Here is a 144179-nt window from a genome sequence, read left to right as displayed (position 1 = left end):
CCTCCTGTAATACAGCTGGTGCATGTGTACGGTCACATTCGGCTCGTGGAGGACTTCAGGAGCTCTAACTTCATTTTCAGAGTGTGGCTCTTTAAAACATCTCAGCACTTCTCTGTTTGCTGTTTTTAAGCTGTTGGCGAGTTCAGCGTCCCTACCAGCCGCAGCAGCAGGGGTTTCCCAGGGACTGACTCCGCCCGGTTGAGGGCAGGACGAGGCTTCTCTGACCGGCTTCCTGCGCTGAGAGCTCGCAGACGCTTCGTCAGTCGAACGTTAAACCTGAGGGGGGAGGAGGAAGGGGAGAAGCACAGAGACACGTGGTGATGTTTCCTCGTTCTGCTGCTTTCATTCACACTCGTATCTGCATCTGACACCTGCGCGCCTCCACGCAGGCCACACACACCACATCCTGTCACGCTGCTGCTGCGACAGCAGCACCCCTACGCTGTGTAAAGGTCCCGTGACATCACAGCTGCCCTCTTTAGCGCTTAAGCCAATGAAGCGAGGCCTTACCCGCGTGCACAGGAAGTGGAGCAGAAGCGTTTGGAGCGCATGAAGTTGTGTGCGTGGCCCCTCTTCCCGCAGAACTGGCAGTGCAGCACCGTTCGGTCTCTGTGGCCCGACCCTGTGAGAGGGACACAGTGGAGGTGAAGCTGAGAAACACAGAGTCTAACATGGTTCCCACTGCTAGTTTAGAAGACTAACAGCTCCCACATTTACCACATCAGCAGCAGAGTGACAGACGTGAGCAGAGCAGGATTCGGGCATGTGTGGGGTAAACGTCAGGTTTACCGCCGAGTTTTCAGGGTATTAAAAGTGGTTGACTTCTTAGACGTCTCACACACACTTTCACTGCACAGTCCCAGGGCTGCTCTCAGCTTGTATTTAGTGTTTAGCCTGTTCATGTGTTGAATGAGCCCCAGTGCTGCAGGTGCAGAACATGACGGGACAGGTTTACAGTGGTGGGCAGAGGCTGTGCCACAATGCAGGAACTCCGGTTTGGTTCACTGTTAGAGCCTGCGGACCAATCGCTGCGTCAAGACAAGAAATAGAAGATCTCTCACCGTTTTTAGAGAACATGCAAAGACTTTGTCCTTGTTTGGTGTGCAGCCACGAGAAACCCTTTTTATATATTTTCTTTAAGCCTAATTGATTTTCCTTTAATATTAAACTTACTAATCTTATATAAAAACTGCAAGAATTATGTTTTTATTCTTGATTCAATCAGGTCCGTTTTAAGCTCTGCTCTCATTTAAAGTCTCACAGCTGCAGGGAAAATGCGTCACCTGCTTCTGTTTTGAGTTTTCTGGGATGAATCTTTGTTGTTGATTTGGTGACAGTATGACGTGGGTGCGGCTGCTCTATTCTGCAGCTCTTACCAACAGTACTTTCATGCATCGAGACTTCAGAGCAGATAAACGAGCAGATGTGAAGTTTAAAAGTTAAACTGCTCCTTACTGCTCCCAGGGTCGTCCGTGTCTCCTCCTTCCTCTTCGTCCGAGTCTGTGGAGTGCTCAGTTTGTTTTATCGTTTCCGTTACAGGCAGCGCCGCTTTCCCATTGGTCCCATTCACTTCCTGCGGTTTGGGCACCTGCACTGGAACCAGCAGGGATGAGCGGTTCACCTGGACCACAGAAATAAGGTGAGTATAAATGCACCGCCTGTGGCTGAAAAGGTAATCGCAGTAAGGAGAGAATCCGTTTACATCCACCCAGAACTTATTCTACGTTCATACACGAGAAAGGTTTTGAGTTTTTTCCCCTTTTAGTAACAAAATTGTAATATTTGCCGTCTCTAAGAAAGGGAAACCCAAGAAAAGGTGATAAACTGTAAAACCCAGATTGAACTGTCAGCTGAGCCACAATTTATTTAGGAAATGCTTAAATAAGCCTGAGGAGATTAAACACCAACTTATTTCACACTAAAAGCATCAAAACCTAAAATTCTAACTTCATTTTTTCTGCCTTTGTGATGTAAAACAAACGTCTCCTTACAGGAAACGGTTGGAGCCCCTCCTGGATGACAAATCCCTCCACCAGGTGGGTGAGAACCTGCCGTCCCTCAGGCCACGGCCTTGGCTCCCAGGGGCTGCTCAGTGATTGGCTGAAGCTCTCTGACTCGTCCTCCAATTGTCCGAGAGGCTCTGCCTCAGTTTCCGTGGGGGGCTGCTGCTCGCCACCTGCTTTGTCCACCTTCGCTGGCTCATGCTGCGGTAGGCTGAGGTCAGTCGGGAGGGCGGTGTGCGCCGGGAGGAGAGGAGGAGGGTTTTCTGCCGAAGGAGTGGTGATGGGTGAGGAGGGGGGAGACTGAGAGGAGAGGCTGGACAGCGCTGTGAGGAGCAGAGAAAGAAAAAAGAGTTGACTGAAAATTAAAAGGAACATGTTTTGAAAAAAGTATTGATTGCATGAAGTTACAGCCGAAAACAAAGCAGGACACTAAAGTTCACCAGTGAGCAGCAGGTAGCAGCGAGCCTTTACTGCACCACTGTTACTCCTGCAGACGTCCCGTGAAGACAGTTTGCTCAACAGCTCAATTGCTTTGTAGCCTGAAGCATCAGAAGCTGCTGCTGGCTGCACACTGTGCACGACCATGTGTGCTTCTCCAGGACGAGCGGAGCAATAACAACTAATCATGTGGACCCTTTAAGGGAGCACAGCTCGGACAGATGAAGCTGTGGAAAACGCTTTAATGCAAAGCCTCGTGTAAACACACAGATATGAGCACTAAGTGTTGCTGCGTCTGAGCTGTTCACGGTACCTGACTGATTGTCGGACTGGGTCGACATGTTCTCACAGAAGTCCTCCTGGCTGACGGGCTGAAGGTCTTTCTGAGGCTCTGGCAGCCTCTGACTCTGGGCAGAGGCTTCGGGGGCTGGAGCTGGCTCTGGTACCGGGACTGGTGCTGGAGTTTGGACTGGAAGTGGAGTTGAAATGAGACCCGTGATGGGTTTTGAGTCCACAGTGGAGTCTTTAACAGGATCAGGCTCCGGGATAGGGTCCGTGTTGTGGTACTGATGGGGAAGCTGTGCCGTCTGGTTCTCAGACTGGTCCATTGGAGTCTCTCCTTCCTCTTCCTCCTCCATCTTCTTGTCCTTGCCTTCCTCTCTCCTCTCTCTCTCACTTTGGCCTTCTTCTGTCACTTCCATTTGATCTTCCTCTCGGCTAACTTCCTGCACCTCCTGGTTGATTTGCTCCTCACTGGGCTCCTCCTCCTTCACCTTCTCTCTTTGGTCATCTTTCTCCACTCTCAGGTCTTTAGCAATGCTTTCCTCATCTTTGACTTCCTGTCTCACAGCTGCAGCTCTCTTTCTCTGCTCTTCAGCCTCCTTTACCTCCACCTTCTGGGTCAGATTTTGCGGCTGGGGCTCAGCTTGACTCTGTGGAGAGGCTGGACTCAGAAGGGATGGAGGTGAGGGCAGAGGAGAGGTGGTTTTTGGCAACGAGGGGTTTAAAGGAGGAGGAGGAGGAGGAGGAAGGACGTCTTCAGTGCTCAAAGTCCTCTTTGATTGGGCGGAAACCTCAGGCGACTCTGCCGCTGGAGGCGGCGGCTGCACCGAAGCATGCGTGTACGTTCCCGGCTGTGGCTGGCGACCCGAAGAGAGGGCGATGATCTGAAGCTGCTTCGCTGCAGACAACGAGCGCTCAAAATGCGGCACAGCTGACAGAGCGCTGGAGACAGATACCGGGCTGTGAGTTAACGGACAGCTCTTCAGTCCCGCCAGCGGCCGGCTGATGGAAGACGCCTGGCTGGAGGGAGCAGCAGCGATTGGTTGGAGGGCCGAGGTCTGTCGAGGTGACGCCGCTCTGTGACCGTTAGGAGAGTGAAGTCTGGGTCTCAGAGGGACGGCTCGAACCGGAGAATAGAGAGCTGTGGGAGGAAAGCATGAAGAGGAAACCATTAAACTATGAGGGATGGATATGACTAATAATGATCTGATAAATGACAGACTGCCACTCGTGCATGTTGTTTAATTCTCATGTGCTTCACTGTAATCTGCTGATGCACAGCAGGCTGCAGGATTCAGGGTGTTGGCTGAAAAACTTTCTCACATTAAGATTTAAACATTTCCTTTCAGTGGCTCCAAAAACTAATTTTCATCTCTCAAGGCTGCAAAATATATCAAGACCCATGATTCAATTTACTTTGTTCTGCAGCACAGTGCAGTTTTCTTCCAGTGATTTATGAGTTCAGCTGCAGACAATGACGGCAAACATGCTGAAAACTGACTTGTTGTGCTCTGTGAGGGTAAACCGAAGCTCTGATGTCTCCGGGTAATAGAGAGGAATTATTTGGTTCATAAGTCACTGAAATGAAACGGTACACAGGACCACAGCAGTGCAGCTAAAGACGGCTCTGAACAGCTAAAAGCAGTAAGTTTGTCCTTTCTTGTTTTAAAAGTAACCAAAATTAAAATAGTGAAAAAAGAAAAATATCTATTTAAAAAATTTAATTCTTTAAAAACTGAAGACAAAAAATGATTGAAAGTATAAAACGCTCATTTTGAAACAATTTATTTTAGTTTACTCACTGCTTGTAGAAAAGAAAACTAAACATGCAATCTCACACCACAAGTGTGATTGTTGCTAACACCAGACTGTGGCTTGCTGCCAGAACAGCTGCAGAGAGATGCAGACGGCTTTAAACTGCAGGCTTTTATTTTGAAAGGTTCAGAGTGTTGATAACATCCAATATGTAATTTGAGGCTTTTATTTTGTGTCTTTTATCCTTTCTTCACCTCAAACCCGTTGCAGCAGATGGCTGCCCGGTCCTGAGGCTTCTTCCTGTTAAGAGGGGTTTCCTTCCCACCAAGTGCTCGCCTACAGGGATTTGTCTCATTGCTCAGGCTTCTCTGTATTATTGTAGGGTCTCTACCTTACAATATAAAGGGCCTTGAAGCAACTGTTATCATTTTGAAAGCATACTGGTCTTCCACTGATGGCTTTTATTTTGAAACTCTGAACCACACCTCCCTCCAGTCCCCCCGGTTAGTCACTGTCAGGGTGAGAGCTGGATCCACCAATAAACTCAAACAGGATCAAATATAAATAAAACATCAGCTGACTGAAAGTGCAGAATTATAATAATTTATGATAATATATTAGTCACTATGTAAGACCCTCACATGGAGGAGCGTACTCATCCGGCCTCATCACACCCTTCAGGGACCTACTTGGAGGCGGCACGGCGAGGTGTCGGCTGGGCGTGGTTGGACACTCCGTTGCTGTGATGCTGGACTGAGGTCGCGGCTTGAGAATCGGGAAGAGGGGGACTTGAGGTCGAGAGAGGGGAGGCGGGGCCGTGGCGTTGGGCTTGAGGCGTAGGGAAGGAGGGATGGCGAGAGTCCCGGGGGGAGGAGGCCTCAAGGTGAGACTCTGGAGCTGGAAGGGACACAAAGATGTTCAGTTAGATCCCACAAAGGCGTTGGCTATCCAGTCACAGCTTAGCAACTGTTACCAGCGAGGGCGGGTATGTTACAGGCAGCAGGAAAAAAGCTCTCTGAAGCAGATTTAGTCTTAAACGTCGGACATTTTCTGATTGTTCGTAAGGTGAAAATAAGAAATACAAAAACAGAAAAACAAGATCACATTTCCTATTGATGTGGGTCTGAGGACCAACTGTGGAGAGATCGTCCACTGATCCTGATCCCAGTCACAGCCGTCTGTTACAGTCAACGTATGAGAGGAGTGTGTTTCACCCAGAAGGAATTATGGGTAGTAGTTGAGCCTGGCTATCTCTCATATACCAGACTTTGTTGAGCTGGCACGCATCCCACACGCTGACATAACCCTTTCATTTCTCCAGCGAACGATCAGAAAACAGATCAAACATCCAGGTCTCAGAGCCGGGACACGCATGCGCACGGCTGCTCAAAGAAACCAGATTCTGCTTTTAGATCGCAGCACTGGGACGGGGTGTAAAAGGGACTCAGGGCAGTTTTTACCACAGCTTGAATGTGTTCTTCACGTGTGCGTCTTTTGTAGTTACGGAGACTAAACATGCTAAAAATGCCAAATTTGCATTTCATTAAATGACTGAAAGTTACTGAAAAAAGCAGCTCGCTCGCTGTGCTTGCTGAGCTTCGCGTGTTTCAGACGACTGTGTAAAGAAGTCAGCTTTTTGCATTTACCGTCTAAGGTCAGTTCAAAAGATGCATTCACGTGCATATAAAGACATTTGCTCGGCTGCTCACCTGAGCCGAGGCGGGGTTAGAGGAAGGAGGAGAAGTGGAAACAGAGGAGGACGAAGAGGAGGAGCACGGCTGGGGCGGCCGCATAGCAGATGTAAGAATTAGCTGCAGGAGAAAAAGGAGGAAACACGTGAAGGAGGAGATGAACAGAGGAGAGCAGGACAAGCACAGATGTTTGTGTGAGACATAACTGAAGCATCTTCTTGGCCTTTGCTTCCTTTTAATGACCTGATAAAACACCCATAAACATAAAGGTTACTTTTTCAAACGGATCAACATCAGATTTGAACCCTCACACAAGAAAACTGTGAATTTTGCTGGGGACTATTTTCTGCGGTGGATTAATACAACTGCGAGGCAGATGCTTCATATTCAGTGTTTTTCAATGTTAAACAGACTTTTTTACAACACATTTAAGTGTTTAAATCCAGGTGGCAGATCTAGATGATGGAAATGATTTGTGAGATTAACCACGGTTTAATATTTCACCGTTAAAAGAACTTTTATGAACAGATAAATAACCTTTAGTCTAAAATAGGTTTCTGTGCAAATAATCAAATGATGTCAATAATGACAATTTGATGGTTTTCACAGATGTGTAGTTTTGAGCTCATCAGTCACAATCAAGCCGCTTTGCTCTTTCTATACATGAACACTCATAATATCTGAGAAACAGAGTTTACTTTGTTTCTGTCGCTCAGGCTCAGTCTGACTCTTCTTTAGCTGAGCACCACCGTCTGCCATCAGAGACATGATCAGAGCAGACACAAAGATTCAGTATGTGGAACACTGATGATGCAAATAAGACATGAAATCATTAAAGCTGTGAATTCATTTATCTTGTTGTTGACTTATCTCTACCATGGCGGCTGCACAGCACTCTTGTTCTTAGTAACTGCAGTTGCAGCAGTGCTCAGCTCAAGGATGAAAACAGATATATTTGTATATTTCTGACCTGCAAATGTCAGTGACAATGAAACACAAACATATGCATTGCTCAACTTAGTGATGGGAGTCAGGTACTAGCTACATGCATGCAGCTATACACAGTCAGCCAATCACAGGGCAGCGTCTCTATGCATGTAGGCATGTAGACACGGTCGAGACGACGGGATGAAGTTAAAGCTGAGCATGTGGAACAAAAGGTGATTTAAGTGACTCTGAATGTGGCGAGGTTGTTGGTGCCAGACGGGACGGTCGGAATATTTCAGGATCTGCTGGGATTTTCCCACCGAAAAAGAAAATATCCAGTGAGCAGCAGTTCTCTGGGCGAAACGTGCCTCGCTGAGGTCAGACGTCGGAGGAGAAAAGCTTCAAGAGATCAGTAACTCAAATAAGCACTGTGTGGCGAGGCGTGGTCTGCGATGCTGCTGCAGGTGAGATGGACGCACCTGCGCTGATCTGCAATCACACCTGTGCTGTTGTCATTAGTGGTTGTTGGTGGTGATGTGTACGGCTGGCAGCTGTTACAGCAACCGTGTGAATATTGTAAGAAGAAAGCATGCTGCAAAGCATGAAGATGCACCCGGGCCTGCTGTGGGTTTGTTACACACTGGTTACAGCCGTAGCAGAAGAGCATCTCTGAGCTAACAGCTAGTCCAACCTCAAACCACACGAGTGTCCTTTCTGTCAGCTACGAGAAGCCTGAGGCTACAGTCCACACAGGCTCCCCAAGACTGGACAACAGAAGCCTGGAAACATGTTTCCTGGTCTGATGAGTCGCGACTTCTGCAACATTAAGACTTCAGTGTCACCATTTGGCCTAAACAACATGAAGCTTCGTGTCAACTGTTCACACTGCTGGTGGTGAAACAGCTTGGGCCTCTTAGGCTGTGGTGTTTAAATGATGCTACCTATTGTTGCTGAACATGTCCATCCTCTTATCGCTACACTGTATCCATCTTCCAAAGGTCACTTTCAGCAGGACAACAGGGCTCAACCTCGTACTGGCAACGTGTACCTCATGAAGTGGCCTCTGAGTGTATAATGTGTACTCTCTGCTGTAAATCAAAGATTTGGGGAAAATGTGGTGCTTCAAGATTGTTTTAAACTAAAACTTCAAACACATAATCTTCTCCCAAACAGGTAGTATGTACATCATCAGTTACCATGGTGATTTAGAGAGGTAAAGCACCTCTGTAACACTTAAAAGTCTGACTTTAAGCTCAACACGGCTGCCTTAACCTGGTAACGTTGCTTCATAGTCTGTGTTTTCAGACTGTTTCAGATCACGTCTCACAGGGTTTTTGGTGCAGTGCATTTCATATCATTTACATCATGTTTGTGTTTGTTTAGTATTTGGAGAAATTTCTGCTTTGAAAGCTTTGAAACGTCTGTTTTCAGATTTGTTTGCAGCTTTAAACTCTGAGCTTTTCCTGCCAACTGGCTCATTTTAATACTCGTCATCCTTTCTGCAGCTGCACACTCTGTCCTGTTCACTGTGAGCAGCAGAACAGAATGCATGTGGAAATATATGAAAGTGTGTGTGTGTGTGTGTGTGTGTGTGTGTGTGTGTGTGTGTGTGTGTGTGTGTGTGTGTGTGTGTGTGTGTGTTTACCATCTGAGCTCTAAGCAACACTTGGTCTTGGCCTGTCCCTTTGAGACCTTTTCCTAGGAGCAATGTCTGCTGGGACACCTTGGGATGCCTGACAGGGGAGGGGTTCTGATTGGTTCGCACAAGACCAGGTGTGCCCACAGGAGTCTGTGATACCTGGAACAGAGGCAGGAGAGGGGGGAAGGGAAGCAATTAAGGCAGTGCTTCAGAGCAGGGATGACTTTTTGTGATATTTCCTTGAACAGCAAAGCAGTCACGAGTGTGTTTGGGTGGAAACCAAAAGAGTAAACAATGAAAATGTCGAATTTTTAATGCTTCTTTTCTACAAAAAAGAAAAACACTAAATGAATACTTTAACAATGGACAGCTTCATCCAAGCAGATTAAACTCTCTCCACCAGGCAGCTCACATCTGTTTATAGTTCTTTAATCTCATCTATCAGGTTTAATTTAAAGATTTGAAAAACTGGTTTGTAAAATTTGTTGTCAGAAACTGTTTGGCATGTTTTTAGGCAAAGGAGTGGATTTTAAATCTGAAGTTCAGACTTGAATTAAAGGGGTTTAATAAAAGTATTCCCTCAAATATTCAGGAATTACAGCCATTTCAATGCACAGTCGCCCATTTTCAGAGGCTCAGAATTCATTAGACAACTGTTTAATATGTTTTCACGGCCACCAAATGCAAGTGTTTCATTTGCATTTGTTTGCTTTTTCAGAGGAACTCTCAACACGAGGTCCGAATAAATGTCAGTGCGAGACAAACAGGCCATCACTCGACTGAAAGTCCAAATAAAACAAATGAACCCATCAGGCAGAAAGAAAAAATCAACATTGTGGTGCATCGGCCAGCTCAGCAACACTACGAGACTTTAAAGACCACAGAACGCTCTCAGGGAGGATCATCGTCACAGGGTTTACACCAACAGGGTGCAAACCACTGGTTACACTCAAGAACAGGAGCCAGACTTTACCAGAAAACGCGCACGGCTGGCAGTGGAAGCAGGTCACGAGTGTTTACTGATGATGCGATTGCTGATAGAAGCAGCGGGATGAGCCGCGAAGTGTACGGGGCTGTAGCCTCTGCTCAGATTCAGACAAACGCTGCAGGGCTGATCGGACAGAGCATCGGAGTGCAGACGGACAATGAGCCGGACCACAAAAGCGACCCAGTGCAGAGAAACGTGATCCTCTTCAACGGCCACGTCGGGCACCTGATCTCAACCCGACACAGCAGCTTTTCAGTTACTAAAGGAAGAAAGACACAAACTTACTTCTGTTGAGCTTCGAATTAAGCGGAAAGTCTGAACTTCAATCACAATCGGTCGATTGTTTCATTTAAAATCGCAGCGGTGGCCATCGGGTATCAGTAACTGTCCTTTTCTGTTGCTGACATCCAGCTAATGACAAGTTCTGAGAACAGCTTCAGAAAAGCCGGGATTGAAGTTTCTGATTTCGTGCTCATCTCAAGCTCGTGTCTTTAAAGCTCTAACGTGAGGAACCGCAGACTGTGCAGCTTTTTGTATCTGGCAGCAACGCCTGCATACAGAGTGTGAACGCCAGCGTCTCTGTGGCTCGCTCACAGTTCAGCCTGTTTACTCACTGAATTAACAGAGAGCGAGACCCGAGTGTAAGGATGTGAAACGCACTCAGATGAAAGCAAACAAAGAGGAAACTGTAACCCCAAACAGTCAAACACTGACCCAGATGGAGCCTGACAGGTGAAAGGTCCGAGGCTTCGTCTCACGAGCTGTCTGTCATTCTTACATTTAGATTATTCACACCTGATCTTTCTTTTTAAATCCGTTTGTTCAGGTCAGCTGTCGCTTTCAACAGTTGTTCCAACATTTAATGAAACTCAGCTTAAAAGATTCTCACACACCACGTGTCACAGAAATATGAATAAAATACAGATTCGGTCATTTAAGCAGGTTGACTGTCATGTGCTGTACCTGCATTTTTATTTACTGTAGCTTCACTTTATGGATGAAGCTTGCTAACAAAGCTAGCACTAGCTATCAACTTTGTGCACCTTTGCACCAAATCCAAAGAGTGAAAACTGTGATTTGAGTCTTCGCTGTGCGTTCTGTAAAGATGGCAGTACAAGTAAACATCACGAGTGCAGGAAGGCTAGATAAAACTTTGAGCTCAAGCTGTTTTATTTACATCCGTCCTCTGCGTCAGGCTCGTCTTCTGAGATTAAATTACTGCGTCTTTTTTAGACGAAGCTAAAAATGATTTGGTCCTAATGTTATCAGCCTGTTGAATGACTGCTGTCAGTCTTATGAATACAGCCAGTAGGTGGCCTCCTCCTTATGTAACCCAGAGACTGTGCATAAAAGAGGCATCACAGGTTTTCTTTTCGAAGCCTCAAAGTTAACGTTTTAGCCACTGTCATGGTGGGATTCTTGGATGTGGTCATGAGAGGGTGGAGACGTGCGTCCTTATTCTGTATGGGTGCAATGTATGAACACAGAAAGAGCAAAGATCCAATACAGACAAACTGGACAAACTCCAGCAAAGTGTTTCTAAATGAAAGACGTGTTCCTGTTTCTCTATGTGGGGGTCAGTGTGTGACCTTTACCTGTCTGCCAGGTGGACTGGCTGGCGTGTGAAACGGTGTGATTGGCGTTGAGGTTGCAGAGAGGACCCTAGCGCTCCCGTTGGTCAGGCTGGTGGAGATCTTGGCAGACATGGTGGTGTTGTTGTGCGTTGCAGAAGAAGTTGGAGAGGATGAGAGGAGTGGTGAAGGAGCGGTCGCTACGACAGGAGAGGAGGAGGACGAAGGGGGAGGGAGAAGGGAGGGGGAAGGGGGGGTTTGCACGGAGGAAGACATTTTGGAAGAATGGTTGTGTCGGGAGTATGTGCGGAGGGTGGGGGCAGGGGTGGAGGTAAGTTTAGGGGGAGTCGGGACGAGGACGTGAGGAGACGGAGCGCCTGCCGTTGCTGCTGCCGCCTTTGGTCCATGGTTTGTGGTGATGGAGGGAGCGGGAGTGAGAGGCGGGGGAGGGGAGGAGGTGGTGGGTGTCAGCGAGGGTGCGGGGGAGTCCAGGAGCATGGGGTTGGGGGTAAGCCGAGGAGGCGTGGGGGTTGGAGGGGTGGCGGAGGACTCAGCGGCGGTCGGAGGGCTCGTTCCATTGGTGGCCTCGCCGTGATCTGATTGGCTCTGCCGAACCAGCTCCCTGTCCATCCTTCAACACTGAAGCACACTGAGACAGACAGACACACAGACACACAGACAGACGCACAGACACACAGACAGACGCACAGACACACACACAGACAGACACACACACAGACACACAGACAGACGCACAGACACACAGACAGACGCACAGACACACGCACAGACAGACACACAGACACACAGACACACAGACAGACGCACAGACAGACACACACACACACACACACACACACACACACACACAGACACACACACAGACACACACACAGACACACAGACAGACAGACACACACACACACACACACAGACACACACACAGACACACAGACACACACACAGACACACACACAGACACACAGACAGACGCACAGACAGACACACAGACGCACAGACACACAGACAGACACACAGACACACACACAGACGCACAGACACACAGACAGACACACAGACACACACACAGACAGACACACACACACACACACACAGACACACACACAGACACACACACAGACAGACGCACAGACACACAGACACACAGACAGACACACACACACACACACAGACAGACGCACAGACACACAGACACACAGACAGACACACAGACAGACACACAGACAGACACACAGACACACACACAGACGCACAGACACACAGACACACACACACAGACAGACACACAGACACACACACAGACACACAGACAGACACACAGACACACACACAGACGCACAGACACACAGACAGACACACAGACACACACACAGACAGACACACAGACACACACACAGACGCACAGACACACAGACAGACACACACACAGACACACAGACACACACACAGACACACACACAGACACACAGACAGACGCACAGACAGACACACAGACGCACAGACACACAGACAGACACACAGACACACAGACACACAGACAGACACACAGACACACACACAGACGCACAGACACACAGACAGACACACAGACACACACACAGACAGACACACACAGACACACACACAGACACACAGACAGACACACACACACACACACACAGACACACACACAGACACACAGACAGACACACACACAGACACACACACAGACACACAGACAGACACACAGACACACACACAGACAGACACACACACACACACACACAGACACACAGACACACACACAGACAGACACACACACACACACAGACACACACACAGACACACAGACAGACACACACACAGACAGACACACAGACACACACACAGACACACAGACACACACACACACAGACACACACACAGACACACAGACAGACACACAGACACACACACAGACACACAGACACACACACAGACACACAGACAGACACACAGACAGACGCACAGACAGACACACAGACACACAGACAGACACACAGACACACACACAGACAGACACACACACAGACACACAGACACACACACAGACACACAGACAGACAGACACACAGACAGACACACAGACACACACACACACACAGACACACACACAGACAGACACACACACAGACACACAGACACACACACAGACACACAGACAGACAGACACACAGACAGACACACAGACACACACACAGACACACAGACAGACAGACACACAGACAGACACACAGACACACAGACACACACACAGACACACAGACACACAGACAGACACACAGACAGACAGACACACAGACAGACACACAGACACACACACAGACACACAGACAGACAGACACACAGACAGACACACAGACACACACACACACACACAGACACACAGACACACACACAGACACACAGACACACACACAGACACACAGACACACACACAGACACACACACAGACACACAGACACACAGACACACACACAGACACACAGACACACAGACACACACACAGACACACAGACACACAGACACACACACAGACACACAGACAGACAGACACACACACAGACACACAGACACACACACAGACACACAGACACACACACAGACACACACACAGACACACAGACACACAGACAGACACACAGACAGACAGACACACAGACAGACACACAGACACACACACAGACACACAGACAGACAGACACACACACAGACACACAGACACACACACAGACACACACACAGACACACAGACACACACACAGACACACAGACAGACAGACACACAGACAGACACACAGACACACACACAGACACACAGACAGACAGACACACACACAGACACACAGACACACACACAGACACACAGACAGACAGACACACAGACAGACACACAGACACACAGACACACAGACACACACACAGACAGACACACACACACACACACACACACAGACACACACACAGACACACAGACAGACACACACACAGACACACACACAGACACACAGACAGACACACAGACACACACACAGACACACAGACACACACACAGACACACAGACAGACACACAGACAGACGCACAGACAGACACACAGACACACAGACAGACACACAGACACACACACAGACAGACACACACACAGACACACAGACACACAGACACACACACAGACACACACACAGACACACAGACACACACACAGACACACACACAGACACACAGACACACACACACACACACACAGACACACAGACAGACAGACGCACAGACACACACACAGACACACAGACAGAGGCACAGAGTTAATTTGCATACTTTGCATTTCAAGTTCCAGAGAAAACAAACTCACTGCAACATTTGTTCTCAGAATTAACACAAGACATGGAAATAAGTCCTAACGTTCCTCGTGAGGATTCATGATCAGCGGGGGAAGCCTCGGCGCCCCCACAGACGAGCTGGAGGCCAAATCTAACAGTTAAGAGCCCAAAACCAACAATCGGCACAAACACGACCTCATGTTAACCTGTTCTGTACAAAGCTAGCAGCGAGACACTCCAGAGTGATGCTGAAGCAGCGTCACAGCTTGATTTTCAAGTAACAAAAGCTGGAACGGGCTCGTGCATTTCTAACCACATTTGTTCCAGCACAACGTCTTGATGCACGCTCAGTCATCCAGGTAAGCAAATCCACAAAAGTCCCAACTTTTTGGGATTCCTGCACAACGTTAAAAAGCCTCTGGTTTCAGTCACGTTTCAGGATACAAGTTTTCATCTGCCTCACTTTTTCTCCTTTCTTCTCTACCTGATCCCATCCCCGGTGTCCTCCTCTGTCACACCAACCCTTTTTCTCCTGCCTGGCAGCTCCATCTTCAACCCTTTTGTTCAACATGTCCAGTCTTCCCTCTCTGCACGCGTCCAAACCATCTCAGCCTCGCCTCTAACTTTGAGCTGTCCCTCTGGTGGGTTTGTCCATCTTCAGCCTCCTGTTACATCACAGCAGGTCTCACTACTGTCTTGTAAACCTTCCTTTTCACTCTTGCTGCTTTCACACATCACCCCTGACACTCGTCTGCCTTCACTACCTCATTCGTATTGATTTGCATTGACATATTCTGGTCTTAAAGGATGAAAAACTGCTTTTTGAGGGTGGAACAGTTGGTGGAATAAATCTGGATCTGACTACAGTTCAAGTCCAACACGACTGTTTTGATGTTTAAAATGTGTTTTTGATTTAAAACACAGACATGTCTCTTGTTCCTGGGTAGGAAGTGTTCTTCTTGCCTGGGAGGCAGAAGGAGAGTCATTAATATCTATTTGCAAAAACTTTGCTTTTGTGACCCATAATTTAATTTGTAATTACATTTACAAATGTCACTGTCATCGTAACAAAGACAAAGTCTGCCTGAGAGACACTCTTTAACCCAATGGTCCTTTTGCAATCAGGCTTTAAAAGTTAATGCAAAATCTTGCAAAGGGTTATGATTAAAAGCCACCTGGTTATGTTTAAGCAATAAAAACACTCAGAGTTTGAGTGGACAAACAAATTTGCTGGTTTGTCTCCAGGAAAACAAAAAAACTGATTTTCAATCCCTGAGGTCTGGCTGTCCAGAAGTAGAGTCTATCAGCTTCATTCTTATATTTAAATAGGTTAGTGAAAGAAAGATGGTCCGCGTGTTCTCCTGATTAACACAGAGATTCGAGCAGACAGGTACACGTCAATGTACTTCTGATATTTTGTTAAGCAGCACATGCAAATGTGATGCTGCTGCTTAAAGCTGTAATTAGTAGCGTAATAAATGACTTTTAAAGCAGTGTAAATACACCGATCAGCATGACATCAGGTGAGGTGAATAACGCTGACTCTCCATCATTGTACATCAGGAAGAAAGTGAACATTTTGTCCTCTAAGTTGGTGTGTGAAGCAGGAAAAACAGACAAGCATGAAGATGTGAGCGAGTTTGACAAAAGGCCAAACTGTGACGCCTTCTTCTCTGAAGCTGCAGGTCCTGTGGGGTGTTCCCGGTCTGCAGGGTCAGTCAAAAAGTGGACCAAGGAAGGAACAGCAGGGAACCAGCGGCACGGTCATGAGCAGCCAAGGCTCATTGATGCACGGGTGAAGGCTTGCCTGTGTGGTCTGATCCAACAGAGAGCCAATGTAGCTCAAAGTTCATGCAGGATCACACAGCATCACAGTTCGGTGCAGTCCAGTCAGGGCGCCCATGCTGACCTCTGTCCACCTCCAAAACCACCGACAACAGACAGGTGAGCATCAGGACTGGACCACGAAGAAACAGAAGAAGGTGTTCTGGTCTGAGGAGCCACGTTTCTTTTACATCACATGATGGCCGGATGAGTGTGTTGCTTATCTGGGGAACACCTGCCGCCAGGATGCACTATGGGAAGGAGGCAACGTTCTGCCCAAACATCGACACGTACCATCCTCCTAAGCACTGATGCAGAACATGTACACGCTTTCATGGAAATGGTATTCCCTGATGGCTGTGGCCTCTTTCAGCAGGAAAATGAGCCTGGCCACAGAGAAAGTGGTTCAGGGATGGTGTGAGGAGCACAGCAGTGAGTTTCTAAGGCCCCGAACAGAGGGTTTAGAGGATGCTGATCCACAGCACACATTCAGGAGTCTAGAGGAGTGCGTGCCTTTACGGGTCAGGGTTGTGTTGGCAGCAAAAGGGGGACCAACACAATATTAGGACGGAATGCCTGAAATCTGAGTGTTAAGTAATGCATTACTTTGTAACAAAGTAATGCATTACTTTGTTACAAAGTAATGCATTACTATGTTACAAAGTAAAGAGAGTTTGAGTTCTGAGCGTAACACTGAAACAACTGGGGAAGTAAAAACACAGAAAACAACTGCAGAAAATTATTAAAATAAGTGTTTAAAAAGCACTTTGAGTAAATAAAGCCCAGGTTAAAGCATCAAATATACACAAGCACTCAAAACTGTCTTTACAAATCTAGGCTGCTGACATTTTCTGAGTATACATATTATAACATTTGCTAAACAAAGGTTGTATAAAGTCCACTTAACTCTTTTTTTCTGCTTTGATATATTAAGTTCATGTGACTTTGTTCATGTTGACACTATTTCATCTTTTTAGGCCAGTTTTTAAAGTAAAGGCGACTCTGATTCACCTTTTTTGAATTTTTGGATGGAGTTAAAGTTCGCCCCTGAGGACCTGCTCACGCCTCGCCCTTTAAAGCTGAAACACGACACCCTTAGTGTCAACTTCAGCCGTGTGTTTTGGATTTGAGCCACTGCAGCAGTTAATCTGAACCGTCGCTGCAAAACGAAAACAGAAAAGCGTCTCCTGATCTCCATACTGCAATCTGTAATTATTGGAATATCTGACCGCAGACTGCATCAGTGTCCTTAAAACACCGTTACCTGATTCATTTCTGTCACTTTTAAGCCAAAACTTCCAAATATCTTCTGGCTTGAACAACTCAAGTATGAAAATTTACTTCTTTTCTTTCTTATTTTTGACTTTTCTGACATTAAATAGAAAAAACCCACCTGAGGAAACCGTCTACATGTTAATCAGCAATGAAAGCAACCATGCTGCAGCTCACGTATCTGCAACTGATGCATCAGACCCAGGATCCGTGAAGTTTTCACACCCGAAAAGAAAACAGGAACAAGAAAAACAATGACCTTTCCACCAAGAAGATAAACAAAGTTGGTTTATCCTGTCAACGCTCAAACGTCCCTACACGTCTTCAGAATAAGCAGACAAAAATTACCGGTTTGTTTTGTAAAGCCGGCCTCCTTCCATCATAAACAAAGAGCAGAGAAACGTCCTCCCACCAGCCGAGCCCTGATCCTCCACATGTCAGTGCAGTGAGCGAAACTTTATATTATTCAGAGACATGCAAATGTTACAAAACTGGAGTTTGCATATATTGAAATGATTTAAATGTAATTTTAGATGATGACCTTGCCCAGTTTGCTTAAAGCCTTGCTTAAATGCTCCTGTATGGAGTAGTTACAGGGCACAGGTGGGACACGTGCCCCTCCACAGTTATTTAGAGCACAATTATCTCGTTTCAATGACAACATGAAAGGAGCAGAGGGAGGTGTATAACCACAAAGGAGCCGTGAGGGAAAAGGAGGAGGAGGACATCTGATATCACAACATTTACTCTGGTGATTTTAGTGACTTTGGTCTGAGTGTTTCAGAAGCTGCTCATCTGCTGGGATTTACGCACACGGCCGTCTGTAAGGTTTACAGAGGAAGACAGAAAAATCCAGCGAACACAAGACTGTTGGGTGAAAACGGCTTGTTTGTGTCAGAGGAGAATGAAGAGAGTAACTCAAATCATCACAACTAAGTTATGCAGAAGAGCAGGTGTGAGCGCACAGCATGCCGAACCTTCAGCAGCAGAAGACCACACCTGTCAGGCAAGAACAGGAAATGTGGACCAAAATCTTTGAGGGATGTTTCCAGCAACTTGTTGAATCTGGGTCACAAAGAGTCAGTTCAGCTGGTCTGAGCAAAGTGTACCTAATGATGTGGCTTATAGGTGTATATATCTATGGTTCCTGCTGAGAGCTGTTACCTTCCAGAGTGTACAGAGATCAAAATGAATGAATTCATCATCGATGTGAATATGTGACGCATTTCAGCTTCAAGTGAGGAGCAGCTGCATATTTAGACGAGTTTCCCATCATTTGTCTACTTCCACAACTTTTCACAGTTTTTACAGGAACTGGCATGTTGGTGTGGCAAGGAGAATGGGAAGTAGGGTGGAAATATATTTGTCAGTTTAGTTTTTGAACATTTTTGACTTCTTGCAATTTTCCTCTTTTACACACGTCTTGCAGTGAAGCCTGGCTAACAGAGCTATTGTAGAAAGATTTACTGCAGCTGAGAGACTTGAGACAAAAACCGAAGCATTGATTCAGCAGGGATTATTTTAAATGACAGAAGTTGTTAATTTTTCAGCAGAATGTTGCATTGTTATTGTGCCGGATTTTTGAGTTTTGTTGCTGCTGTAAACTTCCCCAGAAAACGACTGAATCTCAAAGGTTCCCGCAGGAGAATCCACCTGGCTTCGTTTATAGTCACATTACAGTAATTTGTAGTAACAAAAAAGGTGCTTTGGGTGCTCAGCTAGAGTAGATAAGTGCTAAAGAAAGCCACACCTGTGATAGCGGTTATAGTCAGGTAACAAACATGTCATATCTTACATAAATATGTACTTTTACCCACAGCAGGTCTCAAAATCCCAGAGCCACGTTTTCCGACCTTGATGTCTGTCACCGACTTTTAAAGCCAATCTTTCACATTTCCTATAAATGTGCTATAAAGTGGGCCACATATATGTTACAGAGCAGAGCACATGTTATGATCACACTTTAGCTGTGACTTTGTTAGCTTTGTTTTACTCAGTTCAATTTTTTTAAATTAGTCTTTTTATTTCTTTGTTTTTGTTTGCTGCTGGGATTTTTCCCCTTAAATAAAACACTCGAGTGTGCAGTAACACTGCTAAATTGACATTGTTGTTGTTGAATGCCCTCTCGGTTTCTAGTAGGTAACTTTTCATGCAGCAAGAGTGCAAACACTCTGCAGGTTTTTCTTACTTCCTTTACTGTCCGAAGTGTGGCCTGAAAAACCACAGAGGTCCCGGTGTGGTTCCAGGAGGTCCCCCAGCTTTCTATTAGTGTAACAAGAATGATAGTTTTATATTCACATTGTGCTATTTTGCAGCTCTCTGGCTGGGAGCCCTTATTGTACCCGTGATGTTATTTCTAGTGTTCAGCGCAGTAACTGTTAATAGTGCACAATTTAATCTTAAACCCAGCTTTAACACAGTTTTACTTGTTTTGTATTATTTCACACAGTAACGACTGTCCCCCAGCCTCCAGCAGCCACGTTTTGGGTTGTTGTTGTTTTTTACAGTTTTTAATCTTGTAACACTGAATTGTTTTTTCTCTGTAAGCCAGAGAAGCAGAGACACAGAGGGCTACAAGACATACGGGTGAACATGGAAGTAAACTGTGAGCTGGCAGCTGAGCAGAACGCAAACACCTCATTAGATGACAAGAACTGAAGCTTGATTAATGTAAAGATAAGATTCTACCAGAAAAACAAAATTAGAAAAGAAATAATTTCCCAACTAAAAGACGACTAATGCACCTCTTTATTTTTATACTTGCAGCACACAGCTGTGGTCAGATGTTCACAGTAATGAATTTCATGGTCATTTTAGGTGTTTGATGATTCTTTGAGCTGTTTTTGGTGGAACAGCATACGTCTCTAAGAATTGGGGGAATAAGTTTGAATTTATTTCAGATTTTCTCTCATCTAAGGGGCTTAAATATATAATTAAATGTCTATTAGCTAGTTTTACTTTAACCAGGTGCTTTGGGTAAGCATCAGCAAGCGTCTGGCATCATTCCTGCTGCTCAAAATGACCACGACATTAACGTCCATAATGAGTGTCTTTCAATCTCAGAATAATCCTTCTTTGTCTCACTGTGGCCTTGCTGTGGTCCCTCAGCCACCGCCTGTCTGAAATAAGTAGTTTTAGAAAAAACAAAACATTTTAGCTCCTCCTTAAAAGGTTAAGGCTTTCTTCTGATTGGCTGTCCGTTGTCAGCGCGGGGCAGGAGGGACTGCTCTGTCTGAGATGTCTATATTAGAAATATCCTGTCTCTATTACATCATAAATATCTATTGTAGCCATAAAAATGGTAAAAACAGAGTGCTTCGAGTAGCTCGAACCCCGAGCTTTTGGCTCACAGGGAACATACACTGACTTGGCCGTATTCAATCTGCACATCCACCTCTGGAACAGCAGACATGTGAGAGGAAACAATGAGGAGGTCGGGTCGCCTATAAGGGTTTGAATACTCCTTTAAGCGCAGCAGCTGAGTTCTCTGGCAGACACAGAGTCCAGCAGCAGTTTTTTTCTCTTCCTGCATTTAGCTGATGATTAAAATTCAGTCATTTTAAAAGCATCCTCCCTTCACTTTCATATTAATATTCACTTAAAGATGCACACTGTTGTATTTATATTGATCACAGCTAGCTAAGTTCCACCCTTACTACTTCCTGACTGACTGTTGGCTGTGAGGCCCACAAACTTACTGAAAAGATTCCCGGCGTACATGGAAACATCTCTAATTCAAAGCAAGTCAAAGACTCTGGGACATTAAGTCAGCTACTGGAAACAGTTATAAAATGAACTTATAAGAACAATATAAATCAACACATGCAGGAACAATAACATTTACTGCCAATAACAATGCAAAAGTGTCACATGGCTCTGTGCTTTCGTTTTGCTGTCCAGATGTGGCAACCACAGGGGCCCCAGTGTGGTTCCATGAGGCCCCTTTTTTCTTCTAGCGCAATAAATCCTGTGAAAACTGATCATGTTGAATGAAAATCTAACCGTTATTGATTTATTTACCATCACTTTTCACACAAAAAAGTCTGATTTGTGTAACTAACACGCCCGACCTAACAGAGGAATAAAACATTGCTTTCACCAACAACTTTGTGCCACCTTTGCAAATACACAACTCCATAACTAACAGGTTTGTCTACGTTTTTATTTCTTTATTTTGTTTTGCTGTTCAAAGTGTGTAAGTGTGTAGGAATCCCACAGCACATCTACTAAACTACGTAAGACTTTCTGTCAGATTTCTAAATAATTTCCTCTTGAGGTTTTCATTTCATCGAGTCATCAATGAGTTACGATGGACACTTTACATGGTTCACCTTGTTATTGAGTCGTTATCCAAAAAAGTGGCAGGAAGAACCACATGAGCCCCAGTGTGGGTCCAGGAGGTTCCCCTGTAAGATGTTTATTTTCTAGCATCTGTACTCAATATAAACACAATATTATTATTATGGAATATATGAATTGAAAATCTGTTTTTTGTTGTCTGACCAACAGTACAGAACTCAAAGATTAATATCCAGACAATCAACTAAACCACCACCTTCAGCTGAAACCAACAAATTTCAGTGTGTTTGAAGAAGGATTTAAATGACTGATGTGATTAAGCTAAACTGACCAGCCAACAAGATTAAAAACCCTGTGCTGTCCAAAATGTGGCCCGCTGAACCACAGGAGCCCCAGGATAAGTCCAGGAGGTCTCCCTGCAAAATATATTTCCTCGTAGATCACAATCTGCACTCTTGTGCACTCTATCGTTTGGACAAGGGAAAGATATCATAAGATATGTAGATAATTTCTTCAGTCTATCACTTTGTCTATCTTCAGTCTGCTTCAGCCTCAAAAATCCATCAAGAACTCCCAGAACTTGGTTTAAAGTCTGTAAACTCCATGTTTTATTATATGAATCATCCAGAGCTCAGTTTAACAGCAGAATGAAAACATAAAAACAACTTCTTTTATCAACTCGAACCGACAAATTTCTGCTTAAAAATGACACGAATAACTCTGATATTACCCTGAAAGCGATTAGTCTCCATTTAGAACCAACGCGTGTAGTTTATCTGTGTGCACTGTATACAGTATACACGAGGAGCCTCTGCTCATTGTTTGAAGTTCAGAAATGTGGAGATCAGGGCGCAATAAGGGCCAAGATCTTCTGGGAAGTCGCTTTTCTGGTTAAAATGGGAGCTGAGCGTGCGGCCAGAAGTAAGCTAAATTCACGCAAAACCACCACGCAGGCAGGTGCTCGTCCACGCACAGCGGGCAGATGCTGACATCTGGCCCGCAGCCTGTTAACTGAACGTGTCCGCCTCAGACGATGGTGGTGATAGCAATGAGCCACAGTGCACAGTGACAGTTAGGCCAGAGATTATACATGTGACTATAAAAAAGAAAAAAGAAAGATGGAGACAGGCCTTCACAGGGGAGAAATCTCACGATAATAACATTTTGAAGAATTGTCATGTCCACGTTGCGCGTAAAGCGCTTCGCTCGCCTACCTGCTGAAATGCTCGACGTCCTGCAGGTTATTCCCGCTGCCGTCCATCCGAAAGTGGGCGCATGTTTGGAAAGTCCGTTGCTGTGTTATCTGATGAGCGGCTCTGGGCTTTTTCAGCAGGGTCGACAGGCTCAAATGGGCGTGTGTGAAGCTTCACTTCCTCGTCTGACAGCGCAGGGGCTGCTGAGAAGTGCGCGTCACCCTTCCCCAGACAATAATTTCCCCGACCTCACCTCTATGATTATCCGCCCTCTGCGCCCACCGAGAGCCCAAAACGCAAAGTTGCAGTGCAAGACGGGCCCGTTTATGATGTGCAGGGGCTTGTGTGTGTCTGTGTGTGTGTCGCACTTTGTTTAGGATTTCATCACATCCTGGGCTTTCCTCCGCCGTAGATCCGGCCTTCGCAGCGGTTATGGAGTCCGTCGTCCTCCGCTGTGCCACCACCGTCTCACCTCCCGGGTCTGCGGTGGGAATCAGCCCGGCTCGGGGGCACCGTGTAGCGGCTGCGAGGGGCCTGGTTATTCCGCTGCTGGAGAAATGCAATGGAAGTGCAGTCGTTGCAGGGCGGCAGATGCGAGACAGCACCACTCAGAGCTCAGGAGGACCGCAAAGACGCCGATACACAGCCGTGCATGCACGCTGCACACTGTAACACAGTTTGTACCAGCGCAACAGCTCGATGTGTTACTGTGAGAGCAACACTGGGAGCAAAGACGCGGTCAGAGACGTCATTGAGGGGCACGAGGTGCTGAAAATGCTGTGAATCCAACATTTCGCATTAGAAAAACTGCAGAACAGGTAAAGACGCATAAACTCTGGTACATCTGCTCATGCAGTCCGAGCGATGTCGCTGATTTAATCCAGAATGTTGGCAACTGTTCGATATTGGCTCATTCTCCATCAAATCACCCAAACTTGAGAAAGGTTCCCATCCGACCACCTCAGGATCCGCCGATATTTTCCTTTTTACGTTACCTTCAGTATTTTTATGAAGCCATGTAAAAATACTGACGGTACAGTCCTAATATTTGCCTTCATATTATAAATATTTTCAGAGTTCATAGATTTGGGCTGAAATTTGATGATTTTTAACTATTTTCCCTTCTGTGGTGTTCAGGATGTTTCAGCCTGAAGTGTAAAAACTGACCCTGTGACCCTCTGTGATCATGCAAGGATTTCAGAACCTGAACTTGTTTGATCCATGTGATATGTCCAAAACTTGCATAAGGAACAGGCGTGCCTCCCAGTCGTAAGCTATCCCACAAACTGTGACTACAGTCAAGCCAACACTGTTTTGCAAACTTTGCTGCCTCAGTTGTTATGTTTATATATTTCTGTCCTCTGACTGTAACAAGCAGGAGCTTTGTCAGTATGAAAGTTACATTAAAGACATAAAGAGTGTGCGAGTTAGCTGATGTCACAGCAACTTCCAGTTTTAGCAACGTTACTTCAAAAGGAACTCATGCAGCCCTAAAATGGCCTCGCATGCAAAGAAATTCCTTCTGTGAATTTTCCACTTGAGAGAAACTGAATCATCACAAGCTTCACGAGAGCCGTCCAGCTGCTGCGAAGGCTTCAGCACGACGGAGCGCCGCCTCCTCCAGAGTGAGGCTGAGTCATCGTTCCAGAAGTGAGCAGGCATGAGTGGGTCTGCAGGCACAGTGAGGCATCAAGGGACAGCAGAGAAGCCTCAAAGTTCAAGGAATCTGCAGGAAGTTCAAGGGGTAGCAGAGGGTTGGTGCACAGTTACTTTCTCTGATGAAGCCAACTTCTGTTTTGGAAATCTGGAAAAATCCTTTGTCTGTGGAAAATCCTGAGATTTGTGAGGCACGTTTACAGGTCTAGCCTGCCTCAAACATGGAGCATAAGTGAAAAGTGGCTCAGAGATCATTAGATCAGCATGTTGGATCCATGGTCAGGAAACCAAACCGTGGTGAATGATCAGTTCTTGGAAGCATGTAGACAAGCAGAAGTCCACAAACTGTGAAAAACTTGGAGCACTGATTACTGTCTGGAGGTTCTCTCTCCTGTCAGGTGCAGGTGTGGGCCGGCAGCTGGAGGAGTCTCTGTTTCCCAGGCTTTGCTAATCACACATGCCTTCATTTTCTCAGCAGTGAGCACTGTTTAAAGGTTGGGGTGGGTCTTCTATCTCTGTCAGATTGTTGTCACTACAACAGTGCTAATCGCCCTCATGCTTAGAACAAGTTTTTGTGTCATGCTCTGCTTAACCTTTTGCTCTTATCTGCCTCCAGTAATTTTTCTAATGACCTTCCTCTGTTGCGGACATTCCTCAGTCCAAACCTGTTACTTCAATTTGTTATCATAAATTGTTATCACAGTAGCTACCAGCTATCCTAGGAATCCTCACCTGCAGTGTACCTGCCTGCCCGCTTTCCACAGCTCCTTCTCCCAGTCTCCTCTGGATTCCTCCGTCCCGTCAGGACATCCTCCACAGCCTCTAGATAAACATAATACCAGCTCCACTTCTTCTTGAAACTAAGTTTGATTCTGAAACCTTCCTGTAACCAGAGAGTTACCTGCACAATCTCCTGCTGCTGTTTCCAGTGTCGTTAACTTCTAAAAACCTGTTAAATAAACCGTTTAGAACTGTTGTTAGTTTCTTTCAGGCCACTCATTTGGTCATTATGGCATTTAGGACTTCCAGAAGCTGTAAACACCGACTCTCTGCACAGAGTTCATTTGAACTGCTCTTTACCAAAGAATGTGAGCTTTGTGTCTGCAACAAATATTATCAAAATGTACATAATACAAGTTCTTCTTTTCTACTACTACTCCACGACATTCTTAATTAGCTATAATAAGGAAGAACAGTAATAATTTACACAGCCTGCCATCTGATGGTTTTAATGCGTCAAGTTCAAAGTCAAGATGAAGACTTCCTGTTCACAGGATTCACCTTTGACCTTTGACTTTTTGTCAAGTTCACAAAAGCATCAGATTCAGAACTTCAGTTTGGCTTCATTTGAATATGTGTTTGCAAGTTTAACCAAATACCTTTCAGCCGTTTGACGATCGGCTAACTTCTTCTTCTTGTACAATAAACGAGTCATGTTCACAGACTCCAACTTCCTCAGAATTAGCAGGAAGCTCTGTGGAGCATGACGAACTGTGCGATTCACTCAGAAAAGACGACGTTTTCCTGTTTGCCTTATTTTCTGCACACTTATTCAAACAAACCCACATTTTAATGACGCAGGAATCCATCCCACATCAGATTTATGACAGCAGCTGGAATCTGTGCAGAGTGCAAAACAAACAGCTCCACAGCTGAGGAATAACTGCACCGCCATTCACACAACCCTACACCTAGGGTTGCCAACCGTCCCTTAAAATACGGAATCGTCCCGTATTTCGAAACAAAAGCACACGTCCCGTATTGAGCTAATAAGGGACGCACTTTGTCCCGTAATACAGTGAGAATCAAAAGTAGTCTATAAATGTTTATGGAATTAACGCTTTGTTTGAAAACATAATTCCCAGCCCCTCTCCTGCTTTGTGACCAATGAGCTGACAGCACACTTATGACAATTCGAGTATGACAATTCAGATTACCGCTCATCTCATTGGTCGAGGAAAGGTCGCTTGCGGAGAAAATACCGGAAGACAACAGATGACCACAACAAGAAGCATGGCCAACAGGGAAACAAACGCCGACACGGCGGTGCAAGTCTCGGACGACAGTAAACCTAAAGCTGGGCAGACACTGTGCGATTTTTTCAGTCACGTTATTCAGCTCCTGCTCAAACTGCACGATTGACTCGCAGGGGTTAGAAGTTCATAGGTCACGATGCAGGTCTCACACTGTACCGCCCGATGCTCTGATGCGACCTGAGTGCTCACACTGTGCCTCCATAACATGAAGGTTATAACAGAAAATCTGTCGCTCGCTCTCTCTCTGTCTTTCACTCACACAGACACACCACCACCATCAACTTTGCTAAATTGCTAATGAAAAACATGATCAGACAGCTGTGACTGAGCAGCAATGTAAATCCAACTATTTTCACGGTTGTTGTGGTCGTGATAATTTTGTGAGGCCACATCGAAAAGGCTCGGATGAGCTTTTCAAAGTTCTACAAGTTGTGCCTCCATCGCTTGTGTCCAGATCACACGCCGCACAGCCGTGCTGCTCCATCTTTTTCACCAACGTTTACGTGTTTGCGCGTGAGCAGTGTGAGCGGCTGTGGTGAGACCCTCACGAGCGATTGATGATCGGGAGCTGGTCGTGAGGTGTTAATCACTTCTCGTTACCCCACGTATACTACACGACGCACGATGAAGGCCAAAATCGGTCCGATCACTCAAAAATCGGCTCAAAATGGGCCTAAAACCGCACAGTGTGAGCCCAGCATTAGAGCAGCAATGTTTGTTCCCCTCAGAGAAAGGGAAGAATGGGAAAAGGAAAACACCTGGCTGGAAAACGTTAATATGGGCATGTGCAGTGAATATCAGCGCTATGTGGCCAGAAGTGTGATAATATAATTTATTTTGTGTAATAAACAACTGCAAGGATAGATGATTACAAATAGATGACTAATACATAAAAGTAATACATAGATGAATAATGATGATGAGTTAAGATGCGTAATCATGGGAACAAGTGGGTTTACAAACAGGAGCAGCTGATTAGCATTAGAAAAGCTGAAATAATACCTCAACTGAAGCCAATTGTACTAAATGCACTAAATGTGCACTGTTACAAGAATATTTTTCTTTCTATTGTTTTCTATTATTTTAAGTTAAGCAGGACAGAGTTCTTTTAAAGAAAGATTTACTTATATTCTCAAAAGTTAAGCATGACAGGCTTCTGTTTAAGAAAGAGACCTGTTTTACTGTGTTAATGTTGTCATTTTGAGCTAAAAATAAATGGCTAAATGATCATTTGTTTCACATGTGTTCATATCACAAAGAATAGAATATGCATCTACTTAAATCAACTTCAAGTCAAATGGTTAAAAAAATAATTTCACACACAAAAAAAGAGCTAGAAAATTCACCACACTGGGAAGGGTGAAGACAACTGGGTCGCCCGGCCCTGGCCACGAGGTGTCCCTTATTTATTTTTCAGGGAGTTGGCAACCCTACCTACACCACTACAGTTAACCCTGCAGCGGCCGGTGGTGAGATCGTGAAATGAACTCAGCACATCCACTGAAGTACAGTTTAAAGTCCTTGCACTCTGGATGCAGCTACTTTCTCCTTCATGCCATTTGTTTGAAAGCTTTAGTTGCTTCTTATCTGCTAATATACGCTCACAAGATCATTATGTGCACCTCTCTGCCACCAGGCTTGGACCTGCTTTCGTTAGCAGCAGCCATGAGGAGATGCTACACTGTGGTTATAAACACATGGACACAGTCAGCAGCAGCTCAGGTGGGCTGTGGTGTGTAAACGACGCGCAGCTAAGGCGCCCAAGAGTTTCAGTGACTCACCCACGGCATGCACTTCTTTAGCCACAGACGTTAGAGTCACTGACAGATCTTTGCATAAAGCACACAGGAGGACAGAAACTGTTCACAAAGATAAAATCGCTCTCACTCTCTTTCTAACCTGTTCCCACATTAACCGTGAATAATTCTGATCATGTTTCTGCATCGTGACCACTTCATGAAAACTGTTGTTAGTTGGATTATGACTTCCTGTAAACGCGTCTTGCACCACTTTGTTTATTCAACACAAACCACGTTCTTCATGTAACGCATCGGTGCGTGGACGGAGGGACCCACGGTAATCCTGATCACATATTTATTCAGCCGGGAGAAAAACTTCCCAGTGACTCTGCGTGTCCTGTAAGCTCCCAGTATGTGTGGTCATGTGACCTGTGAGCGTCGCGTGTCAGTAATCGGATGATTGACCTGACAACAAATACTCTGCTGCGTCACTGACTTTAATCCGCACCTGCCTCGAGCGAAAGCAGAGAGGGAGTAAAACCGGAAATCCACCCAGATTTCAAAATAAAACGAGAAACTAACTTTATGTTTGACATTTGCTTCTTGATGACATTTTTTATGCTGGAGGAGAAAAAAAAGGCAAAAATAAAACAGATGCAGCAGTTTGCAAAAGCCTGTTTAAGCAACCTATAATAAAATACATCAGTATCCCTCTGACATGTTACAAAAGCAGACACACCTGTTTCTTTAAACTACAAATCAAGAATGTTTTCTTAAATACATCTTTTTTTTTTACAAAGCTCAACTTTGTAAATTGCCTGTACGTCTGTTAACTTTATGTGACTTGGTTGCTTATTCGGCGTCTTCTACTTGGAACCTTTTATTTAATCTTTAAAGCTGCAGATTTTGTAGAATATATCTGATAAATCTGATCAAGAATAGCTCAAAGTCCTGAGTAGATAGTCTGATTTGAAAGCACCAAATTTTACTTTCTGTAATTAGCAACAGCTCTGTGCAATCTTCATTGTTACTAGTTTATTTTCAGTCACTTTCTGTTATTTATGCCGTGAAATAAATAAAATATATCTTGTATATGTAAAAGAGATTTTATTATTTAGACTTCTTTTCTCTCCGAGACATTTTTCCCGTTAGGAGCGTTTTCGCTGCGCTTTTATTTTGAAATAATGAACTAGAATTTTTCCTGCAGTCTGTCAGCCTTGACTCGGGGGTTGCTAAGGCATGCGCGCCATAGCAACCGGCTCACCAGTGAAGGAAAAGTGAAGATTTTAATGTTCATGTTGTTTAAACACACGAGGAAGAAGAAAATGATGATGATGATGAAGGGTCCCTTCCAACCTTCGAGACCGGATACAGAAACATCCCAATGAGGTAAAAATGCCAGGAACTAAAGTCATCAAGCCTAAACCAGTCGATACAACGAGGAAAACCCAGGAGAGACCCAAAGCGGCCAAAGAGGCGCAGAGTGAGCTCCGAGTTCCCGCTGTGCGCAAAAGCCGCGCCTCCAGCTGTCCGAGAAACCCGCAGCCTGAGCGGTGCCAAAGACCGACCGGCGGGCCGCAGGGGTCACCCTCCAAACCAGGGAGCGAGAGGAGAACCAGGTCCACCTCCACTGCCCCCAAACCTCCACAGAACTGCTCCAAAGCGAACCGGGACTGCAGGAGGGCCAATCATGCCGCCGTGGAGCCCAAATATCAAAGAGAGGAGCGGACAGTGCGAGCGGAGGCCAAGTACGCAACAAGCCACAGGTGAGATACGTCAGAGGGGCCTCGTGGACACCCAGTGGACCACGTGAATCCATCTGTAACACCACTCACAAACAGCAGTGAAGGGAGAATGGATATGAGAAACGCCTTTATTATTATACTGTAATACCCATCACAGCATCGAAAAATAAAGTTAAACACAACAAACAGATAGAAGTAGCTCAGTAAAATTAAATAGACTACAATAAAGACAAACGAAACACTATTAAAAACATCCTGCTGACTGTAGTAAAAACAGCACAGCAAAAATGTTTTTATGCTCAAAATAATGTTCAGTCCGTCCACAGAGGATGCTGCAGATTTACACATTTACACATTTATAGGCTGTATAGAAAAGATGGAGTGAAGTTGAAGCCTAAACAAGAAGCTGCTGGTTGTGCGTGTTGAAAGTGACGCAGAAGTCTGTGGCGTCACCAATGCTCACAGAAACTGTGGAAATCAAAAAATGGAACGATAGTATTTGATATTTTAGCGTCTCCTGTTAAAAACATTAAGAAAATTATTTAGCATGCAGGAAGCGACAGGAAGTTGGGAAGCCTGATTTTTTCCTTTTATTATATTTGAAGCTCTTGGACTTTTGAGAAACGAGCATATTTGTAATAGAAACGCGTAAACACTGATATCAGCCAAATATATCCAAGCAAAACACTTATCATTCATTAAAAGTCAGACGATGGTCTGAACCAAACACAAAAGCAGATTATTTGTGAGGTAATTGTGTTTATTTATGCTTTAAGAGACAACAGCAGCACCAACACAGTCCACAGGTCCAGTTCAGTGAATTGCATTAGTGACAAAGATCACCTGCACAGTGTAAATGAAGGAGGAAGTTATCCATCGAGGCCTCTCTCTGCTGTAAAGCTGGACGTGCAGTCAGCGGGGACTGACTCGCTGTGAGAGCTTCAGTGGAGATTATCTTGCCACACTGAGCGATGCTGTAAATTTAATAAAAATATGTCAGGATCGCTCCGTCTGTAGCGCAGCTGTGCCAAACATGTCGTATTTAACTGCTTCACACCGAGACTCTGAGGGCAGGAAGTATCATTTTTTTCTGTTACCTCGACGACTTCTATGGTGGGCGGGACTAAGATGGGGTAAAAACTGAGACTTGAGGAGGTGGGACTGTGAATTATGAGATATGAGTGCATTCATATTGTTTTGTATTTAATGCCATTTTTTCTGTTGTCTTATAGAGATGTCTGCTGTCTTTGGAAAAACATTTGGATGTTTGCATAACTTTTGTTTAACAGTTCTACTTTTTCTTTTTTTTTTAAATTCTGAGATAGTAGAAATAATTTAGCATGAATCTGGAAGTTTTCATTTATTGAATCAGGACAATGAATCTCCCCTCAGATTTAAAATAGCTGCTTGCGTACGCTGAATGTTTGAGTTTCTCTCTCCGAGGCTGCGTGCAGGTCAGCGTTTGGAGGGGAAGGCGTTCACGTGTAGTCCTGCAGTAAAGTTTCACGCAGCCATCTGGTGCAGCAGGTTAATCCCTGCATGTTTTACCACCAACTGCACGACAGTGCTGCAGGTGAACTGCTGCATGTCCGAGTCACAGCAGCACACAGTGTGGCCGGCTGTCAGATTTGGGGTTTCGATTTGAAGCACAAAGAAGACTCGAGTTGTTCAAATATGCTATTTTTACACCTGGCAGGAAACGTTCCCAACATCTCCACAGGAGTTTGTTGCTTTTCTCTCTGGATTAAAAAAACATTCACATATTTGTTTTCATCTTTTTCTCCCATCAGCTTAAATATAACAGCTTCTAAATCCAAGGTAACACCTCATTTGTAGGGTCTTCCTCCCACTGCTTTCCAGCTGCGTACCACATCTGTGCATCTTTGATTGTAGCACCTCCTGCAGCCTCCTCTGGCTCCTCATTTCTCTTTCCTTTAGAGGCAATTTAAGAATTAAAAGAATCCATCAAGACAGCGTACAGAGAGAGCAGGACACAGACAGGTCATGCTTGGAGAAATTCATTTCATTCCAGAGGGGCTCAGATTAGAGCTGCAGCTGATGTTTTATGGATTCTTTTTGATTATTTAATCCTTTATTTAAACAGGTCGTCTCATTGGGATCACTTCAGTCTGGTGTTTGGGTTTTTTATTTCCTTGTTTGGTTTTAGTTTCAGCTCTAGTTCTGCTCTTGGTTTCACTTTGGCTTGTGTTTTGTTCGCGCCTCCGTTGTGTTTCCGTGTCTGGCTGTTTGTCTCTTTGTGTTGAATTACTCATGTTTTTTCCTGTTGTTGTTGCTCTTCCTGTTTTAATTTGGCGGGTAATGTCCTTTGTCTCTACAGGTTAGTTTAACCTCCCACAGCGTCGTTCTGTTACTCATCCCCTCGTGTGTTTGTAGAAACCGTCTCAGTGTCCTCTTGTCCTTCGTTGAGTCGTCCCTTGTGGTTGTGTGTTTCCTCGCCCTCAGGTCCCAGAGTCTGTCAGATCAAAGCTACGTTTTACCTTCACTCCTGAGTTTGGGTCCATATCCTGCACATGATAAAAATGTGTGCACAAATACACAAATGCACCTTAAAATATTCCAGTGAAATGATGAAATATGAGTTTAAATGTAATCAAAGACCAGAGAATGATTCACAAATAAAAATCATTATTTCTTATTTCTCTTCACTAACGAAGACCATCCGGTCTCCTTCAGTGAGGAGGGAGGAAAGAATAGTAGGTGGATGAAGAAGCGGATCATTGCACACCCTTCCCCTGTGATTTCCTGTCCCCTCCACCCTCTCCTCCGTCGCTCTCTGGTGCACCTGGTGGATGATGGTCCTGCCCCTGCTTAAAGGAGGCTGGGCTGTAGCATCTTCTGATTCCTGCCCCCCCTCAGTGGGGCTTTAGTTTGCTTTCCTTTCAGGATGAAGGTCCTGGTGGTTTGTTTTGTTTTCGGGGCTTTAGTTCTCTCACGTTACCACCCTGAGCAGGTGCGTCTGCGTGGCTCCTCCACACTTTAGATTTTTCTGCTTAAATGAAAAAATGTGAATGTCGGGTGTGGCATCCTGTTGAAATGTTTCGGTGGCTGAGAGAACTCGAGCCTTGATGCTCGGCCGGGTTGTGGCTGCGACTACATAAACAACCTGACCACAATCCAGCGCAGCCAGAACTGTGGCGTGAACCCTCCCATCCATCAGAGGAGAAGCAGATTTGTTTCTGTGGTTTTATCACAGTTTATGTTTGATAAGAGATTTCTGAAGCGTGTCTGCAGCCAGTGGTTTAAAAAATGGTATTACTCCATCAGCAGATTAGAGATTCACTTTTTCTTCTCATATTCTGTGTTTGTGTTTAAAAAGTCGTGGAAAGTGAAATAAAGAGTTTGTGTTTCCTGTTCCAGTAACAAAGCTTTCACCGTCATCCCCCCAAATCCCAAGAAGAGAAGAGAGATCCAGAAAAGTGAGTCACATTTCATCAGCGTCGTCTCGGAGCTGTTTAAATCATCATTTTCGCTGTTGATACTTGTTTTGTGATGTCTGATTGGCTGAGCAGAGGCGGAGGCAGAGCTCGCCGCCTTAGAGGAGCTGCGTCTGAGCCGAGCAATGGCGTATGTTTCCATCAACCCCAGCAGTGTTGGTGAGGAGGCGGGACCTGCGGATCTAATTGTTATATGTAAAGTTGTTTTTTTCGCTGACTGTTTGTTTGTGCGCTAACAGGCGGCTGCATGAGTCTGGAGGAAGTACGCTCGAAGCAGCAGCAGGAAATGATGCTGGCGAAGAAGAAGCAGAAACCGGTCTGACGGCTCATTTTCTTATTTGTCATGTTGAACACCTGGCCCATCCCACGTGGGATTCAAAGGCTCCGCCTTCTCACAAAACAGGAAACTTCCTGAAATGCAGAGAAGAAAACCAAACTACAACATTCAAGTTAAACTGCTTGGCGATCCGCTTCAATTCTAATAAAAGCTTTGAAGTGGATCTGCAAAGTAGTCAAAGCTCATGTTTAACTGGAAACAATAGAAGTAAAGCACATTAAACTCAGCTTCCCAGTTTACTTACAGAAACCAAGTACTGGGACTAAGCCTGCGATCAGACTGAGGCCTCTGTAAGATGTGATCTCAAAGATCTTTAAAATGATTTTGTTTTTTAATCTGTGGTTCTTTTGACTTCGACACCAGTAACGTGTTTAAAAGTGTGAACAAACGCTCCCTGATTGATGCACTCGCTCATTTTATCAGCTTCGACGTCTGTTTGCCTTCAGAGCTGCTTCAGTTCTTTGTAGCACAGATTTAACAATGAGAAGGAAACATTCATCTGTCCTTATTGACATGAAAGCATCACACAGATTTGTTATCTGGACGTCCATGATGTGAATCTCCTGCTCAGTCTGGAGTCTAGTCCAGATTACAGGCAAGAAACCAGTTTTTAGAGGTGATCTGAGCTTTGTGACGTGGTGCATCATCCGAGTAGACGAGTAGACTGAGTCATACGGGGATGGACAAGGTTAGCAACAATGCTCTGGTAAGCTTCTTCAACGTTCGACGTGTTGAGCATCCAAAGATGCTCCTCTGCAGACCTGCAGAGTGATTATTTGAGTTACTATCATGGCATTTTCACCCAGAGAGCCCAGATGGTTTGTTGGACCATCATTCTCAGTAAACCTCAGCGATGGTTGTATGGGAAGATGAGCAGTTTCTGAAATACTGAATCATCTTTCTTCCTCGTTCTGATGCTCAGTTTGAACTTAAATCCACTGAAGTTCTCATGTGATTGGCAACAAGCAGTTGAGTGGAAATAAACACTGAGCTGCCACCTAATGAAGCAGTGAGTGTAGTTAATTATCATCTGCGGTTCATAATATTAAAATACTTGGTGGTGCAGCTGATTCTGTGGTGGAGCTCGCTCAGAGATCAGAAACACTTCTGAAAACTGTCGTCAGTGAACGCAGCTCTTTGCTGCTTCCACCAGTGAAAGCTCTGCCTGAGCTCGTTTAAACTCTGAGCATCCAGCAGGTCATTATCTGTTGTTATATCAGTACGATCACAGCAAACAGCAGCGGACTGAAGATTTCACAGAGAAAATACTTTTCTCTGTTACTTTTCTCTCGATGTCGTTTCAGATGAAGAAGCCGGTGTTGGAGGAAACGTCCGTCCTGACGAGCTGAGCGTCTCCTCCTGCCTCGACTCCTCGCTGCAGCTCAAACATATAAATCACATATTTAAGGAGCAAACTTTAAATAAGTCTTTTTAGTGAAATATTTACAGATGAACAAACAGATGTCAGAGCTCACGTATGTCACCGTTGTTGTCATATAGTGGTTCGATTATGGTTGTTTCAAAGTTCTGTGAGTAGCTTTGTGGTCAAATGAAAATGTATTTTTTATCCAAGTTGAAATAGGAAATAACTTTATTAACAGGTCGATGATTCAAACATCTTCCTCCGAGCTTTCAGCCATCACGTCAGTAACATGGAGCTCAGGGAATCTTATATGTGCAGCTCAAACTGCAACCATCGCGGGCCCGAATGTGATAAATATAAAGAGTTGTGTGCTAACACACAGACAGAAGCTGGCTCACTGCTCACAGGTACTCCAGGCTTTCACCTGTTGGATGTGTTTGGTTAGATTCATTTTTCTTTGTAGGATTTTGATGCATTTTCTTTACCTTTGTTTTTATTTTATTTGAAGTTTTCATTAAATCTGCAGCCACGTGTTCAAACTGCAAACACCGGAAATAAAAGGTTTGCTGCAACAAGCAGACTCAGGTAACACCTCTGACCGACTGAGGTGTGGCCTGTGAACGCATCACGCCACTCTTCACTCTTACGTAATTCAAACACAACAGAGCAGAACTGACATAAACAGGCTGTGGACAGCACAGAGGACAGGTGACGCAATAACAATATGTTCACTTAATATTTACAATAAATGTTCAAGCAGCTTCTCTCTCTGCGTCACAGCTCAGTGTGCAAAGCAGCGCTCGTGCTCTTTGACATTTAGAAAAACTCCTCTTCAAGATGAAGATCGTAAAGTTTTCCCGGTGTTATTCCACGACTCTGAAACTGCCTCCAATGACATTTCAGAGGTAGGACCTGGCTGCCTCACCCACGAGGTGTTTGAGGCATGTCCGGAGTTCTGATTTCTACCCACAGGAGAGGTCGTAGGGGTTTGGTGCTTGGTGGCTCAGGCAGCGGTCTGGGGTGGAGCCGCTGGTTGCTGAATCTGGCCAGTGTTGATTTCTATTTAGAATTTTTTAACTCTTTTATAAACAAACAGTTTCAGTTACCTGCAGCCCAGCTGCAGTAGAAACCTCCAACATCTGGCTGCTATAGAAACATAAAAAACTCAAATTGTCAGGTGGTAGATGATGCAAGCTTTTAGAAGACACACACAACACCACCTGGAGGTGAGAGGGAGATTGTTTCTTTAGATTTTGTAAAACTTTATATATCTGTGTATGCGCACATGTGAAGAATCAGTGCCACCTGAAGCTTTGATTTACCTCCCGCGTCTCAGGATTTACTGATAAACGTGAAGCAGGAGCATCAGCGGACATGGTCGGGGAGGATTCACCTTCCCTTTGACTCTGATGAGGCTGCTTCCTTGCTAGAATCCAAGCTTGTGTTTCCTCCCATGCCAGCAGAGGTCGTGTTCTGGCTGTTTCAGAGGCTGTGGCTGAGCTCAGGGTGGGTAAACGGTGACTGACCACCACACTGCACACAGAGGAAAGGTGACTGGAGAGCATTCAGCTTCCAGTAGGAAAACACCATCATGAAGAACGATCACAGCACAGCGAGAAGCACAGACACAGTGAACCGGAGGACTGTGGTTATTTTTATAATGTTTCATTAGTATGAGTCAAATGCAAGTCAGAGGAGCTCTTTGAATTCTTTGCATAACCTTCACATACACACATTAAAGAGCAGGAAGCTAAATGTCAGCATTATTCTTCTGTATCACGAACGCATAATTAAAATGTGTCATATGGCAACTAAAACCCACCTTTGCGCATGCGTGACAGCTGTAGGGAAGCAGCTGTAATTGTTTTGTGAGGCCATGATTGTAGTCCTTATAGGGAGGCGACTTTGTGGAGCAGGTGCAGCATTCAGGGGATCCGGGGAAGCTCAGACATTTCAGCGTTAGAATGTTTGTGTTTGTTTTTCCAGTGTTAAAAAATTCAAATTTCTGGTCATTTAATGAGAAAATATAAGAAATGTAATTAAAGTAAAAACTATTATATAAAGACAAGACAAACAATATTAACTTTAAACCAATAAAATCTTTGTAAACTTGATTTTTGGATAAAAACACCAGCGTTTCAAACGGGTTTTTATCAGATTTGAATGATAAGCCTACACATGCATGTTTGAAGTCATTTAAATTAAAGTCATTTAGGGTTCGGATCTTTGTTATATTTGAGCCACATGCTGAACAAGCGCATTTCTAAAAACTGCAAATAAAGTATCGTACATGTAGCACTCGCAGCTCTCCTGTCTTTTCTGTGTTTTCTGCTGTAGAGCACAGATTAATGTTTCATTTGAAAAAAGACTCAATGTTAAGCTTAACCAGGCTGACAGCAGCCTGGTGGATAACTTCATTCTTTGTTTGTTCGTTTGCATGTTACAGAGCCTGCACAAAATCACTGATCACACAACAGGGAAATGCCTTGTACCAGATTGAGCTCCTAGCTAATCTCCATCTGTAAGCTCTTTGGCAGGTATGCACCATATTGACTAAGCTATAAAATACAAAAACACAGCCAAGATACAAGCTGTGGGAACAGTAATATAAATCAAACATGCATGCAAAAAAGGTTTTAAAAACCCAAAACATATTGTAAAATCATATGTATATGTGACCGGTGTGTTCCTGCGTTGCTAGAATTAGAATTCAACTTTATTGTCATTGCACATGTTACAAGTACAAGGCAACGAAATGCAGTTTGCATCCATCCAGAAAGTGCTTTGGCAGTAATATAGATATATTACAAAATATGGATCTATTATAGGTATGTTACAATGTACACGGTATGAAGGTATGTTATGCTGTGTCTGACAATGAAAGGTAAAAAGAAACAAAGACCTCCAAGTCATTAACCTGCTCGCTCCAGCTCCTACAACCAACTACAAACAGCAGGGAAGAGGGTTGGCTCCACCCACCACAACTCCCAAGCTAGCAAGAATTATCTATTCATGCTAGCACTGACTGTGCCTATAACACATATGCGACACACACGTACTACACATTTACAGCATCTAGCAAAGACAGACACAGTGATGACAATAATAGAACTAAAAACACAATCAGAAACATCAGGGTGGCTAAATATACTGTATATGTGTGTTGTACAAAGAAAGGACACAAACCCCTCCCACAGGGGAATTGTAGGAAAGGGGAGAGGCCAAAGGGGTACACTGTATTTATAGGGTTGCACCAAAGAAGAAGAAGAAAAGGCTGAGGAGGGGCTCTAACTGATAATGAACATAAGGCTTAGTTCTACTGAAGTTCAGCACAAACTAAAATCAGTCGTCTCTTTACATTAAACACAGTTATTTACAATAAGTACCGTTAATAGACTGTAAACACAAAGTCTGAGCAGAAGGTTTGGTTCTTAAAACAGGCTTATTGAGTATTTCATTAAATTTAAACAATGCATATTCAGTTATGTCATTTTGTGTCATTTGTTCTGGCTGTTTAATGAATGAATTTAAGTAATACATTAACAAGAGTATTACATAAAATCAATGAAGGGTCTTTCACAAGCGATTTGTAATCTTTGATATTGTTGAAAAAGACCTGACCTGCGATTGACCTCTGTTCTGTGTTTGTATTGTTCTGGGTTTTATAAAGTAAGCTGAAGATTTCTCCATTATCACCTGAAAGACACCGACCTGGTGAATAGTTTAGGTTTTATTCTTTGTTTGTTCTTCAAATCTGAATCTCATAATTATGTCTTGACTTTATTCTTAGTAAGTAAGTAAATGTTATTTACATAATACATTTAAATTAATGTACTTTATATTAAATAGAGAGAGAAAAACAGAATGTTTCTCAGGCTCCGTCTACACACACCGTAGTGCTGGGCTATGCTGCAAATTTTGGTATTGATATGATACCAAATAAATACAGGGCCAGTATTGCTGATACCAGTACTGATTTATTTAACACAAATGAACACAATTCAGTGCATGAATGTTGAACTTAAAGGACAGAAAGTATGGATCCAATACCAGTACCAGCATGGTTTTGATACTTGCATTAAAAAACACACAACAGCAAACTGTCCATGAGCCACAGTTTCAGAGATCAGCAGGTGGTAAATGTTTGACAAAACAGATGTTCAGCCTGTAACATCTGGGGAATGTTAGAGTTAGAACAAAGTGTGCAACTATTTGTTTGTCAAATTTAAAATTGGTTAAAAGTAGTTAGCAGCATTGTCTTGCAGCAAGAGGGTCCTGGGTTTGAGTTCACCAGGCTAACTGACTGGAAGAAAAACAACAACAACAACAACAACAACAGTCCCCCAACATAGATCCTTGTGGAACTCCAGATGTTATAACTGCAGATACAGAGAAGTATTTCACAATTTAACTAGTATTGCATACCAAACCACTGATACACATCTATCCAAATAATCAGGGGGTAAGTCATAAGCACTTCAACTTTACTGTCAGTATTTGGATTTTATTTAGACTGTATTATTAGTATTTCATCTGGAATAGTATTTTCACTTCATTTTGGAATATTCTGGGAAAAAAAACCTTCCAATATTATTTTCACAGTGTTATTTATGAAGTATTTTTTCAGTTACAGAAAAAAATGCCAGGCAGAGTTAAGTTAAAAATGTAAGTTATTATTTTAAAAGTTCAACTTTGAGTCAGTTAGTTGAAATTTTGACGAACCTCTGCCTGGCATGTTTTTTTCAGTGGCAGAAACAAACGTATTTCATAGCCCTCGTATTCTTTTATGATAAAGAGTGTATGCGTGTTTCGGCGGTGCCTTGCGTATTTCCGAGGGAGCCTGAAAGCAACTGCAGTCAGTGGCCGCGGCGCTGTGAGCTGATCTTTGTGCGAACGAAGCAGCGCAGCAGTCGTAGTTAGCAACCGACAGCAAACACACTCGGAGACGGCGGCGGGTCACCGATTTTGGGACTGAAAAATAACTCATCCGGCGATTACAAAGTGACTGGGACTGCCTTAAAATGGTAAGGTGACATTTTCGAGCTGGGCCGGGGGAGATTTTTTTCCTCCCAGCTTGCTAAGCGGAGAGCCAGCAGGCTAATGCTAGGCGGTTAGCGAACTGTTTTCCTGACTCATTATTGAGAAGCTCGAGGAGCTAGGCTGCCATTTTACACCAGGCTGTTAGTCTGTCCTGGCCTCTGCCTTTGACTGTGAGAAGACAGCCTTTTGTTGAATACAGTCCAAGTACCACACATGTGTATAAGCGATTGATAAGTGTGGGTCACATAGAGGCTGTGTTTTGATTTGAAGCTGGTCCATCCATCGTTCGGGCAGCAGACGAAGCTACCAGGCTAATCGAGCCTCAGAGGCTAATGGGAGCTAGCAGTATTGCGTAGCAGCGCCTGACTCCATTCCGGGGAATAATCACAGCGAATATTTTCCAAATTAACAGACGCCGGGGATCATTATATTCAAAATATACCCAAGTATCCGTTGGGGGTAGGTTTTTTTCGAGCACAGCCCCGTGGACCGTGCGGTGCGGTTTGGTCATTCGAACAGGACACACTCCTGGAACAACTGGTGGAGCGGAGCAGCGATACGGTCGCTCATTTCCTGAGATATTAGGAGAAGCTCGGAGTCAGAGGTAGTGCTGACACTGAGCTGCCAGAGCGAAGCAGCTGTTGGAAAAGGTCTGTTTTCATACTAATCGAGATTCCTGGATATACGTCCTCACAGTTCTCCTTAATTTAAACAGTGCACTTATTTTAGACACTGATCATTAAAACGAGATATTAAGAGTCGATGGCAGTTGTACCGGATTCTAACTCTTTAGTTTAGTTCACTTATTATTTCTTCCCTTTTATGGAGTCCTAGAATTTGTCAGGATCCAGGACAATATACAGCACGAGTCTGAGTTACACCTCACTCCTTTGTGTTTCTGGAGTAATGGGAAATGTGTGCAGCGATTTATTCAACATAAAAATCTAAATAAGGCAAAATCCGAGTTTTTACAAGTCTAAGGAGTTTGAATCATGTTATCTGAGCACTTTTTTAAAAAGTCCTCCAGGCTTCAGACAGTCAGAGCTTTTCTTTGGATGTTTGTCTTTTGTTCTGGTCCGTCAACATGATCCCACAGTGCTTCAATGCCTCTGGAGGTCAGTCCACAACCGATAGTCGTCAAATGTCTGTTTTTCTATTCATATGTCTTTGTTACATGGACAGTGTGTGTGGGCTCATTGCTTTCATGAGTAACTGTGGGATTGCACGGTGACTTGTAATCTAAACGTCTCTGTTTATAATTCTGACCATTGATGCACCAGTGGATGAAGTCCACCCTGAGAGCTTGACGGAGCCCCCAGTGGCTGTGGACACTCACTGTTGTGCCGCTCTCCTCACCTCAGTACATGTTGGCAAACAGAAATTTAAAATTTGGATGGATACATTTCTTTCTTTGAGGGCTCACTGTACAACATGTCAAGAAGTGCCAAGACTTTGGCAAATGTCCTGTCCAGGGTGTACCCTGCCTCTCGCCCTATGACAGCTGGGATAGGCTCCAGCGCCCCCCGCGACCCTGAAAAGGATAAGCGGAAGTGAATGGATGGATATTCAGCTAAACAAATGAGAAAAAGTGATGCTTTTTTTCCTTTTCCTTGCTTGTTTTGCTCCTCGGGGAGAAAAACATAAAGAAGCGAGGGCATTGCTGTATAAATATTTGTTTAAATGAAGCGCTGTATGGCACTTTTCCCCCCACAATGACACGCAGTGTTTAAATATGTGTTTTAAGGTTTCGGAATAGACTCAAGTTATGGTGAAGTCTAAGTTCTAAACTTTGTTCCATAAATCTGCGTCTTCGGCAGTATGTAATTGTGAAATAATTGGCTCAGTTTGACTAAAATTGTGTAATCAGAATCACCTTATTACTTTGAGTTTGTCTTTATATTGATTTTAAAGCTGACCCCCCCACGCAGTTTTAAAATGCTGCGGTTCAGAGGAGTTTTAAAAGACAGATGTTTCTTCCCTGGGTTTATGGCCTGCTAGTTTTCTTTATCAGGCTTTTATTTTGACGAATAGTGTTGATTATTGTATTTTGATGTACACTTGTCCTCATAAGTGAGGCGTCACCTAATCTTATTAAAAAAGAAAACGTATTATTAGACCAACAGGTGACAAAAGGCCTTTATTATAGTGGGCTAAAGACATTAAAGCTTTTTACCATCTTCAGAGTCTAAACACAAAAGGTGCCAAAGAGCAGTTATATTTCCACTTCTGTTGAACCTGTCACTGTCCTGCTGTTTTTACTGACCCTTTTGCTTAAAGCTGAAATGTGTCTGATAGTTCAGGTCATCTTGTTTCTAACGCTGTTTGTTCAGCACGTGCAGGTTCAACAAAACTTGATGGCCTGAGTTTAAAAATGACGTCGAGCACACTGATTGGCCGGCTCCTTGCAGCTGACTTCACCTGTGAATCAAACCTTTGCTTGATTTGCTTTTCATGCTGGTTTCAGCCGGTTTACCATGAAATGAAGTGTTTGAGGTACTGAAATAAGGAAATGTTTATTAGAGAAGGCGAAGAGTTTGTTTCACATTTGTGGCTGTAGATCTGCATGAACTGTAAACCGGAGCAGGGCTCACTTTTATAAGAGCAGCCTGAAAAGTCTTGTTACATCGCTGAAGGTGGTGCTAAAGTTTAATTCTGTAAGTTTGTGTTGAATCTAAGAGCTATGGCCTCGCCTCTGCAAGTGCCTGACGACGACGTCAGCATTTATTCACTTGTGTCCTGCTCTGCCGTTTTGATGGCGGTGGGCTTTTTCTCTCTGATCCATCGGTCTCTCAGAGACGTGGGGTTTCAGAAGGGTTAAAATGAACGCAGACGTACATTAAAGAACAAGGTTTGACTTGAAACTGATCACAATCTAAACCTTTACAGGTGTTACCTGATCAGCAAGCTTGAACATGAAGAAAAGTGTTTTTCTTCCTCAGCTGTTCCCATCCACTGCTGTTTGTTTTAGTGACAAAGCTGTGGGATTGGAAAGGAAGATGAAATGAAATCTGCCCGTAAACAGACAGATGTCTTGTTTGGCTTCCGTCTGTAAATTTGGCAGATTTACCTCCAAAACACACCAGGTGTGTGTCTTTGGTGTCATGACTGATGCAGTTTTGTTCCAGCTTTGTAATCATGTTCCAGGTGTTTCAGAAGAGCTTAGTCTGCTTGGGGTCTTTTATTTTGAAAATTGAGCTCATTCTCTCTGCTGATTCTGCGTCTGACTTCCTGTCCTCTTCCTCGACTCCGTGGAGCTCGACACAGATTCCTCAAAAGAAGCAATAAACTGGGCTCAGTTTTAAGCAACGTGAAGCCTCGGCTCTCTATTTCTAGCAGCATACAAGGGCGAGTGGAAAAGGTGCTAAACTACATTTATCTTAAAGCTTTAGTAGCTAATTAGTTTTTATTTATATTAGTCATCAAAATCTACTAATACGCTGTTTTGTAGATGGAGCCAGCTAAGAGTGTATGGTGTAATGGAAAAATGGTCCAGTGAAACATGTTCTGGAAATATGGAAAATGTAATGCTGCACACTGATGAATAACTTAACAAGTGCTGAATATTGATGCTGACCTTGACCTGCAGACCTGCTGTGCTGAGAGTGAACACACAGGAAGAACTCGGGGGCAGCATAAAGGGTGTATTGTAGGTTTGTATAGTAACCACGATGAAATAGCTGCACACCCATCCTTCCTCACTTGCGTGGTTATTTGGTGGATTTGCCACAGGGCAAAACACAACAAAGAAAATGCTCGGTCATATTTTGAGCTCGGTCAGCCTCTTTATAGCTTGAAATAACCGCAACATGCAGCCTGTGTGCCTTCCTCCTGACACGTTTATCGATGCCGTGGAGCTGTTTGTGGCACTTGGATATCCCTCGATCTGTGGCTTTCAGGCTTATGTTGCTTTTCCGTGTGTAGCATGATGGGAAATATGCATGTAAAGTGATTTATTTTTTCTTCTGGCTGCCCTCTGCTCCTCATGATGGGCTCTTTCACAACAGCTCACTGCCTCATGCTGAGTTCAGATGTCTCGTCCATTCTCTGCTCAGCATGGACGCCTGAAATCTGCCTGTTAAAGATGACTTGTGATCTCTGTGGACATGACGCGGTCTGTAAACAGGACGGTGTCATTAGGAATACTTGGAAATGGCTATTAAAGAGATTTAAAGGTGGGAAAGGGAAACGTGTACTTATTTCTCATGTTTGGTTAAATTTACTGAACCTACTATTTGTTCACATTAATATCAGTGTTGGAAATCTACAGCATATAGTTTTACTTGACGTGAACATACACAGATATGAGTGTACCAGCCTGATATCAGTGTTTTTCTACATACTTCAAAGGATATTAATATAAAGTTTCATGAGCTCAAACTGAGAGGAGCTGACATAAGTGAACTGAGCATAGATTTAATAAAGGCCATAATCAGTCTGGTTAGGTTGGTGTCAGCGTAGAGGCTGATCCAGGGTGTGCATCAGTGCATAGAGCACAAAGGAACAAATGTTTCCGTTATTGGCTGATGTGCTGATTATTTCCTAAATTAGTCTGATTCATAATGTCTGTAAAATGTCCTTGATGATAATAATAACCAGAAGAGATGGAAATACCTTTTGTCTATAATAAACCTCACACTGCATCACTGACAGGAATCAGTGATAGTTTCTGTCCAGGTCTGCGACACAGTTCAGTCAGTGTCACCAAACTCTACATAGATCTGTATTGAGCGCACGCAAAAACGTTTGCAGGTGCAAGTGTTGTATTTTGAGCGAAGAAAAGTTGAATTTGAGTGAACAAAATTCATTCCTGCGTAGGGCTGAACGATTATGGAAAATAATCTAATTGCGATTTTTTTGCCCCAATATTGCGATTGCGATGCGATATGCGATTATTTTTTAAGGTCTTTGTCTTCTGTATTATTAAACAAAGACAAGCAATACATCATATAGTATGGCCAATACTATATTACATTAATTTTAAACTGTTCTTTCCTGGAAGACAGACCTCTGTTATGATGACATGAGGTGATGCATGAATTGATGACTGACATTTTTATTTAACTTCTTCAATCACAACAGTATATTTGAACATACACAATAGTTTATTTTTAGCTTACAAACATCTGAGCATAAAGTGCTGACAAGGAACCCTGGTGTAAACATTAAAATGAAAGTCAGTACAATGTGCAGATTGCAGAAATATACATAAAAAACATCAGTGGCTTTACCACACTCAGTTTTTCGACATCTGTGAACTACTAGACAGTCATTCAATTAAAAAATAATATTAAATAAATAAAACTAATAAATAAAAAATACACACATCTTACTGATCTCTGCAGTCAGTAACATTACACATAAAGTGCAAACATAATAGCAATTGTATAAACACACACACAAACACGCCTTTAAAGTTTAAAGGCGTGAAATTGGACGGTCTAGTTCTGATTAGCGTCACCGCTGTCTCGGTGGAGTTTAATAAACTCGGCCGTCTGCTTCTTGCTATCTAAAATATAACCAGACACTGGCGTAAATTCTCGACTGTCTCATACTTCTGTTTAATAAGTTTTCTGTTTGACGTTTAGTCAGCTGTGTGAAAACCAAGGAGGAACCCACCCGGGGGATTAATAAAGTTTTATTTTATCTAATCTAATAACTTTAATCTCAGCCAAACCGATTTACTCACGAACAAACAAAACACTGAAAAAAGCCCAACAATAACATTTTTAGGTTGTCTAAGTGACTTATATATTACGTTTAACCCGAGCAGCGAAACTCCGCGGTGATCTGAAAATGATGTGCCGGGAGTTGTGCCGTTCTCGGCCGCATCAGTAACCCTCGAGCTCCCGGCTAGCTGTCGAGCTGGTGGGTAGCAGACGCCTCTGAAAACGTCGAAGCACTTTTGCAAATATGGGATATCTTGATAAACCGAGCAGATATTTGATGTTTACACAACTACTTTCTCGCCTGAAAATATGTTAAAAGTTTATTTTGTGACCCAGAAAGATTAGTATGAGTAATTTTAAAACTTAGTAGCGGCCGCCATTGCTGGAAACTGGAGTTTGGCTGGGCCGCGCTATGAATTCTGGGATATGGTAGTAATTTGGACAGCCTTCGGCGCGTCGCTGTGACGTAATCGGTCTACAAATGCGGCCTCAGGAGGATGCAGCCCATGAATTTGGACATGTCCAGAGTATAATCGCAGCCTTTGCGGTTAGAAAATTGCACTTGATCATGTCGCGATATTATCGCAAATGCGATATATCGTTCAGCCCTATTCCTGCGTGCAAAAAATGTATTTCAGCGTTTGCTGTTTTACTTACACACACACACACACACACCAACAGCCCCTCTCGCTCAGTTTTTGCATGTGCGCTCGCTCACAACGTGTTGCTTGCGCTCTCAACATTTCTGCCCGTGTGCGCTCAACTCTTTCTCTACACCGTTATGTTTGTGCCACAAAACCAGCCAATCACAGACTTGGATGCAAAAAAATCTGATTGGCTGTTCTGGTCTCCAATCAGCTCGAAATGACGAAATGCAATATCCCAGAATCCATTTGTCCGAAACTCAAACGAGGCAGTGGTGGAGAAACACAGAGGGGCGGAGTTTGAAATATTACTCTGTCTGGGTCACAAAATAAACTTTTAAGATATTTTCAGGAGAGAATGTTTCTGTGTAAACTTCTAATACCTGCTCCATTCATCAAGACATCACATATTTGCATAAGAGCTCTAACGTTTTCAGAGATGCCTGTTACCCACCAGCTGACCGGGTCACTCGGGTTAAACATATAAAAGGCTGAACTGACAAAAAATCACCGACTACATCAAAATAATTTTCTCCTCAAAATGCAACACTTGCAAACTTTTTTTTTTTTACGTGCGCTCAGAATAGTGGCACAAAGGTTTTCCTGCCCCAGGTGGCCTCTGGGAGCTGAAGTTTTACCTTGTTTAACAAGCGGGTTATTAAACTTGCTTATGCTGACATGCTTATGTAAATTAAATCAAGGAATTTTCTTTGGGTGGTCCTCACTTAAAAAAAAAAAATCCACGCAAATAAATAAATCTGCTGTAATTTAAAAATAACAAAATTCACCACAGCAGTGGATCATTTACTGTAAACATGATGAATTCATTTTAGGAAACATGATTTAAAAGTATAGCTGTACATAGTAATGTGTACCCTTGGTCACACGAGTTAAGATGATCCTGTTGTGTCATCTGGGACTCTGAGGGTTCGTCTGCTTGATGTTTGAGATCCTTGGATGTGAAGTTTTGTTTGCGTGCTCATCAGAAGCAGATTTATGTCACAGTGGCTCAGATGATTTTTAATGTTTGCTTCTGTTGGTAAAGCTCCCATGTGAACTCTAGGTGGTGTGTGAAGCGCGCTGGCGGGTGTTGGTGTGTTTGGCGGTGGTTTGTTTCCTGGTAAATGTAGGGTAATAGGTTGTGGAGTCTGTCCCAGACACACTGATACTGGGCTAATCTGATTTACCGAGCACTGCGTGTTCCCTGCTCTTTCTTCCTGCTTCCTTCCCGTTCAGCAAACCTCTCTCGCGCTCTGCTCGAGCTGAGAAACCAGAAACATGCAGGTGAGCTGTGAACCTCAGGAGTCGCTTTACCTGTCGGCCACACTGTGGGACAGGTGATCATCAGGCAGAGGTTGATATGAAAGCTCACGGAGGCTTTGAAGTTATTCTGCAGCAGCCGAGCAGGGTAAGAACTTACAGCAAATATTTCTGGACTTGACTCGACAGAGGCGTCATAAACCTGTTAACTCTTCAGTACAAAGTCTGTGAGACGCTGTTCACACTGACGTGTAACTAGAACTGAAACCATAAGTGCTGTGGAGCGAGAGACTTTAGTTCTTGGTTTATTCTGATTGTGCTGCTGGTTTAAAGCATTTAACCGTTTGCAGTCGTCTCTGATAAGAAGTAACTGTAATCTTGACTTTGGGAGAAACTTTTTGAGCTGCGTCAGTTAAAATGACTTTCAACTGTCAAAGTAGTGAATGGTAATAAAGTGTATTTGTAATACACTTCTGACTTTGGAAATGCTCGTTTTAATGAACAGGACTGACATAGGATTTCAAAGCCAAGTTGTCTAAAAGTTCTAGAAACGGTGGACAGGAAAACAAACGGAGTAACCCAGACAGCTGTTTCACACTTCTTCACATCTGGCTCATTAAGCTCCATTTTGGAATGAATACCTTTGTGGAACAGATTTTCTGTCTCCTGGTTTAAAACTTTGAGTGACATGTTGTTCTTGACTTACCTGGTTACCTGGAGGTGCTGAAGCCCCTCCAGTCCTGTCCTGTAAATCAGGACAGAAGAAGAAATGAAGTGAAACAAGTCTGCCTGTTTAAAAGTGGCAGAGATGGCTCTCTTTGAAGTCTGCTCTTTTCTTCATCGTTCCTGAATGAGCTCCGCCCAGTCCCCAGCACACTGTTAGCATTACCCAGAATGCTGTTCAGCAGGGCCATTTTAGAAATGCGTAGTTTGTGTTAGTAAGGGTTGCCATGATGCCATCTGATGACCCCTCTGGTGCACGAGCGCTCGCTGCAGTCTCCTAATGATGCGTGTTTCTTCTCAGGGAAAAACATCCACCTCAGCCTTTTATTGGAGTAGAAGCAGCTGAAACAGGAAGCAGAGTAAACTGCAGCGCGCTCCAGCAACTGTGACGCCACTTTTGGTGCACACGGCTTATTAGCAAGGGGCGAAGCAAGCATAAACCACATTAACTTATTATTGTACATAAACCGTATGATTAGAGGCCTTAAGTGAGAAGAATATGGTAAATGCAGCACCTGTCAGTGTGCTCGTTAGCGTGCCTAGCTGCCAGTAGCATAATGTACTTAAACCGCTTGGGAAGCCACAGGTGGTGCTTCGGCGGTCTCCTGCATTGAGACCTTAAAGTCCAAAGAAGAGGAGCGGCATTTTGTTGCTCCTCATCATGAAGCTTCTTCATAAACAGACGTGGACTCCTGTGGGCCTTGTTGCTGTCTGTGGTTCAGACTTATCTGGGTCAGCTGTCCGCTGACACGAGTCACGACCTCTGAGCTCCGCTGCCTTCCTGCTGCACACAGAGGCGTTGTTGATAACCGTGGGCTGGGATTCCCATTTCACAACAAGCGCTCTGCGAGCTTCCGTTTCCTGTTACTCGCTGTCACACGGCTGTGGGGCTGATTATAGGTCAGGCACTGGATACCTGCTGCTGTGGGAATCTGAAAGCTGATCACAGCGCCGCCGTGAAGGGCACCTTTCTCACCGCTGCAAGAACAGGAAACGGCGGAGACTGAGCGCTCTTACACTCTTACCTGCTGTGGTCCAATGAGTATTCACAGGTATTGTCTGCCCCAGTTGCCACGGCAACAGCTCAGGTAGGGGCTACCTTTTGCGTTTAAGCGAGGATCTGCTGAAGAGGAGCCAAAAGGTTACAAAGCTTGACTCAGTAAAAGAAAAAGAAACACGCGAGGCTGCTGTGAAGTGGACATCACACTCATTTCTATTTTTAGTGTTATACTAGAGCAGCTTTTCATGATTGACAGATCAAAATAACCCCTTGGGTACGTCCCCTGTCTGAAACAAGCTGAGCTGGAGCTGAGTGCTGTGTTTAGGATCTTCCTCAGTGGCGTCAGCGCTCATCTTCATCACACTGCTGTGTCTCAAGTGAGTGCAAAAGTGAGTTTTACTGTGATTCCAGTCAGAAAGAGGTAGGGCTGGGCCATATCATACCATTCACGGTAATACCGGTGTAATGTTGGGCAACGATAAGAAAATGAAATATGGCGATGGAGTATGGGTAAAACGCGCATGCGCAGTGCCTTTGTTTTCATACACACATGGCGGAAAAGCATGGCGGCGACGGAGAATGAGAAGAGCGAAAGCGGATTGTTAAATGAAACCAATGAACCAGAACTGGTTTGTAAAAATGCTGCAGCTTCACTGGTGTGGAACTGGTTTAGCTTCCGTCCGTCAGATACACAACAAAGCACTATTTATGGTAGCGCATGCTAGCGGGCCGTCGTTATTACAGTGTTTTTTGGAAAATACAGCACACTTAAAATCATCCTTTGATTTTTCTGAAAGTCGACAGAGCCCCTTATAATCCCGTGTGCCTTATGTATGAACTCTGGTTGTGTTTACTGACCTCGAAACGATTTTATGTGCACGGCGCTCGAAAATCTGTCACATGTTTTAGTACGACTTTGCTGAGCTACGAAGCCGCACCGCTTGATGGATTGTCGGAGCATTACAGCTGTCGTAGGCGGAGCCTCGCGGAGTGATGCGTACTGTGCTTCAACATAATATTACCGTATTGTGTGTGTATAAGCTCTTTTTAAGTTGTGTGGATATTATACATGGTTGTGCTGAGGATATGTCGGCCAGTTTCCACTGGAAATGCCTTTTGGTTAAACTGTCAGACAGGAATTTGCGCTGTTACATTTTTATATAACTTTAATGCAGATAAAACAGCTGCTTGTTTAAGTGAAAACACACTGATGTTTGTTTTGCACTAATAAAGTTGTGGAGTTGTAAAGTATTTTGTCTGGTGTCAATTATATCGTCAGTTATATCGTTATCGCAAATTTTCAAATGTATATCGTGATAAATGTTTTTGGTCATATCGCCCTGCTCTAGAAAGAAGCCAACACGAGTCGGTCATTTCTGCTGGAACTCTGCGTGTTATATCTGAGCAGTTGCCTGTTAGACGCTCACATAAGGTCTCAATCAAAGACCCATTTCCAGTGTTTCATTTTCTACGCCTTCAGAAGCAGAGCTGTAGCTGAGACGACCTGCAATCACCCAGACTGGTCGTTGGAAGGAAGTAAACAGACGATTTCGCGTGTGTCACATCCTGAATATCTGGCCCTGATAGCCGTGAGTGGTCATGCCTGCTCCTGCTAAATATAGCAGCGCTTGCCTACACGAAGCAGCAGTTTGTGCCCGTCCACCCTCCTCTTCCTCCTCCAGTCACACAGCAGCAGCTTCAGTCTGTTTTCTCCCTCTTCATGTCTGTTCTCAAATAATCAGAATTATAAACATGGGCTAGCAGTGAGCCGTGTCTTTTTATGATTACCCATTCTCTTTTAAACATAACATTAAATGTTAACTCACAAGGTTCGTGCCGAGCAGCTTTTCTTTATTTCACTTCTGTGGTTTCCCCGCAGAGCTTCAAAAGTCCATCGAGCAATCTGTCATGTTTCCTAACCTTTTGTTCCTGGATGGTCAGCTAATGTTCATAAAAGTTAAACACTGTTTGTTTACTGTAGTTGGTGTAATTATACCAACTAATAGAGCTGTTTATACTAAAATAATGCTAATAACAGGTTTATTAGCCTCATGTGACTTAAACTTCATGAACTTGATGTTTGAGGACAGATTTTATTGTTTCAATCGGGACTTCAACACAAATGTGCTGGTTTAGTCTTTGTGTCCAGCTCTCAGCTGAAGGCCTCTGTAACTAAGAGCAGCCTCATCTACTCTGCCTTCTGTCCCACGATATCTTCTTTATAAGTTTGCTTTGGTCTCTGTTAGACCACGTCCTTACAAGTGATGGCTCAATCGCAGCTGCAAGGGCTGCAGCTGGTGAAAGACTTTGTTTCCTGACAGGATGATGGCAGTAAACACAGAACATATGCTCAAAAAGCTTATTAGCTTACATACTGCTACCTGTGCACGTTTCCTAACATACATATTCTTCAGCTTGTGATTGTAAATCAAAACAAAGAGCCAGTAAGTCGAGTGGATTGTAGTTCAGACCTGGTTGCTTTGTTCCTAGTGTCTCGGTCTCTGCGTCTCTGTGGCTTCAGAGATGTTGATGCTGCAAACCGTGGCGTTGGTTTACCTCCTGCTCGTGTCCTGTCAGCAGGGATGAAATTACAGCTGTAGGTCTCTCTGTTATCCCTAATGATCCGGCCTCTGCGTGCTGCCGATGTTTACCCTCCTCGTGGTGCGATAGTCGTGACTCAGTCTTTCCCACAGGATGGGTTTTTAAACTCCTTCCTGAATCTAGGAACCTCATGGCTTCACGTCCCAAAGTTGGAAAGAAATTCACTACCTCGCACGAAGCATGATCCAACCCCAGCAACACCTTTCTTCTACTCGTATAATTAAGACAAGACTTTACAAGGTTTTTCCCCCTCATGAATGTGCCAGTCTGAATTTTTATCTGGTCTGTTTGCCAGTGTTTGTTTTTCTTTTTTTCGATTATAAATTGCCTGTTGACTTCCCAGACTTTCAAAATATGATCTGAGTTGTCCAGTAGTACGCCAGTGGTTTGAAAAACTCCCAAACAGGCCTGTTTAATTGTTTTTAGCCCTTCAAGATGACAATTCAGTGTTTCTGATTAATTTAGAATCTCCCAGAATGCATTCCCATACTGCCAAAGCAAACACAGGTTATAAATGTAGGTCATTGTGTTTGTGTGTTTCTCCTAGCAACCAAAAAACCCTTATTGACTGTGGAGGTGGAGTTCGTGTACAGTGAGGCTGTGGTAAGGGAAACTAGGCAGGCGCTGTAGTGACTAATCTCATTAGCTGACTGACGCTGGGTCCGGTCAGCATTGTGTCTGCTGGCTCAGATCCAGGTGTCAACAAGGTAAATCCAGGTAACCTACCTGGCTAATCACCAGCAGGGCTGCTGCAGTGATTTTTCAGTGCCATATGTTTGAAGGGAATCCTTAAAAACACAAGTTTTGGTGAAGCTTTTATTTATTTTTAAGTCAAAGATTGTTAATCAGGTGGCTTTTTGTGTCTCTTCGTTTTCTTTGCAGGTCATCTGGTGAAGACTTCCGAAGCTTTTAGGTGGAGGAGTGGCAGACAGCGCCACCCAGGCGTGCAGAGTGGGACCCCTTCCCGTCTCACATAACCGACGACCAGCTTCCCGAGGCCGCCACCATCGTCCCCAGATGGACTCCAGACTCTGAGAAAAGAGCGAGGCAGTTGGGACCGAAATCAAGCGAAGGAGAGGAGGCGCAGGGGGAGGAGCACACGCTCGCTGGAGCAGGAAAGGGAGGGCATTGGTAGGGAGCGGAGAGGACACTGGGCTCCACCACGATGTCGTCAAATAGGACCCAGAACCCACACGGACTGAAACAGATAGGCCTGGACCAGATATGGGACGACCTGCGGGCTGGCATCCAGCAGGTGTACACGCGGCAAAGCATGGCCAAGTCACGCTACATGGAACTCTACACGTATCCTGTGTGACTGCGGGTGCTGCTGAGTGTGTGTGATCATACAAACCAGCTTTATTAAGTGTGATAAACCAGTGTGTTACTGAGCAAGAGGCAGGAAGGGCATTTAGGAGCAGGCTCAATCAGTAAGCATTCGGAGTAGTACTCTGACACTGGCGTAACAGGATCTATCTAGAGGCAGTAAAGCTGGAGATTTCCGTAGGTGTGGAAGGATTATTCACGGTTGGCTTCAGCTGCTCCGGATTGGCTCTGGCCTGCTCAGATCTTAGGTCCTCTTTTGGCAGGACGCGGCAGTTGGCCGTCGGCTTGCAGTCGCTCGAGTTTGCTGCCGTGCTGGGCTGTGTTCGCCGCAAGTGTCCTGCGGTGGAGTCGGTCTCTGACTCCCCTCCAACCCCCACCACCCTCTCCTCTTTCTTTAAAATACATATTTATTTGTTTTATTTACAGGAAATCCCCTGTACAAAGCCACAGGTGCAGTAACTGATGTTTAGCAATAATTGTGTTAAATCATCAGGTTTCTGTCTGCTCTGCATTATTGTGAATAAAGCGCCTTGAGGCAGCTGTTGTTGTGATTTGGCACTTTAAAAACAAAATGCAGATGAAAAATTGAATTACATTATTAACCAAAATCACCCTGATCAGGATTTTTGCTTCATTCAAGCAGCCATAGCTTCTGTTCTATTGCCTCTAATCATTAATGTGGCTGCCTTAAGAACTGCAATATCCCTTTAGTGCTAAAAGTTAACAACCTAACAGCAAATTTTCCGTGTGTGTTTGTTTCAGATGGTTAATCTCACTAGCGTGTTACTTCCTTTTCTCTGAAGCACAAACTTTTTTTCTAGTCGTTTGTTCCATTAATGAGTTTCACACACGGAGCAAACAGGAAGCAAACCTTTGATTCAGAGCAGTGTTTGTGTGGTTGAAGTTGTGTTTGAAAGAATTTCACTTTCTGCTGAAGACATTTGGCTCCATTGACTCTTTATTAGACGCTCTGTTATCCAGACTTACAACGAACTGTAAGACTAAATAGAAAATAAGAAGATTTGGTTTATTTTTTCCACACGTTTAGAAAGAAGCCAAGAAACAAACCACAAACAAGGCAGACGCTGTACGAGTGCCTCCACGGCTGAGATAGCTGGCGTATATTCATAAGCCTGCAGTGATTTCATTTTCAGGGACGCTAAAGGGAAGAACATGGAGATTTCTTAATCTCCTGCCATAAATAGAAAAACCATCAACATGTCTTCAGTGGTAATCTCGTGGCATCGCTGCTTCAACTGTCTCTGCTTTAGCTTTTCTGACGTCCTCACACAGGTTTTGGTTTCTAAAGGCAAACAGATGCTGAGAGTTACGAGTCCAGTGATCAGACGTTGGCGTTCGTTACGATGCGCCGCGTTCAGTGACAGACTGAAACCTCCGACAGCCATGTTTGGAGGTTTGGTGACTCTCATACAAACACATCAGCACAGGGAACATGTGGGATGAAGGTCACGTTGTTCTCAGTAGAAGTTCATGTTTAACAATAAACGCCCTGGTGGGCGGGGCCAAACAGACCTTCAGGGAAAGAATATCTGAGCTTGACAACAAGGTTAGTCTTTGATATGCTGCTGCAGAGTTTGGATTACTCACCGACCCTGAGCTTGATGTTCACACTGTAATCTTCCCTCCAACCTTTGAGTAGGTTTTAAAAATTGGTTTCAAAAAGCTTTATAAAGTTTGTCTGTGCAAAAGAAAAGGTTTAAGTCCATAAAATGCGTCTGCAGGGGACGTGGGCGTAAAGTCTGAAGAGCTGATTATCCCCTCGTGCACCTTTCCTGCTAAAGGTTGCACATTTCCCTGAAGTATGAAATAAAGTCCACCCGGCCGTGGAAGCTCGACGCTGCGGTCGTGTCCCTGCAGACGGCCCAGGTTTAAACTGGGCTCTGTGCACATGTGCTGTGATTTCATGCAGAAAAGAGAGAGCGACAGCCGAGGACATTCCTCACATACTTGCTCTTGATGTTACAAGCAGCCAGATGTGAGGAATGCAGCGGTTACCCTGATGTGACGTGCGCACCTTAACCCTTCGATCAGACATGTATATAACTATTGCACCAGCGTCCACCAGTCCAGCCAGGGCCGGGGCTCTGTGCCTCCAGCAAAGCCCTCCAAAAAGTCCACCACTCCAGGCGGGGCTCAGTTCGTAGGCCTGGAGCTCTACAAGCGGCTCAAGGAGTTCCTGAAGAACTACCTGACGAGCCTACTCAAGGTGAGTCCATGGTTACCAGTCGCAGCCTCACCGAGTGCACCACGGACACCTTTCAACTCCTCCTCCCTTTGCTTTCCGCGTTATCGTCCGCAGGATGGCGAGGATCTGATGGACGAGTGCGTGTTGAAGTTTTACACCCAGCAGTGGGAGGACTACCGTTTCTCCAGTAAGGTCCTTAACGGGATCTGCGCCTACCTCAACCGCCACTGGGTCAGACGAGAGTGTGACGAGGGACGCAAGGGCATCTACGAGATATACTCGGTAAGTCGTGACAGTTCCTTTCTGTTTGAATGCACAGAGTTAAAAATGCAGTTCCAGCAGGACGAAGTTAAATACGTCACCTGTCCCCAAACAGCAGTTACACAAAAGCTTTACCTGACAGGTCGCAGTAGGAGCAGATTCATAGCAAACACTGTTTTATTAAACTTGTGGTTCTCCTTTACTCTGCCTCCTCTCAGCTGGCACTCGTGACCTGGAGGGAGTGTTTATTCCGACCCCTCAACAAACAGGTGTGCAGTTTTCCTTCTTAAAGAAACAGCGCAGTGATTAAAATGCTGAATTCTGCATGTTTACTGAAGCGAACCTCTCTCCCTGTCAGGTAACAAACGCCGTTCTGAAGCTGATAGAGAGAGAGAGGAACGGTGAGACCATCAACACCCGGCTCATCAGTGGTGTTGTCCAGTCTTATGGTAGGTCCTCGAGTGCAACAGGGGAGTAACCAAACACAAGCAGGTTATGAGTATCAGCAATGATCACACAGACTGAGAGCTGTGCATAACTTTCAGGCTGATGTGAAATTCTACTTGGTTTGGTGGGAGCTGTGAACGGAGGCTGTGGAGACTCACAAGCAGCTACTCTGAGCATGTGTTGGGTTTAACATGAAAAGCTGTCGGTGATCAGAGCAGCAGACTGTCTGCAGTGTCTTCACCTGTCTCACTTATATAAATAAATGACATCTGCCCATGCTGGAGTCTGCACACGTGTTCACAGGAGCTCAAATCTGACTAATTAAACCCAGCTGGAGATTTTTCTGACTGACTTTTGTGCAGCTGTTGAATGATTTGAATGATTTCAGAGTTATTAGCCTAACATCTATTCTGCAAAGGTCACACGTACATTATGTTTAAGATTTAACATGAAGATGCCTGCTCACAGCTGGGCGATGCTAACCACAGCAGCACAGGGCTGAATGAAGCTGGTTGCTCACTGTGACACGTGGTGCTGTCTGCGAGCACATATTACATTATTGTTGTTTTAAATGAAAGGATCGTTTCAGACTAAATTAGATGTGTAGACACTTTTGTTTTGTATTAACAGGATGTGGATGCTTTCATTAATCCCACCTCTGTCCTCCTGCAGTCGAGCTGGGCCTGAACGAGGAGGACGCCTTCGCCAAAGGCCCCACGCTGTCCGTGTACAAAGAGTACTTTGAATGTCAGTTCCTCACTGACACAGAACGTTTCTACACGCGTGAGAGCACAGAGTTCCTGCAGCAGAACCCCGTCACAGAGTACATGAAGAAGGTAGGCGCTGTGCTGTCCAGCTGCAAACAGCTGTGGGCGAACGAGCAGAGACACGTGGAGCTTTTAGCGCCGAGTCGTGACCAGAGTCCGTCTGCTTCCTCTGTGTGCGTTTCCTCAGGCGGAGGCCCGTCTCCTGGAGGAGCAGCGGCGTGTGCAGGTTTACCTCCATGAATCCACCCAGGACGAACTGGCCCGAAAGTGTGAGCAAGTCCTGATCGAGAAGCACCTGGAGATCTTCCACACAGAGTTTCAGAACCTGCTGGACGCTGACAAGAACGAAGGTAACCGTGTCCTTTCCCTGCTGGATGGGAGAGACGGCACCGTGACGCTGACAGGGAAATATTTTTGCAGCTCTGATCCCCTCTGGTGTGTGTGTGTGTGTGTGTGTGTGTGTGTGTGTGTGTGTGTGTGTGTGCGCGCTGCATTCCACACACACTCCAAACATCGATCTTTTCCTGGATAACTCAAAGCTTTTGTCTCCAGTAACGATGACCTGGTGTTTCACAGATGCAGCTTTCTCTCTGTGTGTTTCAGACCTGGGCCGGATGTACAACCTGGTGTCGCGGATCACAGACGGTCTGGGTGAGCTGAAGAAGCTTCTAGAGACCCACATCCACAACCAGGGCCTGGCCGCCATTGAGAAGTGCGGCGAGGCAGCGCTCAACGTACGCAGGACTTTTTTTTTCACCTCAGTGTTTCTCACTAGTTTAATGTAAGGAGTCGACTGAAGGAGAGGAGGCTCTGAAGCTTCGTTTGTCTGTCAGGTAGCAGTGAGATGATAAACGTGTGGCCTGTTAGTCAAACACACGGAGACCAAATGAGTTTGTTGGAGTTTTTAAAGCAGATTGATGGAGAGAGTGGGCGGATCCCTGAGCTCCACAGCAGATGTACTAACAGGACAATCACACGTTAGCATTTATGTTAAAAATGGCTCACAGGCTCTGACCTGTGTGTGTGTGTGTGTGTGTGTGTGCGCGTTTGTTTCCAGGACCCCAAAGTGTACGTGCAGACCACCCTGGACGTCCATAAGAAGTACAACGCTTTGGTCATGTCTGCCTTCAACAACGACGCCGGCTTCGTGGCCGCACTCGACAAGGTCAGTAACCACAGACTGTAGATAACAGATGGCAGCAGACAGTGTGATGTCATCCACTGGATTCCTACAGGCAGGTGAAATTTTAGACTCGTGGATTTGTCTCCTTTTGAAGGCGTGTGGTCGGTTCATCAACAACAACGCCGTCACCAGGATGGCTCAGTCGTCCAGCAAGTCTCCCGAGCTGCTGGCCAGATACTGCGACTCTTTACTGAAGAAGAGGTGGGTGATGTGCACAATGCATGTGAGCCGCGCAGCTCAGCATGTCGTGTAGTTACCCTGGACTCCTTCTGAGGCTTCTGCCGTTGTCTTTTAAATAAAGTCAAACGTGCTGTCGCCAGCTCTTACTTTCTTCTTCCTCTGTGACCTGTTTCAAACAGAGTCAACACTTTCAGTCCTAAAAGTGAAACATTGAATGAATGATGAAAAGCTCTGTGACAAACAGAAGTGCGCCACGAGGGGTTTGTTTGGGCAGCTGTTGTTTCCTGATCAGTGGATGCTGTTCCACTGTGGGACTCTCCCCAGCAGGACTGCGCTCTCTGTGGGTTCAGTAACTCTGAGTGGCGTCTGCATCCTGACTGCTTTGTTAAACTCAGGACAAAAACAAAGACGCTTTTCAAAGCGCGGCGAGGTGGACGAAGCTGCTTAAAAGCAGCTGAGGAGTGTGAGAGTGATGCAGCTGAGCAGACAGTGTTTACTTCATCCACACAGGGATGGTTTAGCTTTGCTTCAGAGGCTGAACAATAGTATAGCATCTGCCTGTCTGTAATTTAACCTCCAAATGAGATTTAAAACAACATTTTGTTTGTTTTTGTTTCCTTTTCAGCTCCAAAAACCCAGAGGAGGCTGAACTGGAGGACACTCTGAACCAAGTGGTGAGATGCTGTGACCCGAGCTTCTCTGTAAGGTGATGTCTTAGTTTTGCAGTGAAACCAAAGACTCCACGCTGTTTCCTCTCTTAGATGGTTGTGTTCAAGTACATCGAGGACAAAGACGTTTTCCAGAAGTTTTACGCCAAGATGCTGGCCAAACGTCTGGTCCACCAGAACAGCGCCAGCGACGACGCCGAGGCCAGCATGATCTCCAAACTCAAGGTCGGAATCACATGCGTGTGCACTCGTTACACACTCCAGGCAGCGTGTGTGTGTGTGGGTGTGGGGCGTCTGCAGGGTTGTTTTGACTTCTTCTCTTCCTCCTGCAGCAAGCGTGCGGCTTTGAGTACACGTCCAAACTGCAGCGAATGTTCCAGGACATCGGAGTCAGTAAGGACCTGAACGAGCAGTTCAAGAAGCACCTGACCAACTCTGAGCCGCTGGACTGTAAGTGCGCGCACACACACACACACAGCTGTCTAAATCAAATACACATTCAAAATAAAGTCTCACATGTATGTGAAGATGGACGCAGTTTCATTGTGTTTGTGTCACAGTGGACTTCAGCATCCAGGTTCTGAGCTCCGGCTCTTGGCCTTTCCAGCAGTCCTGCACCTTCGCTCTGCCCTCAGAGGTAATCCAGCACGCTTTAAAATTCATTTTTCTAATTTCATTCTTGCTGATTTCAGAGATAAAACTCTGACTTCTGAAGATCAAAGTCGTGATTTGATAAAGAAACCTCTCCCCCCTGCAGGCGCTTCCACCTTTTCCAGGTACGATTGGAAAAGGATTCCCACATTTCATCTCACAGGATCAATAAGTCATAAAAACATGATCAAGCAGTGCTGCTGGTAATGAAAACGAGCTGCTAGCTCGACTGCTTTAATGGTGTGACATGAAGGAGGAGGAGGAGGTGTTTTCATAATGTTGCTTATGAGTTATTGATCCCAGGAGTTCAAAGACATGAATGTCTTTTCCAACCAAACCTTGAAAAGTGAAGCGATATTGCTCCTCAACTTAAAGTTTTCCCCTCATGAATGTTTCGTGTCTGGTAAATTTAACACGTCGTAGGTTTTGTCATCCGGCAGCATCTGAAACGTATATCTTTGAAGCTCTAGTTCAGTATTTAACTAAATCTCTCCTGTAAAAACAAGGACAGTTTGATTTCCTCATTAAACATTTAAAGCTCAGTGTGGACGTTTGAGTGGTGACACATCAGCAACACTTTGTTCTTACTTTTTAAACGCCTTCAGCTGAAGGACGTGTGGATGGAGGGTTTAAATCATATGCCAGGTATTTGTTTTCCTGCTTTATAAGCTGCGCTAAGAAAACGACTGCTGCCAGAAGGTGCCAAGAAATAAAAACCTAATATGATGAGAGATTACAGGAGAGACGTGCAGACAGACGACTGTGGAAGTGGGTCACAGCTTTGTGCCGTGACAAATGGTGTTAATAAGAAGATCCCTTACAGGTCCGCAGACCTCAGGTTGAGTACCGTGGCTCTGACCCTCTGCCTCTCCTCCTGCACAGCTGGAGCGGAGCTATCAGCGCTTCACGGCGTTCTACGCCAGCAGGCACAGCGGCAGGAAGCTCACCTGGCTGTATCACCTGTCCAAAGGAGAGCTGGTCACCAACTGCTTCAAGAACAGGTACGCGTGCAGTCTGTGAGCGCACAGGTAGGGGGCGCTGTGGCGCCACAGCTCTGGTGATCAGCCATGAAAGTTACATCAAATATATTTGAGATTCTTGCGCGGCGAGTTTGTTGCAGTAAATGTATTTTTGTGTCTTACCGAGTTTCTATTTCACACTGGAGTGAATGAAACACCACTTTAGGGACTATTTTCAGAGGCGGATTAATACACACGTGGACTGTAGTGAGTATTTGGTGCCTCTGAAAGGTTTTAAGGCATTTGTGACACAGAGGAGCAGAATCTGAGGCTCGTGCTGAATTCTTCTTTTGTGGTGACTCTCAGGCTGGTAGCAGACCTGCAGAGCTCTGAGCGCACCGTCGTGAGGTACGTGTGGCGGCCGCGAGGAGCCGAGCCCACGCCGCTCCTTACTGTTGCTGTGCTTGTTGACAGGTACACGCTGCAGGCCTCCACCTTCCAGATGGCCATCCTGCTGCAGTACAACACGGAGGACAGCTACACGGTGCAGCAGCTCACTGACAGCACACAGATCAAAACTGTAAGCGCACAAACACCGCCGCCTTCCTTCGTGCTGCTCTGTCGCCGCGGAGCAGGCGTCTCTGACCCCTCTGCTCTGTTTTCAGGACATTTTGGTTCAAGTTCTTCAGATTCTGTTAAAATCGAAGCTGCTGGTGAGTCACGCTTTCTGTCCGGAGGTGAAATCCTCACGTGTGGCTGGTCTTTAGTTTCCATAGAAACGCTTTAGTAATGGCAGACCTGATGCTGAATCCAAACTTTGTGTCCGTCAGGTTTTGGAGGACGAGAACGCCAACGTGGACGAGGTGGAGTTCAAGTCCGACACGGTCATCAAACTCTTCCTTGGATATAAGAAGTGAGACACGCTCCACCTTAAATCCGCCTTAAATAAAAGTGTGCCTGTGATGTAGGAGGATGCTGAAGCTTGTTGCTCTTGTTTGCTGCGCAGTAAGAAGCTGAGGGTGAACATCAACGTGCCGATGAAGACGGAGCAGAAACAGGAGCAGGAGACGACTCACAAGAACATCGAGGAGGATCGAAAGCTCCTCATCCAGGTGCAGCTCCCACTCCACTCCACTCCACTCCACTCCACCCTCTGCATCACGTTTAAAACATGCTGAAAAAAACCAAACACTGAGCTTTTCCTCCGTCTCCAGCAGAGCTGTATGAGGGCATGAAGGGACATAAAGTGGTTCAGTGCAGCTTCTGCTCCCCTAAAAGTCACAGACCCACAAACATAAGAGCATGAACACGGACAGAAACGCACAACAAGAATCTCAGAGTTCATCAGGAGCAAACGAGGAAACGTTTGTTTGAATGTGTGACAGAAGCAAAAACCTCTAATCCAAACAAATCAGTTTGCTAAAGATTCTTATCTGCGTTAAAGTAACGGTGTGTATGATCCCAGCTACGGTGAGCTCGTCTGAAACTGTAGAACAGTGACTGTTAAAATATTTTCTGATCAGATTCAAACACACAAAACCAGACGGTCGACCCTGTGAAGGCGGGAAAACTGGAGACGTGTGCCGCTGCTCTTCAGACGGCTGCTGTAGTCACTCTGTAAATGTAAAAAATGGGGGATCTGCTGCTAAAACCTAAAAATATTTCCCATGTTGTAAACATGTAAAAGGCGCCGTCGCTGGGCATGAATCAGTTTGACTCTCCGAGGCTCCATGCATGGAGCCAGCTGTCAGATTTGCCCTCCTGCTCTCACACGGCGCTCCTGTGTCCCCTGCAGGCTGCCATAGTGAGGATCATGAAGATGAGGAAGGTCCTTAAGCACCAGCAGCTCCTGGCTGAGGTCCTGAACCAGCTGTCATCCCGGTTCAAACCCCGAGTCCCCGTCATCAAGGTACGCACACCTGTGTGTGTGTGTGTGTGTGTGTGTGTGTGGCTCAGAGTGTGACGAGTGTTTTTTCTCCCCCGTGGACAGAAATGCATCGACATCCTGATCGAGAAGGAGTACCTGGAGCGAGTGGACGGCGAGAAGGACACGTACAGCTACCTGGCCTGAGCGCCACCCGCCCTCCCCCCTCCCACCTGCCCGCCTGTCGCCGCCGGCTCTCCTTAGTTTAATTTTAATTTGTTATCTTTTTTGTTTTTTATTTTTTATTTTATGTCTGAGTAATAAAGTGTGGATCCCTCTGAGCGTGACCACCCTGATGATGACCGCCACCAAACCCGAGGGGGGGAGGGGCAGCTCGCTCCTCTCGCCTCAAGAGATGAAGGAACGAAAACGCCCCTCCTGTCGGAACCGGGAAACCCCTTCTTCACGCTCGCCCGTCCCCGCCTCATCGTGCGACTCGAACGCTCACTTCCTTGTTGTCATACTGTAAAAAAACAACCACAGACTGAGAGGAATAAACAAGCCCCGCCCCCCAATCACCACCCCCATCCCCTTTACATAAGCGTGATGAAATAGCCTACAGCCAATCAGAGGAGAGCCGCATCCAAAGGTTTCTGCATGCTACTGCCTACCTGCGCCACAGCGACCACGAAAAAGATTCTCACGTAAGCATAAAGAGCGGAGTCTCCCGGGCCGCTGCTGCCGCACGCCCACCAGGTCGACGCCAGTCCTGTAACTTAAAGTCCGCCACTGCATCGGAGGAGGAGGAGCCGCTGAGGTCGCGTCAGAGCGAGGTCGGTGGGTTCGAGCAGGAGTCTCTGTACCGAACGGTGGACATTTGTATAGTGTGGTTCATTTTCTAAATGTGTGATGAATAAAAACAAGGAAAGATTTCTCTAATGCCCGCCTCCCCCGACACTCTGTTCACCCGTGTTTAAAGGGCCGGTACACCCTGAAATCAGTCACATGCTTCTGCTCTGGGTCAGAGGTCACAGGTCCTCAGTCACTGCACAGATAGGCTCGGGTTAATGGTGGACGGACAGGTGAGGGTCAGCTGATGAGCTCATATTGGGTTTTATTTAAATGTTTGTCTCTGATGTCCTCTTCAGCTCTCAATGTTGGAGCAGAAGCTCGCCGGCGTCTCGCTGTTTTATGGTTCACGTGTTGCTCAGAGTTTAGCTCCGCTGCTGCCACGTTCAAGCAGGTCGGAGCTGCAGCCCACCAGCTGCTGGAATATTTTTGTACTCGGAGAGACATGGTTCAGTAATGTTTGAGTTTACTCACTGCTGCTTTATAACAACTGAAAAATGTAACGAGCACTTTGACCACAGGGAGGCAGCGACCCTCCTCTCGAGCTTTGAGCTCCATGTTTCATCTCAGTGCATCATTTCTGTTTAAAACAGTTTGTTCAAGTCAGCACGTCGTTCAGTTTGAGTTTCAGTGCAGTCAGATATATTTAATATTTTGATTTAAAAACCTTAAAATGTCTGTTTTAAATAATAAATTCATAATAAAATACTCTGGCATGATGTAATTATTTAAATTCTTAAAATAAATATTTTTAAAGCTGTTGGATAAAACTGGTTTTAATTAATCACCCCGAGGATCTGCAGGCTGGGTGACACACGGGTCTGCAGACGCACACTTGCACTCATGTCGGCTGCTGCAGGCTTCAGTTTGAACACTGCTGCCAAACAGGTCGTCTGGAAGGAATGTCATTAAATGTAAAACTCTGAGATGATCTGTGTGGTTTCTATTTAAAACAGAAATGATGCACTCACACAGAAAAACGACCTGTCTGCGCTGGAATCAGTAGCATGACTAACATGCTTTTTGCACAGATGACTACCCACACCTTAGATTGCATTCAGCACTGACTCGCTGCTCCACCCTGTGGTTCAAAGCGGTATTACACGAGTGACGGTATTAAATGACCATATTTGGAGAGGTTTGAATCCTGATGAACGGAGCGTCCACAAGCTGAGCACAACACATAGACACAGGTTAATAAAATATTTGCACGTCACTGAAGTTGCAGCACACTTCCTGGAGTCACCCACCAAACTCGAAGCTTCAAACAGGTGAGTTATTAAATAAAGATCATATAAAGGTGGAGACTTATGGAGCCTCCAAGCGGCCGTTGGAGGAACTGCAGCTCTTAAAGTTTTACCTGTGATGAAGGGCTCACACTGAGCGGATGTAGACAACAGAAAGAAAATAGTCCCTGCATGAAAAAAGCACATGAGTGTTTTTGGATATTTTAATGGGATTAGAGGCTCTCGATTTCTTTGAGCACCACAAAGTGTTTATCAAAAATGAGGCTGATGTCTCGAACACTGGGCATCCTGGAAGATGTGAGGGGAAACCTGAGACCTCGGATCTGAAGCAGACTTTCACTTTGGGTGGTGGTGACTAAGTAGGAAACAAGTTCCTCTGCTTCATGCAGATTAGAGGTGAGATTCACTACAAAAAGACGCAAATCTGAAACTGAAATGTCCTCACTGGAGTTTCCACATCTCATTTAAGGAACCTGACAAACTTTATTCCACAGAGTTCCTGCAGATCTTTGAATTTATTAAATGCTAACAATCAGTTTATCAGGGATGTCAACAGATAATTAGGTTTATATTTAACAAATGGAGCCCAAGTTACCCATTAACACAGGGGTGGGGAACTCAAGGGTGGGTGTCCTGCAGGTTTTAGATCTCACCCTGGGTCAACACACCTGAATCACATGTTCATTACCAGGCCTCTGGACAACTTCAAGACATGTTGAGATCATTTAAATCACTTTTATCTAAAACCTGCAGGACACCGGCCCTGGAGTTCCCCACCCCTGCATTAAGGGTGTGAAATGTCACTGAGTGGATTTGAGTCATAATGTACCTCATTAGGAGCCTGGCTACGTGAGTGAGTGCAATGACTCCAACAGGAAGTCACATGTTTAAAACCCTGAAACAGACCAATCAGAAGCTGGAACTACATGTTGGCTCCAGCATCGTTTCCTTCCGTCTTATCAGACCCATAAGCTGACCCAGGGTTCATTCACCTGACAGCCAACACGTTCACAGGAACAGCATCTGTCCAATCACAGGGATATTTAAATAAAGACGAGTTCTAGGAAAGTTTTTGTATCTTTATTTTGGGATTATTTCAATATTTGCACCAGCAATAAAAGCGAGTCTCATAGATCTGAGAGTGTGCCGTGTTTCTACTCTCAGGCTGCTCATCAGTGGTGTTATAGGTTTAATGTACACTTGTGTTTCTTTCCACTAAAGAGTATGATCATAGGTTATTCTGACTACATGAAGAAAGAAAACCGACACTGGGAACAGTTTATAATATTTTAATCTGCAACACTTTGAACAACAAAAACCCCTGTAAACATTACAAAATCAGCACCTGTGTGATCAGAGGAGAGACGTGGTCCTGTTGACAGGAAGAAGAAAAGAAAATACACCCGCAGCTTTCAGTTCGGGGAGAGCCGAGGAGCACCGCTCCCCAATCTCCTCCGTGTTCAGAGACGCTCCTCAGCCCTCCAGTCACAGCAGCGTTTACACATCTGTTCATTGATTAGAAAGCAGCTGCTACAAACATCTGCATCAGCAGTAAAAGTAAAAAACACGAAAGGTTCCCGCACAGATCGACGTGGGGACCTGCAAGTTTCAGAGGCCCTGAAGTCTCCCGACGACTACAGACGACACTCCGCTCTCTGTGACGTTTGTAATAAATTACAGGTGAAGAAAAGGGAGGTGGAGGAGGGGGGAGGCTGGTATTGCTACGAGTTGGTCAGACTTTGGGGTCTTTCCGAGCACCAGAATTCCCACAAGAGAAGATTCACATTGTGGAGGAAGAGGAGGAGGAAGGATCAGGGAGAGTGCAGAGGAAGGAGAGTTTTTCAAAGTAAAACTCAAGTCACTGAATTATCTGACGATTTTTTTAAGCTGTTCAAATTCAAACAGTCAAAATCCAACTGAGATGAATTAAAGCAGAGACCTCAGACTGTGGCTGAGCTCAGCTTCAGCTCGAAACACTGACGGCTCGTTAGTGCTGTGATTACATCCTTAAGTTAAAGGTGGTATACACAAGATAGAAAACGCCTCAAAGGAGGCAGAGAGGATGCTGGGAAAACTTTGATTAAATGTGCGTAAGTCAAATACAAAAAAAGACTTGTTTCCTGATTAACAGAGGAACCTCAGCGCGCTGCTGAGGATGCTGGGAAAACCCGACCCGAGTCAAAAAGCACTCGGACATGAAACTGAGGCTCCGCCCAGATTTGAAAGGCTCGCCCGGCGGCTGCGGTCAAGTGCCTGGCTGAAGGAAAGCGGGCCGGCTTAGTTTTCACGTAAGCACCTGAAGCAGAGGCGGCGTCACAAAGCAGAGTCACGTCCAGCTGGAGGCGGACGCCGGACCTCGCTTTTCACGTCGCGGTGTGTGCGAGTCACACGGCCAGAGGAATCGGAGACTGATCGAGAACGAGGCCTGGGATTCGTTTGGAGCAAATTCAGCACAAGAACAACCACAAGAGCGACTCTACGACACGCTGCAGGACATCTTTAGGATGGATCACATCACGAGAGCCTAAACTATCAGTTTCACCTGAATCTTCATCAGTTCATCAGCCTCTGATGAAGATCTCACCCACGGCCTTGGATTACTTACACTAAAGTAACTAACACACAAACCACTGAACTACAAAGAAACTGTTTTTCTCTACAGATCAAACATTAAACATCAGAACTGCCCGTCTTTGTTTTTCTGTACAGTCGTCTCTGAAGGCAGCGCGTAGACGTTCGTCTTACTGTGGACACACGGAGACGGCGTCCCGTCACTTTTATCACCGACTGGTTTAGTAAACATGCACATAAACGTCTGAACCTGGACAAAGTGGAACAATCTGGACTTTAAACGAGTTCGAGTCCCTCGGTCTGCAGCGTGACGACGCGCCGGTGATCGCGTTTGTTTCGGCTCGTTAGTTTTGTTCCTTTGGAAAAAATGAACGTTAGCACCAGATCGGCCGCTGATGGAGAGCCCGGCTGGGACACAGTCAGTGCGCCCTCCACAGTGGTTGCTTCGCACGCCACCGCAGCACCACAAAGCCGCTTCTACTCATGCTCAGAAGTCGCTGCAGTGTGGCGGTTAAGGACACGAGTGAACGATGGCGTCAGGTTTTAATCATCGTGTTGAAAATACATCAGTGCTCAGAGGGAGGCTGAGGATTCGAGAGCATGTCAGAGGTGCTACACCTGCTGTTCAGTGGGCGTGTCCAGCAGCTCTGACTCAAGCAAACCTGCGTCTCCGACAGATACCTGCTAATTAATGCCAGCAGCACTAATATCTTCAGTTGAGCCACAAAGATGTTTTAACTGCATTAAAAAAGCTCCAAACTGCACAAACATGATCCAGAGGTTCAGGTCACAAACTTCAATTACAGGCTCACCTGTTAAATAAGCCACACCCCCAAATTCTAACCCTAAAGAAAATCCAAACAGGCGAGTTAAACAAAAGGACCGACTCACTTTAGGAGCCTCGAGTGGAGATCACACTGATGTCAATCCTGGAGGGTGATGTCTGATCTGAGCATTTCCCAACATCAGCCCAGTGAAACCAGTGAGAATGAGCTACACGCCCCACTCCACACTCACCTGTGTTAAACTTTCTGTACTATTTACAGAATGGACGCTAACTGCTAATCTGAGCCTCCGAGCTCGGCCTCTGGGCTCCGTCTGTGCTGTTAGCAGTCACTAACCGTTAGCCAGCAGTTACCTGTCTGTGGGTGCACCTGTGCACCTGCCGCCTGACAACCGACCCTTAACCTCGTAACTGAAGAGTTAATCCTCTCATCCAGATTTTGTCACTTCTGGCTCAAAAACAAAGCAAAAAAAATTAAACGGTGACCAAAACGCCTTCACAGAGCCAGCAGCCCACTGCACTACAGCCGTGTCCATCTTTAACGTACAGCTTCTTTTATTCTTAAAATATTCCTGTTGTTCATCGACTTTGTTTTTAGCGGTCAGCTGGTTTCAGTGTGACGCTGCTTCGTGAACGACCTCCAGATTTACAGACAGACAGTGAAGCGGCGCTCTGAGGAGTGACAGGTTCACACGACACACACGCACGCACACACAGACACGCACGCACACACACAGACACGCACACACAGACACGCACGCACACACACACAGACACGCACGCACACACAGACACGCACGCACACACACAGACACGCACACACAGACACGCACGAGGAGTACAAACAGTCTGGTCGGCGGTGTGAAAGTGGCTGGTGGAGGATTTTGGTCCCTGAAGCTTGAACTGAGAACTTTTAAAAACAGTCGGGCTTTTTTTCTCCAGAACATTTTTACTCAAAGATGAGACAGATAACAGATATTTATATATTTTTTGTCGGTGCGCTTTCAGCAGAGGGAAGATTTATGAATCCAAAGAGGAAGATTTGTCGACAAATCAAAGGATAAAAAACATGACAAGTTTCTCAAAAACTCAGACAACAACAAATATCAGCTTCAAATATCCCCGGTTTGTTTTTCCTGAAGCTTTGTGGCGTTGTGACGAATCGTCTGAGTCTCCTGAAAGTGAGGGTGTGGTTTGTTTGTTTGTGTGTGTGTGTAAGGCCTTTGTGTCACTGAAAAACACAGGAAGTCCCGGTCAGGCGATCTCCATCTCACGCTCGATCCCGACGTACTTCAGAGCGTCGGCCTGGCTGTACCTGAGGAACAGGAAACAAACCTTTGAAATGTTTTCTGATGCTAATAAGACACAAAAGCAGAAAAACTGACCTTTTTTAAATAATAATCTTGATATGCACACACTGTTTCAAAAAAGCCAAACCAAGAAAACTTTTAGGACTCGAGTTGAAGCAGCTAAACTTCTCATCTGACTGCTTTTGACCGAGTGCCATCAAAGGCTGATGGCACTCCTGGTTATTCAACATCCTGACCTCTTGGAGGAGATCCAGAGTCATCACGTGACCCTTAAACAGTTAGACTGGCCTGACCTGGATGACAGGGAACCTTTGCACACAGACCAAAAGCTGCGTCTGTATGAGAGTCAAAACTAAAGAAATCCTCCAATACAAAGACATTTAAAGTACAACACGAAGAGCTCTGAGTGTGAGACACTGACTGCAGGTGATGTATGTAGATGAAGGCGTGTTCAAAGCACTTTGAAACATTAACCGAGCTGTTCTGCAGCTGAGACCTCCATGTGACCCTGACCTGTTTTACCACAAACACAGCAAAACTACTTTCATGCAGAGTTAACCAAAAAAAAAGCGATGATCACACGATCACAGCCTCGTCTCCATCGTCACTCAGATAAAACCTCAGGACTCTCTCAGTCAGCGATTTGACTTTTTCTTCACTGACCTGTAGTCGAAGAAGAGCTCCTCTCCGGTCTGGATGGCTCTCTTGGCAAAGATCCCGATCCTGTGATCGCCGTTCACCATCATCACTGCAGAGAGGAGAAGCAGAGTTACCACAGAGAGGCAGGAAGCAGCAGGAAGCTCCCGCGACATGGTCTTTGTACCTTTTGCATAGCAGTTTGGGTTCACCGAGTGGTTGGCGAAGCGGATCTTGTTGCCTTTCCTCGTGGCATCAACAACAAAGTCTGGAAGGAAGAGAGCATTTCTGACTTTATCCTCAAAAACAAGAGTGGAAGAATTCATTTATTCAGCAGATCAGACGCGTTTGAGCTGAATGCAGTAAAATAAAGAAGAAAGACCTCAGATGTAACAGATATATTTATCCGTGCTGTGCTTTACCGTTGTTCAGGTTGAACAGGAAGCTGCACATGTATTTGTCGTAGACTTTGCCTCTGCGGTCGGCTTCGTCCTGAGAGATGATCTGCAACAGAACGTGTTGGACGTTTAACGCGCAGCTGTGAGCACATTTATTCAGCTGTGACTCCAGCACGTGCACGGCCCTTTGGGACATGGCTCCACACAGCGGGGAGCTTGACTTTAGTAAATGAAGTCACCCAAAAACACATTACAATGTAAAACAATAAGACAAAACAGGATACAGTTTTCCTCTGCAGACACCAAACCTTCCTTTAGCAATGATGTAAATGGCCTCTGGCAGCCCTCTTGCAGTACCGTCACAGCCCACCAGAGGCCACAGTGAGAATCGCAGCATCAGATCAAAGATTCTTCAACTTCTAACCAGGTCTAAAAAAGCAGGTTAAACGACCACCATCAATCAGCCGTACCTCTCCACAGTACTCCGAAATGAACTCGTTTTTCTGCACCGGCTCTTTGATGAAGATGCCCCAGCCGGCCACGTCTGACGGAGCGAGCAGGAGGTGCTGAGGGACGGGAACAGATCAGGCGGCGCTTTTAGAACGTTTGATTTCACAATAAAATGTTTTGTTTTTAGTGAACGATGATTAAAGGCTGCACGTGTTACCTTCTTGGCGCCTCTCTGGATGGAGCAGTTCTTGCAGGACACGTTCTTGCTGTCCCAGTGGTCGGCGGCGCCGCAGGTCAGGCAGAGGTCGGGGTCGCACTCCCTCACTGCCAGGTAGCAGGGGCACTGCTTGGTGTTACACTGAGCTTTGCAGCGGCAGCCCGGGAAGCGGTTCTGACCTGCAAACACGGGAAAAGCAAACCAGTGAAAACACACTCAAAGAAGATTGGTTACTTCGTTTTTCAAAATAAAAGTTCTTACACTCCGAGCTGCACTGGCAGAACTTCTCACAGAAGTTTTGCGCGGTGACGCAGGGACACGAGGAGTCGCAGGGTTGACGGGGGTGGTCACATGGCTGGTAGTTATACACGTGATTGGATGAGCCATCTGTAAGAGGTCAGATGTGGCGTTTAAGAACAGAGCGAGTTGTGTGCTTGTGATTTCTCTGAACAGCATCAACGCCCGAGCTTTGCTTCCAGTCGTCCATCTTCCTTTGGTTTAAACCTTACTGTCCAACCTTCCACCAACAAACTCTTTATGTGTGAACACCGTAAAACAAAAACAAATATGAATGAATAATTTCTCCTTTTAAAGGGAGCAAACATGACAAAAAGTAAAGACGAGGAAAATGTTTGTGCTTCTGCACAGGTAACACGGCGCCCCCTGCTGACCATTATAAAGAAAGCAGGATTAAAGTACTTCCAGTTTGACTTGATCTCACAGACGTGTCAGCAGATATAAACTATTGTAAACTTTTGTGCTGCTGTGACCTCTGACCTTTCTTCAGCTGGATCTTGCGGCAGTGAGTAGCCCACAGTCTGTGCTTCCTCTTCTTCTTCCTCGGCGGCGTGTCCTCGTCTTCAGCGGGAGCGCGAGCAATGATGGCCGACTCCTTGACCCTGAACTCGTAAACCTGCAGGACCCAGTACAGACGGCGTGTTAGACCGAGTGTGATCGTGAAGCCAGGGTCAGTTAAGACGAGCTGAAACAGACGGCGGTGAGTGCGATGAACCGGCAGCTCACCTGTCTGCAGGTCTTGGTGCCTATGAGCCGCGCGATGGCGCAGTAGTTGTCGTAGTACGTCCCGATGAGGACTCTGAAGAGAGACGCCTCAGCGCCGCTCCACTCCACCGCTTCGGCCTCACCGGACAGCTTCATCTTCACGGGAGTCTGACAGCGCGAGTTTCCCTCTGCACACATCAAATCAACACTGAGGACGTTTCCAACGCCGCAGGAAATAAACCTGCATTTGTGAGGATCTTGACAGGTCATAAACGAGGGTCCTACTTTCAGGGAAGGGTCTAACAGACAGCAGTGGTAAAGGTTTGTGTCATAAAACAAGGAGCGCGATGGTCTCATGGCTGAAACTGAGCTCGCTTAAATTTCCTCAGAAGGACAAACATCTCCGAGGGATCTAAGATAAACAGCCGAGCAGTGCAACCTAAAGTTCGACTGCCAAGAGAAATAATCTTTAGATAAAACCATGAATGAAACAAAAAGGCTTCTTATTACAAACACTGATGAATACTGATGAATACACAGACTCAGTCTGTGGATTTATCAGGAAATGCGTGGAAGATGTCGTCCCATCCAGAACAGTCAAATCCTTCCCAAATCAAAAACCCTGGATTAACGGAGATGTTCGCGCGGCACGGAGCACCGCCTTTGCCTCCGCGAACACATCGGACTACAAACACGCACATTACCAACTCCGGAAGACGATCAAAGCAGCCAAACGTGAGTACAGGGACAGGGTGGAGCAACAGTTTGACAACCCTCGGAGTATGTGGCAGGGACTAAACACGATCACAGACTTTAGAGGGAAAACCAGCACACCGCAGACCACGGCCTCTCTGTGTGAGGATCTAAACGTATTCTACGCTAGATTCGACACAGCGAACACCATGAGACCGGACAGTGTGCGCACCGCGGATGACGTCAGTGCGCACACTGTGTCTGAGGAGGATGTGCGGAAGTGCTTCAGGAAGGTGAACGCACGCAAAGCTACTGGTCCGGACGGGATTCCCGGCCGCGTCCTCAGGTCATGCGCGGCTCAGCTGGCTGGAGTGTTCACGCACATCTTCAACCTTTCCCTCTCTCTGTCTGTAGTCCCAGCCTGCTTCAAAATGGCCACCATCGTCCCTGTACCCAAATCCTCCACCATCTCCTCATTAAACGACTGCCGACCTGTAGCCCTGACCCCCATCGTAAGCAAATGCTTCGAGAAGCTGGTCAGGGACTTCATCTGCTCTGCACTACCCGACTCACTGGACCCTCTACAGTTTGCATACCGCCACAACAGGTCCACTGATGATGCCATAGCCCTGACACTACACACTGCCCTGTCACACCTGGAGAAGAGAGACACGTATGTGAGGATGCTGTTTGTAGATTACAGCTCAGCATTCAATACCATCGTTCCCTCGAAGCTGGACAGGAAACTGCAGGATCTAGGACTGAGCAGCTCCCTCTGCAGCTGGATCCTTAGCTTCCTGTCTGACAGACGCCAGGTGGTCAGACTGGGCAGCATCACCTCATCCCCCATCACACTGAACACTGGTGCTCCACAGGGGTGTGTACTGAGCCCTCTCCTGTACTCACTCTACACCTACGACTGCACAGCCACTAACAACTCCAACATCATTGTGAAGTTTGCGGACGACACTACAGTGGTGGGTCTTATCACCAACGGTGATGAGACGGCTTACAGGGAGGAGGTCAGCGCCCTGACCCACTGGTGTCAAGACAACCATCTCACCCTCAACGTCGCAAAGACAAAGGAGTTGATAGTGGACTTCCGGAGGTGCAGAGAAGTACACACCCCCATCACCATCAACGGCGCTGCTGTGGAGAGAGTGAGCAGCTTCCGCTTCCTTGGAGTACATCTGGCTGAGGATCTTACGTGGTCAGTACACACAAACAAAACAGTGAAGAAGGCGCAGCAGCGCCTCTTCTTTCTCAGGAGACTGAAAAGATTCGGCATGAGCCCCCGCATCCTCAGGACCTTCTATCGCTGTGCCATTGAGAGCATCCTCACTGGATGCATCACCACCTGGTATGGCAACAGCACCGCCTACAACTGCAAAGCTCTCCAGCGAGTAGTGCGGTGCTCTGAACGGATAATTGGAGGTGAGCTTCCCTCCCTCCAAGACATCTACAGGAAGCGGTGCCTGAGGAAAGCGGGGAGGATCATCAAGGACTCCAGTCACCCCAGCCATAAACTGTTCAGACTGCTTCCATCAGGAAGGAGGTTCTGCAGCATCCGGTCCCGTACCAGCAGACTGAGAGACAGCTTCTTCCATCAGGCCATCAGACTGCTGAACACGTCATAGACACCTCACCTCCACTACTGGAACTTCAACATTATGCACTCAACACTGTATATAAATGCCACTTGTTTTGCACATATTCAACTCTGTATATTTTATTATTATTATTATTATTATTATTATTATTATTATTATTATTATTTTATTTTATTTTTTTACTATTTAATTTGTAAAAATGTGTATACACACACACACACACACACACACACACACACACACACGTAGGAAAATATTTAGTATACACATCCAGAAATGCATACACTATTATATATTGTACATATATTTATTAGTTTCAGGTTGGCCATTCTTGTATTTTGCTCGTTTGTGTTGTTGTGTTTGCACATCTCTGTTGCTTGTGGGGCTCGCACACAAGAATTTCACTCGCATGTGCTGTGCCAGTGTGCCTGCACATGTGATGTGACAATAAAAGTGATTTGATTTGATGTCACAGTGACTCCTGGTCAAATCGATCTCTTTGAGCCTAAATTTAAATAACTTCAAATGTCTCCGTGCACCAATATGATTGAAGTACAAGCGTCACATGACCACGTGTGCCTGCACTGTATGAAGACTCACTGCTGCTGCCTGTTGCTTTGCTTGCAAACTAGTTTGTGCAGTAACGACAGGAAGGAAGGAAGGAAAAGAGTGAGAGTGTCATAACGTTGTATGAACTCCAGGCCGTTATTGTTGTCACGTCTGCTGTTTACATCGCGTGTTTGTGACTTTATCTGCAGCAGCTTTGAAGTGCAAACAATCATCTGTGCTGTCAAACAAACCTCCCACAACAAGGGGGCTGCATGCAGAGGGGAAGACCCAGCTGGTACCAAGAGCATCGCTCCAGCGTTCAGCCTCTCATCGGTGAACCGCAGGCACGGTGCAGGTTACTGCACGGATGAAGAGATGCTCGACTCAAAGAGCCTCACAGGAGCAGCAGGATCTCTTCTACAGTCTGGGCTAATCACAGTTTTAAAGTCTTGATGAAGCAGCAATGTTACAGTCTTTGTTTAAAAGGGGCTCAGAAACAGACATCACTCCAGCTGGTGGTTTTTATTTATCCAAAGTCCTAAATTAGCATCAAATGAATGTGCCTGCTGTTTGGGAATCGCCCTCCTCAGAGGAAATAACTTTAACTTCCCAGGAAAAAGAATTCCTGAGAGATCAAGTTTGAGGTTCTCTGGCTGTCTCTGTGTGCTCCAGCGTTAAATTCTGCTGCCAATTCCTTCAAAGATCTATTAAAGACAATAAGGGACATAACAGAAGTCTTAATGTCCCATCAGAGCTGTAATTAGAACAGCGAGGGAGGAGATGTGATGTCAGCTTTTTAATAGCTTCATGAAAATAAACAGAACTGTTGCTGCGTCGGCAGATTCATTGACTCTGAGGTCATCGCTGCTCTGAAGCCTGCGCTTCACAGGCAGAAACGTTTCTGTTAGGTTTGATGGACAAACAGAGACTCTGCGTCTTCTCTGCAGACGGACGTCTGTAACCCTGTTAACATTGAACTTCTACCGTCTGTAATAACCGCCCGTCTGCACCTGAGCTGCTGGTGGTCTCGTCCTTCTTGTCCTCGTCGTCTTTGTCGTTGTCTCGCTCGTCCTCTTTGCTGCCCTCGCGGTCGCTGTCCGTGTCTTTGGTTTCAGAGGACACCGTGGGGGTGCTGGGCCGGCTGTTACTGTTGCTGTTGGGCAGCCGACCGCGGCGCCGGCCCCCGTTACGCTTGGAGGGCGTCTTTGCCCGCTCGGTTCCCACGCCTGTGGCGTACTCCCTCATCATGCCGTCCTGAGGAAGCAACAGGAAGAGTGTTAATATATTTTATAACTTTTCTGTTTCAGTTTAAAAGAAAAGCAGCGACTCGCCTGCACCAGGTCCATGTAGCAGTCGATGCCACACGGGTTTTTGTCCACCAGGTTCTCCAAGTTCTTGCGCTTGTACGTGTTGGGAGTTGCATGGAAAGCTAAGAGACACGAGAGAGAGAGATGAGTGCTTCTAGGAATTCAACAGCCTCATCTGTCAAACAAGCAAAGACTCCGACCTTTAAAGATTTTATATGATGCAAACACTGCCAACAAAAACAAACTCAGGTTGGTGCCAATATCAAAAAAAGCTGCTGGCGTTTCAGCGTCGATCACATGACGTGTCGAGCAGCGTTTATAACATCAGCACAGAGTCGAGCAGAGTCTTTTTAGGATGTGATGTTTTATTCTTTACTTTACTGACACGATCAAACTAAAGGAATCATTACCACAAGTTATTTTATGACTGTCAGGTTTTTAATGGAAAGCTTTGAGGCCATTTTTATACCCAAGATTCTTAAAACTGGCTGGACTATGAGTTAATGTGAGGTTAGAGTTCTTATTTCATTAAAACTCCAAAGATAAGGTTTGATAACTTTTGGGGAACAGAGTGAACTTCTTGGTTTTCAGGTGGGAACATATCAGAGAAAGTTTGATTAGTACTGATGAAGGTGAGCTGCAGATGTGATAACGTCACTCTGCAGGCTGATGTGACCACATCACAGTGACAGTTACACAGATCTCTGAGGTAGCAGTCCAGCCTGTATAACCAGGAACTGCTGTGAAGTGTATTTATTGTGCACTAACGGTGGAGGAAGCAGTCGTATTTGAAGCAGCGTCTGCAGAACAGAGTGTGGAAGGAGTGCAGGCTCTGCTCGCGCTGCACGGAGCGAGCGTTCGGACCGTCGATGTTCGGCGTGCATTCAGGCGGCAGGGCGCCGGGCAGCTGCTGCTCAGTCAGCTCCTTGTACCTGCGAATACAAACACGCACACGAGAGAGATCAAATTTACTTAAGTCAGATGAACGCAGTGAGACAAACACGCATCACTGAGTTATCAGGTTAAAACATCCCATCAGTTTGTTACTGTAAAGCTGCTCTGTGCTGTAACACTGTCTCACAACACAGACCTGAACGTAAACAGGAAACACCTGGTGTTGTGTAACAATGGATTTAAGAGTCACACCCACAAGAACTAAAGTCTGTCAGGTTAAAGATATAAATCCATAAACCAAAACAGCAGATTTAAACCCGCCCCCCTCGCCTCCTATAACATTTAACATGAACAGATGTAGGGCTGAACGATATATCGCATTTGCGATAATATCGCGACATGATCAAGTGCAATTTTCTAACCGCAAAGGCTGCGGTTATACTCTGGACATGTCCAAATTCATGGGCTGCATCCTCCTGAGGCCGCATTTGTAGACCGATTACGTCACAGCGACGCGCCGAAGGCTGTCCAAATTACTACCATATCCCAGAATTCATAGCGCGGCCCAGCCAAACTCCAGTTTCCAACAATGGCGGCCGCTACTAAGTTTTAAAATTACTCATACTAATCTTTCTGGGTCACAAAATAAACTTTTAACATATTTTCAGGCGAGAAAGTAGTTGTGTAAACATCAAATATCTGCTCGGTTTATCAAGATATCCCATATTTGCAAAAGTGCTTCGACGTTTTCAGAGGCGTCTGCTACCCACCAGCTCGACAGCTAGCCGGGAGCTCGAGGGTTACTGATGCGGCCGAGAGCGGCACAACTCCCGGCACATCATTTTCAGATCACCGCGGAGTTTCGCTGCTCGGGTTAAACGTAATATATAAGTCACTTAGACAACCTAAAAATGTTATTGTTGGGCTTTTTTCAGTGTTTTGTTTGTTCGTGAGTAAATCGGTTTGGCTGAGATTAAAGTTATTAGATTAGATAAAATAAAACTTTATTAATCCCCCGGGTGGGTTCCTCCTTGGTTTTCACACAGCTGACTAAACGTCAAACAGAAAACTTATTAAACAGAAGTATGAGACAGTCGAGAATTTACACCAGTGTCTGGTTATATTTTAGATAGCAAGAAGCAGACGGCCGAGTTTATTAAACTCCACCGAGACAGCGGTGACGCTAATCAGAACTAGACCGTCCAATTTCACGCCTTTAAACTTTAAAGGCGTGTTTGTGTGTTTATACAATTGCTATTATGTTTGCACTTTATGTGTAATGTTACTGACTGCAGAGATCAGTAAGATGTGTGTATTTTTTATTTATTAGTTTTATTTATTTAATATTATTTTTTAATTGAATGACTGTCTAGTAGTTCACAGATGTCGAAAAACTGAGTGTGGTAAAGCCACTGATTTTGTTTATGTATATTTCTGCAATCTGCACATTGTACTGACTTTCATTTTAATGTTTACACCAGGGTTCCTTGTCAGCACTTTATGCTCAGATGTTTGTAAGCTAAAAATAAACTATTGTGTATGTTCAAATATACTGTTGTGATTGAAGAAGTTAAATAAAAATGTCAGTCATCAATTCATGCATCACCTCATGTCATCATAACAGAGGTCTGTCTTCCAGGAAAGAACAGTTTAAAATTAATGTAATATAGTATTGGCCATACTATATGATGTATTGCTTGTCTTTGTTTAATAATACAGAAGACAAAGACCTTAAAAAATAATCGCATATCGCATCGCAATCGCAATATTGGGGCAAAAAAATCGCAATTAGATTATTTTCCATAATCGTTCAGCCCTAAACAGATGTTGATATTAAGTTTATTAAAGTACTCCACAGCTCTGCAGAGACACCGATGAATGCAGTACAGTGTGCACACACACACACACACACACACACACACACACACACACACACACACACACACACACACACACACACTTTGTGAGATTTGCTGTCACAACAACAGAGGAGCTGTGAGTCAAAGTTCAGCCACTAAATATTCTGGTTTAGTACCAAGTGGGTCAAAACAAAAGAGCCTGACTCCAGTCTGCACTAATGCTCCAGCTAACACATGCACGAGGTTTAAATGTTTCTGAAAAATGATTTTATATTTATGAACTGATCCAAATTAACGTGATGCGTTTAACCCTTTATGGCCGCTCATTTTGTGCGACTCTTTTTAAAGCGGTAGCACTGCAACCACGTAAGCTAGCACAATAATGGTTTTGCATATGAAACTGGAGGAACTGTACTTACAACTTATGCCAGTTTTCCCCTTCAGAGCCTTATAAGCCTATACTGGTGATTTTCTGTGTAGTTTCTGGGATGATTAGAAGGCCAAAGAGTTCTGGAAATAGTTTGTTTTGATGCACATGCTGCTTTTTTTTTTTGCAAATTTGCATTATTATATTAAATTTCCTTTTTCCTGCAGTATATAAAAATTGGTGTAGCTCAAAAATAAAACTATGAAGACACTCAAAACACATTTCCTGTGGTTGGAAACTATTTTGTACAACCTTTTTGGATAGCAAAATTTTCTCTAACAAGAAATATGTGTTTAAAAAAAAAAAAAGTAAAAATGATTTTCAATTTTTTGTAGTTCATTGCACTTTTTGGCTATTTTTGTAGTTGCTATGGACTTAGTGCAATCATATTATTAGAATCTGGTTATAACGGTTGTACTGAGGTATAGCAACTTGAAATGCTCCCAAAAATGGCTCCACAGCATGTAAAATATAAGCTCTGGTGGATTTGGTTCTGTGGTAAGTCTTGAAGTATTAAATTGAAATTAAGTCAAATCTCGAGTTTAGTATTGTACAAATATTTTAAAGTACGTATAAGACTAACTGCTGCTCTTATATTTTGTATATATTTTACATCATAATCAACATTTTAAACACTTAAGAACAGGTTAATGTTGTTATAATTAAAAGTCTGTTTGCTGAGGCATGAACAGTAAATAAACAACATTCAAGTAAACAAACAGAAGATATGGAACAGACCATCAGCTAAACAGTTATTTTAAATACTGGATCATCCTGAACAACATCAGTATTACTGATAAATCTTTTTAAAAGCAGCTCATGACGTCTGTGTGTTTACAGAATGAATCAAAGTGGTCCTGAAAGGCTTCCAAGACATAAACAGTCTGAAATCAGACCTGTCCTGAGGTTTCCTCGTACAAAAACGTGCATCGCCTTTAATGATGCACGCCATCATCAGTTTGTCTCAACATTAGCACTCATCTGTGTGTGTGTGTGTGTGTCCTCTTTAGCTCACACATGAGACAGCCGCGGCTGTAGGAAGCACACATCTGACGTTCTGGCAAAATTAACAACCACCAGGACAACATCACGCCTGAGTCCATCTGAGCAATGACTGGATTCATCGTCTCCAGTGACACAACATGCAGCAATCTCAGCACCAACTGGACTTTGAGTTCCAAACACCAGTGAGATCACCTGCTGTCAATACGCCCTTTAAAGTCATCGCCTCGTCCCATCTGACCAAAGCGCCAAAACAGGACTTCTTGAAATCTCTCGAGAGGAGATCAACTTGAAACCAGGTGCTTTTTATGTTCATGGATAAATTCTTTGACCTTCTTTCATGACACGTATTAGAATCAGTTCCTCTGTTATCGTCACAGTACCGACTCACTCGCACACAAACAAACCCACTGACTTTTCTTTGAGCTCCTCGGGGGAGCCCTTGTCGGGGAACATGGAGGAGATGGCCTCAAAAATCTTGTCAGAGGGAAACTTCTTGCTGGTGTCATTGTTGGTTCGGCCTGGAGACGACACACACACGCTTTCCATCAGGACACAAAACTGTCAGCTGGACCAGCGTGAATGCTACCCCCTTACAGCAGGTCAGCACAAACACGTCTTCATTGGTTATTACACGTTTCTAACTGCAGTACAGCTCCAACATCTCAGGACTTACTCTCATTGTTAACAAGCCCATCCTTGCGGGGCTCCTCTGGGTGCTCTTTGCCATCACACACGTCCATCTTGTCCACTTTAAAGTCCTGCTCTTCCTCCTCCTCATCATCCTCGTTGTCACTGTACTGTGCCAGAGCGTTGACCAACTCGACGAAGATCTCGTCGTTGATGAAGCCACACTCTGCAAAACACAACACACAGGATAGATAGTTTTACAGAGCAGCAGAGGAGCCGTTTCTCTTTCTACTGAGACGACGATACAAAGCAAATATTCATCGCACTGTTTTCCTGATGAGACACCACACTGACCAACCACACGAGCACGTTCACATTCCTGGTTTTGCGGTTTCTCTCAGATGTTGAGGGAGGACAGCAAACAGCTGTGCTGCATCAGCTCTCACATTACAAACTGCTGTGCAGAGTTTTGATAAAACGTTTAATCTCTGCTAGTTTTTTTCTGTCCCACATACTCAGAAATCTCTCTTTCAGAAACTTTGGAGCACGCCCACACAGGAGCCCGAGTTTGACAAGAAGCCATGCGAGCACCGAGCAGCACAGGACTTTCAGCTGCAACGATCTGTCACATTAAGTGATACTCAATCGTAATGGAAAACAACCAAAACTGATTACAGAAGGTAATTGTGGAAAAAGTTCATTACTAGACTTCCTGAATTCAGTTTTGTTTTTATTCCTAATAGAAAACTCTGACCGGCACATTTGTTTCAAGTCTGAATGAAAAGTGAAATGTTGATTCCAAAACAACTTTGTTCCTCAGAGCAGTGGCACCGTGACTGCACACAATGTTACGCACAAAATATTTATTTTCTGCACCAATGCTTGGTAGCAACTCATTTTCATAGGGAAATGAGTGCATACGAAAAGGAAGGAAAAAAATTCATCGTCTGTGCACAAAGTTTAACACACCACAGCTAACACATGCTACAGATGACCGACTACCTGAAGAAATAAAGTATTGCCAGAAAAATCCATCGTATGGTTCCAGCAGGTTGAGCTCTCAGGAAAAAGGTGGCTAATGCTAACGAGGCTCCAGAAGCCAAACATCCACCCTGACAGACACTTTGCTTCAACAAAATGACCCATATGTTTATGGAAGCAGCTTAATGCTAACAGAGAGGAGACACGCCAGCATTTCAAATGGTTTTTCCTGTTGCCATGCTAGGTCTAGATCCTGCAAATGAGCTGTTAAAAAATGCAAACACAACAAAAAACGCTGAAAAGTTAGAGGCTCCTGTGTTCATGTACGACTCGAAATTATTGTCTTGTTCTTGTTCTGACAAACTGCTGCCGTACAGTCGTTTTTAAACCATTTTTCTGCTCTTTATATTAACCCTGGAGAACCCATGGGGTCGGCTCTGACCCCATGGGTTCTCCAGGGTTAAGATCCACAAACAAAGCGCTTTGATCCATCAGCTGATTAGTCACATTTCAGTAACTGTTTTTGCTGCCTTCAGACTGATTATCAGATGAAGTTTCATTAATTACTACTTTGGCTCTCAAACCATTTGCTCCTGCGCCCACTGACCCTCACCTCTGTCTCCGTGGACTTTGCCGTCATAGTTCTTGATGAGCTCTTCGATGAAAGTCCCGTCCTGGTCGAGGATCTCGTCTCCCATGTAGGGAATGTTATGGAGCACCGTCTCATCCTCCACCTGCAGGAGGAAACCCAGAAACGTCACACACACAGCTTCTCAGCCACCTGTGACTGTATTATACTGTCCTGAATCCCAGCCTCAGCTGTTCACAAAGTGCAGCTTTTAAAGCTTTGTACGCACCATGAAGTTTTGCTGTAGCGGCGACCAGGAGTACATGACCGGGACCGAGGCCACGGCGTTCAGAGTCTTCAGGGGGATGACCTGTCGAGGGAACTCGGAGAAGCCGCTCTCCACGGTGCACTGCAGAGGAAGCGTGCGTTACAGTCAGGACACCGCCCTCTGAGACTTTAGAGTTTTTTTTTTTTTTTCAAATTCAAATTTCAAATTCAAATTTTATTTGTCACACACACACACAACCATACACAGTATGACATGGGAGTGAAATGCTTGTAGCTGTACAATGCCCGACCATTAAATGACAGAAGAAAAGTTTTACAATATTTACAATTTACTACAAAAATTTACAAATTAACTTAGGAATTTACAGTAAAGAATGTGCAAATAGCAGAAGAGATTATAAAGATAAGGATTATAAATTATAGGAATTATAGGATTATAGGAAACGTGTGGTGGTGACGTGTGTGAGAGTCCAGTCTTATAGTGACGTGTTTGGGAGAGTCCAGTCCTACACCTGGTTCAGGCCCCGAATAGCCTGGGGGAAGAAGTATTTTGATACCAGTATCAACCGCTCACCTCTCGAGTCCCTCGTAAGGAGCTGACCGACGTCATGATGTGAACGGGCTGGATTCGCCGGGTTTTCCACTCCTGGTTCAAAATGTCAGTTCGCTCCATGATTTTCTGACGGTTGCTGTTGAACATGCTCTGTGAGAGTTAAAGGAAATTTATATCAGTGCACAGAACAAAACACAGGGCCAGCTTCACTCTCCCTCAGTGTTACCACCCGCAGAGATCGTACCTGTGCAGGTGAGCCAGGTGACCATTTTAGCAAATAAACAGCACGTGCTGAAGCCTTTATATGGACCTTCAGCTACGTAAACTTTAATTTGGATCAGCTTTAGTTTTAATTTCTGACGGAAAAAGGTTAAAGGAGCCATAATGTCACTAACGAGACCCAAATCTGTGAGAAACTGCTGCTGTGAAAACAACTTAAAGTACTGAAAACGTTACGTAGTGAGACAAAAGCACCGTCATCCATCAGACTCCTGATAACCATCTCTTCTCCATTTTAACACCATTTATAGGACAACTCTCAGAGAGCCAATCACAGAGTTTACAGCCCCGGCTGGTCTAGTCAGTCAAAGCAATCACCGGCCCAAACACCGTGGGACACTTCCTGTTTCCACTTTCATGATTAAAAACTTTGGGCGAATAAATAAATCTGTTCTTTACTCCAAAACAACCTCAGCTAGTGCTCTTAAAAAAAATAAAAACTATAGTCAAACAGACCCAACTTCTCTTAATAACTGCAGCATGAATGCTGCTGTGTGTGTCTGTGTGTGAGTGCGTAAACGAACCTTGACCTCGTCGGCCCGTCTGAAGCGTTTCAGCTGCCGAAGCCTCATGTACTCAGACTTCACCCTCCTCTTCCAGCAGGCGGGGCCTTTCTCCGAACGCTTCCCAGTCAGCACCATGATTCACCTGCAGCCAGACAGGAAGATATTAGGGATCCTGAACACGACACCTTCAGGTCTCATATTTTCACACTTTTCTTGACTGGACTGTAGGGCCAAAACACTTTATCTATATAATTGAATAATTTAGGCATAAAATGTTCCTCTTGGCACAACCCAAACTTGGATCTGGTGCCCCAGACATGCAAACCAAACATACATTTGTTAAGATAATAAACTTCACCTCACGTCCAACAATCAGAGCCAACCTCTGATTTTCTTTTCTTTCAACAGCTGATGTAAAAATGATATGCTGCAAATCAAACGTCTGAAACCTCGCTGCCAGCATTCAAATGCCTTCTGTTCAATCTCACGTTACCATTCAAGTGCCAACCCCGGAGAGATTCAAGCACAGGTGGATTACTTCCTCGCACCTCCTCTGCCAAGTCCTCGTTCTCATCCTTTCTTTTAATGACTGTGTGTGAATGACAGCAGTCGTCTGTCGATCCATCTGCTGCCCGGCAGTCAGTCAGTAACCGTGAGTCTCTGACTCAAACCTCACACTTCAGATTAGACGTGACAGACGGCTGTCGTGGAGATGTGGACGACTGAACCGGCCTGACACATTTCACAGCACAGAAAATAAAGAGAGATACACTGAAGCCCCTTTGGACAAGTTAAATGTGCTGGGATGTTCACACAGTAAACTCACTGCTGTGTCTTATTAGTATTTAAAACGTGGAGAGATTATTAGGCACCGTCTCAGTAATGCATATAATCAGTATCTAAACAGGCGATTATAACCTTATTTAAGGGTTGGATTTGCGCACAAAATGGAGCAAGACTATCACTGAGTCAATTTAATCCCGTACGGATTAGGGTTGGGTGATTGGACGAATATATGGACTATTGACGATGGGCTCAGCCTCAGTGGGCACCAGATCCAAGTTTTTACAAGAGCCATTTATTTATTTGCCCATGAGTAAGTTTGCTAATAATGATGGAGCTAATAGAAGCAGTCAACAGCAAAAAAATGAATAAATAATAGCGCCGTTTTAACCGCACCCTCTTTCATCTGCGAGCAGATGCCCCCACCTCAGAGGGCGCCCAAATGCTTGTTGATGGAGCTGCAGAAGCTGGTGATAGCCTAGCATAGTCAGCCGGATGGTGGACACGTACATGCTCATGCAAGTTAGTCGTGCTTGAGTACTTTGCTCACACTATACGTCTGCAGCACACCGCTTTGGTTACATCCTTAGGTTCACCTCTTTCATCTGGTTTAAAGCCAAAGAAATCCCAGAATGGTGACTTTATATTTTTTGTGCTGTGAGCGCTAACACGCCGTCAACATGACTAACACGATTAACAATTAACCCATCTGGATCCCAGACTGAGTCAAAATCCCTGAAATGTCCCCGTCAACGCATTTCGGCAGTTTGTCCCAATTTTGTTCATTCTGCGCTCCAGATGTGTTGGGAGCGTTAACGATTGTAATTGTGATGACCGCGTTCAAGCCGTGTTAACGCTGACAGCGTTTTTTGGGAAACTAGTTTGTCCATGTTTGGACTTATTCTGTGTTGTAAACGCACAAATCAGTTCGTGCATGATTACTTTGCCCCGCCCATCAAAAAGTGTGCACATGCGCGAATATATCGCCCATCAGTGATTGTTGGACTGACGATTGGAAAATTGTGACATATCGCCCAACCTTAGTATGGATATACCGAGATTGGTAAACTGTGCTTGGTTTTCCTGTACAGATGTGAGGGGAAAAAAAAAAATCACCAACAATGCTATAAAAGTATTTTCTAATCAGCCTGTAAATGTCTGAGAATTGAGGAGAGCAGCTGCTGGACTTTCTGGAGAGGAATGTTTTCCCATTCCTGTCAAAGGAATCTAGCTGCTCAACAGGTCTGGATGGTCTTTGTTGTGTTGTTTGGTTCATTATCCTCCAAACGTTGAGCATGAATTATGGTGAGAAAGGTCTGGACTGCAGGCAGGCCACTTCAGCACCGGACTCAGCGTTCATATTTCTAGTTTCATAGGCACGAGTGGACTCCCACATCATCATGGAAGCAGACTTTGAACTGATGACAAACCGAATGCTTCCTCTCCCTTCTTGTTCCAGAGAATGTGAACTCTGCGTTTTACAAAAATAATTTCAAATTTCATATTACCTGACCTCAGAACAGAAAAGGTAACTGCCCCCCTTGTAAGTCATGAACAAACTGGGAATAATCACATTTCTTGGAAAGTCCCAATCACTTTCACTAGCCACACCCAAACCTGAGTCAAGAAATCACTTAAACAGAACCTGTTTGTCAAAGTGAAGGAGGATAAAGATCTCCAAAAGCAACACATCACGCTACAGTCTAGAGACACAGCAGCAAAACAAAGTCACTGACATCTACCAGTCTGGAAAAGAATACAAATTTCTAATGCTTTGGGACTCACGAGAACAGTAAGAGCCATTACCCACAAATGGAGAAAACTTGGAACAGCAGTGAACTTTCCCAGGAGTGCATGGCCCACCAAAATTATTCCAAATTACTTGGCAGCTCACCCAGGTTGTCACAGGAAAAAAACCAAAAAACCAAAACAGAACAACATCTAAAGAACTGCAGGCGTCACTTGTCTCTGGTGAGCTCAGAATTCATGAAAATATTCTGGACTGATGAGACAAAAGCAGAACTTTGATTCCCGTTACATCTGTCATCAAACTAACAGCACATCATCAAAAGAACATCTTATCAATATTCAAACAAGGTGGCAGTATTAATGATGGTCTGGGGCTGCTTTAGGACCTGGACAACTTGCCATAATTAATGGTACCATAAATTCTGCTCTATCAGAAAATCCTGGAGGAGAAGGACACTTAGTTTATGCAGCAGAACAATGATCCAACACACCAGCAAGTCCACCTCTGTTGCTTTGGAACAATCTTCCTCTTCACATGGTTTTTCAGTCCAGATCGAAGACCTATTTTTAATCTCTGGCTTTTAACTCTGTGGGTGACTGACACTTTTATTCATTTTATTGTCTTGCCAAGTTTCTATATTATTATTATTGTATTGTTCAGCACTTTGGTGTGTTGTTAAAGTGCTATATAAATGATGATGATCATGAATGGTTCAAAAAACCCCAAATGCATGTTTTGGAGCAGCCTAGTCAAAGTCCTGACTTAAATAAATCGCTGCAAACATTTGACCTTCAAGATGAAGGGCTCTATCCAAAACCTGCCACATGACTCTCAAGATGACTTTTGACTAACAGGTGAAACTCAAGCTTCCTGTCATGTGTAAGCGGCACAAACTTCTATTCTTTTTGCACTAGGCGATGTTATGAGTTTTATGGTGAGGGAAGTGGTTGAATATCGCCCCCGCAAGGCTTCTAGGCAAACAAGAGGGAAGCTTTTTTACTTTAATCAATGTGACAATCGCCTAACTTAAGGTGACACTTACTTTTACCACCACCTCCAGCCCCAGTTTCACAATAAAACCCTCAAAAGCTTGAACAAAAAACGAAAGAAAATTAAATGAGAGGTACTAAAAATTATACATCAAAAAACTGTACCAGCCTTTTTCTGTGAGCTAGCTTCGAGCTAACGATAGCTTGCGGATGTCGTGCCAAGTTTGGCTCCCCTCAAAATGTGCTTCCCCTTAGCCCTGAAACATGCTCACAAAGGTCCCAAAACACGAGTGGACGGTGGATCCATCGGAATGATTACCCTCCTCCGAGTCATTTAAAAAAAATGACGGCTTCTTTATAAGCTAGTCAATATTTACGGGGATACAAGAATTGGCACGGTACCCCGGCGAGCTAGCTAACAGTTGGCGAGTTAACAAAGATTGAGGCGCCCAAGAGCACAAAGAGCAGCCCACAACAAAAGCACCGTGAACACAGCCACGGACACTGACAGCTTCTCTCACCTCCACCCGAGCCTCTGGCCTCATCCAACGGAGCTATCCGGATCGATGCGACAAACACGGGCAAAGTCGTCCTTTGTGCTGCAGATTAGCTCGCTCCGTGTTACGGCTAGCTGTAACGTTAGCTCGATGGCTAGCTAGCAGTTTAACTCAGGAGGAGGGAGCGACCGAGCTCGCGCAACACCCGGCTTCACGCACCCAGAGCCGGTAAATGAAATAACTCACATCGGCTCCTTCGCTCCAAGGCTGGTTAGGACACAGAAACTGTGCGTCTATGAGGGACAGTTTGGTGTCAGCCTGCTTGTAAAAAGTTATTTGGATTTCAATGTTTCCGCCTAGGCAACAGCGACTCTGTTCAAACTGGTCCTCCGCCTCACCGCCCACTACGGCTGCGGCGGATTCAAGAGGCGCCAAACGTATAGGCCAATCACAGAACCCGATGTTAGGGTTTCCTCAGTGAGTCCTACGCGATAGGTCGAATGATATAAAAGTGTAGCCAATGAAATTTGGAGCTGAGCTGGGGGCCCTGTGGCAGGGACATGTGGACAGCTTCTCTTTGTTCTCTCTTGTCAACGGGAGAAAAAACAAAATATGCAAATACACACTTTGACAGTTGAGTTAATAATAGTTATGCATCACATTTGAGATCAAAGCGGTGTCTCTGACGCATGACAGCTGTCACAGCCGTCAGGGCTAAACTAAAACACTTATATAAAAAAGGTTATCGATGGATTTAAGGGCAGCGGAGAGGCGACAGACAGCGCGTGGTCTCGTGCAGAACAGCTCAGGTTTCAGCAGGTGTGTGAGCGTCTCAGTGTGTCCAGAACGAGGAAACATGACGGCTGAACGGGTTTATTGAATGAATGAGAGACTCCAGTGCCACAGCCAGCAAGGGTCTCCAAGTTTATTTAGCCACGCCCCTCCGAGCAGCGATTGGATGACGCTTCGAAAACGTCCACATGATGCATTCACTGCCAGCGGAAACAGAAAACACAGCCGACAGATTAAAAGCATCATTAAAAACAATTGTGTCATTTCAAATCTTTAAGAGTAGTAAAAAATAAATAAAATGTAGAATGTTTTAATGCATTGATTTTTAAGCAATAACAATAGGGAGGGAGATGAAGAAGGCAGACTGGAATACTAGGTTACGTTAAACAGGATAAACAGAGTGACAGAAGAATGCAAAGGTCGTCCAGATGACATACCTGATGGAAATGTGTAGGAGAGAGGGTCGTGCAATTCTTCTTTAACTAGATGGTTTAAAATAATCATGGAGAGAGTGAGAGGATACCTGAGGTATGGAGAAAAATGTACTTGAATTGTTTTTTAAGACGAAGGTTGATGTGCAAAGCTGTAGCAACCACAGAGGGATAATGTTGTTGAGCCATATCATGAAGAAATGGTACGTTGTTGAAGCTGGAATAAGAAGAGAGGTGGTGATCAATGAGCAGCAGCATAACTTCATGCTGAGAAAGAGAACTACAGATGTGATGTTTGCTTTGAGAGTGATGGAGAAGTATAGAGAAGGTCTCAAAGAGCTTCACTTTATCTTTTTAGGATTAGAGAAAGCAGATGATAGGGCGCCAAGAGAAGAACTTATGAAGTCAGGAGTGGCACGACAGCTCCCTCTGTTGGTCGCTGTGGTGCAGATCCAGGCCTTTGTTTAAATTCAGTTAACTTAAAAGTTACAGTTTTTTCTGAATGCTTAAACCCTAACTGTGATTCTTACAGCACAATTTCTAAAACTATTGATAATTATAGCAAAACCACTCACTGAGTTTGCAAAACTAAAAGCACAAACACTGCTTTGCACTCAGTTTGCCATTTTGTAACACACACTTTGCAAACCTGTAGCTACAATCCACTGCACAGCACTCTTTTTGCAGAACTGTAAACACAACTCACTGCTTTACACTCAATTCCCAAATGATCAACGCACTCCTAGCAAAACTATACACATTTACGGCCATTATTTATACTACTTTGCCAACTGTCTGGCACACTTTCACATGTGAAAACTGTTTTAGATAATTAGTTCACTTTGCAATCAGCCTAAGCACTATAATCCAGGTAAGCTGTGTGTGCGGAGTACAATGGAGGGAGCAGAAAGAGTGAGAAGTAGAGGAGGCCGAGGAAGAGGACGTGGAGGTGAAGAAGTAGGATGAAGAGGACGACAAGGACAAGGAGGAGCAAGAGGAGGACGAGGAGGGGGGAGAGGAAGGGTAAGAAGAGTAAGAAATAGAATTGCTGATGACATCAGAGCTACAATAGTGGACCGTGTCATCAACCGTGGAATGACCCTGAGGGTAGCTGGCCAAAGGGTCCAGCCTAACTCGAGCTGCTACACTGTAGCAGGCATCATAAGGACATTTTGAAATGAGAATCGGTGAGTACAGTCACTTTGCACAAAGATTTGTAGCACTGCCGTATGCCAATGAGAAACACACCAATACCATTGCTGTAAAAATACTGGAATTGTTACTTCACAGAATTGCTACCAGATGCTGGGGCAGAGGAAGCATGTTCACTGCAGACCAAGTAACCCATATAGTCATTATGGCGATTGCAAATAATCCTATACTTGGAAATAAACACTTGTGTTTGTTTTGATGTGTTTGAATAAACACCAGTACTTGAAGTTTGGATCCCTCTATGCTTATGGATCTATGACAGAAGTATGAGCTCAAACTGACATAGCCTACCTTGTGCACAGAGAAAGCAAAAGCCAGATGTGTTTTGTATTCATACCATCAGTGTGCAGTTGGCGCATTGTGTGCTTAGTAGATGATGGCTTGTGTGTACTGTTTGATACGGAAACACCATTTTTACGAAGGTGTGAAGAGTTAATCTAGCTGTGTTTGCTTTTGCAAGAGAACTACAATGTTTTGATGATTGGGTGACAGGTTTTCTTATTTGTGTGAAGAGTTTTGCAAAAATAGTCAATAGTTACAAAAAATGTGCACAAGCCATTAGAAAAAACTGTAATTCTGTTTTTCTGGATGTAGAGTTTTGTGGGAGAAACGTTTCGTCCAAGGGACTTCTTCAGTCTCAGCTGACTGCAGGTTTCCCCAAATCTTATAAACAGTACATTTGCATAATGAATGAAACCAGCCCACTGAAGGGACAATGGGCTGTTTATAAGATTTGGGGAAACCGCAGTCAGTAACCTGCAGTCAGCTGAGACTGAAGAAGTCCCTTGGATGTGACGAAACATTTCTCCCACAAAACTCTACGTCCAGATGAACAGAATTAACTTTTGGAGATTTACTTTCCTGGATGATTGAGAATGCATCAAGATATCTATAGAAAAAAGACTCTTGATTCTCAAAGGTCCAAAGTTTGTTTGTGTGTGTTACGTCTCCTCGAGAGGAGGAGGGGATAACACAACAACTCCGGAAACTCAGTACAGGTGTTATGGAAAAAAGGTTTAATGGCAGCGCTCCAGAGTCAGACAACAAATGTGGGGGGAAAAGGGAGTTAGGTTGTGCCAAAAAAAAAAAAAAACCCACCAAAAAGACAAAACCAAAACTTAGCTGAGCTACTATCCTAGAAAAGCATCAAACAGGAAAAAAAGGCCCTAGACCTCAACTTAAAACAAGTAGTGATGTGTCCTGTGTGTCGAAGCGTCGAATCGTGTGTCGGGTAATCTCGGGAGCGTTTTTGTGAAGCGCGTATCGAGGCTCGCTTTGATTACGTATGCAGTGACGTTCGAGGCCTCGCGGGCAGTCCGTACCACGTGACTGATTCAGGGACTGGTTCACCGGTTCGCGCCAGATTCGAAATAAAATGGGCAGAAAAACAGCTGATTCCCCATCACGCTGTGTTGTGGAATTGGATTACGTACGTGCTACATAGTTACTTATGCATTTCTTCTTCGATGGAACCAGCAAGGAAGAGATGTTTTTTTTTTTTAATTTTGTCTCTCCTAATAAAGTATGCACACAGTAATAAATATCACAAATGATAAACACCATAATATAAATAAACAACACTACACATCCTATAATCTGATTTCTGTCTTTTAGTTTATTAAAAAGTGAAGCACCAAACACTAGTTTGTGTCATTATCCAGATGTACATAAGCATGATTACACAGGTACTAGGAGCGGGTTTGGATTATCGATTAAAATCGATTCTAGCTTGGATGTCGATTCATTAAAATCCTGAATCGATTTTTAATAGAAATATTACTACATTTCAACAACCACCAAACAGCTAAAACAGTAAATGAGAGGAGGTACACCGATTCTGCACAAAGACGTAAACACAAGGCGCGGACCGCTGACGGATCAGAATCAGTGAGATGTCGCCTTTCTCACCAGACAGCACGGACACGGTCGGGGCTGAAAGCCGACAGTTCACTGATTCTGATCCGTCGGCGGGTCCGTGCTTCATGTTTACGCCTTTTTTGCGCTGATTCTGAAGCTGCAGGTTTTATTTATCTCCAAACAATATTGACCGAACCAGCAGAAAAAGAAGATCCAAACTATGCTTCACATAAACATCGTCATGAATTTCCTCTGATTTTTGCTGTTTTGCTTTCACCAGGATAAAAATCACACTTCATGCACAGCTCTCTCTCACACACACACACACACACACACACACACACACACACACACACACACACACACAGTTTCCCGTCTAAAAATCTGTTTTCTGCATTATTCGCTTGTTTGTTACGCATAAGACCTCCGTTGTTTGTCAGCCGCTGTTCTTTCCCATTTAAATACTTCCGAAAAGAAAACCTAATTTCTGTCGTTCGATAGGCTACTAAAATAATTGAAACTTTTTAACATTATGCAAAATTGCAAAACGCTAAGGTGTGTCTCTAATAAAACCTCTATTTGCTCTGCTTCAATTCAGCAGCATCAGGTAATGTTCATTTGTTGATTAATGGTTTTCTTTTGGTTTTGATCTACTGCTGAATATTTTCATAAAATCGTTTTTCTGTTTTAGCCTCAGCTATGTTGACACAAAGGCATCTGCTGTGATGCTCACACATTAGATAAAGTCTCGAAAGTGTCAGCTTTCTTTTTATAGTTATACAAATATGCAAATGTACAGATCTATGATCTGAATTATACTATTGACTGACTGTCTGAGGCTGACAGTTACACAATCATACCAAAACGCTGTCCTGATACTTTCCACTTTCTCTTTTGTATCACACATACTGAGACAATATTCGGGATAAATAACCAAGAAAACAATTTATTTATTCAGTTTAGAGGTTTACACATCACATCATTATAATCACAGAGCCCGCTTCACTTGAATTGTCCACTTGATGGCGCAGTAGAGCAAATGAATCATCACAGTGCTTCGAACCATGAGTCGACCAATTGGGTGGAAAGCTTCAGTTCATCATGAGGCTTCATCTCACCATCACTAAAAACAAGCTCAGAGTTACATGGGTGGCACCAACCTACTTACCTAGTGTTTCTATCAAAAAGACTCTACGTGAGTAAGTGTATGGGGCCCCCAAACTTACCTAGTCCACCTTACGCCCACCACAAGCATCAAACAAAAGAAAGACAGCAGGAAAACATCACACATGTGCCAAACAATTCAAAGGAGGGAAGAGAGCCACGCCCAGCCACAGGTGGGTCTCCTTATCAAGGTGTTCACTTCTGGTTTGTCCAATCAGGGCCTCCCTCCTCTAATTAGTTGGACGTCCCTAGATTGACATCAGCCTGTAGTCTGCGACCTAAGGGAACGGAAAACAAAAGGAGAGGGAAAGAGAACATGCAGCCTGCAGACACGTAACAGTGTGTGTGTGTCTTCAATCAGTAGAAAAAGAGTAATGAATAAAGTTTGTGATTTTCCTGAAAACAGATCCTGTTACTACTGATAGTGTTGGTCCATCTGTTAGTGAGCAGGTAGTGAAAAAATCAGAGTGTAAAAACATCCTATAAAAATATATTGGATTTATTTATTGGTTTGCAGAGTGTTTGAGAAGATAGTTACATATAAAGATATGAAGCGACACAAATAAAGATTTTTCCAAAAGAAAACACAAACAGACATAAAAGATCTTATTATTATTATATTATTATATTATATCTCTCGGCTGGCCTGGGAATGCCTTGGTATTCCTCCGGACAAGCTGGAGGAGGTGGCTGGGGAGAGGGAGGCCTGGGCCTCTTTGCTTAGGCTGCTACCCCCGCGACCCGATCTCGGATAAAGCGGACGAAGATGGATGGATGGATGGATTTATTTATTGGTTTGCAGAGTGTTTGAGAAGATAGTTACATATAAAGATATGAAGCGAAACAAATAAAATTTTCAAAATAAAACAGGAAATGATCTAAGATATACACATAAAACATAAAAGATGAGTGAAGAGATCTTATTGAAATAAAAATGAGAACAAGAGTCAGAGCAAACAAAAGACACGAAGCATTTATTATTTTCCTTTTACTCAAACCTCTTCAGTTTAATTTTAGGAGTTTCCTTTTTACTCTTATTTAAGTTCTTTTTTTATTTTCATATTAGGACTTTTTTGTTTGAATCATTAAAGTTTGAATGGCAGAATGCAAAAGATTAAACACACACAGGTACAACAAAGGCTCGTTCAGGTCAATACATCAAACGTCCAGCAGATGGTGATACACACTCAGTTTACAATGGCCAACTGTGCTGCTGCTCCTCCACCTGAAAGCATGTTTGGTTCCAGACTTCAATGTCAAAAACCTTAAAGAGAGTCAAAGACGCACAACTGAGCTTTCATGTCTTTAAAGGCCTCCAAGTTAAAGAAGGCAGTGGGAGAGAAAGCCATGATTCATTTAAAAAAAGAGAAAAAGGTATCAAACAAATATCAACGTGAACATATTTATGCAGAGATATCAAGTTAATTAGTAAAATGGGAATATGTGTGATATGTGTGACTTTTAATAGAAACATGCTGAGGCAAGCATGGACATACAAATAAACCCCCCTCTTGTAGCTCTTTGGAAATGCACAAATACAATTTTATGTCCATTAGATTTTGTGAAAATATCTGTATGGCTGGAGTTTCCTGAGGAGCTTATTGATTTCTGCATTAAGCTGATTCTGTTACTTAAAATTTAAATGTTGAGAACTGAAATTAAATTATGTGGCAACAATTCAAAGAACTTTTTTTTTTAAAAAAAAAAAGGGAAATTAAGATAAAAAACAATTATGTACTTTATAACATTCCAACATTATCTGATGTTTGTCAAACCTTTACAACAATGCCTTTGTTGTAAAAATACGTTAAAAAAATATTTGTATTTATTTATTTATTTAGAATACAACCACAGTTCTGTGGAAAATGCTCTGTTGACTAAGACATTTCCACAGAACTCCTCGTGGCCTCGTTCCAAACATTTCTTTTGAACAGATATTGATCATAAAAAAACACCATACATATTTGTGGTTATGAGGGCACACAATGAAAACATATCCAGTGAAAACCCAAAGGTGTGACAGGTATTTCCACTTTACAGTCCAACATTATGTGATGTTTGTCAAACCTTTACAACAATGCCTTTGTTTCTCCCTGTTGAGCTAAGACCTCTAAAAAAATTATGCCATCTAGAAGTTGGTCAAATGTGAAAAGTAGGAGTGGAGCTGAACCCGAATACGGTATTCGGAAAGGCACAAATAGCGTGTTTTTTTGTTTTTGTTTTTTTTTACAAATTCTTATTTCAAAAAATACTTTAAAAAATATTTGTATTTGCAAGCGCGAGCCACTTCACAAGCGGATGGCACAACATAGAAGAGCCACCTCCACGGGACAAGACTCAGCAGTCCATCTGCATCTAAAGGTCAAAGGTCACTCTTTCGAGGATGCCAACGTTGGGTGCAGGTTTCACAATGAGCTCACCTGAAACCCTGGCTGATTGGGACCCACACCCAGTTTGACACCTTGGCTCAGGCGATTAGAGGATCATCAGGGGGTCCTTTTGTCCCTCTGTGGGGGGGAAACTCCCACTGGGTTTAAATCTGCTCCCTTCTCTTGTTTGCCAAAATCCCCACATCTGGGCTGAACTAATTTAGCCCAAAGGTCAGCTAATCAAAGGGGTGTGACCTCACGCCTGCCACTCAGCAGTCTATGAAGATGAATGGTAGATGATCCTGTGGAGCTTGGGCTGTGAAAAATACGTCCATGTAAATCTTGTATTTTTCTTGTTTTTTCTCTTTGGATTAGTTGGCGTTGTTGTTGCACTTGGTCACATTACCATGTAAGAATCTGTTCTAAGATGACTTTAAATGTATACATACAGTATAAATATATATATTTATTTTTTATTAAAAAGGATAGGGAGGGCTCAGCCCTGTCAGTCCATTCATACCAGCCGTCCCTGATAGACACACCAGGGATCCTAAATGCTGGCAAATCCACAGAACTTGTAAAAAAAGAAATGATCACATATATTGAACTCTCTACCTCTCTACCGGGTCCTCATCTTTTTACATTTATTCTTCATGTTGGTTGATTCACACCAAAGAAGAAAAACTCTGTGGAAGCCCTGCAGGATCTGCTTGATAAAAAAACCAATTACCACTACATTATTGTACTGTTCACCTATGGTGATGAACTTGAAGACTTGGACATAACTATACAGCAGTATTTACTTGAAGCCAAACCAGAGCTCCGACAAGTCATCCAAAGCTGTGGAAACAGGTTCCACGTCTTCAACAACCGAAGCACAGACACAAAGCAGGTGGAGGACCTGATCACGAAGATTGACGACATGGTGGCACATACTACACAATTGCCATGTATAGAGAGGTGGGGGGGAAGAGAGAAATTGGGTGGCATGGTTAAAGAATACAGGTTTATAAGTGAACTATTAGAGAATATTCTGCGTTTTAATTTCCTTCTTAAACAACAAGACAGTGTAAACAAATAGAAATGTGTAAATTACTTTTGCCTCAACTAGCACAGACTTATTTTTCTCCCAGTGAAAATAAAATAAAATGAATTATGCCAAGGATCTCATCAAGAATAACAAATTTTAAGGATAATTGTGTGCTTTAAGTGTGATGTGCTACTGATAAGTTACTTTTCAGGTATCAGGTGAGTATGGTTAGTTTTTTTTAAAATAGCAGATCTATGTTTAACCATAGTGGCTGAATACGCTTGAACTCAGATTTATGCCATTTAAATGTCATTTAGCAATAAAACTTGAAGTAATGCTTAGTTTTGTTGTACAAAGCCAGGAAAAAAACAGATGTTGTGCTTGTTATTAAAAACAATTTTGAAACAATTTTATTTTTAAGGTTTATTCTTTTTTTCTAAGACGTTAGCTCAGAAGCTTAAGATAAGTGATCTCAAAGTACTTTACAAAGTAAAATAAAAACGTTTTGAGAGAAAATTCTATAATTAACATTCACAGAAATAATTAAATATGCATCTGGATGTGACTAAACCTTATAAATTTGTCTTGTGTCCTGAGAAGTCCTAAATCAACCAAGAAGGAAATTTCGCTTCTTGGTAGGAGCAGTCTGTGCAAAGTTTAGAGGGCAAATTATTTGATTATTCAACAATTTCTTTATATAGAGCCACTTCATTACAAATGTACTATGTACAATACAACCAGTTGCTAAGGTACATTTTTATAACATTTAAACTCCTTTCTCGAATCAGAAAACTCAGTTTTTAAGTTTATAAGTTCACAAACCTTCTTTCTTCCACCCTCACTATACATTTGGATGCGGGAGGTCTGTCCAGCGTCTTCCCCACCACCTGATCCAACTCACCACCAGGTGGTGAACAGTTAACAGCTCAGCCCCTCTCTTTACCTGAGTGTCCACAACATACTGCTGCAGGTCTTGTGATACAATTACAACATCGATCATCAACCTGCGACCTAGGGTGTCCTGGTACCACCTGCACTTATGGACACTCTTATATTTGAACATTGTGTTCGTTATGGCCAAACTGTGATTTGCATCACTTTGTAAATATGAAGACTGGAGAGGGGGTTCTGGTGGTGGTGGTGGTGGTGTGTGTGTGTGTGTGTGTGTGTCTGTCTGTGGGGGGCGTTATTGTAATGTACTGTTTGAGCTGTCTGTGGATCAAAGAACCCTTTAAATACTAGCTGGAGCCAGCTTCAGCGAGTGTAAAGAACACAATAACAGGACTGTCATTGTGTTCTCTGTTTCCACAGAATACAACCACAGTTCTGTGGAAAATGCTCTGTTGACTAAGACATTTCCACAGAACTCCTCGTGGCCTCGTTCCAAACATTTCTTTTGAACAGATATTGATCATAAAAAAACACCATACATATTTGTGGTTATGAGGGCACACAATGAAAACATATCCAGTGAAAACCCAAAGGTGTGACAGGTATTTCCACTTTACAGTCCAACATTATGTGATGTTTGTCAAACCTTTACAACAATGCCTTTGTTTCTCCCTGTTGAGCTAAGACCTCTAAAAAAATTATGCCATCTAGAAGTTGGTCAAATGTGAAAAGTAGGAGTGGAGCTGAACCCGAATACGGTATTTGGAAAGGCACAAATAGCGTGTTTTTTTGTTTTTTTTTTTTTTTTTACAAATTCTTATTTCAAAAAATACTTTAAAAAATATTTGTATTTGCAAGCGCGAGCCACTTCACAAGCGGATGGCACAACATAGAAGAGCCACCTCCACGGGACAAGACTCAGCAGTCCATCTGCATCTAAAGGACAACGGTCACTCTTTGAGGATGCCAATGTTTACATTTCAGTTCCCTCCCCAGACACCTCAACGCCCACTCAAATCCTGGGCCATCTGACCTCAGGAAATCACATGATAGGTTGGGTGCAGGTTTCACAATGAGCTGAGGGTCCTCAGGAAGTACAAGCTGAACTCCAACCTGCTGCTGACCTTCTACCGCTTGTCCATTGAGAGCCTGCTAACCTACTGCATCACAGTATGGTACGGCAGCTGCACAAAGGTGGATAGAGCAAGGCTTCAGAGTGTAGTCATGACAGCACAAAAGATTACTGGCTGCCCTCTCACCTTGCTTGATGGACATGTATTTCTTCCACTGCCTCAGCAGAGCAGCAAACATCATCAAGGACAGCTCGCACCCTGGTTTTAACATGTTACCATATTCCCTATTTAGTTACTTCCAAAAGAAGTAACTATGCTGTGTGCCCTGCCCCAAAACAACCAAACAAAAAAACAACAAACCAGACAAACTGATGAAGAAATTCACTGATCCAACAGGACAGAATCATCGTGGCAAGGTCCAAACACCAAAGAGAAATAAGGCACACTGAACTTTGTTTTATTGTAAATCTTTCACACCAATTAAAATTCAGTACAGTAAAAATCTTGCATCAATTACACACACATTACAAATTCAAAGTTAATACTAATAACTAACGAATCTCACACACAGACACACTTTTATAAAGATCCATACTATTTTACTCAAAAAATATCCAAGCCTCTTATTTATTGTATCTTTGCTGTTTTCTTTAACACCGTGCTCACTGTGTTCATTAGCTTTTCCACCTGGTCTGAACTTGAGCTGCGGTTCTCAAAAAGAACACACCTGTTGCCACACTTTTCTATGATTTCCTTCAGACCAGGTTGGCAGGAATGAAGAAAATCCTCCAGGGTCATTTCTGCCTCCTCCAGGTTTTCTCCTCGGGTGAACAGGATGACAGTTTGTTCTTTCACTTTGGTCCCAAAAGTGTTTTCTAACTTTTTCAGTATGTCTCTCTCACCATCTGTAAATCTGCTCACATGCATCACAAGTACAAACACACAGAGTTCTGACTCACAGAGCTCTTTGCACCTTTTTACATGTTTGTCCCGAACTGATGGTTCAGTGTCATCATCAAACATGTCTGGAGTATCAATCACACGCACATGTAAGTCATTTATGTCAGTTTCTTCCAACTGACACTCTGTGGTGACTGGGTTTGAACTGGGTTTAGAAACAAAGTGCTTCCTTCCAAGGATGGTGTTTCCACTGGCACTCTTTCCAGTCCCAGCCAATCCCAGAAGAACGAGGTTCACTGTGGTGCTGGTGAGCTTTGCTGAAGTAAAGAACAAGCTGAAGTTGAGTTAAATATAAAATAAGTCGTTTCTTTAAATCAAATCAGCTACTTTTTCAGAGTGTCTGTGGGTCACAAAAAGTTTTAAAATGCCTTAAATAAATATTTCATGATAATAGGGCCCTAAAACAGGATGAAATTATGTCCAAAGTTTGGGTGTGTTTGTATTCTTACTCATGCAACAATGCCATCACCATGTTTGAGTGATAAATATTAAAATCAAACAATGCAAATGCATCCTTAAGACAATAACTTTATTGAACTAACCCTTAATTTTCATATGTTTCAAAACAGTTAACTATCACAAAAGGCTGAGAAGTTTGTTCACTGACATTTCATTTCCTGTTAAAGTCAACTTTTCTTGCTAGGTGCTAGGTGTAGGTAGCTTTCTACCTAGCATCTTCCCACAGCCTTCTCTGTAATCAAAAAGCTGAACAACAGTTGAAATACACTGATGGACCATCTAAAGATGATAATAAAGAGAAGTCCTTGCCAGACAGCCTTCTAGATGGTCTATAAAAACAGGAAGACGCAAGATTAATCTCACATCTTTACGAAAACCTAAAACTGGCAGTCAAGCTAGGATGAAGTTTTGGTATATCAGTGGTTAGAAATTGCTGTGAGTCACAGTGCGCAGCGTAAAGGTCCTTTCACAGCAGACCCAGCATGTGCTGCTAATGCTAACTAAGAGCCAAGGATCCAGAATTTGTTGCGCTGGCTGCTGAGCTCTGTGGGTTTTTGCAGTAGCTCTATGTGAACTAGCTCCTAGCTACTTGTCGTTTGTATCGCTGACTCTATATCCTCTACAAGAGTTTGTGTTGTTTTATCTTCAAATGTTCAATAAAAACATGTATGGCGTAACGAAGAAAGCTTTGTAACTATCCCCAGTAGTGAAATGTGTGTCATTTCCACAACACTGCTTTTCCCAGAAGGTCCACAGAGCCGTTGAAAAGGCTCTGGAGGTCCCTGTATAAGCACGTAAACTCGGACACGCACAGACTGTTTTCCTTCGTGGTGATGAAGGAAAACGCTGGGCTGGCACATGAAAGGGAATTTATTCTTCCAGGAGCTGAAGCTCCGTAAAGCACCCCTCCAACAGCCAAACCCATCTGTTCTCTAGTTGAATTGTTAAAATTTGTGATTGACATGATATTGATCAATCAGCTAAATGGAAGAAAAAATAGGTCAAAATTTGTATGTGTAAGTTGAAAGCCACATGCAGCCAGGGAACAGGTTCTACACATAGTTTTTTGCTTTGTATCTGTTAGGTGATTCCAAGCTGTTTCGTTATGTAATTTGCAGTCTGAAGTATTTGCTGCCTGAACAAAAAGGTCAAATAGAAGCTTCCTTTATAAATAACATTACATAAGTAACATTAATTGTTTCTTTAAAAACCTTTGGAACACACACACACACACACACACACACACACACACACACACACACACACACACACACACACACACGTCACACAGTGGAAAATTGTGTTTTTATATTTTGTTTTGGATCAGACTGTGTTGGTACAGGGTGTCGATTTTATTTGCATGATTTTATTGTAATAGTGATATTGCATGTTTGTTTATTGATATTCCTATTGCATGATTTTATCTCCATATTTATAGTATTGATTGAACAATATGTTTTTTATTATTCCACTGTGGATTAAGCGGACAATTGTAGGCACCTGTGAGGTGGGGGCGTTCCCCGAGGTGGCCTATCAGCCACCAAACTGACTTAAGGGAGATAGTGAGCGCAAAGACAAAAAAGAGAGAGACACACGAAAAGTGGAGAGCTGGAAAACAAAACGTGTGCAAGCCAGCATATGAGAAGAAGGACCTCTGGCCTGACTGTGGGGCGCCACGAGACATTCGGCGATCGGCCAGCACAACCCGGCGATCCAGTCCCGACGGACAGAATAGCGACCGTGGGAGGCGACGCGTGAAATCCACAGTAGGGCAGGGGTACGCCTCTGCCTGCATCTGGCGGAGCTACGAGGGAGGCCGTGCGCGGAGGTGGAGAGTAGCTGGACTGCACGATTGCGCACAGTCAGGTGGAGATAGGAGCCTCCTCCCTGGTCTTCTGCTGGCGAGAGTCCACATCCCGGAAGAGGAGTTCCTCTCCTGTCTCTCTCAGCTCAGGAGAATTTGCCCGTGTGTTGCTGGACTGGGAGAATTAGGACCCTGGGGGGGAGTTTTTAGTATAGGGAAAAACATTCATTTAGCTTTGTGTTTTTAGCGTTTAATCATTCCTGCCGGCAGGGTTTTTAGCGGGTTGTAAACACTATTTTTATTGTATAAGGGGATTTTAGCTTGTATTTGGGGTTCTGACTGTGTTTTATCCTGAAAATAAATGGTGTGTTTGAAGCCAGCTAAATTTCTGTGCTCTGAGCGCTGACCCACTCACTCCCCTTTCTGCTTGTATAGGCGTGGTGGTGAAGATTTAGTTCCACCAGTTTAGCGGCTACACACACACACACACACACACACACACACACACACACACACACACACACACACACACACACACACACACACACACACACAAAGAGCAAGCGAGTGTGGTTTACCTTTCTTTTTACTTCCATCTTGTGGTTCAGCAGTGTCAGCAGGCCTAAGATGTAGAAGTTAAACCACATTAACTGGTTTAACCGACCAGGAAGCAAAGAGAGCTTCCTGGTCGGTTGAACACCATGTTGAACAATTGTAATTGAAAAAGTACTGTCAAACAATTATATATAAATATTTGACACCCATTCATTTGTCTCTACCTTTTCTTTCTGTTGGTTGGCATCAGTTGTTTATCTTTAAGTAGTTTGCTCAGTTTGCTGAAAACCTGTTCGAGGGTGTAGAATTTGAATGGATATTCTGTAAATTTGTGTCTCAGCGGAAGCACAACTGTGAACTCTTCTCTTGGTTTTCCAGTCTTCTTGTTGAGGTCTTTTATCTGCTTTTGCACATTTCCTGTTGAAAATCCATCCTCTACCACCAACAAACACAGGTCAAAGTTTGAATTTGTAGAAAATAGCTCTCTAATATCATCACATGTTGTGCTCAGATCTGGTGTACATGTAAACTCAAATGTATCATCGTCATATATCTCAGTGTTTTTCAGAATCTTTCTTTTGGTTAAAACAGATAAATCTTTCCCCAGGATGTTGGTTATCAGAGCTTTCTTCAAAGACTTCACATTGCCCAGAATCATGACTGAAATCTTATCTGTGAAAATAGTTAAAAACAACATTACTTTATCTGATACAGTACATACAATTAAAACATAGTTGTTGTGTGAACTTACTGTGAGACATTATCCTTGGCTCAAAGTCCTCTGTGGTGACTAAAGGTTGTGCTTGTCGCTGCCTGGATTATGTGGACCTGTTGTGCAACATTAGGGGTGTGTCAAGTGTGACACCATTATCAGTGTTGTAGAGGTTACTTTAAAAATATTTTCCTACTACAGATTACAGAATACATGCCCCAAAATGTATTTTGTAACATATTTTCGTTACAAAATTCTCAAGTTACTCAATGAGAGTAATGTATTCTGAATACTTATATCATGCTTTTTACAACCACATGAATGTACTATTGCTGTGTGATTCATTACTATTACTGAAGGTTATTAGCCATACCAATACCAACTAGATTTTTCAATCTTAATATAAAATGAGTAACAGTAGGGTAGACATTAGGTAAGGCTGCACTTTTTTCAGCGATCTCATATAGAAAACTATTCTGCGCATACAGTGTAGGGCAGGGGTAGGCAACCTTTTTGATGACGAGTGCTATCTAAAATTTCCTCAGAAGTCAATGTGCCATATAATTGCATTAGCAATAAATGTAATAACGCTCTATATTACTGAAGCATTTGAAATGTCAGAATGTGGAAATTTCAACATCGCTTGTAAAAACTGACAGCTAGCAACGTCCCTCTCACCAGTAGGCTAAGTGATTTTTAGCCAATTACAAGGTGAATCTGGTAGTTGGGGTTGTTAGCTTAGATACCGTCATTAAGAAGCGGTGCAACTAATGTTTCTATGTGAGCTAATTTGCGATGTGCACCGCTGGCCCGGCCATTTATTTTTTAATGCACCCTCTCAGATTAATTCACTGCATGTCGTGCCCAGGGCTGAACTGGGACAAAAAAATCGGCCCGGGTATTTTGACTAGAGACCGGCCCACCAGGTATTACAGGAAAAGCCATAAAGCCTTTGAATGAAAACAAATGCTGTTGTGACAGTGATGTACAGTCTTGTTGGTATATATGTATGATTTCTAAACATTTTATGTCAGATAAAAACTTTGGTTGTAAGATTTGGTGAGTATTTGTTAAAAGCAAGACTTTTTAAATGAGAATAAGAAAGAAAAGTACTTCTTTGTGCCCCCCTTTCCCTGTTAATGCCCTACCTGGCCCCCCTGGCAAAACTTTGCTAGACCCGCCCCTGCACAGTTACCAGCTGTCAGGTACTTAGAAAAGGATCCTGGTGTTATTTGTCTCTCAGAAACAGTTCATAACTTCCCTTCAACTCATTCATGTCACCTAAAAGGTAAACCTGTTTCTCCATCACCTGTTCAGCTCTGATGGTTCAGTAAGGACATCTCCTGGTTTCATCTTCATGTTTCCCTCTCACCACATATCCAAACCAACATCATGACCAGCAGCTTTACAGCTGTGGCTCCAGCAAACATCAGCTGATGCTAGAAATTAATATTAAATAAATTCTAATAACAGCTGATCAAGCTTAAACGTGCTGCTGTTGTTCAGCCCGACATCCGCTGGTTTCCTCTTTCTGGCACAAAGTGGAGATAAATAAACAAGAGAGAAAAGCCGATCAGCTGATCATTGATCAGTTTCATGATTGATTGAGAGAAGAAGAGGCAGCTGACAGCGTAAAGATGCAGAATAACTCCAGCTTTGTGTCTTTTTTCATCTTAGCTGAAGTACGGGACAATCTGTGTTCCTTTTCAGCTCAATACGAAACGCGTAATATTTTCTCTGAATACGGGACTATTTCGTTTTTTAAGGGACGGTTGACAACTCTACTAACTAACCTTATGAATAAAATAAAGTTCACTATCAGTAACATCATAGCACCACCCAGCTGTATAGAAACTCCGTCATGCTAGCTAGCACGCAGTATGAGTTATTGTAACTGATGTCAGCACAACGAAAATAAACTCCACCTAAACTTGGTTTATATCTGACCCAGATGGACTGCAGGTCATAACTTCTTACCTGAAGGTCAGTTCACCTGACACTCGGACCGGCGGCCGCCTCGGGTCTCTCCTCCTCCTGCCTCCCCTTACCCTCACCCACCTGCTGGCCTCTGTGGAAGCTCCGTCACAGCCACCACCAAACAACTGAGTTATTTTTATACATCTGCCAGCATCTGGCCAACCCACCATCTTTCATTGTTTATACTGTTGCTAAAAAAAAAAAAATCATCGGCCCATAAAAACGAAAAATCACCGAGCATTTGTGTATGCACGATGGCCAGTCCAGCTATGGCCGTGCCATCAGTTAACCCTGCCGAACCCTTGTGTAGGGACTAAAGCATTATAAAGTAATGCATTACAGTAACTAGATTATTATTGTGGTAATGTACACGGTAAATAGTTATTATGCCAAAATCAGGAGCACATTAATTGTTACTGGGATTTAGGTAGGGTCGTTATTTGTTATGTCTTGTGGTGGCTTTCCCTCTGTCTTTCTCCCCTTTCTCTCCCCCAGTAAAATCTGTCCCGTAAAAAACAAAAAAACAAAAACCAAACAAACAATGAATCTCTCATTTTATTTAAAACGTTGCTGTGGGAAGACTCCTCTCAATCTCCTGGAAGCTCAGTAGCACAGCTCTCTGTGCCATTCCCGCTGTTCCTCAAGATGATCACTGATCCTCCTCGAGCCTCTATTCTGGCCTCCACTTCCATCCTGTAGGCGCCCTTCCTCACTCACATCTCGTCATGGCACCTCACGACACCTACAAATTAAAAATGAATTTCCTCTTGCACCTGGCTTCTGCCGTGTGTCAACTCCCTACTGAGACCTGTACAAGAACGTTACACATTCTCTCTAAAACAATCTCCCGCCACCCTGTAACCCTGTGTAAAAACCAACTATAGATCATGAGAGTGATAAAGTATTCAGCACAACAGACAAGTATCATGTTCAGGTTTTCTCCAATCATTAACTCACTATTATTGCCGCAATTTATTTTATCCACAATTTAATCAGTGACTTTCCTTAAGCAATGTCACTCCACTTGTTTTACCACTATGAGCCCCTAGTGGCCAGCTAGTGAGCTCCACGTTAAACTGTTCCCTAAACACTGCATCTCTTATTTGTTTTCTCATGTCACTTGTCTGTTTTCTACTGAATCCTCCACATCCACTCTTAACAAAAGCTAAACAAACATTAACAAAACATTGACCGTGGTCAGGCGTCGGCCATCCACATCCCAGAGGTGCTATAAAAAGATTTCCTGTAAAAAGAATCACACTGTTGTCAAGACAGGATGTGTCTCACACTATATTCACTTCCCTGTAGTATTCAACATTTTCCCAAGAACACGTGTCATAGCATCACCAACTCATAACCTATAAACACCGTTTCTTCACACATAAGCCCAGAAATCCTGTAGTAGAAAAACATTATTAGAAAACATTAACTACACATAATGAAATCACATTAAGAACTGTAATGCTGTAGGGAAGAAGATGCAAATGTTAACGCTGCGCAGGTGTATACACCCTTTCTCACAGTAATCTCTGTGAGCAACACACAACACAAACCCCATGAATAACACACCCCTGGTAGATTCACAAACACAGAAAGTGGCACTTAAAAGTTAAATCGTCATGCAACCTCGGATGTCGCTGTCATCTTTCTGCTCCTGTAAAAGAAACACACCTAATTCATCCACCCTTTTGTCCTGTCTAGGTGGAGTTTAACCTTGAGTCGTGGTCAAGTCTTGTCAGCTTTTAACAGTCAGTCAGTTTGTTTTTATTTCCAGTCATCCATTCATCCATTCTCTCTTTCTTTGCTGATAGTGGAAACCATCACCGCATTTAGATTTCCGCCCTCAGCAAAATGACGTCATTTCAAAAAGGAAAACAAGAACTTTAGGTCGGATTACCTCGCTGAATCCTTCTTAGGCAGGGACTCTTATTTTCTAATTGTCCCAAATAAGTGACTTTCTCCAGAGCCCATTTTAATGTGGAGAAACTCACTTGCAACAATTTCGACGACGTGTAGCGCTTGTAATTCCCGCCGTGCAAATCTGCTTAAAGAAAAGAAATTCACAAACAAAAATCAGTGCACTGTTCAAAAAATTAAATGAAAAATAAAAGATAAAACTGTAAAACAAAAGTAAATAAAAATACAGAAGCCCGGGTCTTAGGACTTGTCACTGAATAGTCTTTCTCTTATAAGTAAAAAAATACCAAACCTAAAACTTGGTGCCATGGTAAAACCTTCCCCATACTTCAGAAACCCAAAACAAAACAAAACAAAACAAAAATCTGCTAGTTTCACTCATTTAAACTCTGGCTGCAGGATTCTGTTCATCCTGCTATCATGCTCCCCAGAATAATACTAATTCAGTCGTCTATGTATCAGTTCTCAACCCACTCACTAAACCAGACAGGATGCTGGTAACAGTATTACCTACTTAAAATTGTGTTTGATCCTAATGAGCTAATCCTAAGGAGCTTCATTACTTCATTACGTGTGTGTGTTTGTGTGTGTGTTAGTAGGGTTAATACATTTTCTATTTCTGTGCGTCCTTTTATGTACCTTCCCCCTTTTTTCTGAAACAAAACTCCATACACTCCAAATTTCTGTTTCAGAAACATCTAAATGAAAAACTGTCATAGTCAGGCATAGCTAAACCCCAGATGCTTGCAGGTTACCATAGACAACCACACTAAGTGTTGTTAACCCCTCTACAAATGCCCTCTTTTAATGTGTCACACTTTATGTATGATGCTGTGTCATCTCTGGTGGACATTATGTGCGTGTGTGGTGTCACTTTCCATTTTCTAACAGTACTCTTGCATACCTCAGTGCTTGTCTTCCTCCCCCTTTTGTGGTGGACCGGGGACTGTTTCAACCCTCCACTTCCAGGCAGTCGTTTGTCTCCCCAGATTCTTTAACCCAATTTGATTCCCCGCACTAAAACAGCCGCCTCTGTCCTCTTTTGCTCCTTTCTCTCCCACTTCTCAGTCCAATGGCAGTCAGTTTTCTTCAGCTTTGTCCCGTGTATCTCTGTCCCACTGTCTCTCTCATTGCCATCTCGCTCCAAACATGGCCAGTGTCAAACTCAGACAGTCTTCTCAAAAGTCCTTCACACACAGTGAGGTTGCAGCTTGCTGGAAAGGCATCTCTATCCATCCCATCTAGATGGTGGATCTTCCCTTTCTGATGCCGTTTGCCCACAGCGCTGCTGGACCTCTCTGGTATTGTCTCTTGGACTCCTGTCCACTGTTGATGTTCATGCTCGTGCTTCTGAAACTGCACTCTGTGTCTTCAGGGAGAGATCAGCTTCCTTGGAGCTTGCTTGTTCAGGATGAGGACGGGAAGCTGCAAAACAATTCAGCCAAAAATTCTGGCTGAGTGTTTTTATTTTGTTTCTAATGATTGTAACTAGGGCTGGGCCATATTATACCGTTCACGGTAATACCGGTATAATGTTAGGCAACAATAGGAAAATGAAATATCGCGATAGAATATGAGTAAAACGCGCATGCGCAGTGCCTTTGTTTTCATACGCACATGGCCGATTGTTGAGTGAAACAGATGAACCAGAATTGGTTTGTAAAAATGGTGCAACTTCAGTGATGTGGAACTGGTTTGGTGTTTGTCCGTCAGATACACGACAAAGCACATTTTTTTGCAGAACATGCAAGCGGCCGTCGTTATTGTCGTATTTGTCGGACTAAGATGCTCTTAAATCTGGGAGTAATCTGGGTCCTAAACTCCTTATACTTCAGTTCAAACGAACACTGCAGCATCACTGAGCGTTAAAAACTGTCTAAATTCTTTCATCTTTAATAAAACGATCAGCATTGCTGCTTTACCAGGTGTAACTATGAAGTTTAACTTCCAGGCATCCATTAAAACAAAATTTATTACATTTAACAGAGTTAGAAGTTAGCGGGAAGCTAGCGGAAGTTAGCTCGCTAGTTACCTAAGCATGATATTGCATGTTCTGACTGAGAGATTTCTGAAAAAAATCAAACGTACAGCTCTGCTATCACTTCCAACATAAATGAAGACAGGAAACTAAACAGCAGTGACGTTTGTAGGGTTACTGAAGTTGGGCTAGCTGGTATATAATGATGTGCTACGTAATCGCTAGCGACACAGCTATGTTAGCATAACATAAACAGGGAAGCTGGAGGACGAACACTAACACTTTTCCACTTATAAAAGTTAACGTTAAGGTTCCTCATGGTTAGAGACAAATGCAATCGCATGGCAGGGTGCTGTAAACAGACCAAACTTCAGTCAGGAGAACAACTGAGATAATCCATCCACAATACGAGGTTAGTCATTAATATACTGCAACAACATAGGAATAGAGCAGCTGCCAGAGAATTCAACATTAATGAATCAATGGTACAGAAGTGGAGGAAGCAAGAAGAATGAGTTTAATAAAGTTAGATTTATCTGACTGCTTTGTTTCGCTTGATGTGCGTTATAATCCCGTGCACCTTATGGTCCGAAAAATACGTATTGCATACTGCAGTTTAATTTTGCAAAGCACCTCTTTTTAACTTCAGTGGATATTATATATGGTTATGCTCAGGATATGTCAGCCCATTTCTACGGGAAAGGCATTTCCAGTAGAAACTTTCAGCAAGGAATTTGTATTTGCACTGTTACATTTTTATAAAGCTTTAATGTACATAAAAACCAGCTTCTTATTTAAGTGAAAATAAATGGAAGGTTTTCTTTTTGCGCTAGTAATGTTGTGGAGTTGTATTTTGTCTCGCATCAATTATATCGTCAGTTATATCGTTATCGCAAATTTTCAAATATATATCGTGATAAATATTTTTGGCCATATCGCCCTGCTCTAATTGTAACCTATAATTTTCTTCTGACTGCTGCCCATGGAGAATTGATCCAGGTCCGTTCCCCACCTGTAATCGACAGACTGAGAGACTCTCATTAGTCACTATGACGCCAGATGTTTTAATCACTCCTAAAGCAACACATCTCTACTTATTTTGTTTTGAACTCTACTGACTTTAAACCCCAAATGTGAAATTTTATTTGTTCCTAACCGCAAACACAAAAATCTGCTTGATGTTGTTATTAATTATTTTCATCCACCACACTCCAAATTATGTTTTCTTTCTGTGTCCAGTAGGGGAAGAAGGTGACCTCTACTATCACTGCTCCCCCAGTTGGAGACAATTTCTCACTCAAACCTCCACACTTTTTATTTTCTTTGCTTTCATCACTTTCTTTCTCTATTTTTTCTTTTTTTTGCACGCATACATTAACCTGTTAACTCACTCTTCCACCCTCATTTTCCTTTCACCCCAACAGCTCTCATGCAGTCAGCAATCAAATCCTCCATTCATCCTTGAGTACTTGATCACCTCTAAATGTCACTGTTAAGTTTATTTATTTATCATTACCTGAACACTAATCGACTGTTTTAGTTTTCTTTATTTATTTTCAGTTCACTATCTCCTATTTGATCGCTAGGAGTTCTTAACCATTATTATTTCACAGAAAATCAACTGATCTACTTCTCCTCCCTCTTCTGTCATGCAGTAATTCTCACACACTCACAGCCTGGGCACTCGGCCCCCACCTTTTTTCTCTCACAGACATACAGAGCGTGCCCGCGCTTCATGCACCTCACAAATTTTCAAACTGCGCCATGGACTTGATACCGCAGTTTCTCTTCTTTTAAAAATATAAAACCAAACTCAATGTCACGTCCAGTGTGGCAGACTTTGAAGATAGGACCCAAAATGCGGCAGCTCTGGTGCAGGTGAGTATTTATTAAACAAAAGAGAATACAAACAGCAATGGCGCGGGAACATGAAATAGGTACCTCAACTGGGCAGAGCTAACAAAACAAACCAGAAACGTAGATGCAGGGAGACCGAGGTAAACAACACAGACAAACCAGCAACTAACAGAGGCAGACATGAGGTTAAAATACACAGAAGGATAACGAGGGAATGAGACACAAAAGGAGGGCACAGCTGGGAGTAATCAGACCTGACGAGACAGGGGAAAAGTAATAGAGTAATGAATACACTGAGAACAGACACGGACCTAGAAAGTAAAATAGGAAACACATACACGTAATGACATAACACACCAACTTAACACAGACTGGGGGACACAGAACATAGGAACATGAACCATGAAACAGAAGAGTACAAACACCCAAGGTAACCAAAACCACAGAATAATAATAAACTAAACATAACACGGAGTCACAGACTCCGGATCATGACACTCAACCCCCCATTTGACTTCACAGTTTGCAACAACTCGTGACACGCCCTCCTGCCGCGATCTCTACACACCACAAACACACTATTTTGTATAATCCTCACACACTCGGCTTCTGTATTAAATCAGTTTCACAGCACACGCAGTTATAATCAATATAAGCAATTTACACTTTATTTTATATAATCAGGCCTGTATCAACATGAGAAAAGACACCAGATGCCAAGACAAGTTATTCAACAGTTCCTTATCACTTCTTCTTATCTTTATCATTTCTGTACCGGTACACCTAACCTTTTGACTAATTTAAAACCCTCTAAGCCCAGGTCCAACCTTGCTGATCAATGAACCGGCTTCGGGAACGCCGTCGCCGACAGCGGTCAGATTTCTAAGCCCTAATTAATTTATAACCGCTTCCAGCAGCTGACAGGGAGCTCCACATCCGGCGCATAGTATCACACTCACACCTTCAGCTATACTTAAAGCTCACAAGTCACCCATGTTGAATGGTCACGGCCGGGTCTCACCCTGTCAGTCAAACAAGGCAGTATAAACGTAGTCTCCCTCAGACTACCTGGCCCTTTTAATGGGAGTCCGAAATTCCCGCGGAAGGCTAATCCGGGCTAACTGGTCGCCGCCAGAGATAACCGCGCATCCACGGTTACCGGTCGCTGCCACACGCTGAACGAAACTGCGTTCTTCGGAGTCCAACTCTGGTCCTAAACTAATTTATATACATTTTAAAAGCATCACTGTGGGCTCCAAGTCCCCCAATTTAATTACTTGATGCCCGAACCCAGTTCTGCTGATCAATCTGACCAAATACCCTAAACTAAAGCTTGCCTGGCTGGCGTCACAGTCAACAAATATAACACATCAATTTAAACCCATAACATATTAACATAAACACACAAACTATTAACTTAAAATTCACCCCAGAATTAACAGCAATAAATTTTATCAGTCAAATATTCCCCAAACTTTTATCACTAATTACCCCAAAATCACCACAGACACGGACCAGAAGCTCTACTGAGTGAACATTTAATGTAGCTTAATTTCCAATTCAGCACCTTTGGATATTACTTCAATCAACAGGTGGTGCTTACCTCCTATTTTGGGCCCATCACTCAGTGGACCTGCTGGCTGTCCGTCTGTTTGACACCACTAGACCTCAGCCAAACCCCTGCAGTCTCTCCTCAAACCAGTTTCTCTGCACCAAGACTGTTGTGGTTCGAATTTGAGAAGAGACAAACGACTGGAAGTCCATAGTGGGTCAACACAAATGATTTTATTAAAACACACTGAACAAAAATATAAACGCAACACTTTTGTTTTTGCTCCCATTTTCCATGAGCTGAACTTAAAGATTCCGATAAAACTGAGGTTATTGTACTCGGCCCTGAAAAGCTTAGAAATATGGTATCTAACCAGATTCTTACTCTGGATGGCATTACCTTGGCCTCCAGTAACACTGTGAGGAACCTTGGAGTCATTTTTGACCAGGACATGTCCTTCAATGCACATATTAAACAAATATGTAAGACTGCTTTCTTCCATTTGCGCAACATCTCTAAAATTAGAAATATCCTGTCTCAGAGTGACGCTGAAAAACTAGTTCATGCATTTATTACTTCCAGGCTGGACGACTGTAATTCATTATTATCAGGATGTCCAAAAAACTCACTGAAAAGCCTTCAGCTAATTCAAAATGCTGCAGCTAGAGTACTGACAGGGACTAGAAAGAGAGAGCAGATTTCTCCTGTTTTGGCTTCCCTTCATTGGCTTCCTGTTTAATCCAGAATTGAATTCAAAATTCTGCTCCTCACATACAAGGTCTTAAATAATCAGGCCCCATCTTATCTTAATGACCTTGTAGACACAATAGTGCCCTGCAGACTGTTCACAAAGCTGAGGGATCTGGGCCTTAACAGCCGTCTGTGTGCATGGGTGTTGGACTTCCTCACTGGCAGAACTCAGGTGGTGAGGGTTGGCAGGTGCTTCTCCAACAGCATCACCATCAACACAGGAGCACCTCAGGGATGTGTCCTCTCGCCACTGCTCTACTCCCTCTACACTTCAGACTGTGTGGCCACCCATGGCTCCAACACCATTGTGAAGTTTGCTGACGACACAGTGGTGTTGGGTGCCATCTCCAACAACGATGAGACGGCCTACATGGATGAAGTGAAGAATCTGGCATCGTGGTGCCAGGACAACCACCTCCAGCTGAACGTCAGCAAGACCAAGGAGCTGGTGGTGGACTTCAGAAGGGGTCAGCACAGAGACTACAAGCCCATTATCATCAATGGAGCTCCAGTGGAGAGGGTGCAGTCCTTCAAGTATCTTGGTGTCCACATCTCCTCAGACCTGACATGGGCTGCCCACATTCAGGTCCAGACCAAAAAGGCTAGGCAGCGCCTGTATCACCTACGACAACTGAGGAAGTTCAGGGTCTCTCCAAAGATCCTCAGGATTTTCTATACAGGCGCTGTGGAGAGCATCCTCACACAGAACATGACATCGTGGTTCGGGAACAGCTGTGTGAAGGACCAAAAAGCTCTCCAGAGAGTGATCCGTACAGCAGAACGCTGCTGCAGGATTGCTCTCCCCCCGCTTCAGGACACCTACACCAGGAGATGCCGGACTAGAGCAGCGCAGATACTGAAGGACCCGTCCCATCCAGGCAACAAACTGTTCCAACTTCTGCAATCTGGTAGAAGGTTCCGCATCTTCCGGGCAAGGACAGAGAGACTCAAGAGGAGCTTCTATCCCCAAGCCATCCGGGCCCTAAACACACACACCCGCCCGCTCACATCATCTATAATTGACTGAGACAGGACTCTTCCAGACACTAAACCAAGGCACAATGTACATTTCAAATTCCTTTAATTTTAAATATGTTTATATTGTCTATCCTGTAAAATAGTCAGATGCCTATTCATATTAATGTACAGAATTCACCTGCTTGCTGCTACTACTGCACATTCACCCAATGTATATACTATATATATATTAGGGGTGCAACGATACACAAAATTCACGGTTCGGTTCGGTTCGATACTTTGGTGTCACGGTTCGATATTTTTTCGATACAAAAAAATGTTCATGCATTTTTAATTTGTCATTTATTAAAATTATAAATATATATTTTAACTCAAAAGTACAGTTTTTAAATTTAACCCTAACCCTTGTGCCTGTTTTTTATTTTGACAGTGAATGCGCACCTGCGGACCACTTATGTGCAGCCCTGGTTATTTAGCTCGTCATATCGCAGCCACAGAAATTCTTTTGTCCATGAAACCATAAAGCTGCACTTTCTTTTTGCCTTATAGTCTGATTTGTCATAACTTCTCCGTTTTGTGGTAAGCTTTTCTTTGGCTGTCACTTCTTCACCCTGACCTGTCTTATTTGGCTCAGCAGAACTGAAATGCTTTTACACACTCACTCACATAAGCTCAGCGATTCTCTGCGCGATCAGCCTCTCACATGTTTAAGCTGCGGGAGATTTCACTTGTCATGTTTGCATAGTAAGCTAACGATTAATAAGACGATGTCAGAGGAATTGGTGCACAAATTATCATCACTCACAGATCAGTGCTGTCGCTCTCTATACACAGTTCGCACGATTGCAAAGTGAAAGCAAAAAAACAAGCGCAAATTCAAACGCGATTTCAATATGTCACATATTGACAGTGGCTCACCGATGCCAATGACATAATTACCCAGCTACATTTCCGAAAGAATGCAAAAGCATTGACATATATTTTTCCTACAATAGCCCGACGGGCAGGGCAGAGATAGATTTTGGTACCCCGACTGAAAAAATCGCTAGCTCCGGGACGTCGGGCTAGCGATATTGCGAGCCCTGTATCTGATTGAGGAATCACTCATCTTTGGAAAAGAGAGTTTATTACAGAGAAATGGCTCTTTCCAAAATAAAAGCTATACTATCCACTTCTTCTGGGCTATATTCTCAGCAGCATAAGGAGAATCATGTGCTAACAGCTGTCTAAATGACTCGGCTAAAGTTAGTAGCATGCTTGCTTTTTTTTGTCTGCTTCCACTTGTCTTTGCACTAGGATGATGTCGGCGTAAATGTGCAGTCATATTCGTTGTGTTCCCACTAGTGATTTCAGGTTAATCTCGTTGAAATGACCTTAACGCCACAACACGGCAAATCTCCGTTAACGAGCTACTGCCGATCGCTCCGTGCATGGGGCTAGACGGCCAACATGTTAACGAGCTAACTGCGCTAACACACTAGTTCACACCAATGTAATTGAGCATTGCATGGCACATCCAACATACTGTTTTACTTTAGTGCATGACTTGCTTACCTTCAGGGTCATACGTCACATGAAAACCAAAATAATTCCAAACGCCAGATCTGAATGAGGTTCAATTTGCCTGTTGCAAGAAGAGCTTAACTTCTGTCTCGCTAGCTTGCCCTGCGCTCTTCCTTCTGACTATGCTGTCTGTGTTGAGCGCTCAGTGGATCTGCGCTGGACAGTGCAGCCTAGGCGGAGTAGTCGAACACAGATTCACTGAGCGCTCAACACAGACAGCATCGTCAGAAGGAAAATTGATAAAATAAATTACAAATGTTGTATTGTTCGATACATATGCGTACCGAACCGAAAGCACTGTATCGAACGGTTCAATATCGATACGAATATCGTTGCACCCCTAATATATATATAATGTTCTTCCTCTACACCCCCCCACAATTTTTGCACATGTCGAGGAGCGTGTCAGGCTACATTTCACTGTGTGTTATACTTGTATAACTATGCATGTGACAAATAAAGAACCTTGAACCTTGAACCATATCACCCTATTAGAGCACTTCGCTCTCGCTCTGCAGGCCTACTTGTTGTTCCTAGAGTATTTAAAAGTAGAATGGGAGGGAGAGCCTTCAGTTTTCAGGCCCCTCTTCTGTGGAACCAGCTTCCAGTGTTGATTCGGGAGACAGACACTATCTCTACTTTTAAGATTAGGCTTCAAACTTTCCTTTTTGCTAAAGCATATAGTTAGGGCTGGACCAGGTGACCCTGACTCCTCCCTTAGTTATGCTGCAATAGACGTAGGCTGCCGGGGGATTCCCATGATGCATTGAGTTTTTCCTTTCCAGTCACCTTTCTCACTCACTATGTGTTAATAGACCTCTCTGCATTGAATCATATCTGTTATTAACCTCTGTCTCTCTTCCACAGCATGTCTTTATCCTGTCTTCCTTCTCTCACCCCAACCGGTCGCAGCAGATGGCCCCGCCCCTCCCTGAGCCTGGTTCTGCCGGAGGGTTCTTCCTGTTAAAAGGGAGTTTTTCCTTCCCACTGTTGCCAAAGTGCTTGCTCATAGGGGGTCATATGATTGTTGGGTTTTTCTCTGTATCTATGAAGCGCCTTGAGGCGACTTTTGTTGTGATTTGGCGCTATATAAATAAAATTGAATTGAATTGAAACATTTTCTACATACACAAAGGACCCATTACTATCAAATATTGTTCACAAATCTGTCTAAATCTGTGTCGGTGAGAACTTCTCCTTTGCCGAGATAATCCATCCCACCTCACAGGTGTGGCATGTCAAGGTGCTGATCAGACAGCATGAATATCTCACAGGTGTGCCTTAGACTGCCCACAATAAAAGGCCACTCTAAAATGTGCAGTTTGATCACACAGCACAATGCTACACATGTCACAAAACCAGTCAGTATCTGGTGTGGCCACCCTTTGCCTTACGCAGTGCAACACATCTCCATTGCATAGAGCTGATCAGGTTGTTGATTGTGGGCTGTGGAATGCTGGTCCACTCCTCTTCAATACTTGTGCAAATTTGCTGAATATTGGCAGGAACTGGAACGTGCTGTCATATACGGCAAGCCGAGCATCCCAAACATACTCAATGGGTGACATGTCTGCTGCCATGCAAGAACTGGGATGTTTTCAGCTTCCAGGAATTGTGTACAGATTCTTGCAATATGAGGCCGTGCGTTATCATGCTGTAACATGAGGTTATGGTCATGGATAAATGGCACAACAATGGTCCTCAGGATCTCAACACGGTATCTCTGTGCATTCAAAATGCCAACAATAAAATGGACTCGTGTTCATTGTCCATAACCCACCATGGGCCACTCAATCCACAACGTTGACGTCAGCAAACCACACGACGCGACACAAGCTGTCTGCCATCTGCCCTGAACAGTAAAAACATCTGTCAACGTGCCAAACACCATCGAATGTGAGCATTTGTCCACTCAAGTTGGTTACGACAACAAATTGCAGTCAGGTCCAGACCCCGAGTAGGATGCCGAGCATGCAGATGAGCCTCCCTGACACGGTTTCTGACAGTCTTTGCAGAAATTCTTTGGTTATGCAAACCGATTGTTGCTGCAGCTGTCTGGGTGGCTGGTCTCCACCTGGTCGACCATCCTGGAGGTGAACATGCTGATGTGGAGATCCTGGGCTGGTGTGGTTACATGTGGTCTGCGATTGTGGGGCCGGTTGGATGTACAGCCAAATTCTCTAAAATGCCTTTGAAGACAGCTTATGGCAGAGAAATGAACATTCATTTCACAGGCAACAGTTCTGGTAGACATTCCTGCAGTCAGCATGCCAACTGCACGCTCCCTCAAAAGCTGCGACATGTGTAGCATTGTGCTGTGTGATCAAACTGCATATTTTAGAGTGGCCTTTTATTGTGGGCAGTCTAAGGCACATCTGTGAGATATTCATGCTGTCTGATCAGCACCTTGACATGCCACACCTGTGAAGTGGGATGGATTATCTCAGCAAAGGAGAAGTTCTCACCGACACAGATTTAGACAGATTTGTGAACAATATTTGATAGTAATGGGTCCTTTGTGTATGTAGAAAATGTTTCAGATCTTTAAGTGCAGCTCATGGAAAATGGGAGCAAAAACAAAAGTGTTGCGTTTATATTTTTGTTCAGTGTACATTGCAAATTGATTTTACACACATGCCAGCACAAGGAAGCATCAAGTACTTACTGGTAATAGTGGATCAATTTAGCAAATGGGTAGAGGTGTACCCAACATCAAAAGAAACTGCAGAAATAGTCTGCCAAAAGCTGTGCAATGAAATAATACCCAGATTCGGAATACCTCACCAATTAACAGTGACAGAGGACCTTCTTTTACATCGGAAGTAATCCAAAAGTGTGCAAAAACTCTAGGAATAGACTGGAAATATCACGTGCCCTACCACCCCCAGAGTTCAGGAGTTGTAGAAAGAATGAATAGGACCATAAAAGATCGCCTGACTAAAGCAATGGTAGAAACAGGGATGACCTGGGTCAAGCTACTCCCTCAAGTCCTCTGCGAGATTAGAATGACTCCATCCACTCCATCAATACAAATTTCATCTTTTTCACCACTTTTCAGCAGAATTTTCAGTTTTTTCACCACTTTTCAGTACAAATCCAAGCTTTTTCAGCTTTTTTCAGCAAAAACCTCTTTTCAACAGAATTCTGCTCATTGAACTCTTTTCAGCACAAATACCAGCTTTTCAGCTCTTTTCAGCAAAAACCTCTTTTCAGCAGAAATTCTGCTAATTGAACTCTTTTCAGCAGATATTGTGCTGATGGAACTCTTTTCAGCAGAAATTCTGCTGATGGAACTCTTTTCAGCAGAAGTTCTGCTGATTCACCTCTTTTCTGTAAACTTTTTAGCCTTTTCACCTCTTATCAGCACAATTCTCAGCAACTTCTGCTAATTTCACCAGAATTGTCAGTCTCTCCACCTCTTCTTTGTGCGAATGAGTTTGGTGCAGTGAGGTGAGACACTGCCTTTAGACCAGAAGGGCCAGGTTCGAATCCTGCTCAGGGCAACCTTTTTTTTTCTACTTTCAACCTTTTCAGCTTTTTTCAGCAGAAATCTTCAGCGTAAGGCATCCACACAGCATTTTCGCAGGAAATGCAAATTTTTCTAGTTTACCTGGATCTTTGTTTAAAAATGTCTTTCAGTCTATTGGTCCCTGTGTGCTTACAATTATCAATACCTCACTGGTTTCTTGTCAGGTCCCTGTTTATTGTAAGAATGCTGTTATTCACCCACTGTTAAAAAAAACTAAGCTTGATGCTTCTCTTCTCAGTAGCTACAGACCGATTTCAAAATTACCGTTCATTGCTAAGATTTTAGAAAAGGTTGCGGCTAAGCAGCTTATAGCTGTTCTAGATGAATACAGCATTCTGGATTAATTCCAATCTGGCTTTCGTAGAGCTCACTCTACTGAAACTACACTTCTTAGAGTCTCCGACGACATTTTGATGAGATGTGATGCAGGAGAATGCTCCGGTCTGTTGATGTTGGACCTGACCTCCGCCTTTGATACTGTGGACCATCATATTCTGCTAGATAGGCTGAGACACTGGGTGGGTATATCAGGGGCTGCTTTGGACTGGTTTGAATCCTATTTGCATGAATGATCCTTTTCTGTGGCTACCTCTAAGTACAGTTCCTCTTCTACTTTTCTTGCCTACGGTGTGCCACAAGGTTCAGTTTTGGGGCCTTTATTGTTCTTGCTGTATTTACTTCCTCTTCAACACTTATTGAGCACTGTTAAGGACATTTCGTATCACTGCTATGCAGATGATATTCAGTTATATATCTCCTACAGCTACAGATTTTGCACAAGTGCATAGACTCCATTAGATGTTGGATAGCTGGAAACTTTCTTCAACTAAATGAGGAGAAGACTGAAGTCCTTGTTTGTGCTCCTAAAAATTTTGTACCTAGTGTTATGGAAAACTTGGGTCCACTTGCTACATTTGCCAAACCGTCTATCAGGAACTTTGGTGTTACTATTGACTCAGCTCTGACTTTGGATACCCATGTAAAATCTCTGGTTCGCTCCTGTTTTTATCACTTGAGAAACATTGCTAAGCTGAGTCCCATTGTATCTCGCTCCGAATTAGAAATTGTCATTCATGCATTTGTTTCATTTCGTCTGGATTATTGTAATTCTTTGTTTACTTGTTTATGTAAAGCCTCTTTGGAGTATCTGCAAGTTGTTCAGAACGCTGCTGCAAAGCTTCTGACCAAGTCCTCCAAGTACTCCCATGTCACACCCCTGCTGATTCAGCTGCACTGGCTCCCCGTTAAATTCAGAATCCACTTTAAGGTTTTGACCTTGACTTTCAGGGCTTTGCATGGACAAGCACCAACATATATAAGTGAACTTTTACATCCATACATTCCCAGCAGGTCCCTGAGGTCATGTGACCAGGGCTTGCGTGCTGTCCAAAACACAAGGCTGAAAACAAAAGGCAACAAAGCTTTTGTGACTGTGGCCCCCAGATTGTGGAACTCTCTCCCTTTGAGCCTGAGATCTGTGGACTCTGTGGTCGCTTTTAAAAAACAGCTAAAAACCCATCTTTTTAAACTTGCTTTTGGTTGATTTTTATTTTTAGGTTTTAGCTTCTGTGAAGCACTTTGTGATTTTTATCTTGAAAGGTGCTATATAAATAAAATTTTACTTACTTTTTTACTTTACTTACAGCAATAGCACATCGAAGATGCTGAAGTTTCGACCACCCCAATCTTCTTATGAAGTGGTGTTGGAGATGCATTTCTGCCTGTGCATTGCTGATGCAGTTATAGTTATATTATAGTCAGGTATAGTTCTATTATTATGATGTTTAGGCTGTGTGCAGGCAGAAGTGGTGAATGGAGACAAAATGTGAACTCCAAAAAACAGCTTTATTGCTGAAATAAAAGTAAAAAACTTCAAAATATAAAGAATAAATTCAGGAAGGCAGGCAGACAAAAGACATCATGAATGAGGGCAGATCACGACACGGACACAGAGAAACACGCAATACACACAGGGAGCAATCAGGGAATCAGAGACAGGAGGGTATCCAAAGTCAGGGAATCAGAGACAGGAGGGAAACACAGCTGGTGCAAATCAGGGCTAACGAAACAAGGGGAGCAAAACCTGATACATAAACACAAGACACGGACTTTCAAAGTAAAAGAGGACACATAAAACAGAGACCTAGACTTGACAAGGGGACTCAGCAGACAGAGGAGGCAGAGCAACTAAGAAACACAGACAGAAACCAGAACATCAACAAAGAAACCAAAAGACTAGAAATGATAATATCAAAATCAGAGTTCAATAATAAAGTAAACCCAAAACTCTGGGTCGACAACCCAGGTCTCCAAACAATTATAACTGATCGTCAAGGACCCCTAAAAAGGTTTGAAGTATTAAATAATGTGTTAAAAATGAATTCAGTTATAATAACCACCAACTTTAAGTCGGAATGTAGGAATTAAGTAGGAAAGTACTTGAAGGTACTTGAACATCAAGTGTTCAGTAGATGGTGGTACATGACTAGTTACAGCACAGCATAACTTCATCTGAGCCTGCATTTACAGACTCAGAGCATTTGGAAATCACATGCAATAAACCACATTACACATTGTTAAAAGAAAATTGTACATAGTGTGATCAGCTACATGAAATGTGCCCTTTTTAGGATCACTAAGCAAAACCACATGTCTACGTGACTTTTCATATAACAACTTTTGTGTGATAAACTTATTTTAGCAACTAACAGCTTCCTCTGTTCTGAGAACATACAGGTGCAGAAAAGGGGAACCTCAGCTCTGAGTTCTTGGAATAAGTTTGTTATCTTTGTACACACGTGTAACCAGCTTGTATAAATAAAGAACGCAGACAGTGACAGAGCGCGAGTCCGTGAGTGTCTCTCTGCGAGTACGAGCGCTCTGTGGCTGCCCTTGCAAGTAAATCAACTGCAGTGTTTGTGTTTTCTAACTCAGTTGTCTCAGCTGAAGAACTGTTTGGGAGATTCTTAGAAATATAAGATAAGATATGATAAGATAAGATAAAATGACCTTTATTAGTCACACAGGTGGGAAATTTGTTACTTTTGTAACTTTTGATTATTGCCATCCCGACCCAAAAAGGTTTAATATATATTTATTCACTTAAAAATCACAACTAAGACCTTTTTATTGTATCTTTGCTGTTTTCTTTAACACCACGCTCACTGTATTCATTAGCTTTTCCACCTGGTCTGAACTTGAGCTGCGGTTCTCAAAAACAACACACCTGTTGCCACACTTTTCAATGATTTTCTTCAGACCAGGTTGACAGGAATGAAGAAAACCCTCCAGGCTCATATCTGCCTCCTCCAGGTTGTCTCCTCGGGTGAACAGGATGACAGTTTGTTCTTTCACTTTGGTCCCAAAAGTCTTTTCTAACTTTTTCAGTATGTCTCTCTCACCATCTGTAAATCTGCTCACATGCATCACAAGCACAAACACACAGAGTTCTGACTCACAGAGCTCTTTGCACCTTTTTACATGTTTGTTCCGAACTGATGGTTTAGTGTCATCACCAAACATGTCTGGAGTATCAATCACACGCACATGTACACTATTTATGTCAGTTTCTGCCACCTGACACTCTGTGGTGATTGGATTTGAACTGGGTTTAGAAACAAAGTGCTTCTTTCCAAGGATGGTGTTTCCACTGGCGCTCTTTCCAGTCCCAGCCAATCCCAGAAGAACGAGGTTCACTGTGGTGTAAGTATGATTTCCTGAAATGATGAAGACCAAACACTAATTAAGCAAAATTTCAAACAGTTAATTTCTTTAAGTCAAAACAACTGCTTTTCTGGGTTTTTTCTGAGTTCTAAAAAGTGTTACGATATCTTTTATCTTCAGTTCAGTTTAAATCTTTTTGCTTATTGTACTGCCAAAACTGTTCAGATAATAGGATTTAAAGTTAGTTAGTTAACTCAGTAGTCTTAGCACGAGCTGAGTAATAATAGTTTTTTCTCAGTAATAGCAATTTTGTAATAAAATCACATTCAAAACACTTTTAAGCTGTGCCCTACAGACATTGTCTGTACTCATACATGTGGGTTTACATAGTGTCTGTATTGGTTGAATCTCCTCAAGAACTCTTTCTCTGTAACAGTAACCAATTACACACAGAACACACAGTGCTGGTAATACGGCGAGATGCTCCTTAAACAGATTGTAGCTCACCAATTCTGTCCAACTGATCTTCTGACTGAGGACTGGAGATTGACCTGTAATTCAGCAATCAGCTCATATTAACAAGTTTCATTTTTATTCAGTTAATTTTAGGTGTCGATTAATTAAATTTAATGATAACAAATTAATATGCTTTGTCATTTACCTGGTATAGGTTGTTTGTTTCAGCTCAATCACTTTGTCCAATTCATTAAAAAGCTGTTCCAGGGTGAAGGATTTAAATGGGAAATCTTTGGGTTCATATCCCAACGGCAGCACGACTTTAAACTCTTCTGTGGGTTTTCCTGTTTTCTCATTCAGAACATCTATCTGTTGCCATATCTGCTCGGTTGAAAATCCTTTTTTTACCACAAACAAACACATGTCAGGGGGTGGATTCTTGGATAAAAACTCTGAAATATCATCATATGGTGTCCCCAAATCTGGTGTGCATATGAACATAAATTTTTCCTCTTCATGAATCTCAGTGTTTTTTAGAATCTTTCTTTTGCTTATATCATCTGTCCCCAGGATGACAGTTATTAGAGCTTTCTTCAAAGACTCTTCATTGCCCAAAATGACGACTGAAATCTTATCTTTGAGAAGAGAAAAAAAAATACAAATAATTAACACAATCAAGAAATAAAATTATTAGACAGACATATGTTTTTGGTTTCTGTTTTTCTCGTTTAAAGTACAATACACACAAAATGCATGAACACACACCTATCTAATAATCGAATAATATGTTTATGATATTTAATATTCCTACACGATAGTCGAAATTCTTATAGCCTTTGATATAAATACATTCAATTTAACTCAGTTCAGTTCAATTTTAGTTATATAGCACTAAATCACATATATTGCCTCAAGATGTTTGATCTTGTAAGTTAAAGACCCAACAATAATACAAGGAAAAGAGGGAAAATCCCCTGAATCATATGACCCCCTTTAACTCTTTGGCGACAGTGGGAAGGAAAAACTCTCTTTAACAGGAAGAAACCTTTCATATATCTATTCACCCTTTGATATAAATAATTGTTAACTTGCTAATTTTAAATATCCAAATAATGGATTTTGTTCTTTTTCCATTTAATTTTTTTGATCCTCTTTGAATTGAGCGATTATTGTTACCTGCACACACACACACACACACACACACACACACACACACACACACACACACACACACACACACACACACACACACACACACACACACACACACAGTCCTAGCTAATAATCTAATAATATAGTTATAAACTGTTGTGGAAGGTTGTAGCTTACCTTCAGTGTTTGTTTGATTTTCTGTCTCAGGGTTTTCAGCAGATCTACAATGTAAGATTTGAGCCTTATTAACTGATCCAAAACCTGCGTGTGTGTATTCAGGTTATCATTGATGTGATAAAATAAAAATGATCATTGAATTGCTCTGAAAAATTGCAACAGAAAGGTTAAACTGACAAAGAATTGTGCATGTATGAATGTACAGCATCAAATAAATGTTGTCTTTAATATTCCTTTGATACAAAGTTCACTCCTGAATCTACAATTCTCCTTTTTCATTGTTACCTGTTGTTCTTTTGTTTTAGTTGTTTGTCTTCTGGCAGATTGTTCTCTGTGTTTGAGTCTTGATCCTGGGTGCAGGACTCAACCTGCTGTTCTGTTTGTGTTTGGTTGTTTGTCGTTTCTTCTGAAGCTTCCTCAGGTGTCTCGCTCTGATATGTTGTCTGGTCCTGTCCAACATCAGGTGAAGATGTGCCCTCTATGACCACACACACACACACACACACACACACACACACACACACACACACACACACACACACACACACACACACACACACACACACACACACACCAGATGTCAAACTGTCCTTGCGAAGTCATTTGTACCGTTACCACCTGTTGAACATTTTCTTCTAATTCTGTCTTCAAAGATTCTCAATTTCCCGTTACAGCAATCAAAATTTCTCCAGTGGAAACATTTAGCGCTCCTACATGTTGGGTCTTTACATGTAAGGTAAAGACCCTACAAAAATACAAAGAAAAGAGTGAAAATCCTGCCAATTCATATGACCCCCTATTACCAATTACTTTAGGGACAGTGGGAAGGAAAAACTCTCTTTTAACAGGAAGAAACTCATAATAGATCTATTTACCCATTGATATAAATAAATTAGTGCTGTCAGCGTTAATCTCAAAATGACATTAACGACACAACCGCATTGACGAAGCAAATCTCCTTTAGCAAGTTAAAGTGGATCGCCCCATGTGGGGCTGCACCGCACTAACACATTAACAATCTGTCACGGTCCTGGGTCTCCTGACCCAGCGTTTTTAATTCTTTGTGATTTTTGTATTATTGTACTTGTGTGTGATTTATTCTATGGTTTCTAGTTTTGATCCCTTGCCCTTCATGTCTCTCTGTGTCCCCTCTGTTCTGTGTAATTGTGTGTCTTTGCATGTTTGAGTTTCTTGTTTTCTGTCACTGTGCATTGTGCATTATGTTCTCATGGTTGGTCTTTTGTTACTCCCTCTAGTCTAGTCTTTTGTGTTCCAAGCTGAGTATTTCCCTGTGTATTTTGGTTCTTAGACCTCTGCCTTATGGTTTATGTCTCTGTATTTCTTAGTTGCTGTCTCCACTGTGTCAAGTTCGCATCTCTGTGTGATACTTCCTGTTTTACTTTGATGGTCCGTGTCTTATGTGAATGCGTCCTGCTTTTCTTGTCTCGTCAGTCCTGATTTCTCCCAGCTGTGCCCTCCTTCTGTGTCTCATTCCCCTCATTACTCCCCAGTGTATTTAAACCCTGTGTTTCTCTGAGTCAGTGTCGCGTCGTCCCTCATGCTGTGTGTAATTCTCCCCGTGTCTTCTGGTATGTGTTATAATTAGCTTTTCCCAGTTTAGTTTTGTATTGCTTTTGTTCTATTTTCCAGCAATAAAGCTGTGCTTTTGAGTTCAAGTTCTGTCCCTGTGAGTTTGCGTTTGGGTCCAATCCCTGCCAGCCACACAGCGATTCATGACACAATCTAACTACACTAACGCATTGATGCTGTGCAGCCCCACACACGTGGTGATCCGCACTAGCTTGCTAACTGAGATTTGCCCTGTTAATGCAGTTATGCCATTAACGTCATTTTAAGGAGATTAATGCTAACAGCACTAAAATAATTGTTAACTTGCTAATTTAAAATATCCAAACAATGGATTTTGTTTTTTTTTCCATTTAATTTTTTGATCCTCTTTGAATTAAGCGATTGTTACCTACACACACACACACACACACACACACACACACACACACACACACACACACACACACACACAGTCCTAGCTAATAATCTAATAATATAGTTATAAACTGTTGTGGAAGGTTGTAGCTTACCTTCAGTGTTTGTTTGATTTTCTGTCTCAGGGTTTTCAGCAGATCTACAATGTAAGATTTGAGCCTTATTAACTGATCCAAAACCTGCGTGTGTGTATTCAGGTTATCATTGATGTGATAAAATAAAAATGATCATTGAATTGCTCTGAAAAATTGCAACAGAAAGGTTAAACTGACAAAGAATTGTGCATGTATGAATGTACAGCATCAAATAAATGTTGTCTTTAATATTCCTTTGATACAAAGTTCACTCCTGAATCTACAATTCTCCTTTTTCATTGTTACCTGTTGTTCTTTTGTTTTAGTTGTTTGTCTTCTGGCAGATTGTTCTCTGTGTTTGAGTCTTGATCCTGGGTGCAGGACTCAACCTGCTGTTCTGTTTGTGTTTGGTTGTTTGTCGTTTCTTCTGAAGCTTCCTCAGGTGTCTCGCTCTGATATGTTGTCTGGTCCTGTCCAACATCAGGTGAAGATGTGCCCTCTATGACCACACACACACACACACACACACACACACACACACACACACACACACACACACACACACTCAAAAACATATATCCGATCCAGTATCAGACTGATACAGATACATAATATCGGATCGGTCCATCCCTAATTAGCATTTAGTTCTTCCTATGCCAGGGAAGTACTCAGGAACAATGTTAGCAAATTGTATATATAGTATCAAATATTGGACTATTTATTCTGCAGAATTATCATGTTTGCTGTATGGCAGGAAAGCGATTTCAAATAATATGACTAAAACGCAAAAAACACTGGGTCACAGACCCAGTACTGTGACAAGAACAATGTTCCTCATCAGTGTTATATGGATCAGTATTACTGTTACAGCTGTTTAAAGTTGAGTTTGTCTAGGTTTTTTTGGTTGAATCTACATTCATCATTTTGATGAAGGTGGTGTGTTAGCAAAACAACCAGTATAACTTATTACATTTGGTCAACCATGTGATATTGGTGGAGCCTGCACCTTTTCAACTTGCCTGTTTTATTAATTACCATGATTTAATCCATGATTAAAGGTTTATTACAAATGTTCTAAACAGCTTTTAAAAGTTTCATACGTTACACATGTTGTCCAAGGTGGTTATTAAGAGGAAACTTATAGTTTATAATTCAGAATCATAGAGGTCATGCATGTTAGTTCTATAGATCCACAAATGTGCACATTGTAACTGGTTTCAGATCAGTGAAAGAACAGCCAGCGGCAGCTAATCTGCCATCTGTCTCCTGTCAAAAATGAGAGATTTATCCACAATGTGCATATTCAAACAACAAGCCACAAGATACTGGTTTCTCAGCTTGACAAGCTCCAGCCATTGTTAATGGGACATAGACACACCCATTAGTAGGGATGGGTACTGGTATCCAGTGCCATGATGGCACCGGTTCTGACATAAACGGTAGTAACCAGAAAAGCAGCGCACATTTCGGTGCTTTATCTCGGTGCATTTTTCCTGAGATGTGATACACTTTGAATTCTAGCCAATCATTTTACGTTTCCGAGGATAGTAGGCGGGTCCAGGTACGTACGTTCTTTTAGAGCAGAGCTACAGATTAAAAATGTCCAAGGCGAAGCGGTCAAAAGTCTGGCTGTACTTCACAGCAAAAGATGTAAACTCAGCAGCAACAAGTGCTTTAAGCTGATACTGTGATACTGTCAAAGGAGGTAACACCTCAAATCTGATGAAACGTATAGCGTTTTTTTTAAAAGCCGAGAAATGCGCCGTATTTGATAGCTTGCTGCGAGACCTCACACCGAGCACATCTACTGCGGGTGGGTTGCCTGTTATTGGACCTGGAGTTAGTAACATTCCCCCAAAACCCGAAGGGGAGAGTCCTGGCCCCTAGCCCTGCCAGTGTAGCAGAAATGATGAGGATGATGATGCAGCAGCAGCAGTTCTTCTCTGCGTGAGTAGCTTAATGTTGTTTGTGTGTAATTTACGTTGAGTAGGCTAACCACGTTATTACATTAATGCATGTAAGGTGAACTAGCAAACATCATCATAGCTACATGCGGCTGTCTTCTTGTTTGATGGCAGATACTCCCTTCACCCTGGCCAAAAAGGCTAAAATGACCAAAGAAAGATTGGAAAACAGTTAAACATGAGAGGTTTTTGGACAAAGTTTGTGTTTTTTTTCCATTGTTTAAGCACTGCTTCCAGCCAAGAGTGAAACCATATATGTCCTCTAGCTGCAGAAAAGACTATCATTTACGAAAAAAAAACAGCTGAACATGGGAGGTTTTTGGACCAATTTTGTGTTCTCCATTCTTTAAGCACCGGATTGAGCACCGTTTAAGCACCGGCACCGTTTTAAAAGTATACCGGTTTGGCACCGGTATAGGATAAAACCTAAAACTACCCATTAGTATATGGAACGCCAGGACTGCCATAATGAATTAAATACACCATTAAATAATTAATTAAATGTGGCAATAATTAATTAAAATTGGAATTAATTAATTAAATAAATAGTTATGACACATGTAATTAATTAATTATTGACACATTTAATTAATTATTTATGTATTTCACATTTTAATTAATTATTGACACATGTAATTAATTAATTATTGACACATTTAATTAATTATTTATGTATTTCACATGTTAATTAATTATTGACACAATTAATTATTGACACATTTAATTAATTATTTAATGATTTATTTATTTCATTTTGGCAGTCCTGGCGCCTGGCTCTCGTCATGAAATAATTTTATCTGTCAGCCTCACCCATCAAACTCAGGGGGCGGGGTTAACGCTGCCCATGCAGCTTCTCTAACATTTGATTGGTTGCCGTGCAAAGTAAGTCAAAACAGGTCGATCCTAGAAAATCGATTGCTTGTGTAGACTTGGGGCAGCCAGTTATCCCATAATGCAGATCAAATCACAAGCAGCAATGGTGGTGGTGTAGTTTTAAAATACCCCGTTTTTCTGTCACCAGCTACACTTTTAACAGTGTTTTAGCCGCGAATGTCGCGACGTATGTCTGGTCAGGTTGTCAACATAGAACATGTTTTCAAAAGTGCTCAGATGTTTTCAGAGATTTCACTAGCTCTGCTAACAGTTAGCATGCAGAGTGCACCGAGGGGGTACATTAACCGGTTTGTTTACATATTCCACTCTCCGTGTTCCACATGTTGCATTCGCAGATTCTCATTTTCACCGAACGATCGTCTCTTTCCGCCTGGTCTTGTGTCTCTGTGCTTCTGTAACATAAAGAACGAGCTGACATTTTTCTCACGAAACCAGCGATCAGCTCAACAGACCCTCAGTTTACCTGCATGCATCCTCCTCCTCATCTGTCAGCTGTTTAACACCTGCTGCTAATTCAAGAAACACGCCTAGTTACCTGGTGATAGTCACAGTTTAACTGGGCAGCCGGTGCTCGATATAACGCAATGTCAGCGCATTTTTCTGCACAAGATAAGTAAATATAGTGTTTTCCCCGAGCGCAGAGCTGCTGGAGCTTGTTTCCTTACAGAGCACTTTATAGGCGAGCCAGCTTTATCAGCGGCTGATGTCCAATCACCAGCACACAGCTTTCAAACCTCAGCTGAGTTTTAGCTCTCAGTGGTTAAACGCTGGACTTCATTCACTCAGGTTCTGTCTGTCGGGTCACGTTTACTTCGCTGTTTTATTCACAACTGAGCAAATCGGTTTGGCTGAGGTTAAAGTTACGTTTCATAACTGCATAGTTTCACAGACGTTTAATGGTTCACTGGCACATGTGTTAGACTGAACTATCATCTAAATATCATCTGTTTTTTAATAGTTATTCAACTGTATTCTAAGCACCAGCTGTCTGTTAGAATGTGATTTTTTCTCTCTCTCTGTTGGCAGAGGTATAAAAATGCGCAGGAAAATCTGACGTGCATGGCAAACTTCACCGACGATATTTAGGGAGGAATAAACACACATCAAACATAAATGAACCATTTGTCTGTCTCCATAATTGAGAGAATTTTCTCTTCTTATGTCAACACTCTCTCTCTTTTTTCTCTCTTTTTTTTTGCTTTTTCGGTCATGTTATGTTTACCTGTCAAAGGCTTGTTACAAACTATGAAACACATTGTGCAGACTTCTGGATGTTAGAAGAAAACTAATACTGCTCATGAATGAGACTAAAGGCAGGAAGGTGTCCTTTAAAACTAAACATGTTAATAGGACCTCCCTGTTTATATCATAGTTTATGATATAGCACGTGTATTTCAGTAATAGCCTGCTGAGGCCACTATACGTGCTGGCCTCATATCAAATGTGAAGGCAGACTGAGTCTATGTTTGACGTTTGTTTATATCTAATCTTCCTTTTCAAACATTTAAACAGCAGCGAGTCTGCAGCTGAGGGAATACAAATTCAAATTGTCGGAACAGGTTTGCTCGTTTCTTGGATTCATTTGGTGATTTATTAAATGTATAACTGTTATTCTAATCTGCTGCTGAGTCTCTTACACTTTTCTTTATGCTGTATATTTTCACGTCTCTGGAATAGTTGGCAGTTAGATAGTCAGCTGGGAAACTTTGTGTTAACTCATGGAGCTGAGGATATCGTGGATATGCTGACCTCGCTGCGTGGTGTACAGAGCGAGGTCAGCATGATTAATATTCACAATAAAAATATTAGCCGAACATCATGAAGTCTGTATGTGTTTCATAGTGTCGAACAACCTTTGTACAGTTAAAGCCAGCAGTTACTACATGACGGAAACACCAACGTTATCTCTTTTATGTGTTTATACACAGGTCACGCTGATTACTGAACAAAAACCCAAAGATCAGATGTTAAACAGATTTATTTGCTCTCTCTCCTCCTTAAACATGTTTTTAATGTTAGTTATAATTCAGAATTGGCGACTGAAACACGTAGGACACATAAGAACATCAGGAAATAAAACATCGATAAATATAACCTCAGTAAAAGAAGTCAGCGGGGGTTACTACAGCTGTGTACCGGGGCCTGCGCTTTGTCGGTGGGATTGCTTGCGAGGCGAGCGGGTCTATCCCACGCTTTGCCGTGAGACTGGGCAGACATCTCCGAAATCATCGAAACACTTTTGCAAAGAGGCTGTATCTTGACAAACCGACCAGACACATGAAGATTAAACCACTACATTCTCGGCTAAAAAAATATTAAAACGGTATTTGGTGACACACAAACAGGGTTTTTCAAAGCTCAGTTCTGTTAGCTTCCACATGCCGGTTGTTGTGTGCTAGAAACAATGGCCACCAGGCCAAAGCAATGGTTTTGACTCGATCAGCGTTAACCCCGCCCCCTGAGTTTGATGGGTGAGGCTGACAGATAAAATTATTTCATGATGAGAGCCAGGCGTCAGGACTGCCAAAATGAAATAAATAAATATATCATTAAATAATTAATTAAATGTGTCAATAATTAATGAAATGTGTCAATAATTAATTAAAATGTGAAATACATAAATAATTAATTAAATGTGTCATCATAACTATTTATTTAATTAATTAATTCCAATTTTAATTAATTATTGCCACATTTAATTAATTATTTAATGGTGTATTTAATTAATTCATTATGGCAGTCCTGGCGTTCCATATTAGTATGCCTAACCTTCTGTTATTGCAATGTTGTTTGGCATTTATATTACATATAAATGACATGACGAGCAAAGTCGTTACCAGAGGTGTGGAATTTGAATCATTAATTTTATGACTTTACACTTGACGTGAAAAACTTGTGACTTGACTTGGACCTATACACCAATGACATGGTCCCACCTCTGATAGAAACTAGCTGAAAATGGCTATAAGCTACACTATCTTCCATGTGTGTCATGAAGCTGGAACAAATATGACAGAAAGTTTGAAAATGAATCATGTAACATTGAGTCAAGTTATTGCAAGTAATCTCATGTTTCAATAGTTTAACTTAAAGCTTAGCAACATTAACATCAAGATGGGAGGTGTTTTGAGGAAGTCAGTGTGTGAATGCAGATGAAACAATGTTTTAAAATACCACAGTAACAGTGAGTCTTAATTAAAAAGTAAAAAAAAAAACCAACCAGACATACAGGTGTAACTAGTCACTAAGGTAGTCACTGTCAGACATTACACCAACATATCCGTGTACACATGTTCATGTATTACTATACCACCCAGTTTATCTAAACCCGTTTATGATTTCATGTTTATTAACATCAAAACACATCAACAGTGACATTATCTGTACCAGGTCATATCTTTGATGTGCCTTGGCATCAAACAATTTGAAAACAGACGATTATCTTACCTTTTTTGTTTGTTTGCCCTTTGGACTCAGAATTTGCACAACTACAATAAAAGAGTTGAACCTCATTAATGGATCCAGAAAGTGTTTGCTTTTATGTAATTATGTAATAATAATATCATAAACCCAATTTAATGCTTGATTGCGATTAAGCAGTTATTTGATTGCAGTTTAACAATTTCCACAGTTACCTGTTGTTAGAATCCATGGTGCACGACTCAACCTGGTTTTCTTTTTGTTCAGAGTCTGTCAACTCTTAGTCTGAAGACTTCTCAATGTTTGGGTGACGATCTATGCTCTGTTACCAAAAAATACATGTCATGTGTTATTCTTGGATAATCACTTATAATTAACTGCCCACATATAGTCAAGTGTGCTTATATCAAATTAACTTCTGCTACATACAACTTGTATCATTGTATCATGTATTATTATTCATTTCTTAATTTGTTCGCTGTCTTGAATATTTCATTCACAGAAATCTTTCCCAAAGATTTAAGTTAGGAATGTCTTCATACTTTTTCCTTTACCAGGATAGAAAATGTAGTCTTTGTTTAAAAAAAAAAGGATAATATTTTTTAATTGCAGATTACACACAATTACGAGTTTCTAACATTTTACGACTATCCCTGAATTCCTTGATCTTTCAGTAATACAGAGCTACCTCAGCATTGAACAGAATACACTGGCAGTACTTACTTTTTGACCAAAAAGTAAAAAGTATGTCCAGAAGATCCAAGATCCAAAACAACTGTGTGGTGTCTGCAGGCTGTGCTGCTCTCTGCCTGTGTTATATGAACCTGTTATTCAAAAACTGGAGGTGTGTCAATTGTAGAGCTATAAATAAACAATCTGATAAACAGAAGCTTGTGAAGTGAAGGCATTTAAGACAAATTATGGTTTCAACTAAATCAGGGAAGCACCTTTAATCTAATCTATATATGTCATTGTCCCTCGGTTCTCAGTCTCGGTATATTTCCTTTATTTTTTTCTCTTTTTTTCCTCTTTAGTTTTATGTCTCTCCTGTCTACTCTCTGTGTTTTTGTTTTGCCTGTATGAGGGGCGGGACTCTCCCCTGGTTCCTGCTCTCGGCTCTACACACCTGGAGGTAATTAACTCACCTGATCCTGATTCAGTTGTTACCACCATTATTTAAGGCAATGGCTGGTCTTCAGTCTTTGCTGGGTTATTGAACTAATGCAATTAGTTTATAATAAACGGCAAACAATAAAGGTCTGCTGTAACTTTCAATTTCTTGAAAACAATTTTTTTTAAAGAAATGTTGTTAGATGACAAAGCAATTAGTTCTGTGGAAACAGTTTAGTTAGCAAAAGTCTGCCTGCTTCTTAGTCTTTCTGTTTGGCTCTTCTATAAAAATATTGCTAAGCTGAATCCCATTGTTTCACGCTAAGAACTAGAAATGGTCGTCCATGCATTTGTCTCTTTATTCACTTGTTTAAGTAAAGCCTCTGTGGATCATTTGCAGGCTGTTCAGAATGCTGCCGCAAAGCTTCTGACCAAGTCTTCTAAATACTCCCACCTTACACTCCTGCTTATCCAGTTGCACTGGCTCCCCATAAAATTCAGAATCCACTTCCAGATTTTGACTTTGACATTCAGAGCTCTGCATGGACAAGCACCAACCTATATCAGAGGTCTTTTACATCAGTACATCCCCAGCAGGTCCCTGAGGTCATGTGACCAGGGCTTGCTGGTCGTCCAACATACGAGGCTGAAAATGAAAGGTGATAGAGCTTCTCAGAGAGAAACAAGGGTGTTGTCATCAGTTTCAGAAAGATATGACAGAAAGTTGGATCACATTGTAGAAATGCCTGTAAAACCTCTGCATTTCTGTTGCTCAGTAATAAAATATGCAATGACAGGCAAAAAGGGTGTTGTGTAACCACACCTGTGGGTTTACACTGAAAAGACTTTCATTGATGCGTGCACCAAACAGTTTATAATAAACCGCAAACAATAAAGGTCTTAAAGAAATGTTGTCAAATGACAAAGCAATTAGTTCTGTGGAAACATTTTAGTTAGCAAAGCTGTCATTGTTTGTTTTTCACTGTTTAATTGTTCTTTGCTCCTCAGACAGCTTAGTGTTTTCACTTAAGAATTCTTTAAATATATTATGTACATTTAATTTTTTTGTCTTGTGAAGTTGACTGACCCAGTCTAATTAAAGTATTCTATCAACATCCGTTTGTGTACACCCTAATTGCAAAGTTCCCATGAATAATGACTAATATCTAACAGTTGAAAGCAACTCATGCTATATTTGCACAGATTTAATAGGTGGCAGGAAACAACTGGTATATAAATTGGAGGCCAATTTCTTAAAGAATTTTTCAAATGTAATGTCAGCATGTCATGTTTGAGGTTTTTGTAATCCATCTAGTACAATTCAGTGCAATTCAATTCAGTAATACAAATATACAGAGAAAACCTCTACAATCAGACAACCCCTTGTGAGCAAGCTCTTGGGGATAGTGGGGGAAAAAAAGTTTTTCTGTACAGGAAGAACCTCTGGCAGAACCAGGCATCTGCTGTGACTGGGTGAGGGAAGGGAGACAGGACAAAAGAGATACTGAAATGGCAAATGGCCTGTATTTGTATAGTACTTTACTGTGGAAAAGAGATTAATACTAACTAATCTTAAATGCTGAGATGTGTTTAAACACAGTTTTCACTGTCAGAACCTGTTGTTAAAGAATCCATAATTAAGGTACCTGTAAGAGGCAATTAAAGGTTTATTTTATTGGTACTGGTAAAACGATTAGAGGAGAAATATACATGTTTGATCTTAAGAATATAATTTCTAGTTGATTTCAAAATACTGTTTGTTAAATGTATAGAATATAGAAGTGCGACATTCTAATGCGCTTTTTAGTATTTTGGGCTTCCGGCACATTGTAATTACCTGGTTGGGGAGTCGGATAAGCTGGAAGCAACACAGTTTTGTGACCGAGTCTTGCCATGTAAATTAAAAGTTTCAATAAACATATTTTTTGCAAGAAAAGTACCTGGACTTGCTCGCGTTCAAATGCATGTTGCTGGACTGACTCCTAAAGGTGGTACAGAAGAGTGAACTAGAGACAGAGTGCCACTGTTACAGTACCAAAAAATATAACTGCTCCTTTACTAACACACTTTTGAGTGAGACAATCCAGTCAATTTCAGAGAGTAATGTTTTGCTAAGATTTATTGTTTCTGAAGGACCAGTTTTTAACAGCTAAAAGGAGAAAATCCTATTATGAAGACATATTTCCATTGATTAAACCTGTACCAGCAGAATCCATTCTGTCAGATGACAGTCAGACATAATCAATAATTCTCTCTGTTCATTATTTTGACACTATGTTAAAGATAGAGACAAGACAATAGTAGCCCTACATTTTATTTTATACTCAAACACTTTCTTTTAGTAGGCCACTGTAATGTCAGTTTTACTATTGTATAAGTTCCACAGAGGGCGCTCAGTCTCATACACATCGGTAGTCAAAGGAGCTTGGAAAGAAAAGCGTCTGGACTTCTTTAAGTTGCTTGAGGACGTTTCACCTCTCATCCGAGAAGCTTCTTCAGTTCTAAGGTCAAATGGCGGGGAGTCCCAGCTTTAAACCCAGTGGGAGTTTCCCCCCAAAAGAGGGACAAAAGGACCCCCTGAGGATCCTCTACCTAATCACATGAGTCATGTTGTGAAAATGTGTGTGGATCCCAATCAGCCAGAGTTTCGGGTGAGCTCATTGTGAAACCTGGCCCCACCTTATCATGCGATTTCCTGAGGTCAGATGGCCCAGGATGTGAGTGGGCGTTAAGGCGTCTGGGAAGGGATCTCAAAACTGGATTATAGATGGCAGAGAGTTGATGTCGTAAACCACCGCCTCTGTTCAAAGATGGTCGCTCACAGTGGACATAGATGGCTTCTTTCACTCCTCTTTCAAACCATCTGTCCTCTGTGTCAAAAATGTGAACATTGGCATCCTCAAAAGAGTGACCTTTGACCTTTAGATGCAGATGGGCTGCTGAGTCTTGTCCTGTGGAGGTGGCTCTTCTATGTTGTGCCATGCGCTTGTGAAGTGGCTGTTTGGTCTCTCCAATCTTCCAGACGTCTTTCTTTCCAAGCTCCTTAGACTACGATGACCTGGATGACTAAGAACCTTCACAGACATACACATCGGTCGCTCGCTACACTAGAACAAGTAGTGTCAGTGGTGAAGAGGCAGTGTACGGCACGCACGCCAAGGAGAACTGATTGTCATATTTTTCTGTCTTTACAGGTAAGCTGAGTGGTTGATAGTATAAAACAGAGGTTCTTAAAGTGACAGACAGCAGTGGCGATTAATGATAAATGTCTTGTTTGTGGCAAATGTTAAGCTAAAGAGCTAATTTCCAAGTTGGTCCAGTTGTTAGCCTGTGCCGATCCAAGTTTTAGACTGTACCGGAAGTTTGTGAGTTCATTGCAGGTATATTTTGGGGTTAAAGCCACACTTAATATATTTTGCACAATAAGAGAACTGATGTGAGTTTAGTTCATGAAGAGTGAATGCTATAGGAATATATTAAGAAAAATGTTTATTTGACAGAACTCTAGTTTAATAAATATAGTTAATAAGACAGGTTCATAAATAGATTAAAACAGTAGTAAAAACAAGATAAAACTGTAATGAGTTCACTATGTTATTCATTTGTCTAGTAAAATGTATTTTTGTGATTTAAGCAGTTTTTAAAAGTGGTGCATATGAATATGAAACTGTATAGGTTACTTGTAAAACGTAATGTTGTCAACACTAGAAGAAGTAGTGTCAGTGGTGGAGAGGCAGCGTACCGTAGTGATGTGTCCTTCACAAACAAAACTGTTCTTAGAGCTGGATCTTTGAAGTGAACGACGCGAGCCAGCTCCTTATTGGGAGCCGTGGGTTTTTCTTTTCTTTCTCTCACCCGCTCTCTTGCACTTTTTTCCGCTTCACTCCGCACGCGAGCCTTGTGCTTTGTGCTGGGAAGAGGGGGGAGGGGCGGTAGTTAAACTTGCAGTAGCACAGGAACAGAGCAAGTCAAGTCAAGTCATCTTTATTTATATATATATATAGCACATTTAAAAGACATCAAATCTCGGCCAAAGTGCGGAACTGAGGGATAATATAATGAAAGAATTAAAGTAGAAAGAAAACATTTTAAAAAAGAATTGTAATACATGTAAAAGTATATAGCAAATTCAAATTTTATTTGTCACGTACACAGTCATACACAGTACGATATGCAGTGAAATGCTTAGACAACTGCTCGTGACCTAAAGAGGAGAGGAAAAAAAATAAAAAAGGAAAGGGCTATGAATAAGATAGGAAATAAATATGAAAAATTAAAGTGTAAATTTAACTAGGAAGGAATAAAATATAAAAAATTAAGGTTAAAAATGAAATAACTGTACAACACAAATTAGAATGAAGGGTAAATTTAACTGGGAAGAATAAGATAAAATATATAAATTAAAGTTGAGAATAAAATACCTGTACAACAAAATACACAATATAGAACTATATAAGAATGTATGAGAAATATAAATAAATAAACATATACACAATAACAGCAGCTGTACAAGTATTAACTGGAAATGAAGAATATAATGTCCAGTGTTGTGCAATCCACATTATGTCTTGTGCAGTGCAAATATGCTTAAAGTGATTTAAGTGATGAAGTGAAAACAATGTCCAGAATGTCCAGTGTGTGTGTAAGAACTGTATGTGTGGGTCAGTACTGTGTGGTGGTGTGATTGAGAGACCGTATCGCCTGCGGGAAGAAGCTCCTCCTCAGTCTCTCTGTGTTGGTCTTCAGGGAGCGGAATCGCTTTCCTGACCTCAACAGAGAGAACAGTCTGTTGTTGGGATGGCTGAGGTCCTTCATGATCTTCCTGGCCTTGGTCCAGCACCGCCTGCTGTAGATTGAGTGCAGGTCAGAGTGTCACTGTCATACCTAATGTACCCAATGGTGATGATTTTGCCTATTTAGAAACGCTGAAAACTAACTTAAAAAACAAAGACAAAGAAAAAGTGGTCGGAGCAGTCGTGACGGCAGCCGACCTCACCGGCGCCATCTTGGTATATATAATGTACATGCAAATATGCACATACATATACAAAACTGTACAAATTCACGCACAATAATGGATTGGATTTATAAAGCGCTTTTCAAGGCACCCAAAGCGCTTTACAATACCACAATTCGTACACTCTCCCCTTCACACACTGGTGGAGGCAAGCTACACATATGTGAACATAACGTATATGCACATACAACATCATCCAATAAGATAAGAGACCAAATAGACAGAATAAAAAAGGATATCAAAGAGATCCGAAAGCCTTGGAAAATAGGTAGGTCTTGAGATTTGATTTAAAGACTTCCAAGGTTGAAGAGGACTTTATGAAGAGGGGAAGACTATTCCAAAGTCTCGGGGCGGCAACGGAGAAAGCCCTGTCACCTCTAGATTTGAGCTGGGAGCGTGGAACTGATAAAACCATCTGACTGGAGGAGTGCAGAGATCGAGTGGGTAAGTGCAGGCTAAGAAGATCTGAAATGTAACCTGGAGCCAAACCATGGAGAGCTTTAAAAACAAATAGTAAAACCTTAAAATCGATTCTATAATTAACTGGTAACCAATGTAGAGATTCAAGTACCGGAGTAATATTCTCTCTCTTTCTAGTACCCGTCAGGAGCCTTGCGGCTGCATTTTGAACAAGTTGCAGGCGGGTCAGGCTTGAGTGACAAACCCTAACCCTAACCCTAACTATAGAGAGAGTTACAATAGTCAAGAAAGAGGTGACGATATGAAAGCATGGATAACAGTTTCCTTTTTTTTTTTTTCCACAGAATACATAGAGGTTCTTTAATATAAATAATTTAATATAATATTTCATTATGCATGTCTTCCTTCTCTCTCCCCAAACAGTTGCAGCAGATGGCCCCGCCCCTCCCTGAGCCTGGTTCTGCCGCAGGTTTCTTCCTGATAAAAGGGAGTTTTTCCTTCCCACTGTTGCCAAAGTGCTGCTCATAGGGGGGTCATATGATTGTTGGGTTTTTCTCTGTATGTATTATTGTAGGGTCTACCTTACAATATAAAGTGCCTTGAGTCAACTGTTGCTGTGATCATAGCTGGACTGGCCATCGGGCATACCGGGCAAATGCCCGGTATGCCCGATGGCGATTTTTTGTTTTTATGGGCCGATGGATTTTTTTCTTTTTTTAGGAAGGGTATATATAACAACATTATGCACTCCACACTGTATATAAATGCCACTTGTTTTGCACATATTCAACTCTGTATATTTTTATATATTTTATTTATTATTATTATTATTTTTTTTTTTTTATTTATTTATTTTTTACTATTTAATTTGTAAAAATGTGTATACACACACACACACACACACACACACACACACACACACACACACACACACACACACACGTAGAAAAACATTTAGTATACACATCCAGAAATGCATACACTATTATATATTGTACATATATTTATTAGTTTCAGGTTGGCCATTCTTGTATTTTGTTCGTTTGTGTTGTTGTGTTTTGCACATCTCTGTTGCTTGTGGGGCTCGCACACAAGAATTTCACTCGCATGTGCTGTGCCAGTGTGCCTGCACATGTGATGTGACAATAAAAGTGATTTGATTTGATTTGATATAATGAAAGGTGTTGGATTGGCCAAATGGTCATGATCGACTCTGGGCTGGACCAATTACAGCCGAGGAGGCCGGATTCACCCTCCCCCTTGTTTAGCAATCACGTGATTTTCGCGCATTGCATGCCGGGAACTCGTGGCAAAACAATCCAAGTACCGCATCAAATGCAAGCATTTGCAGCACCGCAAAACGTTCATTCTTCGGTTCTAATAAATTCTTGCTTTTTCTTTGCTGCACAAAAAAGGAATGTACAAAACAAAAGGAGAACAATGCCGGTCCGTACAAAGACAGACTCGACGAAAAGACAAGAAAAGGTACGAGGAAAAAAATCAAAGGAGTGAAAGGGTCAGACTCTTACGAGCACACAGAGGGACAAAATACGTTAGCGTGCTGCCCAACTTTCACCACGCTCAGATTTATAATCATACGGTTCTTGGAGTGAGTGCACACACTCGTGAAGTTTAGTAACTTCAGGTCACTGCAACGAGCCCAGGTACAGTTTACCGACGGATGGGTACAGGACCTTGAAATGCACCGTGTAGAACGAAAGACCATCGTACGAACAAAGGTAAGTTTACCAGTCTCACAAATCGTCTTCATAGATACACATTCGTTAACCGTTTATTAATATAACCTTTGAGCTCAACGGTAATTAATTAGTAGTGGAAATAATTTCTGGTAGCGTTACAGAAATGTAGCAGTGACAATAATATTGTATGTTGTAATCGTACTGGACAATTAGTGATACAAAACAACTGTTTTATCCTGTGAATAAAAGTACATGTTTCTGTCAATGTACCATGGTAATAACAGAAGCGAAACGCAATATTGTGTCAGGACAATTCACTATTTATGCACAATAAACAAAGGAGCATAGCACGACAATTTCTGTTCAGCGCCAGACTTGCTTGTAACCTATATCACCAATTATGTTATGAAAAATGACGCATTAACTACAACAGAAGACTGACCTTTGTGGGAATGCTTGGAGCAGACTAACATGTGAGCTGGAGTGTTCTGAGACGTTATATTTGGTATATCCAGACCATCCGTCGGCTCTCACTTCGGAAACATGGCTTAAAAAATTTCTCTTCAACGACGTAATCCGATAAAAAAAAACGATCTCTTTACCCGTCGGCTTCCCGTGGCTGTCATGCGACCGGCTATTGCAGTTAATAATACAACAGCTTCTTGGCATTTTTTGGGTTTCTTTTTATCGCTGTGTAACTGAGTTCAATTGAAAGCCTGCGTGCGCTAGTACCTCTTGCCACAAGTTCCCAGAATCCTTTGCGGTTTTACCCCTGAATGATGTCACATTTTCAATCTTTATCCTGGTGGACCGGTCTCTAGTCAAAATGCCCGGGCCAATTTTTAGTCCCAGTCCAGCCCTGGCTGTGATATGGCGCTATATAAATAAAACTGAATTGAATAGAATAGAATATTTCATTATATTGAGAAAATATCTGAATTTTTTTTTTTTTCCTGCCTGTCCCGTTTGGCTCTTTTGCCATCAGAATTATTGTCTAAAGGCAAAGAAAGATGCCCAACGGATTTACTTTACCAAATTGACCATCCCAGCCTTGCCATAATGGTCCATTTGATTCACCTTTTATTGTTTATTTTATTTTCACTTGCTGAATACTGGACAGACTTGACTGGGGGAAAGAAGGGGAGAAAGAAAGAGAAAGAGCTGAGAAGAGGGACAGGGGAGAAGGCCAAAAAAACAAAAACCAACAGAATGGGCAGAAAAAGAAAAAAAAATGCATATATCGATCACCTGGATCACCTGTTGAGAAAGAAAAAAGAAAGCAAGCAGAAGAGAACAAGAGTAATAGAATAAACAACATCACAATGATATATGGGAATATGACAGTAAATACTAAATATTAAACATTATTGTGCAGCACATAAGATCAACAGAACACAGTGTGCTTTGAGGTAGGAGCCAAAAAGGGTGTAGTTTGTGGGTGTGATCACCCGTGTGTACACCTGTGAGCATGGACGCGCTTGTTTTTTTAAAAGGTTCCTTCATGTAATGCTCTGCTAGAGGGTGTGGGGGGGGCCACAGCCCCGTCCTCCAGGGCATGAAGCAGGTATGGAGGAGATCAAATCTCCAGACATCCAGAGGCCCCCAGAACACAAGAGACCAAGGAAGACCAACAGAGGGGCAGCCGCGCCACTGTCCCGGAAAGAGCTGAGGAGAGTCCCAGATGAGGGCTCACTCAGCAGCCGTGGAGCAGAAGCCAGGGGGAGTTGCAGTGACGCCATACGGTAAAAAAATAAATTTTTCCTGGCCAAAATATATTTCAAATATATGGTAAAGTGTGTGAATGTGAGAGTGAATGAATAGTGGCATTGTAAAGCGCTTTGGGTGCCTTGAAAAGCGCTATATAAATCCAATCCATTATTATTATTATTATTATTAAATATATTTTGTATTTGTGATGCTCCAAAAAATATATTTTTGAAATTAAAAATATATTTCTTTCAAACCAAAATACATTTCAAAACATATTTTAGGGTGAAGAAAATACATTTCCAACCTTACAGTAGAATGAATATCAAAGCATCCTTTATTTAAAATGTATTTAGTGCAAT

The 144179-nt window shown here is 43.1% G+C and overlaps 6 protein-coding genes and 1 pseudogene across 10 annotated transcripts in view; 3 read left to right on the top strand and 4 right to left on the bottom strand.

The window, feature by feature from the left end:
- The window catches only part of phc3b (polyhomeotic homolog 3b), a 27215-nt gene extending 3289 nt beyond the window's left edge, over positions 1–23926 (bottom strand). The window contains exons 1-10 of one of the 3 annotated variants that reach the window (XM_085419312.1): positions 23265–23926; positions 11319–11943; positions 8742–8894; positions 6188–6289; positions 5120–5375; positions 2755–3864; positions 1992–2326; positions 1456–1621; positions 511–622; positions 156–276 (exon numbers count right to left, since the gene is read on the bottom strand). In XM_085419312.1, coding sequence (XP_085275438.1) covers positions 156–276; positions 511–622; positions 1456–1621; positions 1992–2326; positions 2755–3864; positions 5120–5375; positions 6188–6289; positions 8742–8894; positions 11319–11924 — 2961 coding nt within the window. In that variant the 5' untranslated portion in view covers positions 11925–11943; positions 23265–23926. The remainder of the gene's footprint in view (positions 1–155; positions 277–510; positions 623–1455; positions 1622–1991; positions 2327–2754; positions 3865–5119; positions 5376–6187; positions 6290–8741; positions 8895–11318; positions 11944–23264) is intronic. The other 2 variants (XM_085419313.1, XM_085419314.1) reach the window with 2 other exon arrangements.
- Positions 23927–29925: 5999 nt separating this feature from the next.
- Positions 29926–37827, top strand: LOC146662709 (uncharacterized). 2 transcript variants are annotated; one of them, XR_014913403.1, is made up of 5 exons: positions 29926–30440; positions 33798–33856; positions 33950–34033; positions 34114–34917; positions 35516–37827. XR_014913403.1 is itself a non-coding variant. In XM_085419311.1 (5 exons), exons 1-5 carry the CDS (start codon positions 30070–30072, stop codon positions 35558–35560), a joined length of 636 nt encoding a protein of 211 aa, XP_085275437.1. In that variant the 5' UTR covers positions 29926–30069; the 3' UTR covers positions 35561–37827. The 2 variants fall into 2 exon arrangements, 1 of the variants encoding a protein (XP_085275437.1); XM_085419311.1 differs by having other exon boundaries at positions 34114–34190.
- A 2593-nt stretch (positions 37828–40420) lies between these two features.
- Positions 40421–64577, top strand: LOC146662708 (cullin-1). 2 transcript variants are annotated; one of them, XM_085419310.1, is made up of 22 exons: positions 40421–40598; positions 53391–53813; positions 55887–56061; positions 56155–56322; positions 56520–56570; positions 56660–56750; positions 57421–57584; positions 57703–57865; positions 58119–58249; positions 58573–58680; positions 58793–58899; positions 59504–59552; positions 59640–59771; positions 59879–59996; positions 60107–60183; positions 61080–61198; positions 61631–61736; positions 61822–61869; positions 61987–62069; positions 62163–62268; positions 62952–63065; positions 63147–64577. In XM_085419310.1, the coding sequence occupies exons 2-22, from the start codon at positions 53674–53676 to the stop codon at positions 63225–63227; spliced, it is 2331 nt and encodes a 776-aa protein (XP_085275436.1). In that variant the 5' UTR covers positions 40421–40598; positions 53391–53673; the 3' UTR covers positions 63228–64577. The 2 variants fall into 2 exon arrangements, with proteins under 2 accessions (XP_085275436.1, XP_085275434.1); XM_085419308.1 differs by having other exon boundaries at positions 58751–58899.
- Positions 64578–67551: 2974 nt separating this feature from the next.
- Positions 67552–89461, bottom strand: ezh2 (enhancer of zeste 2 polycomb repressive complex 2 subunit). Its single transcript, XM_085419307.1, has 19 exons — positions 88674–89461; positions 84649–84772; positions 83867–83995; positions 83294–83413; positions 83050–83170; positions 81502–81681; positions 81241–81346; positions 77412–77575; positions 76668–76765; positions 76347–76590; positions 72506–72672; positions 72260–72395; positions 71744–71869; positions 71483–71661; positions 71286–71381; positions 70840–70921; positions 70605–70685; positions 70445–70529; positions 67552–69786 (listed from the first exon to the last, which is right to left on the bottom strand). The coding sequence occupies exons 2-19, from the start codon at positions 84763–84765 to the stop codon at positions 69726–69728; spliced, it is 2292 nt and encodes a 763-aa protein (XP_085275433.1). The 5' UTR covers positions 84766–84772; positions 88674–89461; the 3' UTR covers positions 67552–69725.
- A 10516-nt stretch (positions 89462–99977) lies between these two features.
- Positions 99978–103943, bottom strand: LOC146662706 (uncharacterized). The gene is made up of 3 exons (XM_085417914.1): positions 103471–103943; positions 103270–103313; positions 99978–100685 (listed from the first exon to the last, which is right to left on the bottom strand). The coding sequence occupies exons 1-3, from the start codon at positions 103941–103943 to the stop codon at positions 100096–100098; spliced, it is 1107 nt and encodes a 368-aa protein (XP_085274040.1). The 3' UTR covers positions 99978–100095.
- A 14040-nt stretch (positions 103944–117983) lies between these two features.
- LOC146662705 (uncharacterized) lies at positions 117984–118627 on the top strand (annotated as a pseudogene).
- A 4558-nt stretch (positions 118628–123185) lies between these two features.
- Positions 123186–133710, bottom strand: LOC146662704 (uncharacterized). Its single transcript, XM_085417913.1, has 4 exons — positions 133701–133710; positions 124384–124813; positions 124230–124273; positions 123186–123775 (listed from the first exon to the last, which is right to left on the bottom strand). Exons 1-4 carry the CDS (start codon positions 133708–133710, stop codon positions 123186–123188), a joined length of 1074 nt encoding a protein of 357 aa, XP_085274039.1.
- Between the last annotated feature and the right edge of the window lie 10469 nt (positions 133711–144179).

The sequence above is a fragment of the Rhamphochromis longiceps genome, linkage group LG9, assembly GCF_057381845.1.
Source record: "Rhamphochromis longiceps isolate RC_006_pf linkage group LG9, R_longiceps_female_GT1.1, whole genome shotgun sequence".
Lineage (NCBI taxonomy): Eukaryota > Metazoa > Chordata > Actinopteri > Cichliformes > Cichlidae > Rhamphochromis > Rhamphochromis longiceps.
This window is presented reverse-complemented; position numbering and strand designations above follow the sequence as displayed.

What these genes read in the sequence shown, in the direction of transcription:
- LOC146662709 (XM_085419311.1), top strand. Translation starts at nt 30,070, where the DNA reads ATGCCAGGAACTAAAGTCATCAAGCCTAAACCAGTCGATACAACGAGG. An exon ending in GAGAAGAGAGATCCAGAAAA is followed by an intron (nt 33,857 to 33,949) that starts GTGAGTCACATT and finishes TTGGCTGAGCAG; the next exon opens with AGGCGGAGGCAGAGCTCGCC. An exon ending in CATCAACCCCAGCAGTGTTG is followed by an intron (nt 34,034 to 34,113) that starts GTGAGGAGGCGG and finishes GTGCGCTAACAG; the next exon opens with GCGGCTGCATGAGTCTGGAG.
- LOC146662708 (XM_085419308.1), top strand. Translation starts at nt 53,674, where the DNA reads ATGTCGTCAAATAGGACCCAGAACCCACACGGACTGAAACAGATAGGC. An exon ending in TCCGACCCCTCAACAAACAG is followed by an intron (nt 56,571 to 56,659) that starts GTGTGCAGTTTT and finishes TCTCCCTGTCAG; the next exon opens with GTAACAAACGCCGTTCTGAA. An exon ending in TGTTAAAATCGAAGCTGCTG is followed by an intron (nt 61,870 to 61,986) that starts GTGAGTCACGCT and finishes TGTGTCCGTCAG; the next exon opens with GTTTTGGAGGACGAGAACGC.
- ezh2 (XM_085419307.1), bottom strand. Translation starts at nt 84,765, where the DNA reads ATGGTGCTGACTGGGAAGCGTTCGGAGAAAGGCCCCGCCTGCTGGAAG. An exon ending in CCCGAGGAGCTCAAAGAAAA is followed by an intron (nt 77,576 to 81,240) that starts GTCAGTGGGTTT and finishes TTGTATTCGCAG; the next exon opens with GTACAAGGAGCTGACTGAGC. An exon ending in CCTGTTCAACCTGAACAACG is followed by an intron (nt 70,686 to 70,839) that starts GTAAAGCACAGC and finishes TCTTCCTTCCAG; the next exon opens with ACTTTGTTGTTGATGCCACG.
- LOC146662706 (XM_085417914.1), bottom strand. Translation starts at nt 103,943, where the DNA reads ATGTTGTTTTTAACTATTTTCACAGATAAGATTTCAGTCATGATTCTG. An exon ending in CCAACCAACAGAAAGAAAAG is followed by an intron (nt 103,314 to 103,470) that starts GTAGAGACAAAT and finishes TCTACATCTTAG; the next exon opens with GCCTGCTGACACTGCTGAAC. An exon ending in AGATGGAAGTAAAAAGAAAG is followed by an intron (nt 100,686 to 103,269) that starts GTAAACCACACT and finishes TCTTTACTTCAG; the next exon opens with CAAAGCTCACCAGCACCACA.
- LOC146662704 (XM_085417913.1), bottom strand. An exon ending in AAACAAACAACCTATACCAG is followed by an intron (nt 124,274 to 124,383) that starts GTAAATGACAAA and finishes GCTGAATTACAG; the next exon opens with GTCAATCTCCAGTCCTCAGT. An exon ending in AGATCAGTTGGACAGAATTG is followed by an intron (nt 123,776 to 124,229) that starts GTGAGCTACAAT and finishes TCATCATTTCAG; the next exon opens with GAAATCATACTTACACCACA.